At 43.5% G+C, this 144,179-nt stretch overlaps 1 protein-coding gene across 1 annotated transcript; it reads right to left on the reverse strand.

Annotated features, from left to right (window-relative positions):
* Positions 1-1,034: 1,034 nt before the first annotated feature.
* On the reverse strand, positions 1,035-102,554 carry LRPPRC (leucine rich pentatricopeptide repeat containing). The gene is made up of 38 exons (XM_072140266.1): positions 102,405-102,554; positions 98,797-98,996; positions 96,347-96,469; positions 95,408-95,529; positions 94,919-94,977; positions 93,278-93,364; positions 92,820-92,946; positions 91,572-91,707; positions 89,981-90,135; positions 88,768-88,873; positions 88,091-88,198; positions 81,773-81,891; positions 79,810-79,903; positions 78,484-78,553; positions 74,532-74,559; positions 71,837-71,894; positions 65,186-65,292; positions 63,122-63,199; positions 62,838-62,870; positions 61,055-61,171; positions 55,877-56,007; positions 53,801-53,886; positions 46,506-46,713; positions 39,759-39,883; positions 36,255-36,361; positions 28,158-28,226; positions 27,509-27,599; positions 26,800-26,942; positions 25,502-25,577; positions 22,329-22,455; positions 19,014-19,102; positions 15,275-15,479; positions 9,749-9,873; positions 9,069-9,184; positions 5,183-5,254; positions 3,743-3,827; positions 2,964-3,106; positions 1,035-1,249 (listed from the first exon to the last, which is right to left on the reverse strand). Exons 1-38 carry the CDS (start codon positions 102,497-102,499, stop codon positions 1,175-1,177), a joined length of 4,095 nt encoding a protein of 1,364 aa, XP_071996367.1. The 5' UTR covers positions 102,500-102,554; the 3' UTR covers positions 1,035-1,174.
* Positions 102,555-144,179: the final 41,625 nt, after the last annotated feature.

Genomic DNA, 144,179 nt, shown 5'->3' on the forward strand with positions numbered 1-144,179 from the left:
CATGGGCCCTCTAAATGTAGGACCTAATGATTATTTGTTTATGCCAATGTTTCTTAAAGGGATATTCCCAAGAAGACAAGATTCTTAAATATACTCTGCATAACAAAATAACACATTCTCCAATTCAATGTTATTTACAAAAATACAGAATTTCACAGATATAATTCTAACCTGCTTCTATCAGTCCTGGTGTTTACAATTTCGGTTGCCCCTGAATACGACCCTAAATCTTCTTCTGACTAGCATACGGCAGATGCTTATGTATAGCTTCTCCTGTCTGCTCCCTGCAGTGGCCCCCACGCTGCATTCCAACGCTCACATGAGCATTTACTGCTGGCAGTGAGGAGTCTAAACCTACAAGCTACAGACAGGGGAAGGATGCATAAAGCAAAGCTGACAGTGTTTGTTATAGCTCAGATGTAGCAGAGCCAAGAATGAAATTGTGTATAAAATACATCTCTCTTTTTCTGTGTGTCAGATACTAGTGAACGTTCAGAAGCCAAATAAAAAGTGTAGATAAACCCTATACCCTGATAATCTAAGCACATTGTCAGCACACATCCTCTCACAGCACTACAGGAATCATGAAGTGTCTGCTTAGAGAGTGCCCACCCACACTCTAATCTTACACTGACCATCACTGAGTGATAGGATTTATATATACACCAGACATGTCGAACACAAGGCCGATGGGCCATATGTGGCCGCCATTTCATTACATGCAGCCTACAAGGTTTGTACCAATGGCTGGATCTTCACTGGTTCTCCAGCTCCAGGCCCCAAATAACACGTGCTGTCCTTACATGTCAGCTAAGCCCCCACCATACATTGGTTTCTAATGATGGGCATAGTTGGTTAGGTGAAAGATGTTGGGGAACAGGAGAATTTCAGAATAGGTGAGGTGAGAATGTACCATTTATACAGAGTACAAGTAAGATCAACATATGCCACTGTAATTTAAAGGGATGTAGGGACACCATGAAAATAAAATAAGTACTAAGTGCTCTTCAGATATACAGCAAGGAAGGTTCACATAAGTTTTGAGACTTTTAATTTATGGATATTTTAATGTATGATCACAGATGGGGTCACGTAACAATTTACAATGGTTAAACAAAAGGACACATTACAAAAAAGAAAAAAAATGTAAAAACTTAAACGAAAAAAAAATATCTTAGTCTTCTTTCTGCTCAACGTTGTCTTGCAATGTCTGGGTCTTCAGTCTTTCTTTATAATATTCTAAGGTTTCCTAGAAAATATAGGAAAAAAAAAAGTTTCAGTATTGGAAATTGAGGTCTCCGTTTGGCAATTTCTTCAGTGGACTCAAATCAATGACAAACTCGGATATTTTTCTCATCTATTTTCTTACAAAAATCTTTTAAAGGTTTTGTGGCCGTTTAAAGGGGTTGTCCAAAAGGAATAATAAAAAGCAATGTGCCAGGGTGGGCTGCACAAAACAAACTACGCTCTACTTGCCCCTTCCAGTGCTCCCGGTGTCCCACCCTGTGGTCTTTCTTGGCCGTTTGTTTACAGGGGCACAGAAGCTTCCTTTGGATAGCTTCTGGACAGACGGGTAAGCCCACCCCACCACTGTCTCAGCGCTGTATTAGGTGCTGGGACATGGAGACGAGTGGGTGTGTCCGGAGCAACCGGGCCCCTGTAAACTAACCTTAGCACATGACAACCGGAGCAACGGACACGGGAAGAACAAGTTTATTTTTTTATGCAGCCCACCCCCGGCCAGCTCATTTTTTAAAATGACTCTCAAACAACCCCTTTAAAGGGGTTGCTCAAGGTTGGAAAAACATGACTGCTTTTTTCCCAAAAACAGCACCTCTGCTGACCATGGGTGACTCTATTCACTCTATACAATTGAATGCAATACATAGAGCACAAACCATGGCCAGGTGTGATGCCAAACCCTGAACAATCCCTTTAACTACTAATGACCTATCCTATGAGTGTGATAGGATAAGAGAAGGCACTGCCGGCGATCCGCTGCGACACTGTACAGGCAGCAGGTGGAGGTCTCCTTGTGTATCGGGCGTGAAGCCAAACTACATGCCCAGCTCTCACAGAAGTAGTGAATAGAAGCCGCCATTACAGCTTTTTGTAAAAATTTGATGGAAATTTTTTATTAAAGTTTGACTCTATAGTCAGTTGTCTATTCTTTCACTTCCTCCCTGGTAGCAGGTGAATCTAGCTCCCTTGCTCAGCATGCTGTCTGATAAGAGTCAGGAAGCGACTGGCATTTTAAACTACATACACTTATGTCTCGCTTAACATTTGAGCGGTAACAAAAACAACCAAAATGATTCTAACAAAAACAAAAAGAATTTAAAATTTTTCAAGGTTTTTTTTCTGTTTGTTTGTAAGTGTCTTATAAAAACACTGGGATCCATTATCTAAATTTCTATAAACTTATAACTTGGGGCTTTTGAATGTCACCGTTAATCTACATCTCTCTCTATCTCGGGAAGTTGCGATTGCCGATTCCTGCTCAGAGTTGAAAGCTGTGAACAACCTCCGATAAAACAAGATTTGTTGTTCCCTAAATAAAAAAAAAACTTGTTTTAATATAAAAGGCGCAAAACAAAAGCAATTAGTGGTCAATAAATATGAGGGATTAAAAACACCTTTCAAGCTCCTAAACAGTGGGAAAGCTCCTTCCTCGGAGGACATCGGGCGAGGCTCTGCCTCCGATATGACCTGCACATGTGCGCGGCTGATTCTATCTTATACTTTTGGGAGATGATAACCTTCTGTGGATTATTGTGTTAAAAGCATAACTAAATTAATCCTGGAGCTGGGGGCTGCGAGCACTTCACATGCACATGGCCCATAGAGGATACTCACACAAGATTTAATCCCCGTGTAATTAAGCAGAACCCCCCCCCCCCCTTCCCCTAGACCGTAGCGTTCCGTTTAGGACGTAGAGGTATGTATAATTAGGAAGTACTCACTGGGGGCTCGGAGAATGGGACAGGCTTCCCTGCGCCTCTTAGAAGGACTGCCAGGCGTTTTAGGGACAGCTCATCTAAGTCCAAGTGCTCGGCTCTGGCTTTCTCATACAAAGCGACGGCGGCATCAACCTCCTTCTTGGATTCTAGAGGGAAATTTAAGGAAGAGATTAAAAGAGGCGGCGCGATAAAACAAGTCAAGTGGATAGATATGAAAATTATGAATTATGGCGCGTGGCTGCTCAGCATAAGACACAAAAACAAAGAAAAGAAAAAAAACTAAAAAAAAAACCCCCTAAAAAAAAAACAAAAAAAAAAACATGTTTCCTTGGATGTCATTGACAAACACTGTGCCAATTCTCAGAGCGGTTGGTGTGTACCCCAATAGTTTTGCGGGTTTATTGTTATACCGCTTAGAGACAGGTGGCAAAATGATTATTCCTCTCTGTTCTGGAGAGGGGATGCAGATTTTTGTAAACATATCTATATAACAAAATGTAAATAAAATAAATAAATAAAAAAATAAAGGGGGGGGGGGGGAGAGACACTAACCGCTGCCCTGATGCATTGCACTTCCTGGGCGTTTCCCCACACAACAGGAAATGCTAAGAGAAGCAGCTCAGCCAATCAGTAAGCACCAAAGTTATTTGGAGGAGGGGCGGGTGGTGGTTATGAATACACTATATTTATATATCACCACAGAATGTTATAGGCAAACCAACGAAAAACAAGTTTTAAAAAAAACTCATCATTTTGTAGGACTGTAGTCAGTTGTCACTTACCGTAGTTTTTCATCTTGAAACTGTACAGGACCTGCTTGTAATATGGATCAGAAACCAATTCGATCACACGCATCGCGTCTTCCTCCTGTAGAAGAGATGGTTATGCTCAAGTGTCTTAAAGGGAATGGTTTGGCAATATTGTAAAAAAAATAAATAATAATAATCACTGCAAATGAGTTTAAGAATTTGTCAAATTTATTTTTCTCATTTTGGTGAAAAAAAGTTAAGATCTAGATATTTTAACATTTATGGCCAGTAGAGAGATGATATATGTGCCGTATAAATGCAAGGCACAGAAGACACATTGTTTATACTTGTAAAGGAAATTTGATTTGGATTGGGAGTGGAGAGAGTGTCCCGCTCATGTCCTCCTGAAAACAGGAGAACAAGTTTTGAAAACCGAGTGGACTGTACATAGTACTGGCAGGGGTGAACCTACACACTCTACTGCCTGAGGCAAACTGTAAAATGGTGTTCCCATCCTTCCAATCCAATACTAATACATCATATTTTTACTATGCGAGTTCTCCATGCAGTCTCTTACACCCTTGCTGACACTATTTTGAATTTTCAGGTCCTGCTTTGTAACATTTGACAGATGTTGCCCCCACCTTCCTGCAGATGGTGCCGCCTGAGGCGAGAAGCTCAACGCTCCTCCTGGCTGGTACACCCTTGGGTACTTGGCTGATGTGGTTGCTTCAGTTCAAAACAGCACAGATCAAGGTGTGTTTGAGAGCTCAATCCTCATCATGTTCCTTACCATAGTTCTTGTTCACAGTCAACATATGGATAGGGTTAGCTACCAGCAGCCCTACTTTCCTATGGACTGTGTCCTGTCTGCAATAAAACTATATACAGCCGAAGCTTCCTCTGATGGGCAACTGAGAGACACTTTAATGTGCAGAATATATACAACTGGGTGGGATTTATCAGAAGTGTCAGAGCTGCAACCAATCAGAGCTCAGTTTTCATTTTCCCACAACCGTTTATAAAATTACAGCTGAGCTCTGACTGGTTTCCATGGACAACTAGAACAGACACTTCTGATAAATCTCCCCAACAGTGTAGTAAGGGAACAACCCTTTCATTAACTACTTCAACTGGAAAGGAAATTACACAGAGGTCATTTGGATAAATATATAAAGTCAGGTAGGTGGTCCCAGGCAGCATTGGCAGCAAGAGAACCTGGTAGGACCTGCAATCCATCATGCTAACAAGACGGACAAACTGATGGAGGTGTCAGATTACACAAAGGCTCTATGAGAATGGGCGGGAAGTATGGAGTCACAGCACCTAGATTTCCATCGTAACATTTTAAAATGTAGAGCAACTTTAAAGATAATGACCAAAACACACACTCACTCAAGTAATGCAAAGCTCGTTAAAAGGCAAAAGATTCTCCAATTTAAAAAGAATTTTACAGCTCAATTAAAAATGTACCTGATTCCGACCCAACTGCCTAGTAATGTAGCGGCTCAGCGTTGCTCTCTGCTCAGCGACAGCGTTGCATCTCTGCAAGTAAAAGACAAATCCGGATACATCAACATAGACTAAAATCATAAAACGCACATAAAGCAAAAACAATAAAAAAAAAAAAACAACAAAAAGAAACAAGAATCATTACATTTATAATAAAAGATGCCACTGTTGAGCAAAACACTGCGGGTTAATAACAGCGTTGGAGGAGTGGATACAAACACCAGCACCAATCTGTCCTTGGCACCGCGCAGTGCAGGTTTGTTTAAAAGGAAAAACAAAAAAACCCACAAAAAACTAAACCAATGCTTCAGTAGAAGCAAGAAATGAGATTTAGGGACTGGAACAGGAAAAAGACGGGGGGGGGGGGGGGGGAGGAATTCTATTCATCTCCAATTATACTGCCAAGCATTCATAAGTGAGCTCGGGATCATAAGGTTAATTATACATTTAATAAGGTGTCAGGGAGATAACTGTGCGTTTCTTTAAAAAAATTAAAATGTACAAAGCAAGTTCCCTTTAAAGTATAATTACCGACACTTATGCATACAAAAGGACTGATTTCAATCTGCTTTATAAAAGCCTTTCAATGCAACAGACAGTCAGCTCTTGAGAAAGACAAAAAGTTAAAGTTACATGAAGGGAAGGGGGGGGGGGGGGAGAAAAAGTTTACACGACAAGTCGGAAAAATCAAGTGCGTGTGCTACACAACCTAAGTCACAACGAGGTGATATCTCACATTATAGCGGAGTTGGTGGTGGTGGTCATTCTGATGACAATGCAACAGTTCTGGCGCTAATGGAAGTTGGACCCGCCCACTTAAAGGGGGACTCCAGCATGCCCATCAGAATCACAAGAGCCCCAGGTCACTTCTTAAAGGGCAGTTACCACCAGGATGAAGGACTGTATGGAAATGAGCCTGAGGGGCCCCAGGTTCCATAGGTGTTAATGGAGCCTGGAGCCCATCAGGCTCATTTGCATACAGTCTTTCATCCTGGTGGTAGATGCCCTTTAATTATGGCTTTCAGTTTAGAACTGTAAAATAAAAAAAATACAGCCTTTTAATTTTACCGTTTTCAAATCAAACGGTTTTATAGCAAACACAGTTTTTATTTGTATAAAAATTGAAACTGGGATCCTCAAGGGTGGGGCTGTGACCACTTTTGGGCTATTTATCCTTTTTCCGCACCTTCATTTCTATATTGCAAAAAGGGGGGGGGGGAATCATGGGTGGCACAGAATAAACAGTTTTCCACCATATGAGATTTTAGAAAAAAATTTGATAACAGTAAAATATTATATGCCGATTAGCAACTGGGGTCCTCAGGGGTGTGACTGTTGTGTGCCAAATTAGCTTTTTTACATGCCAAATTTCTATAGGAAGGGTAACAGAAACTTTTACCGTTTTCCATCAATTTAAAGTTTAGAATGTTTTTTTTAATTTATATGCACATTAGAAATTAGATTGGTCAGGGGTGGGGCTGTGATTGCAATTAGCTTTTTTTTAATGCCATATCTTTATAGGAAGGGTAAATCACCTAACGGGTGAGCCAAATAAGCTCCTCAGACAAACTTTTACCGTTTTCCATCTATTTAGAGTTGAGAGAAAGTTTTGTTTTTATTTATATGTAAATTAGAAATTAGGTTGCTCAAGGGGTGGGGGGGCTGTGATTGCAACTAGCTTTATGTCCCCACAGATTTCTACATGGGGTATAAATAATTAAGGCTCGATGTTGGGTGTCCATAAGCTGCATAAAAATAGTGCAAATCAAGGAGGTGTTACTGTCATCCGAAAACTATTTTATCTGAAGTTTTACAGAGTCTGCAAAGAAGGCCTCATACAATTGGCAAGGGGTGAACTTGAAGCCATGTTTTTGTATATGTCCCCTCTGAATCCCTTTGTATTATGAAGGAGCTTCACCATAGACATTTATTATATCTGGAAAGCTTCGATTATGTACAGTAAACGCTCAAGCTCCCCCTTGTGGTGGCAAACGGCAACAAAAAAAATTTGTAATCATCCTGCTGCTCTACATCCATTATTAACCCTCCAAATATTACCAGTATTATGGGTACTTATTAATCCCCTAAAGCCCAAAGACTATGCAGCTTTAGATGTGAACGGAGAAGAAACCAAGTCATTCAAATACAGTTAAGCTTTGGTAAATTGTAAGCAGATTTATGTAATGTTCCTTTAAGAGGTGACGGCAATCTTAGCATTTAGTCCTTGTGGCTGTCAGCCTTAACTGCGTGTCACTCCTCAACACTGACGGCCATTTACATAATGCCCTATTCTTCATGCAGGGGATCCTGGTTTCACATTGCCGGCAGTCTCATCTTCCAGAGCAATCCTTGAGGTTTGGCTTCTTCTTAACATGCAAATTGATGTCTACGGTGATGACTAAAGCAGCGGTTTAGCTTTTATTTTACGGCTTTACAGTTTTACCAGCTGCTAAGCATTTTAAGTGAATATAGTGCTGTTTACTATCGGAAATTGGTAACAGGCCTTAATTTGACACGGGGAGTCTATACAAACCCGGCAATCTGCGGGATCACTGTGATTGTTTGACTGCCACCTGCAGGGAAGAGACTCCCCATCTGCGTCTGTTTGTGTACACGAGCAGTGGCAGTTCTCGTCACCAGCCGATCCTTCCACGTCCGCTCACTTTTATATTTAGCACATGGGGAAAAAAAAAAACGGCATGAATGCGGCCGCCTCGCTCCCTGACGACTGCTAATTTTCGGAGAGAATGTCGGCAACTGGGAAGAACCTGCGCTTCTCATTTAACACGTCGGGAAAATGAAAAAAAGAGGAATTCGATTGTAATAAGCAACTAACACGTGAGCGAAGGCGATGCTGAGCCTGATGAAGGAGTTACTGTAACCGCAGGTTCCCCCCTTATTAATTTTTTTTTTTTTTTTAAACTATTTGCGTTAATGTAATGGTCACCGTTGTTTCGCAGCTTGCACAAATTATTTGCAAAAATTTTAATAAAATTTCTAATAATTCTTATGAGTGATCCATCTTTTTGCAACCGGCAGTAAAGCGAGAACCAAAACTGTGTGGAAAACGCAAAACAAAAATCACCATATTAAAAATTACACATATTATCATATAATGTGCAAAAAGTGCACAAATATGTCATTTTCATATTTACTCAAAAAAAATATATATTTTTTTTTTAAATGTACCCACTTTAAAACACACAAACACTACCCGTGGTGGAAATGGTTTGTTTTGGGAAATTACATTTTTAAGCTCAACAGGAAAGTAGCGTATTTAAGGCGCACCGGATTATAAGGCGCACCATTAATAAATGCCTGCAAAACGTCTAGGTTCATATATAAGGCGCTCCTGATTATAAGGAGGAATGGCAGACCTGTGCACTGTTCAATGCAGCTGTTGTCCGTAAGTGTGGTTCATATAGGCGCATTGGACTATAAGGCGCACCTTTGATATCTGAGAAAATCAAAGGATTTTTTGTGCGCCTTATTGTCCGAAAAATACGGTAGTCTATTTGTTTAGGAACCTCATGTTTTAACCAGAAGAAACTTTTGCTCAGGAGGACCCAAAACTGATTGATTTTGATAATAATTGTGTAGTACTTAATTCCTCCTGCGGAGATGCTGCAGGGAAGATAAATAGTTGCTTCCCGATTGGAAAGGGGTCCGATCACTGGTATAACTGGTTAAATGTACAATCTCGAAACTGGCTTTTAACAAAAAGATACCCCCCTTTTAAAAAATAGTCAGTTTACAGAAATGTTACATCTCCAATGGAAAGTACAATGATGTACAAGAAAGGACAGACCAAGTCATTTCCAAAAATATAAACTCCGTTATTAGTTACCTGCAATAGATGACTGGCTTCTTCTATTCTTCCCGATTTGACAAAATTTAGGAAGAGATCAGTAACTGGTCCATAGTTGGCAAACTGATTGGCCATTCGCTCTGCCAGGATACTAACTGCAGTCGGAGGGAGAGAAGTAGTAGATTGGTAAAAAAGAAACGGGAGATAAGGTGTATAAAATAGATATAGATATAGTATTATGGCTAAAGCACCCTAGACATTAGGGCAGGGTGAGCTGAACATCCCGATTTTGACAGAACCAGATGACCTACTAAGACCATCAATGGCTTAAATCAAGTGCTTTAACAATCGTCCAACTTCCCTCTTAGGTCCACCAACTAAAAGGGTCACCCTGTACCCGTGAAGAGACGTGGAGACGATGTTTTGTTCATATATGTAGGATTTTTTTTTTTTTTTTTTAGAAAGAGCGCCTCTCTTCACCAGTGGCTGTGCCTGGTATTGCAAGTCGAGTATCCGTGCTGCCACTCTCTTCAATGTCTATGGCACAGACAGAAGTATTCGTGCTATAGAGATAACTAGGACTGTAGGGTGCTGGCGTGAACAACTGCCCTATTCACGTTCTAGCAGATAAGAAAGTTCTCTCCCATCTAAAAGATAACGAGTGGAAAACCCCTTTAATAGGCGCCTACAAAATATAGAAATACTACAGGCAGACGTACATTTTTCTAGGGCCTCTTCCATGTTCTCCTTTATCAAATGGTTTATCAAGAAGGACGTGTAGGTTTTCTTAGGGTCATTTATACATATAGACTCCAACAGAGAGATTCCTTCTTCAAAGTTGCCACTAAAAAGACAAAAACAACATAAATATGATGAGTATAAAACAGCAAAAATAATTTAACTCAATCACCCTGAAGATTTTTGACAAAAACTATTACAAAATACTAATGTTCTATGTTTTCATCGAGAGTGGGTGGGAATAATGCTAATTTGCATGAAGGAGGGCTATTTCAGGGGCGGAGCTTAAAGGGGATGGACGACCAAAAACATTTATCACCTGTCCACAGAATAAAGTAGATGATAAATTTGTGGTTACTAAGGGATTGAGTTCACAAGAACTTTTTAGACTTGTAGACTTTTTACAAAGGGCTTTTGTTACTGATTGACACCGTCAGGCACATAGAGATTGAATGGAGAGACAGAGACTTTAAGGTGTAAGTAAAATTTGAAACACATTTGTCTGTATTTCAGAAATCAATAGGGCAGGTGAGAATAAAAATTTGTATACATTTCTTTATGGAAAAAAAAAAAAAGATGGTTTGTGCCTTTCATCTGCTTCTTCTTTCTCCTGTAGTGAGCAGTTTATCTAAAATCATTCAGAGCTCTGTGTACAGATAAGGAGGCTAATGATTAACTCTTGCCACCCCTAGAGAATATTGATGATTCATCTCTCTGGAGAGATTAACTCTTTACAGAGAGTCCCGGGATAGTTTAAAGGGATTTTTCCACCAAACAAATTTGGATAGGTCCTGACTTGCTGATCGGTGGTGTTCTCAGTAATGAGACCCCAACAGATCACTAGAACAGGGAGTTCTGATGTACCTCCGTCTGACCTTTTGAGGACAGAAGTAGCTGGGAACCCATTTTTCAAATACCGGCCATCCCCTTTAAGAAAAAGCAGGACACGGCCACTCTTAATGGATCCCATTTGTGCCGTTCCCTCTGAATAAAACTGACTGGCCAACAGAGGAAGTTAATCTATGAATGTTAAAAACGCACATTAAATGTTCAATATTCAATAATTTATGTAGGAAAACTATGACTGTATTCCTGGTAATATTGAATTAAATATTTACCGGCAGCACTTTCCCCTCCAGACTGTCCGGCTTGATTCAAAAACTGATAATAAATATAATTTGTCCGCGGCACTTCCAGCGCTTCAGGTTTTCTCCAGCGAGGGACCGCGCTAATAATTTAATATGTTTACTACAGGGGGGTGTGTATATGCGCGCCCGGGAAGCGTGCCGTCTGCATAACGCGGGATGACAACTCCATTTGGCGATGGCGCGGCTCGGCTCTCAGCCGCTCTACCTGCTCACATGATGAGGCCATGCAAGAATGGTTTGAGAAAATCACTGATTCCGCACCTAGAAAACGGCGCCGGCTCTTTAAGCCGTCGTGGCGTTTGTGTACTTTTCGCAGGAACTTTTAGATTACCTTGTGGCTTTTGTTCTAATGTTATATGTTCTTACCACTCAGGTCACGTTAAGGAAACTGAGCGAGCAACTGAACAAAATCCTTCTCTGCATCCGCAACCCTTTGTATTCACAGGAAAACCTGAGATTCTTACATATGCAGCGGCAGATAATGTAGTAACTTTATAAAGATCAGTGATTGGTTCTCACATTTCGTCATATAAATTATTTCATCAACAATGGTTGATAACTAAAATTTAGCATCTTTGCCAACATCTTTCACTACCTGCAGGTTTAGCATAAGCGGATGGAAATGTCTGATCACGTCCGTCCCAAGTCTCTCACTCGCCCCCACCTCCCGAGCCCAGTCTCTCACTCGCCCCCACCTCCCGAGCCCAGTCTCTCACTCGCCCCCACCTCCCGAGCCCAGTCTCTCACTCGCCCCCACCTCCCGAGCCCAGTCTCTCACTCGCCCCCACCTCCCGAGCCCAGTCTCTCACTCGCCCCCACCTCCCGAGCCCAGTCTCTCACTCGCCCCCACCTCCCGAGCCCAGTCTCTCACTCGCCCCCACCTCCCGAGCCCAGTCTCTCACTCGCCCCCACCTCCCGAGCCCAGTCTCTCACTCGCCCCCACCTCCCGAGCCCAGTCTCTCACTCGCCCCCACCTCCCGAGCCCAGTCTCTCACTCGCCCCCACCTCCCGAGCCCAGTCTCTCACTCGCCCCCACCTCCCGAGCCCAGTCTCTCACTCGCCCCCACCTCCCGAGCCCAGTCTCTCACTCGCCCCCACCTCCCGAGCCCAGTCTCTCACTCGCCCCCACCTCCCGAGCCCAGTCTCTCACTCGCCCCCACCTCCCGAGCCCAGTCTCTCACTCGCCCCCACCTCCCGAGCCCAGTCTCTCACTCGCCCCCACCTCCCGAGCCCAGTCTCTCACTCGCCCCCACCTCCCGAGCCCAGTCTCTCACTCGCCCCCACCTCCCGAGCCCAGTCTCTCACTCGCCCCCACCTCCCGAGCCCAGTCTCTCACTCGCCCCCACCTCCCGAGCCCAGTCTCTCACTCGCCCCCACCTCCCGAGCCCAGTCTCTCACTCGCCCCCACCTCCCGAGCCCAGTCTCTCACTCGCCCCCACCTCCCGAGCCCAGTCTCTCACTCGCCCCCACCTCCCGAGCCCAGTCTCTCACTCGCCCCCACCTCCCGAGCCCAGTCTCTCACTCGCCCCCACCTCCCGAGCCCAGTCTCTCACTCGCCCCCACCTCCCGAGCCCAGTCTCTCACTCGCCCCCACCTCCCGAGCCCAGTCTCTCACTCGCCCCCACCTCCCGAGCCCAGTCTCTCACTCGCCCCCACCTCCCGAGCCCAGTCTCTCACTCGCCCCCACCTCCCGAGCCCAGTCTCTCACTCGCCCCCACCTCCCGAGCCCAGTCTCTCACTCGCCCCCACCTCCCGAGCCCAGTCTCTCACTCGCCCCCACCTCCCGAGCCCAGTCTCTCACTCGCCCCCACCTCCCGAGCCCAGTCTCTCACTCGCCCCCACCTCCCGAGCCCAGTCTCTCACTCGCCCCCACCTCCCGAGCCCAGTCTCTCACTCGCCCCCACCTCCCGAGCCCAGTCTCTCACTCGCCCCCACCTCCCGAGCCCAGTCTCTCACTCGCCCCCACCTCCCGAGCCCAGTCTCTCACTCGCCCCCACCTCCCGAGCCCAGTCTCTCACTCGCCCCCACCTCCCGAGCCCAGTCTCTCACTCGCCCCCACCTCCCGAGCCCAGTCTCTCACTCGCCCCCACCTCCCGAGCCCAGTCTCTCACTCGCCCCCACCTCCCGAGCCCAGTCTCTCACTCGCCCCCACCTCCCGAGCCCAGTCTCTCACTCGCCCCCACCTCCCGAGCCCAGTCTCTCACTCGCCCCCACCTCCCGAGCCCAGTCTCTCACTCGCCCCCACCTCCCGAGCCCAGTCTCTCACTCGCCCCCACCTCCCGAGCCCAGTCTCTCACTCGCCCCCACCTCCCGAGCCCAGTCTCTCACTCGCCCCCACCTCCCGAGCCCAGTCTCTCACTCGCCCCCACCTCCCGAGCCCAGTCTCTCACTCGCCCCCACCTCCCGAGCCCAGTCTCTCACTCGCCCCCACCTCCCGAGCCCAGTCTCTCACTCGCCCCCACCTCCCGAGCCCAGTCTCTCACTCGCCCCCACCTCCCGAGCCCAGTCTCTCACTCGCCCCCACCTCCCGAGCCCAGTCTCTCACTCGCCCCCACCTCCCGAGCCCAGTCTCTCACTCGCCCCCACCTCCCGAGCCCAGTCTCTCACTCGCCCCCACCTCCCGAGCCCATTTTGATGTATGTACTACACCTTGTAGGTTATCTATAAAACAGTTCTCTCCATTCAACAGAACACCAAATTTATAAGGCAATTCTTTTGTAAGCAAGAAATACATATTTGTAGACACCCAACGCTGTCTGTCAATATGGCCTTCAGTCCACTAATAAGTTCCCTTAATTATTGAAGTGCTAGCTCACCAGTCACTTTGTATGAGAGATTAGGAAATTGCTTACAGTAATTGACTTTTCTCATGAATGATTCTACTTTCGGAGATCTAATTAGCAGAGATTCAGGGGAAGCAAATATGCAAAATAGTTCTCCCCCCATGAATGAATAATCTAATGCCCCCTGGTGGCTATACAGTGTCAGTAAGCCAGCAATAACTTATTATATACTGGACTAACTATGCAGCCATTGAAGGAATATGGCCTCCCTGTCTGTCAGGGGTAGAAGGGTTGGGCATGTCTTTCCCTACAGACAACAGTAAACTGCTTTAACGCTGAAAATGTATGGGGTGGTCATAAAAAATGAAGATCACACCCAATTTGTACAGTCATCTGGGGTCTTAAAGGGGGTCTCCACCTCATAACTAACATAAGTAAAATCAGCATGGTGCAGGACCCTCTACAAGCTTTCCAGACATCCCTTTGCTATTTCATAATAATTTGTCATTATAGAGAAAAAGTAGTCATCATCTTTATGCAAATGAGCTTCTCTGTGCACCAAAGGCGGAGCTTTCTAATGCTGCACCCGTTTTTTTTTTCTTTACTTTCTGCCAAGTGCCAAGCAACAGCCCCCCTCTGCAGAATGGACTACAAGAAGAAAGAATATCAGGTGCACCAACAGAAACAGCCCCGCCCATCGGGCACCAAGCAGCTAATTTTTAGGTAGGAGATGAAATGTCCTTTCTAGAGTTCCCTTTTTTATGTGAAATCTCACCCATTTCATGCAAATAAATCTCCCTGAAGTCACGTAAATGACTCCTCACCTCATTTTCACATGAGATGTGTCAAGTTTAGAGGCCGTAGGGGTAGTGTCACTACAGACACCCCTATCTTTGGGTCTATAGCACCTAGAAACAGGCTGCTGGTGTCATAGTAAAGATAAGAATATCATCTTTTGGATCAGTTCAGGCTTTTGGCTCTGTAAGATACAAAACCAGGCAGCTTAATGCTTAGTGGGAAATATGAGCTGCAGATATAGAGTTTCTGCCGATTTTTTTTTTAACCGCCTGTATATCCAGTTCTGTAGCTAACAGAACCCCAAGTCTGGTGGCTTAGGGTTTATCTTTAATATGACATTTAATGCTTGTTTCTAGATACTACAGAACCAAAGATATGGGATTCTGAATAGACACTACCGCTGCAACCACTAAACTTGACTCATCTCTTGTGAAAATGGGATGAGAAGAGTCATAATTGCCCGACATTGGGGGAAATATTTTATAGGTAGACAGGTGAAATTTCACATAAAAGAGGGAATTCTGGAAAGGAAATTTCACTCCCTAACCGCAGGGAGTTTAGTGAAGTAAAACCTGGTGACAGGTTCCCTTTAAAGGGTAGTCAATTCAATAGAGGATTAAAAATTGCTTTAAGGATGAGGAGCAGATATGACAATAGTTCCAGAAGAGTTGGCAGTAAACAGACCTACACAATTGCCAGAAGAAGAATTTATCGATACATCGGGTAGAGTAATAAAGCGGTAGGGTGCACCGTCTACATCCCTGGTCCATGGACTTACTTTTTCAGGTGGGCCAACACCACACAGGTGTTCAGATTTTCTGGCAGCCCTTGGGCGGGCAATTCATGGCGCTGACTTAACTCCTTTATCTTTTCGAGGCCTGGCATGTCTCCACTCAGAGCCAGAGCATTGACGAGTTTGTTTAATGAGGGACGCATGGGCCGGCTGCCATTTTCCAGCATTGTCTGCAGAGTGACTAGCGCATCTATTGAAGAGGGTGGAAAAAAAGGAAAGAAGAGGCACAAGATAAAAACGCTGGAGCAATCACAGATCACAAGACCCTGCAAAACAGAAGAGACAAGCGGACAAGTGATTAGAATTTGCTCTGTTGTTTGTCATATTAGCGACTTGCAGAAAAATGTCGTGAGCGCCGGAGATTAGAACTTAATGATGGAACTGGCAGAGCATGGGGCGAGCTGCTGAGGAAGCAATATGGAATTTCTATCCATCCCCCCCACCCCCTTTCCTTTGCACGGAGCCTCTGATAGCATTTGACAAAGTCACAGCACAAAAGCAGCGATGCACTCCATGTCAATGGAAAGAAGTTTTTTTTTTCTTTTCGCCCAGTGATAATGTATTCCTGGCAAATGCTGGAGGTGCACTTTGAAATCCGGGGAAAAAAAAGCACAAATGACACAAAAGCGGGTGCCAGATAAATTGTATTAATGGCCGGTTCATATTTATGTGAAAAACACAAATAATGGATCCGCGTTATGATAAACAGCTATCACTTTCAGAAATGATATGGCGTCAGACGGCGCCGGCGGAGGCTACTATCAGAGGAGAACACTTCATTATCTGCACAGCAAATACATTAAACGGGGGTCGTTCCGTGATAAACGCTGGCGACTTCTGCGTGATATAGGTCTATACGGGTGTCAGGGGTTTAGCAATAACCTGCGATAATTATAAAATGCAAATTGCAATAAAGCAGAACTTAGTGTAGCAAAATCAATTTCGGAATGCAGCACGACCTAGTGAGGATTTACCTCTATGTCTGATACACTTAGTAGCAGCGCGTACAACTAGAGAGGAGTGGACCCAACGTTAGTGTGCGCGTCCCGGACATACTGCCGGATTGGCGATACTAGCCCCAGTTCTGATTGGCCATGGCGGACGCCCCCTGTCAAAACATACCTCCGGTCTACTCATCTCTACTAACAACGTTCTAAAGAGAGTAGTCTTCCAGGTTTATAGGTTGCAGCTATTGACTTGTAAGTGATTGCATGGCTGATTGACAGCTTTCTCCCCATGAATGGTAATAGGGAGAATACTGTCAATCAGTGGTTGGAGTGTCAAAGCAGGATGGGCAGGGAAACTCCGCAAGCTCAGGATTACGTCTGATGAAGATGCAGATGCACAGTATAGAAATCAGCATCACTAAAGTTGGTGAAACACTAAAAGCAACAAGGTCCCAAGATCATATCCTGACCACATGGATGTGTAAGTACCCCACTGGGTATATAGATAAAGGACTGAGAAACTGACCATGGTATGTTTGTTTATCTTAAAGGGGTTGTCCAGTCACAACAAATATCAGGACAGGGGATTACTTGCTTATTGGTTGAGGTCCCAGAGGTGTGACCCCTACAGTTCACAAGAAGAGGGGGTCTGTTGTACCCTAAATGAATGGACTATGGCACTGACGGGAGAAATGCACTCAGTTATCCCTGTGCCATAATGATCAATAGAGCAGCAGGGCTGTGCCATAATGATCAATAGAGCAGCAGGGATATGTAAAGTCAGTGAGCTGTGTGCACCCTCCTCATCTGATACAACTGTGAAGGGTACGCTGTCTACATTTTCCTTCATTTATGAGTAAAGCAGACCAGGGCTGATGCCAGTACTGGGCATACCTGGCCAAGTGCCAGGGCCCAGATCTGCTGTGGGGCCAAAGAAATGAGGGGGTGCTTACATAAAATAACCATGAGGGGGCCGTTTGGGATGATAAACTAGGGAATATTTTAGGGAATAGGAGACTATTTTGGTTTCCAAATTTTTAATGCTGCCACATGAGTTCACTGCAAAGGGGCCTACTGAGGCGTTGTCGCCCAGGGGGCTACTGAAACATTCAGCCGACCCCGAAGCGGACCACTGGGGATCCCACAATCAGCAATCCCGGCGCTAGGGGAAAGATTGATTATGGACTTCCCCTTTAACATTATCCAGTCTAGAAGAGCCATTTTCTAGATATTCTTCTAAGAGAGGGATCCTAAATTCAATGGAGTAAGGGAACACACAGCATCTGTCAATCTGCAAGGCCATTCCTATAGTAATTTGTAATGCTTAATTTGACCTCTGGTGGAGATAAAGAAAACTCTTCAATGATGCCCAGGAAATATGGGCACAAATTTGAGCCCACTGGGGTTTTAAGAGCCAAAGCAGTTCTGGAGAAAACAAATGGCCCGACACACAAAACGCCTACAGAGGCTGCCACATTTGTTTTAAGGCCTATGCATTGACCCAAACTTCTTCCTTTGGGTAGTACGAGATGCAATATGGCATGTCACAAGCGAAGGAGATTTCTCAAAAACGTCTGAGGTAAAACTGTTCTAGTTGTTCATGGCAACCAATCAGAGCTTAGATTTAATTTGATAAAAAGCTGTGGATAAATGAAAGCTGAACTCTTATTGGTTGTCATAGACATTAGAACAGTTCACCTCAGACTCGTCTGCTCTCATACACTACTACATAGGTGGAGATTTATCAGAACAGTTAGAGTTGCCCACGACAGCCAATCAGATCTCAGCTTTCCTTTTACCCACAACTGTTTATAAAATTAAAGCTGAGCTCTTATTGGTTTATTGGTCCATGGGCAACTTGAACAGTTTTACCTCAGACATTTCTGATAAGTCTCCCTCATCTTTATCTCCTTGACATTTTTCTCCTTGGAAGCCATGACATCAGAATGATAACAATGACATCAGAGCTCGCCATTTATACCACCATCTATGGCAACATCAACCCTCTCGAAACCTCGTCTATGATCGTGATATTACTTTTATGTATCAAAGGCAAAATTCAGTAGGCCAAGACTCAATTAGCAGCCGTCAGTCACTCTCACCAGACGAAATTTTCTACCGGTTATTAAAAACCAAAACAAGCAGGGTGGGAAAAAAAAAAAACACCTCAGCATCAGAAACCATCAAAAAATTATATATACATTACCAAGTTTTTTCCTTAAATCAATACCACAATTACTTGGCGCATAATCACACACATTTACCACTCAATTTAACTCGATGGAAAAAATTTCACAGAAAGAAATATAAAATAATAAAAAAAAAAAAAATTGAAACTACTACTACGGAATTGTTCACTGGCATTAAAGGATCTTAATTTGCAAAAATCAAAACCGACTTGTGCTGTGAATTTTAACACTGCTGAAAGCGTGTACCGTGCCAGACCCCCCCCCCCCCCTTTTCTCCCCGGCTTGGAGAACACAAATTTTGCATGTCTGAAGAGCAACGCTTCATCTTAAGAAAAAAAAAAAAAAAACAACATCTTGTGTTAAATGGAATGGAAACCGGACTAAGTGGTCAGATGACAAGTACATTCATATTCAAGATGTATTATAAATGCATGTACAGTAATTTACGTCTCCCCGCGCCACCACAAAAGGCTCTTGATAAGCAGGTAATTTGCTAAATGGACTCCTTTATCCAAGTATTCGAAGGGCGTTACAAGAAAAATCTACAGAGGCATTAATGTGACGTAAAGGTCAAGCATTGTGACATACCTTTCAAACAGTCCCGCCTAACTTGCTCTTCGATGAGGAGATTACTGGCTGTACCCCTCAGGCTGTAGTTCCTGACGCGGTTCTTGGCGCTAAAAAAGAGGCAGACGTTGAAGAAAAAGGGAATTACTGACATGCTTCTGATACGATAATAAACGGTTGAGCTCCGAGGTGAAATTACACACAAAAAAAAAAAACTACTGTTCATATGTTAAAAATATTGCCGGAAAATATCGACCTGGAGACAAGCTTTTGTGCTATCCTGTCAATGGGGGGACGCGGGAATAAATTAATTTTTTTTCCCCCTCTCTCCCTTTCTCTTTCCCTCCCAAATCTGACAGATGACAAAAAGTTGGAAATGAGCGACAAAAAAAGGAAACAAATGGGAGAACAAGATTTTATATTTTTAATTTTTTTTTTTAAATTTAAACAAATCGGTTTAGATTCGAGAACGTCGACATATTAGAGGATTAAAATAACCGCGCCTGTTATGTCTTGTCGGGGGCGAGATGGTGTCACATAACCCCCTTCATCATCCTTTACGCTAATTATAAAATAGTAAAACTGAGCAATATTTTTGTATATCTATATCCATCTATTTATATATCCATCTATCTATCTATCTATCTATCTATATACCCTCCCCCATATTTCCTCTGTTTTATACACTGAATTATTTATACTCGAGTATAAGCCTAGTTTTTCAGCACAAAAAAAATGTGCTGCAAACCCAAACTCGGCTTATACTCGAGTAAAAAAATATAGGGTTTACCAGGTTTTTGTTGTAAAATTAGAGGCCTTGGCTTATACTTGGGTCGGCTTATACTCGAGTATATACGGTACCACTTAATATGGTGGATAAATTTTGATATTTTTGTTAGACAAGGATTTTCCATGTTTCGTGGCTGCCGTCAAGAGTCTGCTGCCGGTAGATGCCGTAGCCTTGGGTAAATGTCGAGATTGGGGGGGTGTTTCGAAAGAAGAAGAGGGTCTAGCTTGCAACGGCATCTGTTTTCGAGCATCTGCCAGATGCCCCGACCACTAATGAAATCCGGGTGTAAACTTTGGCAAAAAGTTCATCTCTAGATTGAACAAGAGCAAAAAAAAAAAAAAAAAAAAAAAAAAAAAAAAAAAACACACAATCTCATCTGGCAGGGAAAGCAGTGAGAGTAACGAGGGATTACCGGGTCATTGTCATTTAGAATATCAACAAAATCGAGATAAATCGCTCTGATCGTCTTGAGGCGAAACCAACTGAGCAGTCTATTCTACCTACTCAAACTTATGCGCTGAGCAGATTGAGAAGTAAGCAGGGTCACTGCTAAATTATTCTCATCAATCCCTACAAAATCCTTTGTGGAGGACAGAATAGGACTATCCCCCCCCCCCTCGTCCTCTCAGTCACTTTCAGCCTCTGGGGGGTCAGCCATAGTCATTGGACGCAGGATTTTCTTACTGTACGGAGCAATCCTCTTAATCCCTGCCTAAGCACTCATTGCTCAGTTCCACTTCTTACTTGGGCCCCATCTGTCAAAGGCCTTAAATCAACATTTCACGCAGGAGGCTGTAAATTACATGTAACGTGGGATTTACATCCCCCCCCCCCCCCCCCCCAATCTTTCAATCTTCATTGTGATTAAATAGATGTTAGCCACTATTACAGACCTAATCTTTCATTCCAGTACTACTACATCTAATTTCATGGCCCTCGCGGACGACAGGGAAGTCATTAGACATTCGACAAAATCTGCTACTGCGCCCCGAAGCTCTACACAAGGATCTAAGTGCACAAACTATCTATGATAGATGGGATAGACTATATCCTATAAAAATGGGGTCTACTCACTTGTGACATAATTACACTGAACTGAGAAAATAGTTGTCTTTATTCTTAAAGGGAACCGGTCACCAGGTTTTACCCCACTAAACTAAGGTACAGCAACAAATTTCTGTTCTAGAATTCTCTCTTCTATGTGAAATCTTGCCATTTACCTATAAAAAACAATTCTCCCTCGAAGCCAGACAAACATGACTCTTCTCATCCCACTTTCATAGGAGACGAGTCAAGTTTAGTGGTCGCAAAGGTTGCATTTTCAGAGCCTAGAAACATGCTTTTTGAGTCATATTAAAGAAAAAAAAAAATCGAATTGTTCAGATCCCATCAGGTTCATGGTTCCTTGAGCTACAAGAGTGGATATACAGGCAGTTACAAAATAGGATGGAACTTGATCTTTTGCTGCCTGTATTTCTGGTTCTGTAGCTCACAGAACTAAGCGGGATGTAATCTGAAAGAAAAAGCATGTTTACAGGTGCTATAGAACAAGTCATAGGGGCTTCTGCCGTGACACCCCCCTGCAACCACTAAACTTGACTCACCTCATGTGAAAATAGAGTGAGAAATGTCCAATTTGACTTTTGGGGGAGTTTATTTTTTTTTATAGGTAAAAGGATGAGAATTTCACAGAAAAGAGGAAACTCTTAAAAAAACAAAAAAAAAATTCATCCCCTACCTGAGGAGCTAGTAGTTTAATGGATAAGGAATAAGAGAAAACAAGCTAACTGGTGAGGGGTCTAACTGCTGGGACCTCCATGATCACAAAAATGGACCTCCAGCAATCCAAGAGAAAGGAGGGTCCATTCTCACTAGTGGGTGGAGTAGCAGGTAAAGAATGTGTCCTGCCGCTCCATTCAACACCACGGGAGCAGTCCGAAATAAACGGAGGATATCACTCAGCTATCTGTGGCACTCCAATTCATGGTCCATGCGAAAGTCGTAGATAGCCAAACACTATACCCCCGTACTAATGAATGGAGCGGCAGGACACATGCCTGATGAGTAACTCCACCCACGGGACTCCACATTGCTTGGGGTCGTCATTCAGGTTCAAGGTTTTGGTAAATGCAGGTCAAACCAGGGACCTAGTTTTTCAGTCTGGTCACAGAAAACCCTACGGGAGCTCAGCGAGTCCACTGGTGGATAAAACAGTGACAGGCACAAGAAGCTTCACCTAAACTGCTGTGGTTGCAGATAAACAGGAAGTGAAGCACCGCAGGGGTGGGGCTACTAGAGTAAACCAATAGCTCAGAACGGCAGGTATGCAGCGAGAACAGTTTATGTTACCGATCCACTGCAGTCCACCTTTGGACACCATTCTATTCACTGACAAACCCCTTTAAATTGATCAGATGAAGCAAAGTTAAAATTTATAGTAAACTATGCTGCTTCTAACGTATTTAGCTCTGCTAGATCCACATCTGGCCATCGATACTTCAAGTCACAACACAAAGACTATAAGCACCATAACCCTCCAGACTTACACAGCCTCCACCTCCGCTGCCTCGCTCAGTAAGCCTTCTCTCACCAGCGCCTTTATAAGACTCGTGTACGTCCTGTTGGTCAACGGGACGTTACTTTGCTCGGCTTCTTGAAATACGGCAAATGCCTCTGAAAGGAAACACAAAAATAAAAACATATATGATGGCATCGGATGGATCGAGCGGGTGGAAGGTCAAGTAGTGAGAGAACGCCTTAACAGCTGGAAAACGGTTAAAAGAAAGAATTATACAAAAAGTTTTACATTTAAAAAAAAAAAAAAAAATCTGATAAAATACTCTATTACTACAAAAGAAAAACGGATGCTCAGTGCATTTAGGCATGTAGACATGGTCAAGACAATCTCCTGCAGTTCAAACCGAGCATCAGTATGGGGAAGAAAGGTGATTTGATGCCTTTGAACGTGGCATGGTTGTTGGTGCCAGAAGGGCTGGTCTGAGTATTTCAGAAACTGCTGATCTACTGGGATTTTCACGCACAACCATCTCTAGGGTTTACAGAAAATGGTCCGAAAAAGAAAAAACATCCAGGGAGCAGCAGTTCTGTGGGCGGAAATGCCTTGTTGATGCCAGAGGTCAGTGGAGAATGGGCAGACTGGTTCGAGCTGATAGAAAGGCAACAGTGACTCAAATCGCCACCTGTTACAACCAAGGTAGGCAGAAGAGCATCTCTGAACGCACAGTACGTCCAACTTTGAGGCAGATGGGCTACAGCAGCAGAAGACCACACCGGGTGCCACTCCTTTCAGCTAAGAACAGGAAACCTAGGCTACAATTTGCACAAGCTCATCGAAATTGGACAGTAGAAGATTGGAAAAACGTTGCCTGGTCTGATGAGTCTCGATTTCTGCTGCGACATTCGGATGGTAGGGTCAGAATTTGGCGTCAACAACATGAAAGCATGGATCCATCCTGCCTTGTATCAGCGGCTCAGGCTGGTGGTGGTGGTGTCATGGTGTGGGGAATATTTTCTTGGCACTCTTTGGGCCCCTTGGTACAACGCCACAGCCTACCTGAGTATTGTTGCTGACCATGTCCATCCCTTTATGAGCACAATGTACCCTGTAACATCTGATGGCTACATTCAGCAGGATAATGCGCCATGTCATAAAGCTGGAATCATCTCAGACTGGTTTCTTGAACATGACAATGAGGTCACTGTACACAAATGGCCTCCACAGTCACCAGATCTCAATCCAATAGAGCATCTTTGGGATGTGGTGGAACAGGAGATTCGCATCATGGATGTGCAGCCGCCAAATCTGCGGCAACTGTGTGATGCCATCATGTCAATATGGAGCAAAATCTCTGAGGAGCTTCCAGCACATTGTTGAATCTATGCCACGAAGAATTGAGGCAGTTCTGAAGGCAAAAGGGGGTCCAACCCGTTACTAGCATGGTGTACCTAATAAAGTGGCCGGTGAGTGCATATTATTTATATTTTGATTCACCCACTCACAGAAATCAGCAGAAATACCGTATCTGATTTAAGTCAAAGTTGAAAAGTGACAGTCTAAAATGAATTTTTCGGTCCGAGTTATGGCGGAATTAAGACTGCGCTGGGCTGTATGAGTATTATAGCCGCTACAAGTCCAGAATTTACTTCGTACATATGGTACTAGAATTCTTGGGTTCCTTCTTCCTGCTTTCAATCTATGGTTTAAGGACCTTTGGAGGACCTTCAAAAAGTCATAAAATGACTCTTGTGTACATGTATATTGAGAGCAGGAACAGACAGATGTACGAGGATTTCATGGGTGAAGCTCCTTTGGAGTATAAAATTTGGTTGGCGATTTGATGGCCATGGGCCACCTAGAATGCCTGGGTCTCTGCCAACAAAAACCACCTGTATTATAATCCACTAGTGTAATTCGCCACATTACAATCTCATTCATTGTTTGGAGGTAACGAGTTATGCACAATCTTTTATTGTAATAAAGAACATCTTGAACATTTCCCAATTAAACTGCAAACTAAAGAAGAACCTGTTCTTAAGTGTTCAACATCCCAACAGCACTCCCAGAGGAAAAAGGAGGAATTACACAATGGCCAAAAAAGTCAAATACAATGGGGGGTGGGATATATGAGTTCTCAGCTAGTTTTCTGGTGGATAAGACATGCAAATCTCCCCTTCTACACCACTTTGGAGAGATTTCTATGCACACAGGGTGGACAGGTGCTTGAATGGAAAACCATCAGAGGCTATAGCAGAAATCTCCGCCAGATCAGACCTGGTCTAAAGTAGGTCCAACCTGGCAATATCGGGCCCGCATCTACCAAGAGACCGGAGCATCTCAATAGATAAAGGGCGGTGGGGAAAGGGGGCCCAGACGTTTGACATCGTCATATAAAGATTCCAGGAGTCCCCGTGTTCCCATAGCACGACACCTCCATACTGTTCCGTTTTCCATACTGGGCTGTAGTTCTTCCTAGCATCATATATGACTATTTCACATTGAGACCAGGTCCTGGGGCAGTATTTGGACCTGCAAATATTGCAGAGAGTAAGTTATGGTCTGAAAATAGCTGTATGAACAGGGCCTTAGGCCACAAGGTGGCAATGGAAATGCAACGCAGCACCAAATGATAGCGAATGAGGATGAGTTGCTCTATGTTGAGGGTGGGTGAGGGTTAAAAACAACACAAAGACGGCACACGCAGATATAAAATAGGAACATTTTCTTTGCAATCTTTCCTTTAAACGAAAAAAAAAAAAGGGGGGGGGGGGGAGTGTTTCTGCGCTTCTTTGACTGATTAATAGTTTTATTTCACATATTCACAAAAACTGTCAGGTTATGAAAGGAAAATCTGAAATTTTAAAACGACGCTAGCCATACATCTCGCACAGATAACCCACCAGAGCGAGACTGCGCCGCAACAAACACTTCATTGAAACCGCAATCCAGACTGAAACGCGTGGGAGCATTTATAGCAAAGATTGGGATGATGAGCCGGGACGACACTCTGAATGGTCGCACCTTAACACTTGGAGGAGTAGGTAAATGTACTGGTAGCAGGATTCATATGGGGCTACATAGAAAACAGCCCCATGCCACAACCATAACACGGCCCAGGTACCATATACAGGTAATTACCCAAACAAGGATCTTATTTACCGAAACCCCTGAAGATGAAAGATGAAGACATGGAATACAAACCTGTAATCTTGCCTTCCCTGCATAAGTCTATGACCCGTGTACCAGATTTTCGGACTGATTTAGGCATATTCTCAAGCTAAAACAAAGGAAGAAAAATAAATAAAAATGTTACTCCTCTATCATAATAAACCTAAAAAGGAACCAGTCACAAGATTTTACCATAAATATCCTTGTCCATGATAAACCAGGGACACTTACTGATAGATCCAGGCACCGTGACTGGGGTAATCTTCTTATATTTGTTATACATGGTATCCTTCCTTCTAAAATCAACTTTTACAATTATGTTAATGAGCCAGAAACTAAGGGGGCCTTATTAAAGCTACTCCGAGTTGCAGCTAAATGCGCCGTTACTGTGCATAAGCTCGCCTCTCCCCTCCTGCAGTGTGAGATAACAGCAAGCAGAGGATGCACCCCTTGCTGCCTCAGCAATTTACTCCTCCACTAGATTCTCCTCTGTGTAGGGGTGGGGCTTCTACACAGGGTACCTACCTGTGAATCTTTAGCCCGGAGGGGCTCTTTTAATGCCCCTCAGAGCCTGTCCTATTAGCATAACTTTAAAAGTTGATTTTAGAAGGGAGAAAGCCATGGAAAATATAAGGTTACCACAGTCACGGTGCCTGGATTTATGAGTAATGTCCCTAGTTTATCATGATGGATTTTGACGCTAGATTTTAATCTAGCCCCTCAGGTAGGGTATAAAATATCCTTTCTAGAATTCCCTCATGCATGTTATCTCACTTACCTATAAAAAAAAAAATCTCCAACAAGAGTCATGTGAAAACAAGCAGAGAAGAGTCATATTTTGCCTGAGATGAGTCACCTTCAGAAGCTGCAGGGTAAGAATAGCTTCTGAGGCTTCACATCTTGAGTTCTGTAGTGCCTGAACGATACTTTTGGCGTCATATTAAATCTAAGAAATAATTCTTTGATATAAAATTTGGCTCTTGGTTCCGGTTTTTAACTGCCAATATCTGTCATGTAGCTCACAGAACCACAAGGATGATCTGAAATATGAAATTTTTATCTTTAATTTCACACCAAGATGTTTCTAACTACTACAGAACTTAAGATAGGGGAGTCAAAGGATTCTTCACCCACAGCTTCAAAAAGTTACTCATACGACTCAAAATATGACTCTTTTCAGCTCACTTTCAGATCTGGAGTAGATTTTGGATAAAAATAATTTTAGAAAGGGGGCCAGTAGTTTAAATGAGTTAAATTCTGGACAAGGAATCCCTTGTCAACAGGAATCTTAACTTTAACCACAATTCACACTTTGAAGCATTTAATGTTACCTCCGGGATGTGAACATCAATATCTTGTCCATTCTTTTTAAATATCCCTTTAATGAGGGCCAGTGTCGTCTCTTGGGGTAGGATGTTTTCCTCCTTCATTTTGGACCAAGCGATCTTTGTCTTTTCCCAGTTGTTATTTTTGTCTGTAACATAAAGATATGACTGTTATAAGAACCTGGGAGAAACCAAGTCTGACTACAATTACTGTAAAGAATCCTTCCCTAAACTAGTGAACAAACATTGCTTCTTCCACATGTAAATGATGCCCTTAGTCCACAGAATTCCTACCTTACGCATCATTGCATTGATCTTGGATCTTCTCGTACAGCTAAAAAAGTTTGTGCAGAATTGGCCAAAACTTGTGTCAGATGTTACGCCACATTGCCATGCCAGACACAACCAAGTCCGGTTCACGAAAACCCTACATACCCTGAACGGGTGCATCCCAATATCATGCAAAAACAAACAGAATGGGAACCCACCACTAATTACTAACACCACCACTTTATGAATTGACAATCTTAAATGTCTCTCCAAAGAATATGGGAATTTCAGAGTCACTCAGCTCCTCATAGGCGGAGAACACAGATGTAGGACCGCCCCCGCCCAACAGATATTCATAGCCTTTCCTGTATAAAGCTAGGAACTTACATCATTTTCATATTTAAGGAAAGAAGATTTGGTTACTATATCTATGAATAACACCCACCATATATTTTGAATAGTTGATAGTACAAGTCTTCCCTATTGCTGTCAAATAGTTTCTGGGAAATGTCTACACATTTCTCCAACAATTCCACCTGTAAAAAAAAAAAAAAGAAAGAATTTCAGGATAACATTAGTTGATACATCACTTCCCAAGGCAGGTAATATAAGCCAGACCATTGTACCTAATCTGCCATCTATCAAGGTATCCCAACCCACAATAAAGGGGTTACAGGACTAGTATATTATATAGTATATTGGCAAATTTTTCTGAAGCTACCAAAAAAAGGAACTGTCTTAGCTGCAGTTTTCTGAGGAACCATGAGCCCAATTCCAGGCAAATTAGGTTGGGGATTATTAGTCTCAATTCTGCAATAAAGGGGCTCGGAATTAGGATCACAGGGTGCACATTTTAGAGGGGATCAGACAAAAATCTATGAAGGTTTTGGCCCCAAGTTCCATTGTGATCCTTTAGCTGGAGGATAGATGATTACAATCGGACTGTTGAATTTAGACCAAATAAGAGAATAGGGGTCCAGTTTCTCCTTAGTTGGAGTAGCATCAGGTTGAGCATGCTCCATAAATTAGAAGAAACTGGATTGCCGTGTTCCGGTGATCATGAGGGTGGTGACTGCTGGGTACAATCCATCTACCTGGTTTGTTCTGATGCACCGATCTGTAAACCAACTCATCTTGGTGGGATGCGCTCTCAAGCCGGGTGTCTGGGGGAAAAAAAAGTTACAATTTTAGTATTACATAATATTACACTGCACTTAAAGTAAACAGGGAAAGGTCCACCATGAGGATAGAAAGACGACAAAACTGACTTTTTTCCATCGACTGACCATTTAAAGGGAACTGCGACTTGGGAAAATAAACCACCAACAGGTCCTTCTAGACCCAAATTGTCCTTCAGCTAGTCCCTTTGTACTGGGCATTTATTAAAAAAAAACAAGAAAAAAAAAACCTTTATTCTCCCAAAGATGGGTCTAAAGAGGCATTGGACCAATCACGAGTGTTCCCCATATCTGCAAAGTTATTCAAAAAACTGAAGCCAAAGAACCCGTCCTAACTGTACAAGAGCCATAACCGCAGCGCATGCACGGTGAAGCCGGGGTGTAGTAAGCAGAGGACTGAGTTACGGGTAAAAGTTTTTTGTTTTTTTTTTTAAATAGTGGCCACAGAAGAACTAGCTAAAGCGCGATTTGGGACACTAAACTACTGGTCCAAAAGGACCTGTGGGTGGTTTAGTGTCACAAATCAGGTGCCCTTGATGGTGTCCATATACATTGAGGTTTCGGAACATAGAGGGACTTTCATTACTCCATCCACAGGCAGAAGAAACGATGATCTATAGAGATCTGCAACTTTTCAAATCGATTAAATCATTGCTCAATATACTGTAAAACAAGTGGCAGATTTTCACCGTCGGTTACACCCTTCGCAACACGTAGGACGAAATCTGCAGTAGAATATGTCGATTTTTTTTCAAAGTTTTCAAAAACGTTCTCCTAATCAATCCTAACCAATAGGAACTCCAAGGGTCACATCAATGGGTTCTCTTTGCATTAGCTTCAGAATAGCTGCCAATGTTCTGAGGTTCCAGATGGATGTCAGACCCAATGTTGGACAACGACCTGTCTAGAAGGTCCCTGAAGAGATACGTGCTGTATGATACAGGTTCCCTGTAAATAAAGGTTGTGCATCGGTAGACTGCAGTTTTGGGATCCTTTGCTGCCATGTTAGATGGTTGGGTGAGAAGTCTTAGATGGACCTCCAGTGGTGAAAAAGCAGACAGCTTCTCTTTGAACAGTTGACTGACTTACTTGGTGGTGCTTAATGACCAAAACCATGAAAGTAAGCCCACACAAGCCAAATGCTGACAATTGGGAACGGCTCTTCAGAGCTTAAAATTGTAATAAATGAGATATGATTAGCAGGCGATATCTAAGGAGGCCTCCAAGACACCTAAAATGGAGTCACCTGGAAAGACTGTAGGGAGGTCAGACCTACGATGGTGGGTTCAAGAACGGAGGCAAATAAAAGGACACTGTAAAAGTTGGTCTCACTTTGTGTTAATCCTCTTTCCCGAAGAGCCTGGAGTTAAATTCACCGACAACTTTCAATATCATCGCAGATCCAAATGCCAATGATCTAAAGAGCTGCAAAGCCTCACAACTTAATATAGTAAATCTCCCTCTTGTTCCCGGCTGATTGAAAAAGGCTGTCATTGCAAGGACGAACGACTAGAACAGCAGATATCCTTGCATTTCATTTTGATATTGAGAACTGTTGCGCTTGGACAGGGTCTCAATCATCAAAAGAACATCTAGGTCAGATTAACTAAATCTCCTTGGCTTGCACAGCAGTCCATATTTGTAGCTTATCTCTTACATCTGAGTGAATTACAAACATCCGAGCCCGGCTGGCAGGCTGCATGAGAAGCAATCTCTCCTGTTCTGCGCTATACTTATCTAACTTAAGAGTCAAGTTCACCTCTACCAAAAAAAAATTATATACCGTAGCCATTGGAAACGAATATATGTAAAAATACTAAAATACGGAAGGAACAAAAAGTGGTAAAAGAGCGTTGTCAGGGTTGTCATTGATATTTTAGTTCATGGTATAGTTATGGTAATTATTTGGGTTGTGGCCCATTCTGGGCCTGGCTGAACAATAGCTTATACCTTGGCTTTGGTTATCAAGGACCAACAGGTCTAGCTATGGTCCAAATATAAAGAAGCCATTGATCACTCCTAGAAATATACCAACCAACCATACCAACCAACACTACATAAAAAGATCGGCCAACTAGGCAACGTTCAGGTGGGGGGGGGGGGGCGGGGGGAGACCAATCTCAACCCAGACATAGCTGTCGGAAGAAAGCAAGATCGGAGCGGGCTACTGGGCGAGCTGGCGCCGGGAGCGGGCTACTGGGCGAGCTGGCGCCGGGAGCGGGCTACTGGGCGAGCTGGCGCCGGGAGCGGGCTACTGGGCGAGCTGGCGCCGGGAGCGGGCTACTGGGCGAGCTGGCGCCGGGAGCGGGCTACTGGGCGAGCTGGCGCCGGGAGCGGGCTACTGGGCGAGCTGGCGCCGGGAGCGGGCTACTGGGCGAGCTGGCGCCGGGAGCGGGCTACTGGGCGAGCTGGCGCCGGGAGCGGGCTACTGGGCGAGCTGGCGCCGGGAGCGGGCTACTGGGCGAGCTGGCGCCGGGAGCGGGCAACTGGGCGAGCTGGCGCCGGGAGCGGGCAACTGGGCGAGCTGGCGCCGGGAGCGGGCAACTGGGCGAGCTGGCGCCGGGAGCGGGCTACTGGGCCAGCTGGCGCCGGGAGCGGGCTACTGGGCCAGCTGGCGCCGGGAGCGGGCTACTGGGCCAGCTGGCGCCGGGAGCGGGCTACTGGGCCAGCTGGCGCCGGGAGCGGGCTACTGGGCCAGCTGGCGCCGGGAGCGGGCTACTGGGCCAGCTGGCGCCGGGAGCGGGCTACTGGGCCAGCTGGCGCCGGGAGCGGGCTACTGGGCCAGCTGGCGCCGGGAGCGGGCTACTGGGCCAGCTGGCGCCGGGAGCGGGCTACTGGGCCAGCTGGCGCCGGGAGCGGGCTACTGGGCCAGCTGGCGCCGGGAGCGGGCTACTGGGCCAGCTGGCGCCGGGAGCGGGCTACTGGGCCAGCTGGCGCCGGGAGCGGGCTACTGGGCGAGCTGGCGCCGGGAGCGGGCTACTGGGCGAGCTGGCGCCGGGAGCGGGCTACTGGGCGAGCTGGCGCCGGGAGCGGGCTACTGGGCGAGCTGGCGCCGGGAGCGGGCTACTGGGCGAGCTGGCGCCGGGAGCGGGCTACTGGGCGAGCTGGCGCCGGGAGCGGGCTACTGGGCGAGCTGGCGCCGGGAGCGGGCTACTGGGCGAGCTGGCGCCGGGAGCGGGCTACTGGGCGAGCTGGCGCCGGGAGCGGGCTACTGGGCGAGCTGGCGCCGGGAGCGGGCTACTGGGCCAGCTGGCGCCGGGAGCGGGCTACTGGGCCAGCTGGCGCCGGGAGCGGGCTACTGGGCCAGCTGGCGCCGGGAGCGGGCTACTGGGCCAGCTGGCGCCGGGAGCGGGCTACTGGGCCAGCTGGCGCCGGGAGCGGGCTACTGGGCGAGCTGGCGCCGGGAGCGGGCTACTGGGCGAGCTGGCGCCGGGAGCGGGCTACTGGGCGAGCTGGCGCCGGGAGCGGGCTACTGGGCGAGCTGGCGCCGGGAGCGGGCTACTGGGCGAGCTGGCGCCGGGAGCGGGCTACTGGGCGAGCTGGCGCCGGGAGCGGGCTACTGGGCGAGCTGGCGCCGGGAGCGGGCTACTGGGCGAGCTGGCGCCGGGAGCGGGCTACTGGGCGAGCTGGCGCCGGAGGCGGGCTACTGGGCGAGCTGGCGCCGGAGGCGGGCTACTGGGCGAGCTGGCGCCGTGCTTACTCTCAAAGTGCTATATTTAAAGGGGTTCTCCCGCGGTTGGAAAAACATAGCAGCTTTCTTCCAAAAACAGCGTCACACCTGACCATGGGTAGTGCGTGGCATTGCAACTAAGCTCCATTCATTTCAATACAGCTGAGCTTCAATACCTGCACAAAACATTGGTCAGGTCTGGCGCTGTTTTTGGAAGAAGAGAAGCAATTTTTTTTTTCAATCCCTTTAATGTGAATACTGTAAAATGGAAGTAATCAGCTCACCTAACTGTTAAGGATTAGATACATTTATACAGTACTAAAATGACATTTTGCCCTTGTAAGGCAATCACAAGGCCGATGTGGTCCCCGGGAAGAATTAGCTCGACATGTGCACACCGAGGCCAGGGAAGCGATAAGGTTTCACTATAAGCAAACTCACAAAAAAGCATCATAGTCATTACCATTCTTAAGCCCTACAGGGATAAGCTTCTAAGTGTAAGTTTCTACACACTATAAATATAAAGCAGCTGATATATAGTCTGCATGCAATATGGCAATTGTTGGAAAAAGTAGGTACTGGTATGAAGAATTTTGACCTCTTCTAAGAGGAGCTTCATCAGGGCCAAGGTATGGACTTGGAAAGAGCATTGAAAAACAGGGTATGGGACTAAACGGACGGTTCTCAATGAAGAGATCCAGAAGGTGTGTGGAAACTTATCACCAATGCTCCATGGGAAATAAGGAAATTAAATACTCTGCTTAAGGAAAGAAAGTGCACTCATGTCTCCTCCAAAAAGGTTGCGGGGAACCTTAGATGAAGCGTTGTTAGGTTTAAGTAGTGTATCGAGAATTACGAATAAGCAATGCTCCATGGGAAAAAAATATTGCAAATGATCTTTTTCAGTCGGAAGAATACTACGATTCTAGGTTCAAGTGCCAGCATCTCCTAGTTGCCCTAAAATACAAGTGTTTGTCACCGACTAATGGAAATCTGTGAAATGTGTCACCCCATGGAATCTTCTAGAAGACCTCCGGCTTACCGGCAATCTACTGCATTCTCCAGAAGCTAAATAATTGTCATAACAGCAGATGACACTGAATGCGGCTTCTACACGCAATGAGATTCACTCTACCACTTGAAATAAGAGGCTAGAAAGAGTAACGGGGGTCTAGAGCAGATTACGATGAAATAAAATGAATTTTCTGCCAAGGACAAGAGCCCCTTTAAACAACTCCAAGCTTTTGATTCTCTTGACAATTGCTGCGCTCCCTTCCATGGCTGTTCCTGCCGTCATAAAGAACTGACTTGGTTCAGTATATATAAAAATCATTCCTGTAAATATATAACTGCTCGGAACAATAGCAAAGAAACAAAATACGCTCAATACCATTAGCATAAGAACAAAAGGGATAACAAAGCGTAGAAAGCCTCCATTCTTCCTTGACACCTTCCTCCAAACAACTGTTTTTTAAACATGTCACCTTATCAATCACGTGGATTATTAGCGATTGTGAATGCCAAGCGCAATCAGTCAATCACCAAGCAAATGGCAACACGCGCAATTCATTACCTCTCCCACTTCAAAATTTTCCCTTTACGGCGTCAAGAGGCAAAACTCGCGGTTGAATCCAGAATCCATACAAGAAGAACCACTGCAGCTCTAAGCAGAAGTCTTCATCTCGGGATCCAAAATGTTGGACTTGATTAAAGACGACCAGTCACTAGAGTTTACCCCTCACACAAGTAATCCCTGTTAGTAAAGGGTTAAATCTCCTGAGATCATCTGTCACTGAGGCTTTGTACCTTTATTACAGTCCTTTTTCTGATTTGTAAAAGAGTATAGACGAGTCACATTCTGAATAAAAGAGTCATGTTTCTCAAGACTGCCAGTGAACCGCGCCTCCCTGTTTTGATTGACAGCTCAGTGTCACTTCAAATCGTGAGCAGAGAGGAAGTCTTCTGCACTTCCGGTCCTTACCAGAATGCTGTTCCCCTCGCTGCATGGTAAATTTAGCAGTGAGCGCTGTGTAAGTAACTGCAGATCTTCTCATTTCATGCACCACGCAACGGGTGGGACAACATAGACGAAGACACAAAATATTTTCTGACATACATTTTACTGGTGGTGGGGGGGCAGATTTAAGCTAGGATGCTTGTTTTGGATTTTTCAACAAAGGAGTGGTGGGCGAGTAAGGTTTATTGTGCTTGTTCCTGATGACAGGTTCCCGAATAGTCAGTTTTAACGACTGACAGCGGAGCAGGTTAGCAGGTACGCGGTGCCGCAGTGGATCGAAAGTGGCACATGTGCGTTTCTCCGGGTACAAGCATGGCCAGAGGGGCGAGGACAGGCACACTGCGCATGCGTAAGGTCTGAAACAAGACCACAGGAGGATGGGGAGGCGATGAAGAGCCAGGAGGCAGGGCCGGTAGCAGCTAGAGTTAAGGAGGCAAGAGTTACCCGACAAGTCGACCTTGGGGTACTTGCTTGACCCAAACCCCACCCCCCTGACTTGTAGCAGTCCCTGGATATGACTATTTTTCTAGATAAAGGCAGCGTTTGCCCTTAATAACGTTCAGAAAACCATCAAAAGCCCATATAAAGCCCATTTGGTTGTTTATAAGTCAATCAGCTGCTGACAGGTTCCCTTTAATGTCCAACCATATTATTACATATCATCTTCATAGGTGTCTCGGCTATGCTGTACTGTCACAAAATGGTAATACTCCAATAAATAGCCTACATTAGTCACCATGAGCCGTAGCGGTCCTAGTTGGTGGCCGCCTTCTCTACTATGGTAATGGAGATTTATAATTATATGTGTACACACTTAGGGTGATGGCACACGTGGCGTTTTGCACGCGTTTTTGGCCCGTTTTTAAGCAGCCAGTTAAAAAACCGCATGCGTTTTTGATAGGTTTGACCAATTATCTTAATTCAAACTGGTCAAAAAACGCATCGTTTTTTGACAGACTGCTTAAAAAAGTGCCAAAAACGCGTTGAAAACACCACGTGTGCCATCACCCTTAGGCGTCGAAATTGCTCCACACTTTTTGCACAAAATGTTAAACCCCGCAGTATGGCAATTTTTTTCGTACAGCAGATCTCCAGCCAGAGAAAAAATCTGGCCCATAATGAAGCAATTCCATACAGTACATTAGACTCACTGGGGGAGATCTATCAACAGTGCCTGTTCTGGTTGCCCAGGGCAACCAATCAGAGCTCAGCTATCATTTTCCCACAGCCGTTTCTAAAATGAATGCTGCGCTGTAATAGGTTGCCGTGAGTTTTCCTCTCAGACACTTAATAAAATGAGGCCCACTGTGTATAAAGCCGCACTAGTCTACACTATCTATCAGAAAGCAGCAACTGACTGCCTTATAATCTAAAAATTATAATAAACCAATTACAGAAAATCTGTATCCGTAATAAAAAGCCTTTAAACTAAAGCCGCGCCGTCTTATAATTGAATGTCCTTTTACTTTTAATGCCCTGGGAAGATCAGGAGAAGACACAATTACAAATCCGACCATTGTGCCAATAACGTACAACAACACCCCTTAGAAAAATAACCCCAAGTGCTTTGGGACAAAAAATACCATATATAAAAAATAAAAGTGGCGGCACATAATTACACCCTGCGCACTTCTCTCCAGCTTCCGACTTATCAGTTTCAGGAAGGAGAATTTCAATCAGGCCCCAGATAAAATATACTAAGCCCTTAGCAGACCAAATTTGTCACCTAGCCCCTTTCCTATAAGCTGCTTACCCACGGCGGGAGGGGACAATAAAAATAAAAGACAAACAAAAATAAAAAATCCTGGTAAATGAAAATCCCAAACGTTTTAGCCGTCAGCACTTGGGCTGATTAACTCGAAGACAAGCGCAACGGCTAAATCTTAGCAAGGACGGACGCAAATTAAATTCCGGAGCTTTTAAGTCCCTACAAAGAATTCCTTAGCTCGGAGGATTAGACAACTTTACACCCAGGAATGCTGCTATAATTTAATTGTTCCACAATTCAAGATTGACTTTATGCTAATTCATCCATGTTTTCTTCCTCTCTCCGGCTGACCACGCCGAGTAAAAGGAGACAGATTCGCAACGCAGATGAGACCGCGGCTCCTCGTCTATAATTACACTGATAGAGAAGTTACTTATGTAGCCGGCCAACTAAGCTCGTCCTATTCTCTTTATTCCGGCCTTCCCATTATTAAAGCTATATTCTATTAATATGAAGTGGACGAAGGCATAATTAAAGGTTACCATAATAAATGCGTTCCAATTAAACATGGCCGCTCCGTGACCCTGTGATTAGAGGAAGAGCGGTTACCAGACTCACCTCTGCGATCTTCTCGGCCTCGCTGTATTTTCCGGCTCTGATGAAGGCGAAGAGAAGTTCATGGAGCATCGACTGCTCGCCCATAAAGTCACTTAAGCCGTCCACAGCTTTGGGGGGACAATAAAAAAAGAAAAGGCTTTATTGTTACAAGATTTATAGGATTTCAATGTGTCGCGAGGACAAAACACACTGTTAATGTCACATTAAAGGGAGTTCAACGTAGAGCCGAGCAGATTTGCAGGAAAAAGATTTATTCAAGGTATAGGAGTCGAAGAGAAAGTCCTTAGTGTGTGACTTTCATCATAAAGGATGCTGTCTGCAGAACTGCTCAGCTCCTCCTGCTCTATAACATGCTGCTTGCAGATAGGACATGATGTACAATCTGCTGAGCATCTCCTGCTTTATATCATGCTGCCTGCAGATAGGACACTGTGTATAATCAGCTGAGCTCCTCCTGCTCTATAACATGCTGCCTGTAGATAGGACACTGTGTACAATCGGCTCAGCTCCTCCTGTTCTATAACATGCTGCCCGAACACACAAGACACAAGGTCACATCTGCATTTGTGTAGGGTACAATTAACCTACATACCAACTATGAAAAGGATTTGTCCTAGAAGATGACAAAAAACTTACAGAGGAACTTTCACAACCTCAACTAATGATTCCAGCACAAGTTTTTCACAAGTCTCAAGATTCTGGAGTGAACCGTTTCAGGAACCACCGTCAGGTGAACTGTCCTATTTGGGAGCAGGAAGACCACGGACCTCCACCTGGTAGTATAGACACTTATGAACACCCATTGCTTGAAAACACAACCCTCATGGTCTCTGAATTGTGTCCAAGGTCCTTAATGTGGGTTTAAACGTGCTGAAATATCAACAAAAACCTCCCATTAATCGGATGTTTTGTGAGATGTGGCCAGGAACCATTATTTCGGAAATTTAACAGTGCCTTATCTGAGCCCATATGGGTGCTGAACAGCATATCGGCACCACATCAATCGACGTGACACATGTCTCGGTGGAGGTGTGCACATCAAACACTCATTGTCAACCCCCATCATCAGCCCTTACTACTCCAATTATCCACACCTAACCCGGGTGCCGAAAGATGAAACTTCCTGTTCCAATATGAAACACAGGAAGTAATTGTTCAGCCAATCACCGACAGAACTGGTGACCATATATTACGGTGATAGTTTCCTGTCAAGAGCGTACGGGAAGTAGCAATCCACAAGGGGCTCTTAAAGCATAGGTGTGGAAATGGTGAGAATGTGTGTCCAGGTGGCCTTCAGTATTTCACCACTCAGCTTTTTGTTTAAGTTTTATGAACCATGATAAGGACTTTTGGGTGGTTTAGTGTCCCAAATCGCCATGACAGCTTGCAAATCCCACACCTGATCAGAATGCAAGTTTCCACTTCCTGTTCTAATTTAACAAACAGGAAGTGACTTCACAACCAAAATCGCCAGCAGAGGCCATAACCCGATTCCCTGAGGGATTGTTTCTCACCTTCAAGTGGGTCCAGTAAGTAGCAACCCACAAAAAACCCAAGTGATTGGGAGGGGGAGCTAGTAAGGTGATTTACATTAGTTTTTGATTATTTTATGCCTTTAGTTTATTTTTAATAGTTTTAAATCGACTAGACAATCCGTCACAGGCAGCAATCAGTAAAGTGACAGCTACTGATCTGGGAGAATTAAGAAGGTGCTTTGTCCATAAGTGACCTCCAGCGATGTCCATCTACCGGCACAATGTCTTAGCCGGTCTCGCTCTGTACAATTGACTTGACTTGTGAGTGAGCGGGACTTGCTTTCACATGCAGAACAGGCTTTTTCAGAAAGTGAATGATTTGGTTAAGAGGGGGAAAAAAAAAGGCTGCCTGGAGAAACTGAAGTGCTCACCTTTTTTTTCGCTTCCTAATCACATATAAAGTTTTTAAAAGGGTGAAAAAAAATAAAATAAAAAAAAGCCTATTCATGCAGTCATAGGGAGGAATGAGAAAATCGCTGTGCCCACAGCAGTACATGTTCCCAATGAAAAGGTGATTCTCAATTACAGATCAATTACAAAATGTACGGCTATTATCCACAAAAGCCGCGGCGAACGTTCCGTCTAAAGGGTCCGCGAGTTAGAATGAAGTATGGCCGCTGATGTTTTAATTCATTATCCATGAAAACATGGGAGGGCACCGGGATAATATTGTGAGCATAATACCTGTCATTCATTAGGCTTTGTTGAAATGTCTGGACTCACTGTGGACTCTTTGGATTAAAAAAAAAGGCAGCTCAATGGGGAAGGCTTGTAATTAAACGCTTAGGTTAGCGAAATGTTCTAAGTGCTACAAAAAGCCTTTTATCTTAGGCTTCTCGTATAAACATTTCTAGGAGGAAAAAAAAAATGGATTCCGAGCTCACAGATTAGATATGTCCAAGCCGCTACGAGATGACAAGAATTAGGTATTGTTAGCCCATACAATGCAAATTACACCCAAGCTCCTGCCAATGTCTGGGAATTGTACAAGAGGCAGAAGGGGAGAAAAAACTAAAATCTACCCTTACGAGAAGTGTGTGTGTGGGGGGGGGTATGCAATATATCAAACATACACATTATTAACAACATATAGTACAACAATCGCTTGCCAACAACGGACAAGAGAACTGATCACATGGTTGCGACACAATGGGCAGAACTCGGAGGCCCCAGCCCCAGCCGCCACGCCGCCCCCCCGCTTCATCCACAGCCGCCGCGTCGCGCCGCCCCCGCTTCATCCACAGCCGCCGCGTCGCGCCGCCCCCGCTTCATCCACAGCCGCCGGGCCGCGCCCCCCCCTTTCATCCACAGCCGCCGCCCCCGCTTCATCCACAGCCGCCGGGCCGCGCGGCCCCCGCTTCATCCACAGCCGCCGGGCCGCGCCGCCCCCGCTTCATCCACAGCCGCCGGGCCGCGCCGCCCCCGCTTCATCCACAGCCGCCGGGCCGCGCCGCCCCCGCTTCATCCACAGCCGCCGGGCCGCGCCGCCCCCGCTTCATCCACAGCCGCCGCCCCCGCTTCATCCACAGCCGCCGCCCCCGCTTCATCCACAGCCGCCGCCCCCGCTTCATCCACAGCCGCCGCCCCCGCTTCATCCACAGCCGCCGCCCCCGCTTCATCCACAGCCGCCGCCCCCGCTTCATCCACAGCCGCCGCCCCCGCTTCATCCACAGCCGCCGCCCCCGCTTCATCCATAGCCGCCGCCCCCGCTTCATCCACAGCCGCCGCCCCCGCTTCATCCATGCTCCCATTCCCCAGGAACCATGAGAGGGTTGCAATGATGCAGGAAGCATATCAATCTAGGTCCTGCAAAACACTGATCCTAAAGACATTTATATCATCAAATTGTTGTTCCAATACCAGATTAACTCTTGCTACCAGTCTGCACAATGTATAGTTTTCAATTTCCTAATTGGGAAATTCTTGGAAGACTGGTAAATATTTAAAAAAAGATGTATTTCACACTCACCTTTTTTCAGTAAATCAGTTTCTCCTTTCTCCACCAGGGCGCTTAGCACGTCGTGCAGCAGGGGGGCGCACTTGTACTTCTCGATGCATTCGCTCATTGCATTCAGAGAGGAGACCAGATCATTCCTGTCGTACAAATCAAGGGAGGAGAAAGGAGAGTGATCAAAATTTAAGGACAGGAAAGAACGATTTTGTTCTTGTAAGTTTTTAATGAATTAACTCGAGAGCGGGACATTTTCAATGAACATGTCCCTCAAACTCAAATTAACAGTTAAAAAGTTGCACTAGAGAGCATTAAAACCTAAACGATGTCTATAATCAGATTTTTTTTAATCTTCTTGGTGGATCTGTTACTATTATTTTTGGAAATGGCCTGCATTTTATAAAAATCAGCTTTTAAAATTATGCAAATGAGCCTGGGCTCTGGAAGCGTCATCGGAGCCCCTCCGGGATTTGCCGTGTACCAATTTTTTTTTAAAAGGGTCTATTAAAGTAAAAAAAAAAGCTTAATTTCTTAGATGCCTTATAAATCTGTGCATTATTAAACAGCAGTGTACTAATTTATTTACTCCATCTACCCCAGCCTCAGCTCTCTGAAAATTTCGCAATTGTGCGGTCAACTCTTGCTGTGTGACATCACATGACCAGGGATATAACGAGCCGCGCACCTATGTGACATCACATGACCAGGGATATAACGAGCCGTGCACCTGTGTGATACCACATGACCAGGTATATACGAGTTGAACAGCTGTGTGACATCACATGACCAGGGATATAACGAGCCAAGTACCCTCAGCTCGCCGAGATTGTCTCTACACAGCAGGTCATTTGTGTTCCTTTAAAAACCATTTCTTTAAAAAAGGCAAAATCATTTAAACTTTTTTTTTTTTTTTATTCCTGCGTTTCCACTGATATCAGAGTGCAGTAGTGCGTATTGTATAAATATGGAACAAGTAGCATACTATACGCTCAGTGTTATAAGCTCAGGCTCGGTGATAGGCTGTCCCCATTACAGTCCCGATTTTCCAGTCGATTTGTATCTTTACGCATTTCACCTGAACAGTCAGGAAGCATTTCGGCAAGTGTCGGACTAGTACGAGCCGAGATACATTGCCACTTGTAAGAGGAGATCATTTTCTTTAGTATGATACCAACACCATGTTTCTTGGTGCTACAGACCCCGGCCTAGTGGAAACTGAAGATATACTCCACCAGCAGCCATGTAAGGGAACCATTCATTTGACAGCAGTAACACCAACAAGCAGGTGGAAATATCCCCGCGCCCCACCGAGCCGTTTACATCTTTTTTTGTCATTTGGGGTGAAGTCTAAATTACAGGTTAATTTCATGGCTGCAAAGTGAAACAGCTGCAGAGATAGAGGAGCTTTAAAGGGATCCTGCTCTAGATTACGGTCACGTCACACTCGGGGGAATCAAAGCAGCAGGTGATGACGTGCAGACCCCGATGCTGCGAAATAGAAACAGATATGGATATAATTTTATTTTTAAATTTTTTTTTCTTTTTTTCAATTTAAGCCCCAATTTCCAAGCCCTAAACTTTGAAGAGCCATCAAACAATGGCGAGGCGGATCGTCTATTGAGAGGCGAGATCAACAGCGGCGCTGAAACGTGAGATAGATAGATCTATAAATACGGAGAGAAAAGGCAAAGTCTGTGATTGCCATTTCATTCAGCGCAGAAAAATTCAGCTTTTCAAAATGATGGCAAAACAATTATCCTATAGTAAGTACTGACTATACCCAATTCCCACAGCATGAATAGAACTGTTTTAGGTCAAAACGATTAATTAATGAACGATTATGGTGCCAGTCAAATGGACAAGCTAATTGACTTCAGTCTCAGAATGCGCGATGTGAAAAGATATTCTCTGCGTACATAACAGTGATGGAAAGGAAATTAAAAGAAAGACACTAGGGAAAAGAAAAAAAAAAAAAAAAAAAAAAGCTCTTAGACGTAATAATAAAAAATAGGTTTCAAAGCTCAAGGGGGGAGACGTTTTACATTTTTATTGTAGTCCAAGATAATTCATACAAAATTCTACGCTAAAACAGATCAGAGAGGAGGGAGGGGGGAAAAAAATACATCGGAGAATGAAGAGAAGAAAAATATAAAAATTATAAAAAAATCACAACTGGTAAATTACCATAGGTTCACAGCAGTTTCTCTTTGGCGTCTCTTTGTAACATGGGTTTTTTGTTTTTTTTTGTCTCGGGCAAACATAATCCTGCTGCAATTTAAAAGATCGGATTCTCATCTTTACAATGACACCAGAATCATGGTTGTAACTGCTACAGAGCCCAAGATGGAGGCATCTGATATTAACATCTCCCTCCAGGCTCTAAAATGGATTTGTTTTAGGCAAAAAGTAACGCTACTCAACTTATTTGCCAATGACTTTGGAGGTGATTTTTTTTAATAGTCTCTAGACTATTATAATTAATTAACAAGTTACTCCCAAGCCTGCCATTAAGGAATGAAATAATTACCGGACTAATTGCCATATACGAGACCAGACTCTAGTAAAGGAACACCAAGTCTAAATACTGGAACCCCCACCGATTACGAGAATCAGTGTTTCTTTATAGGAGTCTGGTCCCATACATAGCAATTAGTCTGGGAAGGACTTTATTCCTTCTATGTAAGTTGGGAATAATTAATATCCAAGCACTGAAACCCCCACAATAACGAGAATCAGTATTCCTTTATGGGAGTCTGGTCCCATTCCTTCTATGCAGGTTGGGGGTTACTTACTAATCGATAACGGTCTAAACGCTGGATCCCCCACCGATAACGAGAATCGGTGTTCCTTTATAGAAGTCTGGGCCATATATGGCAGTTAGTCTGGTAATGACTTCATTCCTTTTATGCAGGTTGGGGGTTACTTGCTTATCGATAACGGTCTAAACGCTGATTCCCCCATAGAGTACGAGAATCGGTGTTCCTTTCTACAAGTCTTGTGCCATATTTGGCAATTCGTCTGGCAATGACTTTAAATCCTTCTATGAAGGTTGGGGGTAACTTGCTAATCGATAATGATTGGGACCTCCCCCAATTCCGAGAATAAATTAGTTGGTTACGGGGTCATCGATTAGCCAATTACCCACTAACTTGTGAAACGGGAGTAAATTAGTTACTGGACTAATCGACATACCGTTGGCTTCCATCAATACATATCTAACATTTTACCGTAAGAGACACTCCCAACTAAATTCACAGATTTTTCAGTGCGGATGAGGGAAAAAAAAATTTCCTTTAACAGTTACACATAGGATGTGTACATACCACACATTCCCTGTCAAAATCCCTGTCAAAGAAGTGTGAACAAACCCTACAATACAGAGACGACATGGGTGGTTCCTGCCTTGTAACTCATGCTCAACGCTCATACATCGCTATACATTTCTACATGTCTGTACCATTGGCGTATTAGAATTGCTATACGCTATATTATTTTATATAATCACTACGTGCGCGTATACATCAACATGCACTTTATATCTTTATTTGGGGGGGGGGGGGGAGGCGTAGAATGGCAAATGCATAATATTGATTGATATTACGGAGAAGTGCTGCAGAATTACGCACAAAGCTTAAAGCTAAGTGGCAATTTACCTAAGGGCTTTGCTGATTGAAAAGCTCTCAAACCTGAAAATCACTAGAGGAGGAGAGAAAAGGGAACTAGACTGTAGAATTAAAATATATAAAAAAAAAAAATCTTAAAAATTGTGTTTTAAAATAATCCTTCCAGCTTAAAGCTGAAGCATATGCCCGGAACGTTGGGAAAAACTTGGGAATTTCTTCTCGAAAAGCTAAGTAACCTATTCGTAAAGGCAGGAGAGGGTTAAGCCAAATTGCCCGTTGACTTATCCCGCCACAATAGGGACTCTTCGAGGAGACTAGTGATGAAATCCTCACCACAACTAATCCTCAACCCAAAAAAAAAAAAAAATTAACTGTGTTGAAGGCTTTGTAATTTCCCTAGGTACAATTTAGCTGTCACTTATTTTAAAATTTACTCAAACACGCGTTTCGAGCAGCTCCAACTTCACATGTCAAGTGCTTTCCAGCCAATTAAGTCTACACTGGAAGTCGGTGTTAAACAACTGAATGATTAGACAAGATAGCTCCTTTCCTTGCTCTTTTGTTCGGCATAAAAAATGCCACATTTACATTATCAGACTCGACGGGATTTTCTGACAAGAAAAAAAAAAAAAACGAAAAAAAAAAAACCCACTGCATTCACCCTATCGAACACTATCCGTACAAAGCACATCAAGCCAGTCATTTACCAATCATCCTTCAAAAACCAATAGCCACGATTGTAACTTAATTACGACTCAGCGATCCTTGACGAGGGAACCGTCTCATCCCGTTGGGGTTGGGCACGACTTTGTTTGCTTTCGTCTTTCCGATTGATTGTGACCATAGGAGATGATATTTGGGACAGGATTTTTTTTAATTTACTATGTAAAGTTAACAGTGTAGACGAGCAGTGGTCCTCTGTAGTATGAGATCTCACACGTGCAACATCTTCTACTGTGGCTACGCAAGACTTGGCACACTTGGTGCTTGGCTTAACTTTTGGGGCCAGTTCACGTCCCTTCCCCCTTTGTCCGAGATTCCCACCTTTTTGACATGCGCACCCTTTTTAGTGACCCAACCGCAAAAAAATACCCTGATCAAAGTAGACTGGCCCACTCTCCCAGGACGTCTTTATTCAGAAGCCTCCAGAAAGTAACGGAAGAATTGGTAAATTATATATCGATCAACAAAAACAAAGCCACCAACCCAATACTGGATATGTCCTCTACCTTGTGTTGCCAAAACTGCTGTGACTGTACAAATCATGGGCTACAGAAAGTCTCTGAAGGTGTCTAAGATATTAGCATTAGATCCTCTTAAGGTCTAGTAGTTATGAGTCATAGGTCAGACTATTTTTTTCCTCCCACATTTGCTAAATAGGACTTAAGGATCTGAGGAATTTGTAGCTCAAGGCATAACGTCGAGGTCTTTGATGGGTACTTCAAATTGTTCATAAACTATGTGGAAGAAATATTTTCCTACTATATACTAAATCCACTGAAATTTGGAGCCATAGTAAGGTACATTGAGACCTAACTACCTAAATATTTTATGGAAGAAGGACCTTGATTGGGCAATGTTCAGATGGGAAAACTTGGATCTCAGCATTAACATGGATGCTTCTGTGAGATCGGCCAACCTGAAACCCAGCACAGTTCGTGGGAGTGGTGGGGGGAGGTGAGACGAATTTCAAATTCTGGCTAAAGTACAGATTTGGGTCTGATCATCACTAGTTGTAAACGAAACTTTTAGATTTACATAAATGCGGAACAGGGCTCCATAGGGGGCGTCACCAGAGCCCATCTGGCTGCAAGAGCTCCGGTTTTAACACTTACTCCCTCTGTACTCTCCCCACCTCTGCCAGCAGAAGCAGCAGGGAAGGTCTACATGGGCATGTTATAGCCAGAGCACTTTAGAGCCTGATGGGTTTTAGTGAAACCACAAGGAGAACCTTTGCATCATTTAAAGAGGACCGGTCACCAAGAAATTCATCACTAGGAGCTGCTTGCTGAAGTAAGCAGCTCCTAGTGCTAAAACAAATGCCGCAGTGTTACAATGATAGCGTTATTGGAAACCTTAGATAACACTATCTAACACCACTGCGGAGTACAATGAAAACGCAGGACCGCTCTCTAAGCGGTCCGGCATATTCATGAGGGGGTGGGATTAGGGGCGGTGTCTGCCGCATGACGCGCAGCAGTCGGCCCGGCGTTTCTATTGTACTCCGCAGCGGTGTTAGATAGCGTTATCGGAGGTTTCCGCTATCAGTAATATGATGGCGCTATATAAATAAAGATTATTATTATTATTATCAGTGTGACCTAAAGTAACCAGATCCTAGTGCCGAATTTCTGGGTGACATGTCCTCTTTAAATAAATATAAAAACAGGAAAGAACTGGATTAAAAGCATTGTGCCAGCGTCTGCACAAGGAAGGTGTTACTGCACATTCCTGTCGGTTTCACGGGAGAGGAGGGGCTGCTGTTCCCTGCTCACAGAGGAGGTCATGTGACAGAGCTCTTCGTGTATGTAGCAGAGATTGATGTGATCAGATGCCTCCTGCACAGAGGAGTGAGGTCTCCCCTGTACAAGGTCTCCCCTGTTCCCCCTCAGTCCGTCCATCCCAGTCTGTGATTCAACAGAAATTTGTCTATATCCGCACCTCATGCTGCTCCCTTTTCACACCCTGTTATCGGCAGTAACAGCTCTGTGCAGAAAAGCTATTATCCCTTAGTGCTCACACAGCAGAGGCATGTAACTGGTGTACTTTGATTTCTTCCGCTTATTATAAGTTCCCTGCTCCTCCATGTGATGGAAGCTGCTAGGCTGGTCACCATATACATCCTGTATGTGCATTTACTTGTGGGAAACTATATGTAATGAGAATTTACTTTGAGAACACAAGGCATCATGGGATCTTTGGTCAGCCTCAGCTTGAGGGCATAGACAGAAAGATTTTTGTCAAACACCTTCAAAACAGAAAATACCATTCCTTTGGGAACAAAAAAGGTGAGCAGCACAAAGTGGACATCATTCTGTTTGTTTTTAAATAATATAATAATTTGGTAAAATCATTATCACTTTACAGTTATGCTTTAAACTTTACGTAAATAGCGGTCACATCTCCCGGCCCCACTACTTACTTCTTTAGATGTACCATCACCAGCGGGGCACACATCCGTCCATTGGGAGAGATCAACCCCATCATCACGCTGTACTCGTGGAAGAGGTTGACAGCCTGGACGTCCCCTTTCAAGGCCATGTTGTTGAGGATATGGAAGAAGTAATCGGTGCTGGACTCGTTCATGGGAACATCTTTTTCTTGCATCTCCTTCAGAATGTTAATAGCGTCTACAATAGAGCGACACAAAAGGACCCTTAGGTAATTTCATGGAGTGAAAACAAACTGTTATTAAAACAGCATTTCCAACCCAGCAGGAATGTAAATTCTGGTGTATAATGCCGATTTCAAGTTAATTACTACTTGCATTTCTAAACGAGACTACAATTATAAATCCACAATAGCGTGGTTTTATCATTTCCCCTGCAACTGTGACTACAAATTACAGATAGGAGCCGTGTGCCCACTTTCACCGTGTAACCCTGTACTGTCTGCCCTATAGCGGCACGATCTGACTAAATGGATGCTTTTATCGTTCAATGCCAACATCTGCTAAATCGCGGCATTGTTTCTTCAGCAGATGGCTTGTCAGGAGGCCAGATAATAAAGATGTATTTACAGTGTATATACAGCCAGACTAATGGCCTGATACCGATAGGGTCTGTTTGCTGTGTCGATACTAATTAGACAAGCCGAGCCAATGAAAGCTTTCCAACAGACTGCATGTTAAAACATTAGGCTCATTAAGCCTCATTAGGAAGGCAGAAATAAACATTTTGGTGTGTGGGATAAGTAAAGGGGATTTACGTCGCCTTGTTTCTTAATTATCGCACAAGCAAATGTTTTGACCAATTTACATTTGAGATACGAGGAGGGGGGTGTTCGGTGCCCAGAACTGGCGCGTTTCTTCTTCTCTAGGTCACATTTATTTTTTTTTTCCCCTGTTCATTTCTTCTGGTTTCACAGACACTGGCACTGGTTTCATCTAACGTCTAAGCACTCATGAAATTGTGGGGTTAAGAGGGGCACATAATGAGCATATGGCCATCATCCCTATTATTTCGAACGCCCGTGATGGGGGAAGAGATTAGCGAGGGGGGACACTCAAAAGAGGACTTATTTCTAATGAAAGACAGACATCGCATCTAATCTACCAGGCCTAAACTGCTATGAGAGGATTCCTAGGCCCCAACCATATACAATGGCTATCCTGACAGGATTTTTTTGCGGCTTTCATGTGAATTCAGTATTTTTCTGTTCATCTGTTAATTCTCTTGGAAACTGGGAGGATAAGTTGGCAAATTTTTGTTAGTACAACCCTTTTAACGCTTATCTGATCAGTGGGGTCCGGTTACTGGGATCCCAAAAAAAAATCACAAAAACAGAACCCGATAATCACAAGAAAACGGGACCCGTTCTTGTTGATTGATACAAGTCAAGCATCAGAATTTGGTTATGTCCAGCACTTTTATTGGTGGTCAAAGCAAGTGTCGTTGTTGGGTACTGTACTAAGACATTTCTAGAGCTCCCATAAAATTGAAAGGAGTGGCAGTACGTGTGCTCGACCTCTCTTATCAAGGACTTGGAACGAGCCCCAGTTCTCATGATTGGTTAAGGGCCCATTCAGGTGTGGTTAAGGGCCCGTTCAGTAGTGTCCCATCAGATAGCCTTGAGGATCGGGCAGCCGATCGTGGGGGCACGGATTGTGGAAAACCATCGATCTAATACTTGTTACATAAGCACCAACTAAATGAAGCCAACAACATTCATGTTTTAAGAGGCATCCATCATGGTCATAGGCCTCTATCCAGCCTCCTAAACAGGGTCCATAAGAAATCCCCAAAATCCACTTGTAAAAATATCTGATATATGCAAACAGTAGTAGATGAACACTGCTCTATAGGAGAGTACACACATTTTTAAATATATGAGAGGGAGAGGTGATGTGATCTTTCATCAAGTAGTGTGTGAACGAGCGCTAGCTTCTCAGTAATGAGGACACCGTGTACGACGCGCTCCATTACACAGCCAATGTATTGACACGCTGTCCATACTACATTTACATATCTCTGCTATTCCCAGGAGTCTCCTGAAAACCAGAAATGGTAGAATCTTGTCTGATCTTAATCACAGTTGACATCCTATAGACGACACCATCTATACATTAACACCGTTGTCGGCAGTCACCAAGCGAATAGTCATGAAGAACCGCAGGCTACAACGGATGTCATGCAAACCTAAAGCGTCTTGGTAACTACAAGAATCTCATCTTGGTCTTAAGATGGTCGACAGCAATTTTTTTAAATATTTCCTCATAAAGCAAATTCATACCACCCCTACAGAGGAATATGTATCCCACAATTCTTTGTTAATTTCCATAGAACTACACCAGCCAAAGATTATGACAAGAACTTTAAATTATGGGTCTGAGTAATGGAAGTATTAACAGTAGTAGTACTAACTATAAGATGGCCACTTAAATTCTGTCAAGGAGCAGTGCATTTATACAACAAACTTCTATCTTTACAGCCCTCAACCAATTCTATCCGGTACCCCGGTTACACCAGCTTTTCAGGCCTACAGGCTGTAGGATCCATGGGGATTTGAGACTGGCTTAATGAATTGTCTTGCAGGACAACACAGGAAGTGAATTCCCCAGGAAAACTGAATTATCATTTGAAGCTCTGAGGTGGCCACATGAACCCTAAAACATCCGGCTAGACGCATGTCCGAATAACTGGAAATTGCTGGAGCTCAGTGGAAAATGAAAACCAGAACGGCGTATGTATGAATAATTATTTCCCCACACCGCAATGGGCGATAACATGACCTCTACATATCAACAATACATTGTTTTAAGTGTACAAGCTTCAGAGGGAACAATAACTAATTCTACACTTCATGACTAGTGATAAAGGTGGCAAACACTGACAACAAAGAGAATCTGGGCAGATTGAGCTGTATCTTACTGAGCCAACTGCTGTGAGACACAAGAGGGCTTGATTGAGGAAGGGATTGAGCTGTAGCTCACTGAGCTACTGCTGTGAGATAAGCCAAGCCCTTCCTGACTTCCTCGATCGTGTACAGAGACTCGTACATGAGGGATGAGAGGTTATTGACCATCTGTATCTTACTACGATTTTAGGGAGGTAGCTCTGATGTGTATAGCCAAACCCATGCCAACTGTCTGTGTAGGAATTTTCTCAATGCAACCCCATTACTAAAATAAGAGAAAAAAAATGCAGTTGACGTGTATTAATATCCTTTAAACACACTAATGATCTGAAACACTGTGCTGTTGGGAATTTCAAAACAATAAAGCTTCTTCACACAAAAGGCAGGATTTAGCTGAAGAGTCTGATGGGCGTGTCTTTGCATTTTTGTGCCGCTAAAATGGTGCAATTAGGGACACACCACTTTTTGCCACCACAGTTCTGATAAATCCCCCCCCTTTGTCTAGGATCAGGACTACGGATAAAGTCTGCAATCTTGGCTACGACAAAAAGATCCATCTTCACAACCTAAAACACTCTGTGCTGCTGTACACAAAAGGCTACAAAACACAAACCCCATTTATAACAATTCTGAAGATGTAGTGATGATAAATCTAACGACTTGGACTTGAGGAGATATTTTTTTGGGGGGGGGGGGTAGACAAGTCAAGGTTACGAAATGTCACTTCTCATTAAAAAAGAATGACAATTACATGCCCAATCATGACACCTATAGGGTTAAACCAGTTTAATGTTGTTTTCTCACAAGTCGCGGGGGGAAAAGGCAACAGTCGAGAAAATAATTACGCTCTGCAAATAAAGCGTAGAAAATGTGGATTCCTCACCAGTGGCCGTCCTGCACGGGGCTAGAGGCGAGCGCGTTACTTCTGCTTTATTTATATTCAATGCATTGGCTCATTGATTCTGCACATTTCCCTACGCTGGTACATATTTTAAACAATAAAGGAAAGCTTAAAGCTAAATTTCCTTCCAGCAGCCTGGCCAAGCACATAATGTCTGTACCGAGGGCCATATTGCGGAGCAGCTGATGAGATGCGTGATGAGTGAGCGCGGCGACTCCGCCATGCCTCTATGAAAATTGGAAGGCGCCGGCAAATCTTCACATATTTAAACACCGTCGACCTTATGTAAATAAAAGGAGCTCGGCATTATGGGAAGCGAAGGACGCCCCGCCGGCTTCTTAATTCAAAACATTAATATGGTCACCAGCTGAATCAAGGGCAACTTTCTGCTCCGTAGCCAAATACCCGGGGGTAAATTCTCAACAAAAGTAGCAAGTGAAGAAATTAAAAGAAAAAAGTTCAAAATCTATTTTTTTTTTTTACCAGAAACAGCAGGAACAAAAAGAGGCGCCACTTCTTATTTTCAATTTAAAGTCATATCCAACACTACAATTTCTACGACCCATGTCTCAATAATCAAGTGCCAACATATTCCCAAGACTAGCGCAGAGATGGTCAGCATTCACACTGGTTTATGTACAAATAGTCCAAAAATAGTAGGTACAAAACCGGCACTCTAATTCGCTAAAAAATCTTGAAAGTTTATTTCATGTCCATTAAAAAAAATGGTGCATAGTACAAAGGACCTACGCGCTTCGAACAACACAATTTCTGTTCTTACTCATGAGTTTTTGAAACGCTATGTTCCTTTGTACTATGCACCTTTTTTTACGGCCATGAAATTAACTTTCAAGATTTTTTTTTAGCGAATTGAGATGTCGGTTTTGAAACATACATTGAAATCTCAGAAAAATCTCCTTTGACGACTCATGCACCGGACTTGTGCGTCCCGGATCTGATGGCTCACGTGAGTGAGCGGTTAGCTCAAGGAAATTTATCTATACTATGTTCAAATAGTACTTACTAAATTAATTATATATTCTTTGGGTTTTTTTTGCTTGGGGAATACACACAAAATTGATGCTTTCGTTCCCATACAAAAAAAAGGAGGCCTGAGCCGTACAGGGCAACAGTGTTAACTAAGAGGCCCAGTGGTTACCATCGGTGGGTAGGTCTTTGGGAAAGCGGGTACAGGTTTTACTACTGAAAAAAATTTGCCATTCTTGGTTTGGGAGAGCTGGACCAACAGGATCTCAAACATAAAGCCTAGTTGCAGCCCCACGTGTGCCCTTCATGGGCCGACAACAAGGGATCCGTTGTCCGTTTTTGGTGGCCCTAGCGTCATCGGCAAGTGAGGTCCACTCACTCATTACTGTCAGTAGAAAAAGAATGTCCAAGCAACAAACAGAGGCAGGAATAAGAGAAGACCGGCCGCTCATACACAGGGCGCGGTAGTTGTTATGCGCAAAACGCCGCATATGGGGCAGTGTGATACATTGGCAGTGTGATAGCAGTTAGCAAAAACAATGGATTGCATAAACAACAGTACTGTGCAGGCAGCGGACGTATGTTAGGAGAAGTTCACACTTATTTCATCAGTGTTTATTTTATTATTTTTGCTAAAACTTCCCTGATCTCTCACACATCCAATAGCATTTTTGCCCATTTTCTTTCACAACAAAATTTTTTTGAGAAATGCCAATTTTTTGAGGCATGGATAAAGTAGAAACCGCAATTTAAAAAAAAAAAAAGGAAAAAAAAATAAAGTAGATGCTTTGGGAAAAATTAGAAATAAATAAGCATGATTGTTGGGGGGGGGGAGAATAAGCATGATTGTTGGGGGGGGGGAGAATAAGCATGATTGTTGGGGGGGGGAGAATAAGCATGAGTGTTGGGGAGGGGGAGGAGAATAAGCATGAGTGTTGGGGAGGGGGAGGAGAATAAGCATGAGTGTTGGGGGGGGGGGAGGAGAATAAGCATGAGTGTTGGGGGGAGGAGAATAAGCATGAGTGTTGGGGGGGGGGGGAAGAATAAGCATGAGTGTTGGGGGGGGGGGGGAAGAATAAGCATGAGTGTTGGGGGGGAGAGAATAAGCATGAGTGTTGGGGGGAGGAGAATAAGCATGAGTGTTGGGGGGGGGAGAATAAGCATGAGTGTTGGGGGGGAGGAGAATAAGCATGAGTGTTGGGGGGGGGGAGGAGAATAAGCATGAGTGTTGGGGGGGGGAGAATAAGCATGAGTGTTGGGGGGGGAGAATAAGCATGAGTGTTGGGGGGGGGGGAGAATAAGCATGAGTGTTGGGGGGAGGAGAATAAGCATGAGTGTTGGGGGGGGGGAAGAATAAGCATGAGTGTTGGGGGGGGGAAGAATAAGCATGAGTGTTGGGGGGGGGGGAAGAATAAGCATGAGTGTTGGGGGGAGGAGAATAAGCATGAGTGTTGGGGGGAGGAGAATAAGCATGAGTGTTGGGGGGAGGAGAATAAGCATGAGTGTTGGGGGGAGGAGAATAAGCATGAGTGTTGGGGGGAGGAGAATAAGCATGAGTGTTGGGGGGAGGAGAATAAGCATGAGTGTTGGGGGGAGGAGAATAAGCATGAGTGTTGGGGGGAGGAGAATAAGCATGAGTGTTGGGGGGAGGAGAATAAGCATGAGTGTTGGGGGGAGGAGAATAAGCATGAGTGTTGGGGGGGGGGAATAAGCATGAGTGGGAGGAATAAGCATAAGGGGGATAAAAAACAAGCATGAGGGGGGATAAAAAAAATAAGTATTAGGGGGAAAGGGTAGAGGGAAAACTATAAAAAATTATTCAAAAAATTTGAAAAAAAAACTGAAAATAATTTGAAGAAAAAAGAATAAATCTAGAAGATAAGAAAATATAATAAAACATCAAACGTAAGTTTACCAAATAAACGTTTTAAAATATCTAAGCACATAGAAATGGATAATAGACATACCTAAAATCTAAGTTCTATGTACACACAGACCGTCCTATAAATGTACATGTATATAAACAAGCACCGGCTCGAGCACACACTACCGGGGCACGACTGTCCCTTTCCAAGGAGGTTAGAGTTTTAGGTTTTTCTCCAGCCATCAGACCTCCTTAAGCACAAACAAAGCCATTAGTCTGGGCACATACGCAATTTATGCCATAAGTCATGATCTTCAAACTCCATCCAAACAGCAAAGCTAATAAAAAAAAAAAAGCGCTACAGAAATGCAGAAGCCACTGAGCTGTGCAAATGTAAATGACAAGCCTGCCAAGCCATTAAAACTAATGGCCTGCACTGGCCAAGCGGCTCTGGGTGAATTCACATGCAAATTTGTATGCAAAATGTTCAAGCACTTTCGGGGGCATGATATACCATTAACTGTAAGGCTGGGGTTTTTTTAGTTTTTTTTTTTTTCGGTGGCAAGATACTTTTACCAGACAACATAATGCATGTACACAAGTGGCGTACCGTCTATTAAACCGTTCTCGGTGAGAACCTTTAAGAGGGTGATGTACTTCTGAGTGGTGGCAACAGTGGAAAATCCTTTCTGATCGCTGCGTGAGAGAGAAAGGGAGAAAACCGATTATGAACATTGATACACGGAGACGAGAGGCAGAACATTTGGCACTTTTGACATTCACTGGAATAAAGCCAAATTCAATGGAAAATCCAGAAATTCAAAATGCCGTCTGGTCATAGAACATAGTAGAACAGCGCCACAACTGCTCACAGGTTGTTAATGGTACTGCAGCTCATGAAGTTCAGCTGCAATATCAAGTACAACCTGTGAAGAGGTGTGGCGCTGTTCTTGTAGGAAAGCAGTAAAGTTGTTCTAATCCTAGCCCCGCCCCCCTTAATTATTTATGTATAACGATCTATCTCAAGTTTTCATAAACATGGCTCCAAACATTTTGCATATCGAAAGATTATAAAGTCTGCGCCACCACTAGAGGGCGCTCATTAGCTTGCTGTTATGATTTAACTGAATGAATAACGCTCAAACAGAAAACTCCGGAATATAGCAAACCTCTATCTATTTACAGTACAGGTGGTCCCCTACTTAAAGGACACCTGTCATCAGGTCTGTGTCACTTGTCCTGTTACTACTACCTGTTGGAGCAGCTCACAAGGATCCATCCCAGCCTTTATCTAGTTATTTCATACATTATTCATTGTAAAATCATCTATTTTTTTATCATGTGAATGAGGCTGGTCACATGGTCAGAGGCAGTGATGTCACCCCTGTTAACCCTCCCCTATCCTCCCCCTGCTCATGTCTGTGTGTAATGTATAGTAAAGCATGGCTAGTGTGTGTGCTGCATCTGCTGACATGCTGCATCCTCCTAATATACAGGTGAGAGACACAGACATCAGCTACACATGAATCTGACATGTTCTGCTGTAACATGGCTGCCTGGAGCTGCTGTATCTCTCCTAAACACACACACATGCACACACAGGCTGCAGGGGGCGTGGCCACCAGCAAGCACATCATTATACAGCCTCACATCATTATACAGGCTGTCAGTCATGCACTGGGGGTGTGGCTGTGCCTCCCACTCATGAATAGAGTGGACAGCTTGAATATGCTAATGCTTCATTGGACATTTCACAGGTCATTTGCATACAGCTTTAGGACCTCATTGCTTAGGTTTACAGGCATGTAGAGGGACAATGAATGGATAGAGGCAATGCTCTCTAATGGCATTTTATGAAAATATATTTAGTTTAGGGGGGTTATTTTGCATGACGGGTTCTCTTTAAGGACACCAGACTAACAGACGACCCCTAGTTAAAGACTGTCCCCCTTTGCCCTCTGGTGAAGCCCTCTATATGCTTTACTTTAGTCCCCGGTTGCAATGATCAGTGTCTGTAATGAAGCTTTATTGATAATTCTTAGTCACATTAAAGCAAAAAATTTTGATACTCCCATTGTCACTGGGGCAAAAAAAAAAAAAAAAATTTATCTGGAACTACAATTCTAAAAATATATAGTTTCAACTTACATACAAATTCAACTTAAGAACAAACCTATGGAACCTATCTTGTACGTAACCCGGGGACTGCCTGTATTTGTAGTAGTCAGATCATCTAAACAAAATAGATCTTCCGACTACGTAGAGTTTGTTTGTAGTCTGTTACCATGTAAACGTGTAAAAAAAAGTTGAAAATCGCAAATAATGTCTATAATGAGGACATTTACTCTAAGGTATCACATGGGGACTGAGAAGGCCATTTTGTGGACAGAGATACAATTCGGTAAATTCTTGAGGGCTTAATGACATTGTTTACACACAACCGTTTTGTGCGATGAACCGACAATGAAGCCATCAACTCAGCAGAAACTGATTCCACAAGACACTCGCTGCCCTCTACCCCAGACATGTCAATAGCTCTTTGTACATTCACGTCTTAACCTTGCGAATATTGGCAGAGCCGTCACAACAGCTGGCCCCACCGAGTGACAGCGCACCATCATTACCCCGGATCAATGTCTGCTGCGTACCATGAACGAGCAAACGTGATCCCGACTACAGTACTTACATCTCTCTCTTCACCTTTAGTGCCTCCTGTGGGTTATTCTCTTCACAGCACATAGAGAGTAGCCTCATATACATGCCAAAAGTAAAGACGTCCTCATATTTTGATTTCAACTGCAGGGCTTTTGGCAAATCCTGCGATAAAAAAATAGTAGATATTTTACTCTCAAGCAAGTGATTTTGTATGAAATTTTATACAAAGAATAGATTACAACTATTGATCTGCCTCTCTTTAGTTTTCCATTCCTCCCTCTTGCATGGAGAGCTAGATGCTGAGACTCCTCCCGATCCCTAACTCTACTGAACAAACTGATGTCACTCCCAGTGTTCTCCCCTATTGTCCTAGCTGCGGTGCCTCCCAGTCTCCTACCTTATTGTCCTAGCTGCGGTGCCTCCCAGTCTCCTCCCTTATTGACCTAGCTGCTGTGCCTCCCAGTCTCCTCCCTTATTGACCTAGCTGCTGTGCCTCCCAGTCTCCTCCCTTATTGACCTAGCTGCTGTGCCTCCCAGTCTCCTCCCTTATTGACCTAGCTGCTGTGCCGCCCAGTCTCGTCCACTATTGACCTAGCTGCTGTGACTCCTCCCAGTCTCGTCCCCTATTGACCTAGCTGCTGTGACTCCTCCCAGTCTCCTCCCCTATTGAAATAGCTGTTGTGCCTCCCAGTCTCCTGCTCTATTTAACTAGCTGCTGTGCCTCCCAGTCTCCTCCCTTATTGACCTAGCTGCTGTGCCTCCCAGTCTCCTCCCTTATTGACCTAGCTGCTGTGCCTCCCAGTCTCCTCCCTTATTGACCTAGCTGCTGTGCCTCCCAGTCTCCTCCCTTATTGACCTAGCTGCTGTGCCTCCCAGTCTCCTCCCTTATTGACCTAGCTGCTGTGCCTCCCAGTCTCCTCCCTTATTGACCTAGCTGCTGTGCCTCCCAGTCTCCTCCCTTATTGACCTAGCTGCTGTGCCTCCCAGTCTCCTCCCTTATTGACCTAGCTGCTGTGCCTCCCAGTCTCGTCCACTATTGACCTAGCTGCTGTGACTCCTCCCAGTCTCCTCCCCTATTGAAATAGCTGCTGTGACTCCTCCCAGTCTCCTCCCCTATTGAAATAGCTGTTGTGACTCCTCCCAGTCTCCTGCTCTATTGAACTAGCTGCTGTGCCTCCCAGTCTCCTGCTCTATTGACCTAGCTGCTGTGCCTCCCAGTCTCCTCCCCTATTGACCTAGCTGCTGTGGCTCCCAGTCTCCTCCCCTATTGACCTAGCTGCTGTGGCTCCCAGCCCCTTTCCTTCTGCATAGAGACTGTAAAATCTGCCACCTTAGTGAGCTCCTGACCGTCATGCTAACAAACATGTGTTTTGTACTACTGATTTATGTACATTTTTGCAGGAAAGGTACTGCCCATATAAGAATGTCTTAATTTGCATTGCTTTTTCATTTAAAAAAAGGAAAGCGTAAAGCTTATAGGATTTCCACATTGTTATCCCTTGTCATAAAGCCTATTTAAAGGGAGTCTATGACAAAATTTTATAATGCAAAATTGTGAACCGTGCAGAGTAGCCGCACCAGCAGCTGTGTAAATAATACATGTGTGCATGATAATAGCAGCAAAATGGATCCATATTCTAGGATCATACTTGGGCGTGAAGCTATAGGAGTGTCCCAACACTGCCATGCCATGAAATCTAAAGCTGCTTTACAGCTCCATCTTACTCTGGGTAAAATATGTAGCAGGCTTTCAGTTCGGAACTACAGCAGTTACTCAGAGCAGAGGATAGCAAAGCAGCTTGAAAATTCTTCCCCTTACAGATAATAAGCAATTTTGAAGGAGCACCCCCCCCCCTCAGTCAGCCCCTCCCATCTACTCCTCCCCATGTCTCATGCCTCTTCTAAATATTCAGCAATTCATGTCATGTGACCTGAGTGATGTCATCTAATGTCCTGTCACATGTGCAACATCTACCCCATGTACCCCGGAACAAGGAGACAGGGCAGTGCAGTGATCACTGAATATGCAGGTCCTCAATAGACCTCATTGGACTCACATCAGGTGAGTTACTTATAAGTTTACTGAATTTATCATTACAGCCCTGGAATGGAACCATGTAGGGATAAGGACAATGCTTTTTAATCAGAGTTTTTAGTACTTATTTTGGGTAGATAAATTTCAACGGCAGGTTCTCTTTAAGGCTCCATTATAATGTAAAGGGAACCTGTGCACAGGAGGCTTCATAGTGTACTAATGCTTTGGAGATTAAAGGACATCTACCACCAGGATGAAAGATTGTATGCAAATGAGCCTGAGGGGGTCCAGGCTGCATTAACACCTATGGAGCCTGGAGCCCCTGAGGCTCATTCGCATATAGTCCTTCATCCTAGTGGTAGATGCCCTTTAAAGGCGTTTTAACGATAAAGAAAGCTACCAGACAGCCTTAGCCCGCTCCAGCTCCCGATTTCTCTGGTATGCCTGGTTCAAGGCTTAGGAACAACTGGAAGTTCTGGGGGTGGGGTGAAGGGCGTGGCCTTGGAGCCTGCTTCATCCAATGAGAGGCCTCCTCAGACTGTAAGACAACACCGGAAGTGGAATCCCCTTGTTGAGGAGGCCTCTGATTGGATAAAGTGGGTCCTGTGATTTCCAGTTTCGTGCAGGCTCAAAACCAGAAGTACCGGAGTGATACAGGCCCACTGGGGTTTTTCCCCGAATTGTAAAGACAGTGAAATCTTTAGGGTCATACTAAAAATAAGAAAAAAAACTGAGAGGTGAATAAATATCCTCCCAAATTTCTGGATGCTCCATTGATGACTACGAGGTGTTTAAACACGGAACACAATTACTGGCTCCGCGGCGCGATAAGCGTGCATGAAAAGGTTAGTTAAAATGTCGCCTGCACAAAACCGAGCGTTCCTCTAAACACAGGCTGCCGAGGACTAAACCTTTAAATTATCTCAGCCTTCAAATACTATGTTATCTGTAATGTTGTCACAAGCAAGTAATCTCAAAGTGGATTCCCAGAGATACAAAATACTCCGCCGCAATCATTTCCTCGCTGGAAAAAAAAAAAATAAAAAAATACACACTAAGGGTAAGGCATGAAAATCGCTCAGAACAAGAAATTGCCCCCAAAAGTCTGATGATATCCTATAAATTGTAGGCGCTCTCAAGAAATGAATATGAAGTGCGGCTGGATGTCTGGTGGCGGATAGTATGAATACCTTTATCTCGCAGAAATGCTTTTGCCTCCACAGGAAAATGGAATTTCAATCCCGGCATTAAAAATGACCGGATTTGACTTGCAAATCATTGGAAACACATATCTGTTGCTTGACAATATAGATAGAAGTGAAGAGAGCCGCGGCTGCGGGAGGACTCTCCGCACGGATGACAAGTCCTATCAGACCTGTTGCGCACAGTCGTCTCCGCAGGCATGTGTCCGACTTAACCCCTTGCACTTCTACACTCCAGAGCAACTGGAATATGAAACGGACAGAAGGAAACGTAATATCTAAACCCGACATAAGGTTTTGAGGTTCCAATAGCGTTTTTTTAACATGGACTTCTAATTTTTTTTAAACATTGCTAGTGTCTTTTACTAGAAACAGATTAAACCTAAAACCTCCAAGTCGTGTGGGCATCCACGTGAATCCTCCAAGTCATCAAGTCTCTTTAGTACACCGCCGAGCTTTCCCCCCCTCCCTTCTGTCAGTATATGGTAGGATCAATCAGACAACCTAGGGTTAAAGTACCCTAGGGAGTCTGAAAAATAGTAAAAAAAAATTAATAAAAAAAATTATTAAAAAAACAATTCAAATCACCCCCCTTTCACTAGAACTGATATAAATATAAATAAATAGTAAAAATCATAAACACATTGGGGCAGATTTACTTACCTGGTCCATTCGCCATCCAGCGGCGCGTTCTCTGCGGTGGATTCGGGTCTTCCGGCAGTTCACTAAGGCAGTTCCTCCGACGTCCACCAAATGTCGCTGCTGCGCTGAAGTCCGCCAAGGTCCACCGGAGTTCACAATCCTATTCCTAGTGAAGCGACATTTTTTTTTTTTTTTTAAACGCGGCGGCTTCTCCGAATCCGTCGGGTTTTCGTTCGACAAGGACCACCCACCCCCCCCCCCCGATTTCCGCCGCGTGCATGCCGGCACGACACAATCCAATCGCGTGTGCGCCAAAAACCTGGGGCAATTCAGGAAAAAAAAAAAAAAAAAAAAAAAAAAAAAAACGGCGCAAATCGGAAATGTTCGGGTAACACACCGGGAAACTGCGAATTGGGCCCTTAGTAAATGACTCCCATTAGCTATCGACGCGTCCGAAAATGCCCGATCTATCAAAATATAATAACCATTTTTCACTGCGTTTAACCCCTAAAGGAAAATAGCGCCAAGAATCGCATGGCACCTTTTTGCCATTTAAAAAATTCTATAAAAAGTGGTCAAAAGGTCGTACAGTCCTAAAAATGATAGCTTTGTAAACCTCATTAAAAGTTGGAAAAAAATTACACTTCCCAAAGCTCTGTACACCAAAGTATAAAAAAAAGTTATTAGCGCCAGAATATGGCAAAATCCCCCAAATTTTTTTTGTACAGGAGGTTTTAATTTTTGTAAATGTATGAAAACATTATTAAACCTATACAAATTTGGTGTTCCCATAACCGTACCGACCCAAAGAATAAAGTAAACATGTCATTTGGGGCGCTCAGTGAAATCCGTAAAATCCAAGCCCACAAGAATACGGCGCAAATGCGTTTTTTTCACCAATTTCACTATATTTGGAATGTTTTGCCCGTTTTCCAGTACATGGCATGGAATATTAAATATCACCATTTTGAAGTGTAATTTGTTACGCAGAAAATAAGCCATAACACAGCTTTGTACATGGAAAAATAAAAAAGTTATAGATTTTTGAAGGTGGGGAGTGAAAAATGAAACCGCAAAAACGAAGAAGCTTTTATGGTCTCTGGAGAGATGTGTAACCATTCCTTTTGTGTGTGGTGTTAGTAACAGCGGGACTGTGGAAAGGTATTCTAGGTTCTAAAAATACAATGAATCAAGTCCTGCTCTTCCATTCAGATCTGCACCATATATTATTTAATGAATTAGCCTTAACTAGACCCCTGTCTGGAGGTGTAATAACTTTATGTGGTCAATGGCCTTTTCACTGTCTTCGACTACAGGCCCTGACTCTTACCTTTGCTGCTCGGAGGAAGCCTAGAAGTTTCATTAGAACGGCTTGAATGGGCTGATTTTCTTTCTCTAGTCTGGCCAGCTCTTCCTCCAGGACAGCGGGGCTTTCAACTGGTTCCACCTAGAGGGGGGCAGGGGGGGCACGATTTATTAGAACCAAACCTCTATGCGGATGTGTTATCTAATAAAACCATTAAAGTGGTTTTCCCATGAAGCAAGTTAGGTCCTAATCAGAGGATTTGGCCTAAATTGCTGATCAGTGGTGGTATCAGTGTTGTGGCCCCCACAGATCACGAGAACGGGGGTCTGATGTACCCCAGTCGGACCCACTCATCGCTCCTTGAGATGACCAGAGTAGTCGTTCGCACATGGTCGGACTGCCCCGGTCATCTCTATGCAGCCGACGGAGATTTCCGAGCGCCATGTTCGGCAATCTCCATCTGCCCCATAGAGATGAACTGGACATCCCGACCATGTGTGACCAGCTGCTTCCGGCCATCTTGAGGGGTCACATGACTGAGATCCCCACCGATTAGCAAGTTGCTTCGTGTAAAAACAACTTGCCGATCAGTGGGGATCTCAGTCATGTGACCCCTCGAGATGGCCCAAAGCAGCTGGTCAAACATTGTCAGGATGTCCAGTTCATCTCTATGGAGATTGCCGAACGCGGCACTAGGTAATCTCTGTCTGCTACATAGAGACCGTGTGCAAACGACTGCACCGTGTGCAAACGACTGCACCGGACATCTCAAGGAGCGATGAGTGGTCCGACTGGGGTACATGGGACCCCCGTTCTCGTGATCTGTGGGGATCCCATCACAGAGACGCCCAACTCTTTTCCTAATAGGTTACTCTATCATACATCTGCATCTAAAGACACAGTAGAAACAATCTTGACAATGATAAAACCCGCTGACTTCTCCAAGGAAATCTTTAATCAAATTCCATCCTGATAAACCAGGAACATTACTCATTGATCCAGGTACCGGGACTGTGATATTTGTTAGTGTGTTACAGAAGCGCTATGTACTCAGCCTTCACAAGCCGTTACACTGCAGCGGCAAATCACACTCTCCAATTGTAACAGCCTGTCAATTTTCAGCATAGATGGGCTCTGATAACTTCCACAGAAGCCCATCAGACTCATTAGCATAATTTTAATGTTGATTTTAGAGACAAGGAGGCCATGGATAACAAATATAAGAAGATTACCACAGTCACGGTACCTGGATCTATGAGTAATGTCCCTGGTTTATCACAATGGACTTTGATGGTAGATTTTTAAGCTTATTAACAACCGTAGTCTGTATGCCTTTAGCTCCCCCTTATGGTTGCTGACAGAATCAGGAACTTTATTCATTACATGACCCTTTAAATGGGGTTTTTCTATGAATTGTTGGGTCACATCATTATTCAGTTTTTTGGGCCTGCGTTAGGTTGGTTTTTCTGGGTTCTCCGTGGACAATTGGACCTTACTTAGTATGAACATAGGACATCACAATTGAAGATAACAGCAACTACTGCGCATGCGCAGGAAAGTCACGGGTGCATAGGAATTGGCAATCGATGATGTCCGGGGCAGTTAGATCGGATTGTCAGGATGAACAGCGCTAGGGCGACCATAGATTGGATGTGCTGGGGGAGAGAAGGCTACTTTATATGTATTGTAGCTCCCCAATTTACGTACAGAACAATATCTTGTAGCTCACAGTGTGGTTGTGTCATTGGTTAGAAGATTGATGAAGGGAGACTCCATTTCAGTAAAATAGATTGCGTTATGAACCTACCGTATCATTGGATTTCAACAATTTCTTTAGATCCTACAAAGAAAAAAAAACAGATATATGAAGATGCAAATTGTGAAAAAAAATATTGTATCTCGTCAGGATTGAAGAAGAACTTGAGTAGAAGACAACGTGTGCAATCCTTTTCACTTTATCATCTACCAATGCTACATATAAAAATATTTAAAGAATAAAACTATATTATGAAGTTAAAGTCTCATGTGATATGCAAATTGGTTCCAGAAATAAGATAATTTATTTTTTTAATCCGATGTGGTCAGACCCACCTCATTCAGCTGGGGCACTCCGTGACGCTCCAATAACTTCTGGATGCCTTGGTACTGTTTTCTGTCAATCGTTAAGCCCTGCACATGCAAAGAATACTAAATTATGGAAGGTAGAAAATGGGGAGGAGGGGGGTTTGCTTAAAAGAAATAGAATGTACCATCAATATCAAGCTTGATAAACTCCTACACAGTGTAAGAACCTGTGAAGCTGCAGCAAGGAATAGCTCATTTAATGCTCTCCAGAGCATTTCAGCCTCATTAGCATAATTTTAAAGTTGATATTTAGAAGGAAGGAGGCCAAGGATGACAATTATAAGATTACCACAGTCACAGTGCCTGGATCTATGAATGTCACTGGTTTACCAGGATGGTAGATTTCATTTAAAGAACACCTACCACCAGGATCAAGGACTGTAAACCAAGACAAAGTGGTTTTGGGTCTTAAGCACCTTATTCCCTGGTTTTTACACAAAAAGGATTTTCTAATTATGCAAATGACCCTTAGGGGCTTCAGGCTGCATAGGTTTTAATGGAGCCTGGAGCCCCTCAGTCTCATTTGCATAATTTATAACGCCATTTATTCTTAAAAAAAACAAGGGTATAAGAAGCTAAAAGAAAAGCAGATCCTAATGGAGGGGGCACACGCCTGCACATCAGTGTCCTTAGTTTATAATCCTTGATTCAGGTGGTAGATTTCCTTTAAAGGACTCCTCCCACCAGGATGAAAGACTTTATGCAAATGAGCCTGAGGGGCCATTCTGAATTCAATGGAACATAGTGACCTGATACAACTTCTCCCTTTTTTTCCATTCCCATTCCTTTCCCTTCTCCTTTGGCCCCAGACCCAATGTTTGTATTGTTGACCCTATGTTGGGGTTTTGTTTTCATACAAAATTGGAAAAACTCAATAAATACAGTTAAAGAAAAAATAAAATTAGCCTGAGGGGCTCCAAGCTCCATTAACACGTATGTAGCCTGCAGCCCCTCGGGCTCATTTCATAACAGTCCTTCATCCTGGTGATAGTTGCCCTTTAAAGGGCACCTACCACCACAAATCTACCTATAAAGGTAGATCGGGTGGTAGGTGAATCAATGGGACGTGAGGAGAGCCCTTTTAAGGGCTAATCCTCACGTCCCCGCACTATTTTGTAAACTTTTATTACCCTAATATGTTAATTTACTTATGCGGCTACTGGGGCGTGGAGTAGCCGCATCTGAGGTTACACGAGGCGGCTACTCCACGCCCCGGTAGCCACATTACCCCTCCTACTCACCATGTTCGGCGCGCAGCTGCTCGTAGCTGCGCGCCCTCGTCCGCCGATCCTGCCGTCTGCGCATGCGCAGAACAGCAGGCCCGCGCCTGCGCAGCCCAGGCTTCAGAGCAGTGACCGCGCAGGCGCGGGCCTGCTGTTCTGCGCATGCGCAGACGGCAGGATCGGCGGACGAGGGCGCGCAGCTACGCGCCGAACATGGTGAGTAGGAGGGGTAATGTGGCTACCGGGGCGTGGAGTAGCCGCCTCGTGTAACCTCAGATGCGGCTACTCCACGCCCCAGTAGCCGCATAAGTAAATTAACATATTAGGGTAATAAAAGTTTATAAAACAGTGCGGGGACGTGAGGATTAGCCCTTAAAAGGGCTCTCCTCACGTCCCATTGATTCACCTACCACCCGATCTACCTTTATAGGTAGATTTGTGGTGGTAGGTTTCCTTTAAGTGTCTGAAAGTACAATTATCTCATAACAACCAATCAATCAGAGCTCAGCTTTAATTTTCCCACAGCAGTTTATAAAATGAAAGGTGATCTCTGATTGGTTGCCATGAACAATTATTACAGTTTTGCTCTCAGACGCTTCTTAATATATACGTAAATCCGAGTTTTAAAACACAGACTAAATGAAATCGGTCTCAAAAGAAATTATCTTCCGACATAATTCACGTCTCCAACTTCTAGCATGACACTGAGAAGTGGTCTGGTTTTACTTAAAAGCAGCAATTTAGAAATCTAATAGATACATGTCAGCCGGAGCAGGCATTATGTAGAAGAGAGAACTGGGAATGGTACCATCTCGGTAAGCTGATGGAAGTATTGTCTCAGATGCTCCTCCATGGCCTGCGCCTCCGAGTCACTCATTCTGTCAATCACGTAATACAGAAAATAGCCAAGAAAATCTACAGCAAAAAAGAAAAAAAAAAACAAGAAGAAGAGAAAAGCATTGCGGTGAAATTACTGGGACTGTCATGTTATCGAGATTAATTTAGAAGAAATCATTTCGGTGTGAGATGTCACCCTGATGAGAGGCTGCAACCGCAACAATGATCACTGAGGCATCGAGACGATGCGCCGCAGCTGCCGACTGCACACAACATTCATTATTATAAGACCCATAAGACAGATTCTCTACCAAATCTTCAATGTCTGCTTATATTTTATCTTTTTTTTTTTTTTTTTTTAATCATCATTATTACCTTGTTCAATAACTAAGGAAGGACGGGGGAAATGTACAGGACATGTAAATATTACTGCTGTCCCCCCCGGGGTCTGCCTGAGACAGCAGTGCAGGGTCTATAGAAGTCCATCACTACTAACTGAGCAGCGCTGGAAGCTTCATTATACATGATAGATATGTGAGGGGGGTAGAGATACAAGAGTGATGAATGCATATAATAATCCAAAGCAAGGCAGCACGCCAAAGGGAGTGGGGAAAAAGGGAGATCTTTATGTCACCCCCTGCAACTTTCAGTTGCACAGCAGCCTATGTCAAGCCAATGGATGGATGGATAGATAAGAGATGGATGGATGGATGGATGGATGGATGGATAGATAAGAGATGGATGGATGGATGGATGGATGGATAGATAAGAGATGGATGGATGGATGGATGGATGGATAGATAAGAGATGGATGGATGGATGGATGGATGGATAGATAAGAGATGGATGGATGGATGGATGGATGGATAGATAAGAGATGGATGGATGGATGGATGGATGGATAGATAAGAGATGGATGGATGGATGGATGGATGGATAGATAAGAGATGGATGGATGGATGGATGGATGGATAGATAAGAGATGGATGGATGGATGGATGGATGGATAGATAAGAGATGGATGGATGGATGGATGGATGGATGGATAGATAAGAGATGGATGGATGGATGGATGGATGGATGGATAGATAAGAGATGGATGGATGGATGGATGGATGGATGGATAGATAAGAGATGGATGGATGGATGGATGGATGGATAGATAAGAGATGGATGGATGGATGGATGGATGGATAGATAAGAGATGGATGGATGGATGGATGGATGGATAGATAAGAGATGGATGGATGGATGGATGGATGGATGGATAGATAAGAGATGGATGGATGGATGGATGGATGGATAGATAAGAGATGGATGGATGGATGGATGGATGGATGGATAGATAAGAGATGGATGGATGGATGGATGGATGGATGGATAGATAAGAGATGGATGGATGGATGGATGGATGGATAGATAAGAGATGGATGGATGGATGGATGGATGGATAGATAAGAGATGGATGGATGGATGGATGGATGGATGGATGGATAGATAAGAGATGGATGGATGGATGGATGGATGGATGGATAGATAAGAGATGGATGGATGGATGGATGGATGGATGGATAGATAAGAGATGGATGGATGGATGGATGGATGGATGGATGGATAGATAAGAGATGGATGGATGGATGGATGGATGGATAGATAAGAGATGGATGGATGGATGGATGGATGGATGGATGGATAGATAAGAGATGGATGGATGGATGGATGGATGGATAGATAAGAGATGGATGGATGGATGGATGGATGGATAGATAAGAGATGGATGGATGGATGGATGGATGGATGGATAGATAAGAGATGGATGGATGGATGGATGGATGGATGGATAAGAGATGGATGGATGGATGGATGGATGGATAGATAAGAGATGGATGGATGGATGGATGGATGGATGGATAGATAAGAGATGGATGGATGGATGGATGGATGGATGGATAGATAAGAGATGGATGGATGGATGGATGGATGGATGGATAGATAAGAGATGGATGGATGGATGGATGGATGGATAGATAAGAGATGGATGGATGGATGGATAAGAGATGGATGGATGGATGGATGGATGGATAGATAAGAGATGGATGGATGGATGGATGGATGGATGGATAGATAAGAGATGGATGGATGGATGGATGGATGGATGGATAGATAAGAGATGGATGGATGGATGGATGGATGGATGGATAGATAAGAGATGGATGGATGGATGGATAAGAGATGGATGGATGGATGGATGGATGGATGGATAGATAAGAGATGGATGGATGGATGGATGGATGGATAGATAAGAGATGGATGGATGGATGGATGGATGGATGGATAGATAAGAGATGGATGGATGGATGGATGGATGGATAGATAAGAGATGGATGGATGGATGGATGGATGGATGGATAGATAAGAGATGGATGGATGGATGGATGGATAGATAAGAGATGGATGGATGGATGGATGGATAGATAAGAGATGGATGGATGGATGGATGGATGGATGGATAGATAAGAGATGGATGGATGGATGGATGGATGGATGGATAGATAAGAGATGGATGGATGGATGGATGGATGGATGGATAGATAAGAGATGGATGGATGGATGGATGGATGGATGGATAGATAAGAGATGGATGGATGGATGGATGGATGGATAGATAAGAGATGGATGGATGGATGGATAAGAGATGGATGGATGGATGGATGGATGGATAGATAAGAGATGGATGGATGGATGGATGGATGGATGGATAGATAAGAGATGGATGGATGGATGGATGGATGGATGGATAGATAAGAGATGGATGGATGGATGGATGGATGGATGGATAGATAAGAGATGGATGGATGGATGGATAAGAGATGGATGGATGGATGGATGGATGGATGGATAGATAAGAGATGGATGGATGGATGGATGGATGGATAGATAAGAGATGGATGGATGGATGGATGGATGGATGGATAGATAAGAGATGGATGGATGGATGGATGGATGGATAGATAAGAGATGGATGGATGGATGGATGGATGGATGGATAGATAAGAGATGGATGGATGGATGGATGGATAGATAAGAGATGGATGGATGGATGGATGGATAGATAAGAGATGGATGGATGGATGGATGGATGGATAGATAAGAGATGGATGGATGGATGGATGGATAGATAAGAGATGGATGGATGGATGGATGGATGGATAGATAAGAGATGGATGGATGGATGGATGGATGGATAGATAAGAGATGGATGGATGGATGGATGGATAGATAAGAGATGGATGGATGGATGGATGGATGGATAAGAGATGGATGGATGGATGGATGGATAGATAAGAGATGGATGGATGGATGGATGGATAGATAAGAGATGGATGGATGGATGGATGGATGGATGGATAGATAAGAGATGGATGGATGGATGGATGGATGGATAAGAGATGGATGGATGGATGGATGGATAAGAGATGGATGGATGGATGGATGGATGGATGGATGGATAGATAAGAGATGGATGGATGGATGGATGGATGGATAGATAAGAGATGGATGGATGGATGGATGGATGGATAGATAAGAGATGGATGGATGGATGGATGGATAGATAAGAGATGGATGGATGGATGGATGGATAGATAAGAGATGGATGGATGGATGGATGGATAGATAAGAGATGGATGGATGGATGGATGGATAGATAAGAGATGGATGGATGGATGGATGGATAGATAAGAGATGGATGGATGGATGGATGGATAGATAAGAGATGGATGGATGGATGGATGGATAGATAAGAGATGGATGGATGGATGGATGGATAGATAAGAGATGGATGGATGGATGGATGGATAGATAAGAGATGGATGGATGGATGGATGGATGGATAGATAGATAAGAGATGGATGGATGGATGGATGGATGGATGGATGGATGGATGGATAAGAGATGGATGGATGGATGGATGGATGGATGGATGGATAAGAGATGGATGGATGGATGGATGGATGGATAGATAAGAGATGGATGGATGGATGGATGGATGGATAGATAAGAGATGGATGGATGGATGGATGGATGGATAGATAAGAGATGGATGGATGGATGGATGGATGGATAGATAAGAGATGGATGGATGGATGGATGGATGGATAGATAAGAGATGGATGGATGGATGGATGGATAGATAAGAGATGGATGGATGGATGGATGGATAGATAAGAGATGGATGGATGGATGGATGGATGGATAAGAGATGGATGGATGGATGGATGGATGGATAAGAGATGGATGGATGGATGGATGGATAAGAGATGGATGGATGGATGGATGGATGGATAGATAAGAGATGGATGGATGGATGGATGGATAGATAAGAGATGGATGGATGGATGGATGGATAGATAAGAGATGGATGGATGGATGGATGGATAGATAAGAGATGGATGGATGGATGGATGGATAGATAAGAGATGGATGGATGGATGGATGGATAGATAAGAGATGGATGGATGGATGGATGGATAGATAAGAGATGGATGGATGGATGGATGGATAGATAAGAGATGGATGGATGGATGGATGGATAGATAAGAGATGGATGGATGGATGGATGGATGGATAGATAAGAGATGGATGGATGGATGGATGGATAGATAAGAGATGGATGGATGGATGGATGGATGGATAGATAAGAGATGGATGGATGGATGGATGGATAGATAAGAGATGGATGGATGGATGGATGGATGGATAGATAAGAGATGGATGGATGGATGGATGGATAGATAAGAGATGGATGGATGGATGGATGGATGGATGGATAGATAAGAGATGGATGGATGGATGGATGGATGGATGGATAGATAAGAGATGGATGGATGGATGGATGGATAGATAAGAGATGGATGGATGGATGGATGGATAGATAAGAGATGGATGGATGGATGGATAGATAAGAGATGGATGGATGGATGGATAGATAAGAGATGGATGGATGGATGGATAGATAAGAGATGGATGGATGGATGGATAGATAAGAGATGGATGGATGGATGGATGGATAGATAAGAGATGGATGGATGGATGGATAGATAGATAGATAGATAGATAGATAGATAGGAGATGGATGGATAGATAGATAAGAAATGGATGGAGGATGGATGGATGGATAAGAGATGGATAGATGGATGGATGGATGGATAAGAGATGGATAGATGGATGGATGGATGGATAAGAGATGGATAGATGGATGGATAAGAGATGGATGGATGAGAGATGGGATAGGAGACAGGCAGAGAGACAGATAGATAGGATAGAGAAAGATGGGAGACAGGCAAATGGACAAATGGATAGGAAACAGATTTTTAGATAGATCGACAAACCACCTGCAACCCATGTCTGCCATCATCCAGTTCCCCACCACACAATCCCTTATTTTTTACATGCTTTGGCAATGCTAACTTATATTTGGTCCTGCCAATAAAGCTCGTCTGAATTTGACAGAAGTGATGTGTGGATATAAATAAGAGATCTAGATAGATAGATGTGAGATTAGTTTAAATTTAGAAAGTTTAAATTGTCCATAGACCAAAGCCGTATAACAAAAAAACAAGAACAGACTAATGTGCATGCAAAATATTACTTACACTTACTTCTGCTATACATTTACTTTGATAATTAAGCTTTTAGGAGGTTTAGACCGATCCTTCCTGACATGGGCATTTACATACATTTATTGCGCTGCGCTATAAAATGACGCAGTAAGTGCAGTAAATCAGACTATATCTATACATAGATGTACGACGTGTGTGATAAAGATGGATAGATATATAGATAGGGATGTGTGTATAGATTATATAGCTGTAACTTTGTTTTTGCGCAATGAGACGCCACAAGTACATTTTGGCGTTCTATCAGACTAAAGCTTCCATTAACGTAGAGGGTGTCGTAAATTGGCTTGGCATATGAAGGTTGGCGGAATTTAGATAGCAAAAAGCTGTGGCTACCCAGCATCAGAAAAATATAAAAAATACCGCACAAGAAAGATATTTTTTTTTCCTGTGTGGACGCATTGATTTCTATGGAAGCTTGTGGTTCGCATGCGTGGGAAAAAAAAAAAAAAAAAACGTGAAAAAAAAAAAAAACAGCGAATGCTGCGATTTATATTCCATAAACGGATGTGTGAATAGCCACATACAACAACAATGGATTCATTTATGCTTTTCCCAGATAGCCCCTGGAAACCGCTGGTCTGAAAGTGCGCCAAATTATATGTTGTGTAGAATTTAATAAAAGTCAGGCAGTTTAGGTATGAGTATAGGCTTTTTTTTTTTTTTTTAATTACCTAAATTTAAAAAAAATTTTTAAACTCCTTTAGATATTAAGTATTCGATAAGAATACAAAGCAGATCAAAAAAATTTTTTTTTAATCTAATAGGATTTGTAAAGTGCTACAGAATAGGATGGCACTATATAAATAATAATATTCTCAAAAAACATGAGAATTTTTTTTTTTTTTTTTTTTAAATAATAGCAATCAGCGTCCCCGGCGTCAGTCGTTACACAGGAGCACAGATTTATGGATAAGTTACAATCATAGAAATTGAAACGCTACCAGTCGGTCTTGAAGAATCTTTGCTGTGGGAGCCGTCCTTGTACACCAGGCCTGTTATCTGTGGAGACAGAATAATCATCTATTGCAGCCATGTGAGAAGGGGGCGACACACACACACGTAGGCACCTCGGACAACCGGGGACTGAAATTGAATTCTCTAAATAATAAAGCGTCTCTCCCCCGACACATTATTCCACGCCGCATCATAGTAATTTACTCCAGGAGAAAATAAAACACAGATATGGGGACAAAATGACATACAAAAAGGGAAAAAAAAAAAGCTGAATTTTATTTGCCGGGCCAAACCATTTAACCCTTTCACATCCCGGGGGAAGGGGGAAAAAAAAGTCTTCAGAATCCGAGGGATACAAGGAACTGTCAAACTAGTATTATATAAGGTCCAGGCAGCAATATAAACAAATTTGCCATCTCTCCCGGACAATCCTAAAAAAAACTGGGAGACCTCCCACAGTCCCAGGGACTATCCATGAATGCAGAATGTGGAAGTGCCTCACTTTGTCCCTAATTTCATCCAAGTTAGGCTACATTCACATCCTGTGGTTAGCCCACCCGTTTTAAGGATACGTCAGGCACATTTAAGATGTGAAGAGTAGGGTGTAACCCACAGTATGCTGTATACAGCGAGAAATGGTATTTTGTTCATTGCCCTTCCCTGAAAGTGGCAGGATGAGTGATCATCAATAACAGTCAATGATTGGCTGCTGCGTTATGTAAACGTCCTTATATGGACAGTTAGATTACTGGGGAAACATCAATAGTGTACGCTCAGTGGAGGCTAGGGATGGATGCCATACAGTTGCATCCGTCCCCCCATAGGTCATTATGGCATACGCTGAGCATAAACTTGACTCTTCACAGCAGGATGAAAAAAATGCCTCCATCTACCAGTATACTACATGTTACTGGTATGCACCGAGAGTTTTTAAGGTGCTGAAGGTTTCCACATCATTTTAGACCACAAATTGGTCTATTGCTCCACAATTTCATCCCTGTAATATATAGGTCCCTAATTTCATCTGGTGTAAGAAGCCCATCTAATATTTTCATCCCTCTAATATACCGGTCCCTATTCTACAATAGTAAATGTGTGCGCGCTCTGCTTGAAATTACAATTCTGGCGCAGTTTTTATTAAAAAACAGACCAGTCAGGAGTGGCAAATATATGTAAAATAGACCCTTAGTGATCCTACCGAGGCCAAATATTGCAGTCCATAAAATGGAACAATCTATTGGCCGACCGACAGCTGGACAGCGCCACTGCTGTCCATATCCAATACTGCAAGCTTGGCTTCAATAAAATGTATAGGGCTGAGCTGCAGTACTACAATCAACCTGGGCATAGTAGAGGCATTGTTTCAGCAAAAAAAAAAAAAAAAAAAAACTCATAATTTTAACCCTGGACAACCCCTCCACATATCTGTAGGACAGTGAAGCGCCAGACTTCTGCTCACTAGTAGTACTATGGATGGTGCCAAGCAAGCAGAAAGATGGATATTTAGTGGTGGCTCCGGGGGAACCGCTCTTGTGTTAGTGTCTAGTCTGGGGACAGTTTTGGTTTAGGCTATAGCAGTGGTGGACAAATTACTATAGATTTTGCGAGCCATCTAGTGCACTCTGGGGAATTTGCACAAAACACAGATTTATGGAAACTGAAGGTTTCTGACGGCAATGTAACTACTTCATTCATTTCTATAAAAAAGGAGCAGGTTATTTGGGTCAGGTGGCAAATCTGGACAGGACAGTTACTGGGCGACATGTTTTCCTCCTTATACTACAACCAGAGCCGGACAATGCACAGAACATCCCATAGCCCAGGCCTTTACCTACACACATATCCGATGATCATGAGATTATCTGGTAAGAAGATCCCATAAGGATGTAAGAGAATTTAGTGAAAGAAGAGTCAATATAACTAGTGTAACATTTCTTTTATTTCGTGCATTGTTCTGAACAACAAAAAAGTGGGCAGTACTAAGGGGGGTACAGCCAGAGAACACTGTCAGTGAGTGATTAGACTACTCAGCTCCTGCTGCTCTATAACATACTGCCTGCAGATGGGACACTATGTACAATCTGCTCAGCTCCTCCTGCTCTATAACATGCTGCCTGCAGATAGGACTCTAAATACAGGCTTCTCAGCTCCTCCTGCTCTGTAACAAGTTGTATGTAGATAGGACACTATGTACAATCTGCTCAGATCCTCCTGCTCTATAACATACTGCCTGCAGACTGCATGCTATATGCCATCTGTAAAACTATAAACAAAAATAAAAATACAAAAAAAGGAAAAAAATAGCATAAAATATACACCATTTTTAAGTTTGTGAATAAAAAATTACATGCCTGCAGAAAAAAAATTAATGACATACCAATTTCAAAACTGAAATTAAATCAATTTAAATTTACACAACTTTAAAAGAAAATCAAATTTTAATATTAAAAAATATGCAGCTCTAGCATTAGACATGCGAACACTATCCCCAGTGTTGCCATGCTGGGCCAAAAGGGAAAGATCCAAAGCACAAACTGAATGGAGAAAAAAAGTTTTTACGTAAAAAAAAAAAAAAAAATTGAAAAAAGTTTTTTTAAAAAAATGTGTGCAATATTCTAGTAACATCAAGAAAGAAAGGTATTCGTACAGAGAAGGGAAGGGGGAAAAAAATCATGCACTTACCTTTGCCAACAATTCTACATCTTGGGACCTGTAGGTGGCAGCAGAGGACAAGAAATGTAAAAAATGTTCTAAAAATGGGAAAAAAACCCTCCATAGCGAGAAACGGCAGCGGTAACTTTATTACACACTTTACTCTGTCATTTGGTATTTTAAGAGGAATATGTAAAAATGTATTAATATAAAGGATACAGGTAAGTGCAGCCGTCATCCACACAAACTAATTTTACAAAGTGCCTGGCCGGGCGCCTCCTCGATCATAACACACGCGGGCGGGCGCTGGGATCTGCCATTACCCTTCTCAAAAATTCATCTGTAAACCACTTTGTACATCAATTTCCATTGCGTTCATTTATAAAGAGAGAGATGTAGCAGAGCCGACTGGCACAATGTAGTGTGGTCCAAGGCACAATAATACAAACCTGCAGACACTCCATTTAATATCATTAAAAAAAATAAAAAGCTATTAGAATTATTTATTGAATTCCAATATTGCTTATCTAGCCTAAACATTGGTGAAGTGGAGGAGCAAGAACCTGCGCTCCCCCATTCGATCAGCAGTTCGGAGAGGTCACAGCTGCACAGTGAGCCCCGCTTCTGTTTATGTCACATCTATGTGTAATGTGGTCCAGTGTGCAGCTCAGTCCCCTTCAGGTTAGTGGGCTGATCTGCAATACCAAAGAACCGCCACAAGGTTGTGAACGGCGCTGTGCTAAGAAAACTGAAGAAGCCATGAGGCTAAAAAGAAAGTTGCTTGCGGCAACTACTATGTACAATCAGCTGCTCCTGCTCCGTAACATCTGAGCAGATTGTACGTAGTGTCCCGTCTGACTGCAGCTGCTCAGCCCCTCCCGCTCTATAACATTCTGTCTGCAGATAGGACACTATGTACAATCAGCTTAGCTCCTCCTGTTCTATAACATGCTGTCTGCAGATAGGACACTATGTAGAATCTGCTCAGCTCCTCCTGCTCTATAACATGCTGTCTGCAGATAGGACACTATGTACAATCAGCTTAGCTCCTCCTGTTCTATAACATGCTGTCTGCAGATAGGACACTGTACAAACTAATGAGCAGTCCTTCGGAAACCAGCCACCACGAATAGCCGGTCCTCTGGCTCACTTAACCCCGGCTCGGGTTGAACGTGGAGTGGGACGACTGGATGGACTGAGGCTTCCTATTATATATTTAGTTAGTGGAGAATAATGATCCAGCCCACTAAGAGCCGGACTTCACATCACCAGGACAAACTTCTCCACTCCTCCTGCTCTTTAACATGCTCCCAGCAGAAAGGACACCATGTACAATAATCTGACGCTCCTCCTGCTCTATAATATGCAGCTTGTAGATAGGACACTATATACAATCTGCTTATGACCTCCTGCTCTATAACATACCGCCTGTGCATCACTCACTAAGCAAAATGCGTTATAGAGTAGGAAATGCTGAGCAAATTGTCCACAGTGTCCTTGCTACAATTAGCATGTTATAGAGCAAAAAAAACGTGGCTGAACATAAAAAGCGGCCTATCTGCAGGCAGCACGTTGTAGAGCAGCAGCATCTGAGTAGATTAGACAAGACGAGCAGATTGATACAGATCGTAGTTAACCTAATGAATACCTTGGAGGACCTCCCAGTAGTTTCCTATAACACTAAGAAGGGACATTTAAATGCATAAAATACACAAAAATCTTTTCCAATAAAATTAATGATGGAAAATAACGGAGCAGACGCCCGTACAGCGATTTGACAGGAACTCTCAAATGTAAAAATCAAAAAGGTATAAAATGGCCGTGATTGAAAGTTGCGGTTTCAGCTCATTTCTAATGATCCGTCCTAGTTAAAGGGATGATAATTATCCCCCTACGACTCGGAGAGCGGCTGGATGTGATGTTCCGCGAGGACGGTAGCAGGAGAATTTACTGTAGCGGTAACAGAACTGACGGCGATGTGTCAGTGCGCCGTGACAACGTCTCGCGGGTGCCCACCCACTTTCTGCGAGATGTTGGCAGTTTGTCAGGGCTCCTAATCACACACATCCATTCCCCATCATCAGGAGACGACTCCGGGATTTACATACAAATGAGCGCGTGCAGTAGTCAGAGCACGGCATCTAGTTAAGCGGAGAAATAATTAGAGCTCGTTTGCGATTGCTCGTATAGCAGAGCCGACTTTGTTGTAGGAGATTCCAGTCTGTTCTATGGTGCAATTTATTGCTCAGCTCTGCTACATCTCTATGTAATGGAGAAGGGAAAGCTATTACCTTAAAGGTAACACTAATAGATTAATGGGAGCTCAGTTTGTAGCTGCAGCATTCTTGAAAACGCATCCGTTTTTTGATCGTTTTAACTAAGATAACTGGAAAAACCTGTCCAAAAACGGAGGCTTTTTTTATAAAAAAAAAAAAACACATGCGTTTTTTTTAACTGACTGCTTAAAAACGGGTTCAAAGTGCCACGTGTGACCGCAGCCTAAAGGAAATCTACCATTTGATTTGATGCATTATGAAGCACCTTGAGAATGGTGTTGCTACAATTATGCAGGATGATATCTTGGTTGATCCCTGAGTGGTTTTGCTGAAAAAAACTATTATAACATTCAGGACCTTGGGAAAGCTGAGTCAGCATGGCTGCTACATTAGACACTGAGCCTGTAATTACAAATGGAGGTAAGTCAGGCATCACTATTAACGTGAGCTGGATCACTCATACACAGCAGCTGGGGGATGGTGCAGCAACTGATTTATTCTGTCTGGCAGGGAGAATAGTGATTGCATCATCCTCTCCAGCAGAGAAAAGCTCTTGCTACCTGAAGCGTAGAAACAAGCGCTGAAGCAGCCATAGAATCGTCAGAGCTTCATTATCATAATGTTATATCTGTTTTATCTGCAAAACCACTCAGCACAGGGATGAACCAAGATATGATCCTGCATCAGTGTAGCTACAGCAGTCTCAAGGTATGTTTGCTTCATAAAGCATCAAATGGTAGGTTTCCTTTAATGCACAGAGCAAAGCAGTGTGAGGAAACGCCCCCAGTGATAAGCTCCAATCCTGGAGTACAAATCACAGGCCTGCGGCTACTAGTAACATACACAAAGTTCTGATTGCACATCTCTCCAGAAACAATACTCTGTCTACAGTTCCACACGGGCAATGAAAATTTATCAATGGCTTATCCAGCTTAACCTTACTTGGGAGCCACATCTCAAACAATAAGAACTTCCTGACCCCTGTTTAACCTGAGAAATAACACTCGCCTCAAATCATCAAAAGAATGGTGCATTTACTGTATGTAAAATTTCCCATCCCCTTGTTACATACAGGATACATTCTTTATGTTTTTCCTTTAAGGACATCTATCACCAGGATGCGAGAGCGTAAACCAAACACACTGACATACTGGTGTGCGTCCTCTCTAGCAGGACCTGCTTTTCTTTTAGCTTCTCAGGCCCTTGTTTTTACAAAAAAAAGCTTTAAAAATTATGCAAGCGAGCCTGAGGGGCTCTGGGCTCAATTAAAAGCTTTGAAGCCCAGAGCCCCTCAGGCGTCTAATTTACATAATTTTTAAAGGGCATATGGAGCTAAAAGAAGAGCAGATCCTGCCAGAGGGGGAGCACACATGTTTGTCAGTGTGCTTGGTGTACAATCCTTCATTCTGGTGGTAGATGTCCTTTAGGTTGAATCTGTATGCAAGTCAGGTCAGGTATACTTGAGTGAAACTTAAGTCAAACATTTTTTTTGTCCCTGTGGCAATAGGGTTTACATAATTTTGGATTGTTATGGGAACAAGGATTCACAATAAAGCTTCATTGCAGACACCTTTAATAACTCAGTAGGTTATAGTAGCCTATAACTATAGATTAGTAAATGATCAGCATCCTGATGCCTGTCTGTAACTGGAACCATGTCTGGTGTCCATAAGTCGGAGACTGTCTGTATAAGGTTTTTCACTTACTTTAAGAACGCGGCCCCCAGTGCGACCACTAAACTTCTGTCCTTAGGAATGGGCGTCGTGGAGGAGGACACTGAAAAGAGATAAGTCAAATACAAGATGTTACAGAGAAATTGTAGCAACTTAATATAGAAAAACGCATCTTCTACTAGACTACACTGATACACAGACTCCGACTGTAAGCACCGAACCAATCATCTATTTGGAGGCCTGTGACTATGCCCTGGATGTTCCAACTTTTTGCTACATCAAGATACAGAGTATACACACTTGGTTGGTACTGCCTGTTCAATGGGACAAAGCAGCCACCTCTGCTCATGAGTAATTCAGGAAACCGGGCCATGTGAAAAAGTACTTTGTAAAGTACTGCAACCCCTTCAAAAAAGCTGCAGCCCCATTGATCTCATATTGATGGTCTAAGCCATGTATACCCTGATCCAAGAAAACTCTAAAGGGAACGAGTCACCACATTTTTCACAAATACAGCTAGTGGCAGGTTCCCACAGAGCACCCTTTTTTTTTTTTTTAGCTAAAATAATTTCTTTCAGATTTCCATATAATCATCTTTTACATGGTATCCTGGCCTTAATCCAGCAGCTCCTCCTCATGATTTCTCTGCATGCAGCAGTAATGTTATGTGACCAGGGTGACATTGCTGGTCCTATAGTCTCCCAACATTAGAAAACTGTACACCATGCACATATCTGATCACATTAAATCACAGCACGCCTGCAAGGAGGCATGGAGAAGAGTAGAAGTCCAGGCAGGCATGCTAGGATTTTATGTGATCAGATATATGCATGGTGTACAGTTTTGCTAATGTTAAGAGGCTGTAAAAGATGATGTCACCCTGGTCACATGACATTACTGCTGCATGCAGAGAAAGCATGGGGTGGAGCTGCTGTATTCAGTACGTGGAGGCCCTAGATACCATGTAAATTATAAAGTTGATTATATGGGGATCTGAAAGAAACTATTTTTAGCTAAAAGAAGGGTGCCAGTTACTAGGGCTCTTTGAGAATCTGCCGCTAGCTGCATTCATGAAAAATGTGGTGACAGGTTCCCTTCAAAGGGGGTTATCACAAGCTTATGTGTTATCCTCGATCAATGGATTAATGGATGATAAATTTCCTGGGGAGGGTCCAGCGAATGGATCCATACTGAACACAAGAATGGGGTAGCAGTTACCACTGACTGATGGACATGCGAGTGTCATGAATAAAAGGGGGCAGTGCTCAGAAATTTGAAGTGCTCTATGGCGGTGCTGGAGATAGTGGAGCAGGGTCAATGGAAGGAGCAGACAGACACCCCCATTATATAGATACTTACAGTAGTAATGCACATTTGCTAGATTCCCGGTGAACAGTGCACGTCTGACGGACGATGCGCAAACACTTTGTAGATCATCCAGACATTCCTTATCCTTGAAGAAAAAAAAAAAAAAAAAAAAAATGTTTTAAAGAGGAATCTATCAATCATCGATGTTTTTATACATTATGATCCACATGCCTTGAGAATGCTATAGCTACACTGTTGCAGAAACATATCTTGTTAAATCCCTGAACTGAATGGTGTTGCTGAAAAAAATTATAAAATTATGCTAATGAGGCTGTCACTTGTAGAAGTGGATCAGAGCTCAGCCTACTTTGGGCTTAAGGGCACAGCCCCATTTTCTAAAATCTGCCCTGGATAAGCGCTTAAAAACTTTGAAACCATACATAGAGGATTTTAAAAATGTTTTCTCGTGACACATTGTACTTCAAATTAGTTTAAAAATTTAGATGATATCTTTCGTGTTCAGTTATGAAAAAAACGAAAATTTAAGAAAAAAATTTGAAACATTCTGCATTTCCAAAGTTCTAAATTCTTTACTTTTGAAGCAGATAGTCATAGCCCCCAAACTAATCCATAACTTACATTTCCCAAAGGTCTGCTTTATGTTGGCATGCCTTTTTTTTTTTTTTTAAGAATCCGATTATTTCTCTAGAAAGTTACGAGGCTCAGAATTTGGGTGACATTTTCCAAATTTTTGAAAAAAAAAATGGACCTGCTCAACTTTCAATTGACTATGAGAGGCCTAAATAATAGCAAGACTCGTAATTTACCCCATTATGGAAACTACACCCTTCAACGTATGAAAAGGCACTTTTAAGAAGTTTGTTAACCCTTTACATGATTTAAATGGGTTAAAACAAAATGGAGGTGCGGTCTACAAATTGAAATTTTTTTGGACAATACATTCATTTTGGGCGGAAAATTAAAAACTTGCGATGGATTAAAGGACAAAAAGCTTCACAAAGTTTGATACCCAATTCATCCCGAGGGCCGACACCCCATATGTGGTGGTAACCTGCTGTATGGGCGCACGGCCGGGCATAGAAGGGAAGGAGGCGCCACCCAGAGCAAATTTGCATTGTCACATTTATTTAATTTCTAATAAAATAACCTGGATTTTAGACTTCTACCTGCTGGAGCTGGATCCACTTCTTCAAGCAAATCCATCAACTTAACATGTCTAATATAACAGCAGGGTATAGAGTGCAGAGTTCAGGACCGATTATTACCAGAACTAGCCACTATTGCATGCTGTTTTACAACAAGGAACACATTAGACACAGCTTATGAGTCCAGTGTATTTGGGAGCAGAGCACTAGCTCCGCCCTCCCCAGCCTATATTGCAATAACCGATGGTCTATAGCATGTACGTGCATATACATCAGCCACCCAAAGTGGGATGCCATCAGATGTAGAGTTTTTTTTTTTTTAAATAAAGGAATGTCTTAAAAAAAAAAATAAAATAATAACACCAGAAATAAGGCTTCAAGTAGCAGTATACCTCACCTTTAAAGGAAAACACACTTACATTCTGCTGTGTGACCCCTCTAGCAGGATCTGCTCTTCTTTTAGCTTCTTATGACCTCAAAAATATGGAAAATTATGCAAATGACCCCGAGGGGCTCTGGGTTCAATTAAGAGCTATGGAGCCAAAGCCTCTACGGCTCATTTGTATAATTTCCAAAAACTTTTTTTTACAATAAAAACAAAGGCATAATGAGCTAAAAGAAAAACGGATCTGGCCAAAGAGGGCACACACCTGTATGCCAGTGTGCTTGGTTTACAATCGGTGCTCATAGGGCTAGATGTATATTTAAAGGTGAGGTTTAGATCTGTAGCCTTATTTCTGTTCTTCATAGATTAACATGGAGGTAAACTGCTACAAATCTGCTCAATAACTATACAGAGGTTATCAATGCAGTAGTCAAAAATATGATGCCTAAGAAGGAGGCAATACCGGCAGCAGAGCTTGGTCGGAGTTGGCCTCGGATAAGATCCATGACATAATCTTAGACAGGACGTCCAGCTCCACATCCACCCCCACGGCCTTCATACATCTGATAACATGAATTACACCTGGAGAAAACAAAGAAAAGGGGATAACGTTCTATTCCCAACAGAACATAAATACATTGACTGAAGATACATTGAAGCCAGCAGTGAAAACTGAACTGAAAAGTGATCTCCTAAGATCTGCTGATAAATGGCAAGTACAGTAAAGATAAAGGGGGAGATTGATTATAAGTCTTATAGAGTAGACTTGTTCTAGTTTCTGATGGCAACCAATCAGAGCTCAGCTTTCATTTTCCCACAGCTGTTTATAAAATTAAAGCTCAGCTCTGATTGGTTTTCATGGGTAACTAGAACAGTTTTACCTCCGAAACTTGATGATGAATCTTCGTCATAGTATTTATGGGTACAAATCAGGAAAAAAAAAAGTGATAAGTTTCCTTAGATAAAAAGTGCACTGCTCTCCAGAGTATCACCACATTACAGAATCCCTTTAAAAAGTGGTAGAATGCCTTTAACAAGCTCCTCAGTGACCAATATCTCTTCAATACGACACCCAGTGATCAACCAGTTGTGATAGAATGGGTTACATTATAAAATTTGTACGGCTTATTAAAAAAAAAAGTAAATAAAATTATTAATTCTTATTAAAAGATGCCAAAAAAAAAAAACACTAATTAAAAATTGTTTAGTAATTGTTATGTAAAGCAGTTCCAAAGAAGAAAATTTAAAGAAGAGCAGAACAGAACTGCAAAAAAAATCTGACCGCACATTTGAGGACCAATGACCCTCATTCACGAAGGGGGATAAAGGGGCAGTAGCAAGAAAACAAGGTCAAAGTCGAAAGCAAATCCAGACCATAAAGTCTTTCGATGATATTGGAAAAGTATACTAGAATGACACAACGTAGCCTTCCAAAAAAAAAAAAAAAATCAGAGCTGCAAATAGACAGAGCGCATCAGGCAGCTGAAGCATTCACTGTGCGGAGCCGGAGGGTTGTCCGCCCCGATCCATAATATTTACAAGCTTTTGCTTTCATTCCATTACGCGCACTTATCTTCCTTATGTCAAAACTTCTACAGGTATTGACATCTCGCCAGTACAAAAGGGGCTTTGCTTGAAAGCTGCGGGGTTTGAGCGCCGTCACAGCATATGCTAGACCCCCCCTCCCCCCAAACTACTCGCCTGGTGGATTTCATACTTTTCTAAATGCAAAGTTTGAAAAGTCCCCCCTGCTCTGCCCCGGAGTGCCACCTATGGAAAAGTGACACTTCCATGAATATTTTATGCAGTGCACTACGGTGCAAGTAATATGATGTGAATTCCCTTTGAGCACTTAAAAATACATGCAGGCAAGTCACACTAAATTAAAGTCGCATCAGCTGCTCAACTTTGCCTTAAACAAAACGCCTTATTTAAAGTCGGAGATGTGAGAAAAAAAGAAAAAAAAGGGATAAAGCATTAATTATCGCCACTTTAACTGCAAATACTGAGCGTGCCCGGAGCAAGCGGCCACTTAGTTCGGGCCAAGGTGGCAGATTCGTTTTTCTTCCAGCTTTTCATAAGCGATAATAGAGCGACGACAACCTGATGAAGACCCAGTCTAAGGAATAGGAGTAAAAATCACTCCAAAGATAAAAAAGGAAATATATATAAAATAGAATATAAAATAGAATATAAAATATATATTATAGTGGGACACTAGAGCCTATTCATTGTGCTAAGGGCAGGGGTAGCCACCCACCTGGCAAATATTGTATAACTAAGTCGGTCCATCATGGTTCTGCTTTTAAGGGAACCTGTCACCAAATTTTTAACAAATACAGCTAGTGGCAAGTTCCCATAGAGCCCTAGTAACAAACTGACACCACCTTTTAGCTAAATATTGTTCCCCTCACATTGCCATACATTCAACTTTATAATTTTACCTGGTATCCAAGGATGTCTATAGTGAGTCAAGGTGGGCGCGGCCTCTTGCGACTGAATCCAGGAGCTCCTCCTCAAGCTTGCTCTGCAAGCAGCTGTAATGTCATGTGACCAGGTCGCAGGTCCTTAGGCCTTCTAACTAGAAAACTGTACACCAAGCACTCATGAAATCAATGCATATCATATCACATGAAATCACAGTAGCAGCATAGAGAGGAGAAGAAGTCCATGCAGGCATACTGTGATTTTTTTTATGTGCTCAGATATGTGCATGGGGTACAGTTTGCTAATGTTAAGAGGCTAAAGGACCTGTCACATGACATTAGACCACGCCCCATATTCGCTCTATAGATCCCAGGCATGTTTATAACTGATTTTATGGGGAACTGATGGAAACAATTTTTATAGAAAATAAGTGCGTCATATAGTTACTAGGGCTCTATAGGAACCTGCCACTAGCTGTATATGTGAAAAATATGGAGACAGGTTCCTTTTAAGAAAATCCATCAAATACCAGCATGATAAAACAGGGACACCGCGACTAATAATCTTTAACGATCCTTCCTTCTAAAATCTACTTTTATGCTAATGAGCCAAAATGCCTCTGGGGTGTTACCAGAACCCCTCCATGCTCTAGATTTTCAAATCTCAGGTTGTTACACTATACAGGAGCATATTCCCCCTCCCACTGTGTGATATTGCATCAGGCAGAGGGAGGTGGAAGAGCTGCGGGAGAAGGGGGGAGAGGGATACAGTGCAACAGTTTGTGAAGATACACCACAGAGGGACCCGTAGCACTTTTGCCTCATTAGTATAATTTTAAAAGTTGATACTTAGAAGAAATGAGGCCATGGATAACAAATATAAGAAACTTACCACAGACATGGTGCCAGGATGTACAAGTTAGTGCCCTGGTTTATCCATGTTTGATTTTGATGTGAGATTTCATTTAAAGGGGTTTTCCCCATAAAAGACAATTGTCTCCTATCCATCGTTTAACCAGGTTTTCAGAATGGCAGGACCCCTAAAGTTTGGCATAATGGAGGAATACAGGTGCTCCTTAAACCACCATGCGATACCGAATTCCAGCATCTACTGCGCTCCAATGCTTTTCATGGGACGTCTGGCACAGTTCACGGGAGGAGCCAAAGTTTTGAACCAGCCATTTTGAATTTTTTTTCCCTTCCCAAAAACATTGGCTGTACCCCATCACTAAGTGGGATCCCCTCTTAGTGTTTGTTGAATTGCCTGGTTTGTGTTATGGGTACACGCACACACAATGCCACGGTCCCCTACTTAAGAACACCTGACTTACAGACGACCCCTAGTTACAAACGGACCTCTGGATTTTGGTAATTTACTGTACTTTAGCCTTAGGCTACAATAAACAGCTGTAACAGTTATCACAGGTGTCTGTAATTAAGATTTATTGTTCATCCTGGTTCTTATCAAAATCCAATATTTTTAAAATCCAATTGTCACAGAGACCAAGAAAAATTTGTCTGGAGCTACAATTATACAATATACAGTTCCAACTTACATACAAATTCAACTTAAGAACAAACATAAAGAATATATGTTTTTTACGTAACCCTGGACTGCCTGTGCTGTATTCACACAGTCCAGCTACAATCAGGAGGGTTCTATACACTTTATGCCTCATCTTTCCTCATATGCAGCAAATATACCACGTGCTTATATCCCATAAACAGACACAAAGCTCCATACAAAAGCCAAAGTAGCATCAGTCTATCCAATACTATTTCGCCTGCATCACAAAATTTGTCCCCCCAAAAACTGCATTAACAACTGTGTGATAATAGTTAGTAACATCCACCAGATGGTATAAATCAGACCCACATATATACAGTAATATAGAACAGCAAAACAGATATAACGATATATATATATGCCGTATAAACACTACACAAGGCTCAAATTTGGGAAATTACCCCTTCACTCTTGATTATGGAGCACGGGACTCCGGGGGTAGTCTTTAACCCCTTCACGACTATATACTCGCACATGCACCGTGTGAATGAAACGTAAATACACATCATGACAGTGTCAAACTTTGAATTGTCACATCTCCTTAACCAGGGCACCTAGAAACACAGTTCTGGTGTCCTATTAAAGAAAATTTACCACCAAAACCCATCCTGATAAACCAGGGACACTTACTCATAGATCCAGGCACCGTGACTGTGATAATCTTCTTATATGTGTTATCCATGGCCTCCTTCCTTGTAAAATCTACTTTTACAATGATGTAAATGAGCCACAAGCGCTCCGGGGGGTGTTACTGGAGCCCCTCTGCGATGTAGCTTCACAGGCTGATATACTGTGCACTTTCCTGACCCTCTGCCCGCTGGGGGGTGATTTCCTGCACAGTTTCTTTCAGAGCCCCTTAGTACTGAAGATTCACAGGCTGTCACAATAAGAAGAACTTGTCGTAACAGTACAGTATTAGACGAAATCTGCCTTTTGTATATTGCCATGTGATGCTCTTTATATATACGCTGTACATGATTGCACTGACTGCAATGTATGTAATGGATCATTAGCATAATTGTAAAAGTTGATTTTAGAAGGAAGGAGGCAATGGATAACAAATATAAGAAGATTACCACAGTGCCTGGCTCTATGAGTAATGTCCCTGGTTTATCAGGATGGATTTTGATTGCAGATTTCCTTTAAAGTCTACAACATGTTCATTTTCAGTCCAATGATTTGTGATCATTTATTACTTCATACAAGTCTTATTTCATAGCAACCAAGTTAAAATTTTAGCCATCATTGCAAAACGCACACCATGCAATTAGCTCCCCCTAGTGGAGGTCTCAGGCAGAGAAAATTGTTTTCTTTTGTCTTAGCAGGAAATTTGGAGCTCTTTATGAAAATTACAGTGCTCTGACCTCCATAAAGATTTGATAAAAACATTTTTACATTACTTTGGCCCCTTAAGAGTAACAAAATGGAGTTTAAGGGTGGACACAAACTTTACGATTCAGGTGAACTTACAAGGGGATAACTTTCTAGAAAGTAGCTCTCAGCACACACTGTAGCATTTATAGCCATGGACAATTAGGGAATATTTGCTTCCAACTTTACTCCTAAGCACTAATGCCAATGTATATTTTAACTGAAAATTGCAACAAAAACTAAATAAGCTAAAAGCATTTCTTTTTTTTTCTTCATTTTTTCTGAGCATTTTGTTTGTCACCCGGTGTCACACGAACAATTCCGCATTTCAATCTGCGGTACATTATACAGCGCGATAAGATGGAAAAATACTTTTTTTTGTTTCCCCAAGGGTAAACTACTTCTGTTAAAAGCATCTTTTTTATGAGATTACACTTTGTGAAACGCCGCTAATACAACTCAAGGAATTAATATACCGTTACTTTAGACCGGGGGGGGAGGAGAAAAAAGCCATATTTGTTTTAATTTGGTCCCATTCTAATGGCGTCCCATGTGTAACAAAAAGGAAAGTGTTGCAAACGCTTAGGACCACTTAAGGTTCCATAAGGGATTTTTATATATATATTTTCAGTCGCTCAGGTCAGTCGCGCATTTGGCAGATGTCTGCACGCTTATCTTGATTGCTATACTCAACACTTTAGGTATTACTTTACTAAATTGTCAATTATTCCATTTTTATCTCTCCCCATTCCACCCCCCCTTTTAAAGTCTGGACTTGTCTGAAACAATAGGCTTTGGTTTCCCCCATCAGCGATAATGGGATAAATGTATCCACTTGTGGATAAAACCCGAGATGAACAGAACTTCAGTTTCGTCACACACATAACATTTGGAAAATACGGCATAGAATTTCCCAAAATCAAGTGTCCATACACATTGTGTATTACTAGCCTTCAGAAACAGTCATTTGCCCAAATTTTTGAGCATCTTAAAGTGAAGAAAATGTCCTACCATTTCATGCATGAACTTCTATGCAGCCTTTGTCTCCAGGGTAACAGACTACAAACAAACCCTGTGTAGTCAGATTTTGGAATCATGTGCTAAGCTTGGTATAAGCTGTGCCTAAGCATTACATACAGTCTAAATAATAACCTCCATCTGACTCAAATGAGGGCAAATAGTTTCTTTTTGGCTTCCATTAACATTTTTAAAACTAGAGTATAGGACAGCAGACTAGGCTTTCTCATACAGAGGGCATCCACAGAGTAAGTTTTTTATTTTTACAAACCTAGGGCAAGTAAGAAACAGTGTAGACTACAAAGATCGTGGTGCTGGATTGGCCAAGTATTTAATAGTAGGGGAAATATTCTGGACAATCCCTTTAAAATAATAAAGTAAAAAAAGGTTAAGGACAAACCTTGCAGGTCGTTCCTATTACGCAACTGCATAAGCGCCGGCCGGAAGTAGCGAGATCGAAGCTGAATCCCTTCATCCTTCATAGACTTCATGAGTTCTACGGCCAAGTCTGAAATAAACAAAGGAATATCTAATGTTATACTAAGGAATATGGACAGCAAAAACAGTACAATAATTATTTACCCATGAATCAAAGCTACCAAGTCAAGTTTTATAGTTGTCTAATATTTTATCCCAAATTACATTTTGAACTAAAGGACAGAAAATTATTTTTTAATCTTAAATGGGTTTACCCACAAATACAAGTAAGGCCCTATCCACAGCATAGGGCCTAACTTGCTGATCGGTGTGAGTCTGTGTGATGGGACCCCCAACAGATCACGGGAACTGAGGGTCCCATGTACCTCCGTCACAACCAGAGATGACTAGACTGCGTCATACGTGGTAATCTCCATCAGCTCCAAAGAGATGAACGGGGTAGCCCAGCCATAAGCGACCAGCTGCTCCGCTCATCTTTGGGTGCAACGGGGGTACATCAGATTTCCGTTCAAGTGATTTGTGGGAGACCCATCACAGAGACCCCCACCGATTAGCAAGTTAGGCCCTATCCCCAACTTGCTTTGTGGGAAAACCCCTTTAAGAATGAACGTAGTAGTAACTATAAGACAAAAGAAATACCTATATTAGAATTCCTCAAAGCACATTGCAACATAAACTCCTTGGGCTGCTTGTGCATCTCCGCCGCCTGCAACTGCTCGGCACATTTATACAGGACACTGATCGGCTGCAAAGGAAAGAAATTACCCAAATAAGTTATTAAAAAAAAATTGCAGGTACATATCAAGAAAGACAGGAAAGAGATAAAGAGCGAATGGGAAAATAGAAGAAAAACAAAAGTACAAAAGAGTGAGCAAGACAAAAAATGCAAGAGTAAAAGGAAAAAATGAAAACTTAAAAGGACATCTACCATCAGGATCATGGATTATAAACCAAATATACTGACATACTGTTGTGTGCCCCCTGTATTAGGATCTGCTGTTCTTTTAACTTCTTATGCCCTCAATTTATAAGAAAATATGCTTTAAAAATTATGCAAACTAGCCTGAGGGGCTACAGGCTCCATTAACTTCTATGAAGCGTGGTTCCCCTTGGGCTCATTATGAAGCCTATTTTTTGTAAAATCTAAGGCATAAAAAGCTTAAAGAAGAGCGGATCCTGACAAAGGGGTCACACACCAGCATGTAAGTGTACTTGGTTTATAATCCATAATCCTGATGGTAGATGTCCTTTAAAAGATGAGAAAAAAACTGAAAAAGCAAAGAAAAAAAAACACACTGAAAATTTGAAACAAAAAAAAAAAAAAAAAAAAAAAACAAGAGTGAAGGGTGCATTTTAAACAGAGGGGAAAAAAATGTGCAAATGTTATTTACACAAATAGGAAAAAATACTGAAATAGGAAGAGCACAAGAAAATTTGTGCAAAAGAAGGAAAAGGCCAAAATAAAAACAAATATGAAAAAAAAAAAAATTAAAAACAAACTGCAAAATAAAATACAAGCCAAGAATGAAAAGAGTGAAACAGATCAAGAGCAAAAAAAATGAATATAAATATATAAAATAAAGTGTGGAAAAAAGCAAAAGATTAAACAGCAGAAGAAAAGGTGAACACAAAACAAAAAAACACGGGGGGGGGGGGGGGAGGGGGAATAAGGGAAAAACAGCATTGAAATAAAGGAAAAAACTAAGAAAATGAGTAAAAAGAAGAAAGGTTAAATAATAAGACAAATGAAGACTTTTTTTATCTTGTACATAATTGCAGCAAATCAGATGTATATGAAAGGGTTGTAGTTATATTCATTTATTCCTGTTCTACCTGTGAAGCGCATACGCACCCGGTTTAGATGAACGCAGTGACGGAGGATGAAGTCCCCAGGTTGGCTGTCTGGATTACCATCTGCTGGTTTCCAAGCATTAAGTTTTTTTGCAACCTCCAGAGCTGCATCTTCATAACCCTGAGTCATTAAAGTCAGACAGAGATTTATGATATCTAAAAAAAAAAAAAAAAAAAAAAAGAATTTAGATATTAGTGTCCAAAAGACCCATAGATACTGGAGAAACACAGCTAGCATCCTGTAACAAACAGCTCCACTCCTGTCCAATGGTGGAATCCGGTATTGCACCTTACCTCTAATAAGATAAATTGATCTAAACTGCAATACCGGACACAACCTGTAGACAGGAGCGGTGCTGTAGTCATGTTTTTCTCAGCTGCCACAGCACCTTCAAATCAATTTAAAAAATGAATCCATACATACATCCGGATTTCAAAGTTTCGACTTGTATAAGAAGTATAAAATAATTTCTAAAAATTGCTAATTATGCCAACATTTTTCATAATTTCTGTTGCGCAATGCACCGAAATCATCAGAAATTCTGAATAAAAGCAAGCAGAGATCCTGACAACAACAAGCAGGGTATGCTGGAAATATCTGCAACATCTCACTATCATTGTTTGTAAAAGGCAATATCCCATTAAAAGGCACAACTCTGTAAAAGAAAAATAATAATTCAAATATAATATATATATAAAAAAATAATAGTGATGATAATACTAACATTAGTAACAATGATAATGATTTTGTATTTTCTGAAATGTAACTTGTGAAAACTATTAAACTTCTGCAAATCTTTCTGTTGCAAACACTGCAAGTCACTGGTGGCCGGATTTCACAAACCCAACACCGACCCAGTCTTCCACTGCTGTTTAGCAGGTGAGAAGGGACTCCTTGTATCACATATCAATCTGATGCTTGGAGTCCAGTTCCTGGTACAGAATTCTATCTGTTGCATCCATCACCACATATCACACAGTCGTTGTAGGGACGTATATCGGGCCCCAGGTTCCTAGACGGCTATAGTATAGTATGGAGACCACACGTGTGGCAACGTACCATATCGTGCGTCAAGGAAAAAGGGGGCCGCGGACGAGCATACGGAAGTGTGCAAGTAGCCTAGGCACTTTCATTAATTTAGCAAAATCAAGTATGGATAAACCAGCTTCACTTACTCACAGATCCAGGCATTTGTTATCCATGGACTCTTTCCTTCTAAAATCAACTTTTATAATAATTGTACTAGTGAGCCAAAAGGGTCCTGGGGCATGTTACCACAGCCCCTCCTTTCTGTATATTCATAAGCTGTTACACTGTGCAGGAAATCCCCACACACACAGCGGGCAGAGGGAGGAGGAAGTGCACAGTGTAGCAGCCTGTGAAGCTACATCACTCTGGTAACAACCCCAGGAGCGCTTGGTCATTTACATCATTGTAAAAGTTGATTTTAGAAGGAAGAAGACCATGGATAACAGATATAAGAAGATTACCACAGTTACGGTGCCTGGATCTACGAGTAAGTGTCCCTGGTTTATCATGATGGATTTTTTAAGCGGCTGTTGTACAGCATATTAGCAGCGAGCGTCGTTACCTTGTGAAAAGCTGATGCAGTTTGGCATGTACTCCAGTACATCAGGGACATACTGCGAGTACCCCGACTTGGTCAGCGCCAGTATGACTGATGTCAGCTGTTTCTGTGGTACATTGACTTCACTGTCATTCAAAACCTGCAAAAAATATGAAAGTGAGATGCAAGAGAAATGAATTTTCATAAACATTGAACTTCTCCTTTTCCAGAAAATCCTCTAATATTTTTTTTTAACTTTTATTCTTTGCATAAGCGGATGGGGCATTCTTGTTATGGCACTGTGCACACCCACACTCCTTTCTCCCCACATCTCACCTCCTATGTAAATTGGCAAACTACCTACCAGTGCCGTCACGCCTCCCTCCGACACCATAATATGCTAGGTTATTGAGGTTCAGAGGAGATCCCTGCTGCGCACCATACTCTACTACAGACTCATACTGGGATGCACATACTCCCGCAACACTTCATGGGACATTATGTGGAATTGCAGACAAAAATAGAAACCAAAAAAGTTGTGCTGCGCATGTGCAGGTTTCCACTCCCCCGCACGTTCTTGCCTCTTGGTTGGAGGATAGTGTAAGGGTTCATTCACACGCGGGCAAACCGCCGTGTGCTGGAGAGGAGGAGGAGGTGACCCCTCCTCCCTCCATAGAAAACAGCGGCGCACGGCCGCACATGTGTGGCACCGTATCCCCACCGTGCCGCTATTGCTGTCTATGGGGACGTACATGCGTTAGCATATAAACGTCCCCGAAGACGGCCATGTGAATTTACCCTAAAGCGGATCAAGAAGGTGGTGATGTGTGGCACAATGAAGGGAAGGGAGCAAGTAGGGACACACCCAGCAGCCTGTGTGTTTGTGTCTCGGTCTCCTTATCCTTTTGTCCCCATCTCCACACCATCCCCCTCCCTATCCTGCCTGCTCAATGCACACAATGGGGGAGCTTATTGAGTGTATAGAAGAGGAGACACAGGAACAAACAGGGTGCTGATGCCCCTTAAATAAAACTGCTGATATGATTCATAAAATCAGCACAGCATAGGCTACTGGAACCTGTCAGCAGCTAAAAAAAAAACAACATTCCTGCTGACAGGTTCCCAAATTATAAAGTCCACACCAAAAAATTTGCAGTGACTCAGGCTCTGGGTTAGAGATTATATAGAGTGGGATTTTCTAATTCGGACCCATATCCAAAATACCCATCTTTAAGCTGGTATACGAGGAAAACTTAGTGACAGAACAATTACCTGTCTGATACTTTCGATGTCTCCCCTCTCAGCATAGGCATTTAATAACGCAACATGTGTGCTCCACCGCGGCTCTATCCCGGCACTGGTCATTATGGACAGGACGTTCTTGGCGCTCTCCATGTCCCTGCAAAAACAAGCAAATAGAAAGATGGTGAATTGAGCCATCACCATTCTCCTCCTATTAAGAATCCTTCAACATCTTGTATCCCACAGAATTCACATGAGCTCCGGCACTTCAGAGCTCCTACCCCAAGACTGTATTTTGGAGCATGTCTTCACACGAAGCAATGTAAAACGACAGCTCAAATAAAGTCTACATGTCCCAAATCTTCAATAGGAGACATTCTGGGCAGGGAATTGCCACTTTATCATGACAATGCTGAATTACCCCAATATATATATGTACCCATCGCTATAACAAAAGACTCATCCATCAATTCAAGTGTTCTCCTTACCCTGCCCTGGCGTGTCCTTTAATCAGAGAATTAAAAACTTCTTCAGTGATGGGAAAATTTTTACTCTTCATAAATCCTAAAATTTGGCTGCAGAAAAAAAACAAAAACACATGTGTACACACAGAATAAGTAATTTGAACGATCAAATAAGAACATTTGAAAGACAGATTACAAGAACTAAACCTTGGTGAAGATAACAACTCAAATGATTAATACATGATTTAATGTAAAATGCTCAGTATGCGGACCCATCACCACTGACAATGACCTCTATATAGTTAACACTGACCAATCATTACATCACTACTGACAATAGATGATCTATTATAACAAGATTTCCCCTTCCAGGAGGGAGGGGGAAAAGAAAATTTTTTGTGGGCCCCGTTAGTGTATATTCCGATGATGGCTGGGTATCTAAATTACTCGCTTCAAACTCCAAAAAGTCGCACGGCCAGCGACCACTAATACCCTTTAGCCACCAAAATAGGTAGTAAAACTCAACTTTTATTAGATATTAAATTAAGACTTCATAGATAACGAAAACTCATTTAAAATTTTCAGACAGACGATAAAGGGAAAGGTCAATGGGGTGGAATACTACTAAGACGCTTCATTAGACTGTGATGCAGGGTATGTCAATTTCCTAGAGGGAGATTGATCAATTCTCACTCAAGGGTGTTGTATGTCACTATTAAATGTTCATAGAAGCCACCTTTTCGATTCCTATATAATCGATTGCCCCATTTTAGGTATCTCAATTCCTCTAGTTGACCCCCTTTATCGTCTGTCTGCAAATTTTAAATGAGTTTTCGTTATCTATGAAGTCTTAATTTAATATCTAATAAAAGTTGAGTTTTACTACCTATTTTGGTGGCTAAAGGGTATTAGTGGTCGCTGGCCGTGCGACTTTTTGGAGTTTGAAGTGACAATAGATGATGTCACAGCTTATCTCCTCCCCCTCCCTGTACAATGACCTCTATATAGATAACACTGACCCATCATTACATCACTACTGACAATAGATGATATCACAGCTTATCTCCTCCCCCTCCCTGTACAATGACCTCTATATAGATAACACAGACCCATCATTACATCACTACTGACAATAGATGATGTCACAGCTTATCTCCTCCCCCTCCATACACAATGACCTCTATATAGATAACACTGACCCATCATTACATCACTACTGACAATAGATGATGTCACAGCTTATCTCCTCCCCCTCCCTGTACAATGACCTCTATATAGATAACACTGACCCATCATTACATCACTACTGACAATAGATGATGTCACAGCTTATCCCCTCCCCCTCCATACACAATGACCTCTATATAGATAACACTGACCCATCATTACATCACTACTGACAATAGATGATGTCACAGCTTATCTCCTCCCCCTCCCTGTACAATGACCTCTATATAGATAACACTGACCCATCATTACATCACTACTGACAATAGATGATGTCACAGCTTATCCCCCCCCCCTGTACAATGACCTCTATATAGATAACACTGACCCATCATTACATCACTACTGACAATAGATGATGTCACAGCTTATCTCCTCCCCCATCCCTATACACTATGGTATAACCATCAGTTATTAAACACTATATTTACTACACACCTTGCACCGTCAATGTCTCCTTCGCTACAATAAGCTGCAATGAGCCCCTGGTAAGTGCCCTGGAAAAAAGATAGATAATGTTCAAAACAATGGTTAAGACGTAATATTTTACATCTAGTATATCTAATACTTTACACACAGCATACAGATACCTATGTAGATGTCTACGTTGATATGTTATGTTATTGTGACACATAATACGGAGACAAATGATACAGAATAGGCAGCACAGGCAGGATTACACCTCTCTCTGCACGGGCCAGGTCTACAAAACCTTCCCACAGGAGTCAATGGGCTCAGAGAATCCATTCTGCAGATAGGAGTGATGTAGGAGGCATGGAGGGGAGAATAAAACCTCATCTCCGATGGAAGGATTGGTTATCTATTTTAGAAGGCTGACCGAGCATAACACTAAAAAGTAAAGACCGACATGTTCTGGAGACAAAAATGCAACACACAGCACAGCCGATATAACAATACGGGCCCCACCTGATCTGGCTCCACGTTGGCGGCTTCCATGTTTGCGAGGAATTCAGTGGGGGAAAAGATATGTTCATTCTGTATGTAGATATCCAGCAGAGTGTTGTAATGGGTAACATTAAACTCCACACCTAAAAAAAAAACATGATTATGATTATAGATTATTATAGATGCACTGTAAGCTCTCGTGTCACCCCCTCATCCTCATAGACTGTAAGCTCTCGTGTCACCCCTCATCCTCATAGACTGTAAGCTCTTGTGTCATCCCCTCATCCTCATAGACTGTAAGCTCTCGTGTCACCCCCTCATCCTCATAGACTGTAATCCCTTGTGTCACCCACTCATCCTCAGACTGTAATCCCTTGTGTCACCCCCTCACCCTCATAGACTGTAAGCTCTTGAGAGCAGGGCCCTCACTACTATTGTTCCTTATGACTGCAATACTATATTTGTACATGTCCCCTATGATTTGCAAAATGATGCAGAATTTGATGGTGCTATAGAAATCAACTTAGACGATTTTAGACATGGTATAACAAATATAAGATAATGCTAATGAGACTGAAGAGATCTAGGGGGCATTACCAGAGCACCTCTGCCCCGTAGCTTCACAGGCTGTTACACAGTAAGAGGGGGAGTGCTCTTTCATAGTGTGATAATACATCAGGCAGTGGGAGGAGTGCTGACGGAGCATGGGGGAAGGGAGACAGCGTAACAGCCTGTGAAGCTCCAGCACAGAGGAGCCCATAGCACAATTGTTAAAGTTTATGTTAGAAGGAAGGAGACCACGGATAACAAATATAAGAAGATTACCACAGTCTCGGTACCTGGATCTAAAAGTTCGAGTCCCTGGTTTATCATAATGGATTTTTATCACAGTAGATAGTTTAAAGGAAAACTACTCAATGTGAAACCTGCATAATCACTTAAGGAAATACTAAAACATACCCAATTCCTTTAACTTGTTCCAGATATTGTTTACAGTCTCTGTTCGCTCCAACAAGGGCACCTCCGGCATAAAGGACCCACATGCTCGCAAGAAGAACCAGGCTTGGTTGCTGTTGGGTTTACCTTCATATAAACACAAAAATACAATTTTAGATCAGATACTACTGGGCTACAAACTATAACATTAGCCAAATGTTCATCCACATTTTGAGGAACCTGTCGTGGACTTTCAGTTCTTACTCTCTTGACCACAAGACATCAAATCCTGACTCCTTAAAAAATGTATCTCTGTTTTATACAAGTGAAGGAGAACGCACTCGTAGAGGCGCTTACATTTTAGCTGAGGTAATCACAAATTTGATTGGATTTTTAAAACACATAAAAGTACAAATTATGACGAAATGTATAACCCAAATCCTACTCCTGTATCTCACTGGCAGGTCTTAAAGGGGTTGTCCGAGTTTTGATAAAAAAAATATATGTGGCCGGGAGCGGGCTGCCTAAAATAATAAAGCTGTAGTTACCTCCCGATGCCCTCCCGTATCCAGCGCTGCTGTCGCTCCGGTCCGGGCGCCATGTAAACAAACATGGCCGCCGGAGCAGCGCTGCATTCAGCTTCCGGCCGGACACGACAACCTTCCGGCCCCCATACACAATGCTGTGTATAGGGACGGATAGGCGTACCCGGCCACGGACGGCCGGAAGCTGAATGCAGCGCTGCTCCGGCGGCCATGTTTGTTTACATGGCGCCCGGACCGGAGCGACAGCAGCGCTGGATACGGGAGGGCACCGGAAGGTAAGTACAGCTTTGTTGTTTTAGGCAGCCCGCTCCCGGCCACATATATATGTATTTTTTTTTTTTTTTTTAAACTCGGACAACCCCTTTAATATAAAGCACACGTAAAGTACATGTGTAAAGTATCAAAACTTTATCCTCACTCTGCACTAGGCAAAAATAAGCAATTCTCTAATTAACTATAATGCTCTATCTGCAGCTCTTTAGCAGCTAGCAGAGGTTTTACCTTGCCTCCCAGGCTAATCTCAATTTGCCATGCTTCCTGGTTGCGATGGGAAACCCTATAGTACAACTAGCGATGACAGGAGGCTTGTTGAGAGGGGCTGTAGGGCCTGTAGTGATGTCACAAGCATGACTCATCACATGCTTCAGGCCGGCCAATTACAAATAAGCTGCCCTGCATCATTTGGAAGTGCTTATTTCGATACAAAGGACCTGTAGTGATGTCACAAGCATGTGATATGCTTCGGATCGGCCAACTATAGACATTATCTCCTCTTATGGATTCAGTGGGGTGCGCTGATGTCACAACATGGTGATTGTCATTAACTCCTTTCCTGTGGATAACAAATCTGATTGGTGGGTGTCCGACTACTGAGACACTCAATGATCCTGTTCTCACTAACTCAATGAAGCAAGACGTGATTAATTCCTGCAGCCCAATTCATTACTATGATAGTGTAGGAAATTGCAGAGCGCTCAGGTTTCCCTGGCACCATCACAGATAGAGAATTAGAAATGGAGATAGCTAAGCGTTGTGATCTGCAATTTCCAATGCTCCAATAGTAATGGAGGGAGTGGCAGGACACATACTCAACCAGACACTTCATACAATTAGTGAGAAGTGGACCCCTGCATTCCGACCAGTATCTATCCTGTAGATAAGGGGTAACTATAATACTTAGTGCAAACCATTAAGTTGGAGTTTGATGTAATATATAGTCCTATTTAACCTTTGCTAAATACTCAATGTTTGATTTCACCCAAAGTGGAGAAATTGACTTCACTACCTAGACAGACATTTCTATCCAAAGTGCAGGTCACATTGGCTTGGTTCCATATTGTTGCAATATTAAATCAGCAAGCGATCCCCATCATTTCTTAAATCCAAGGCCTACAGCTAGATCCATGGACTGAGGGGCCACAGAGCTGGTGTAGTGCTACGTCTTGTGTTTTCTGAACAGCCAAGTGCAGCCCCTTTGTCCTTAGAATTGGGGGGGGGGGGGGCATACTCCCCACCTAACAAAGTGAAGGCATATTCTAGACCAATCAGATGCCACCCTGTTCTCCCCTCATCAGCATCGGGTACAGTGATGAAGAATCACTTTTCCAAATAATATAGAGAACTGTGCAGCTGGTCAAAATTACAGCCGCACAGTTCTCTCTATTGCCTCCGTGCACTGATCAGGGGGAAAAAGGAAACAAAGCTGAACCATCAGTATCCAACTTTAGGGTCAGGACCAGAAACAGGAAACAGTAACATGAAGGTGGGAGAAGGACGAAAAACATGGAACAATTTGGGGTGAAGATATAGCAGTTCTTGTGAGAGATGAGGCACTGCTAGCTCAATGTATGAAAAGAGGGGAATGCCAAAACACTACAAATAATGCAGATAAGTCAGCAAAGCAAAAATTATTTTAAATTAAACCATTACCTGCTTTACAAACTTCTTCAAATGTTCTGAGCAGCTTCTGTTTGCCAACACGGCCGCTCCTCTTCATCCTGGATCCTACCAGATGGATGGACAAACCGTCCTGCCATGTTCTCACCCGGGCTACAGGAGCAGACTCGACCTCTGAGCTTCCCCGCTCTTGTGCGACGAGGGTGAGTAATCTGGATGAGCTGCTCAGACATCTGAAATACAGAAATAAATAACGAGAGGAGTTAGTACAAAATTATTCATATCCCTTATCTCGTGGGAGGATGACGTGGTGATGGGAGTCCACTGTTCTGTGGCAGGGGACAGTATTAGAAAGGTTGCCCAGGAGCAAGTTCAGTCCTATAAACTCACTTTGTGCACAAGCGGCATTTCCACTTTTAAAGGGGTTGTCCGCAGTCTAAAAAAAAAAAAAAAAACATGCCTGCTTTCTTCCTGACCATGGTTAGTGTATGGTATAGAAGTTAAGCTCCATTCATTTCTAAAGAACTGGAGTACAATGTCGGCACTACCCATGGTCAGGCGTGGAGCAGTTTTTGGGAGAAAGCAGCCATGCTATTTTACCTCCGTACAACCCCTTTAAGTAGAGTATAACGAAAATATAAAATGTTCCCCATAGACGATAACCAGCCTCAGCAGAAATATGTTGACGACAATGCAGTCTCAGCTATGGCCAGGGACTGGCTGCAGCAGTCCTATAACAAACCACAATGGCTGAGAAAAATGGGAACAGCGAGGATCCAGTACAAAGATGGAATGGGCTTAAAAGGGTGATCTCATTACGGCTAATTAAAGTTTGCATAATAAAAATGTATACATTTTTCCCAGTGTAATTTCTGTATCAATTTCTCACAGTTTTCTAGATCTCTGCTTGCTGTCATTCTATAGAAAGCGTCTATGGTTACTTCCAGTGGACAGAAATCCTGACCATGGTCACACAGGTGCACGGCTCGTTATATCACAGAGAGTAATGAGAGCTTGGTTTTATAATGAGCCGTGCACCTGTGTGACCATGGTCAGGATTTCTGTCCACTGGAAATAAACAATGAAGCTTTCTAGAGGAGGACAGCAAGCAGAGATCTAGAAAACTGTGAGGAATTGATACAGAAAGTATTTAGGAAAACTGTATAACTTTTAATTAAACAAACAATAACATTTATTTGCTGAAATGGGAATACCCCTTTAAGGAAATCAGTAAATTGCCCTTGAACATGGAGCACGTTTTTCTTGTAAGCAACAGATTTTAGACAATGAAAGTGTTTGCTCCAAGTTTCGAAGTTATAAACATGATGATCGGTTAGGGTCCAACTTATGGGACCCCCAGAGAACGGGGATCCCGCTCTCACTAATTGATGGAGAACATATCGAGCCTGTGCCCTGTTACTCCATTCACTGAATATGCGAGTCCCATAATATTGGAGGCAGGGTGCATTACACGACCTGCACTCCATCAATTAGCGAGAGCAGGATCACCACTCACCGGATTGCAGGGATCTCAGCAGTTGTACCCTCACCGATCAGCATGTTATCCCCTATTCTAATAATAACGGATAACCTCAAAACTTGGAACATCCTCTTTACAAGAAATTACATAGTGTCCAATTTTTAATCAATTGTAAAAGGAGTTCTCTAAGCCAATCTAGTCCAAATTTTGGCTCCAAATTCTAAGAACATTCAGAGGTTTATACAGAACCCATTGACACCCTCAAACCCATACAGCAGAGGAGGATACCCTCAAATTTAACTTTATAGCCTTGAGATAACTGATACAAAGTGGCAGCCGTACACAAAAATATACAAATCACCAGGTCTAAGCTCATGACTGAGTTACATAAACTTATTTCAATCAATAAGATGATTTTTTTTTTTTTTTACCCAAGATCCTCTTAAGTAATAATATACTGTGATGAGAGATGTCAATTCCTGGCACCAAAACAAAGACGTAACCCCCCACTCACACAGCAGTAGAGGGAGCATGACCTGCAGGGTTAGGAAGTAGTGACCTTCACAGAGTCAGAGGTCACAGATCTACCTGCTGCTTGTGCAGGGATACAATTTATACAATAAGTGTAAATATTAGGAAACCATTACTATAAATATTGGGAAATAAAAAAAATATACATTGCAAAAACAAGTCACTGAAAGAGAAGACAAAATCTTAACTAATCAGCAACTTTGTCCATTGGTGCTTATACCAAGGTCCTGATACTATCCTGAAGGTCATGAGGGTAAAGACTGACAGGACCCATGATGCAGATGCAGAATGTACCATCATCTCACAGCAATGCACAATATACCCGACTGTTGTGCCCACGTCACAGTATTTATAGGTCTTCTATGACGTAAACCTACATCACTGTCCAGAGCCAGGCACAAGGACTACACCATGACACCAGAACCAGACATGAAGGATTCACATTGGCATCACAACTGGGTGCAAACTCAACTGAAGTGCAAAGAGGCAAACACAATACTATAACTTGGCACCAGACTGGGCACAAAACCTGCAACAGATTCATAACAATAGTGCAACAAGGAATCCGAACAGACCATGAATTTCTAATACCGAGGCAAGGTGAAGAATTAAAGTGTCGCCCTGGCACAAGGGCTGGGCATGAACTATGCACCAAGATGCCAGAGTTTTCTAGCATCAGTCTGGGGTCCAAATAAGACTTAAAATAAGCTTAATGTATATCCTCCAACATGCACAAATCCGGCACTGGCACATAAGACTGGCATAAACTTTTAAAAAATGCATCTTCACCAAGCATGAACCTAGCACCAGGGACTGGCATGAACCCATAAGCAAAGCATCTACACCATCTTTGAATTTTCACCAGATTATGGCATGGACCCCTAAGACTGGCACCGTCACCAAGCAGGCACCCTTATGCCAGGCGCCCTCGCCAAGCAGGCCCCCCTAAGCCCGGCGCCCTCGCCAAGCAGGCCCCCCTAAGCCCGGCGCCCTCGCCAAGCAGGCCCCCCTAAGCCCGGCGCCCTCGCCAAGCAGGCACCCCTAAGCCCGGCGCCCTCGCCAAGCAGGCACCCCTAAGCCCGGCGCCCTCGCCAAGCAGGCACCCCTAAGCCCGGCGCCCTCGCCAAGCAGGCACCCCTAAGCCCGGCGCCCTCGCCAAGCAGGCACCCCTAAGCCCGGCGCCCTCGCCAAGCAGGCCCCCCTAAGCCCGGCGCCCTCGCCAAGCAGGCACCCCTAAGCCCGGCACCATCGCCAAGCAGGCACCCCTAAGCCCGGCGCCCTCGCCAAGCAGGCCCCCCTAAGCCCGGCGCCCTCGCCAAGCAGGCACCCCTAAGCCCGGCACCATCGCCAAGCAGGCACCCCTAAGCCTGGCGCCTTCACCAAGCAGGCACCTTTAAGCCTGGCACCATCGCCAAGCAGGCACCTTTAAGCCTGGCACCATCGCCAAGCAGGCACCCCTAAGCCTGGCTCCTGTACCATGTATGAACCTTGCACCTAGGGCTGGCAGGGGCTTAGGAGCTCCCATGCCAGTAATGACCTATAACCTGAAGGCTCTGCCAGACATGAGCCCTATACCCTGACACCACTCAGCAGCCATACACCCGCGCTGCACACACAGAGAAGCTCTGACCTGACTGGCACGGCGCTCGGGCGGCGGGTATAGGCGGGCAGCAGGCGGACACCTTGTCGCAGTACAAGCCGGGCACCAGCCAGGAGAGCTGCCATGTTGATCGGAACGCACGCCGGCCAAGGACAGGGGAGCACGTGACAGCTGGACACCCTCCACGCGAGGGGAGGGGGGTGGCCGTGACGTCACTACGAAGCCACACCGAAAGCGACAGCTAGATAATACAGCAAGAAAGGAGCGAAGATGGGGCTATGATATTATATATTATGATGAGGTTTATTAGGGGTTTGGAAAGTGTATATTGTGGTCAAGATTGTAGTGTAATAAATGAAACCCTCCTTAGAATAATGGTACAGTCCAGACGGAAAGGAACAACCATGAGCTGTTCCTGGGTTAGAGCAATACGTGATATCGTACTGTCCTCGGTTATCAGTGACAGGACCTGATCTCAGGGAAAGGTGGTGCTGAGAAATTGTGTGGAGAAACCAGGACACATAGGAAATAAGTAATAAAATAAACTTTATTAGCAATGTCTGAAATCGAACAAGCACGAGGAGTTGTTATTTTTTAAGATAAAAAGTAGTCTTAAAACTTTTTAAAAGAAATTGTTTCATACATATGAACCATTATATCACCCTGTAATACCTTAACGGGGTTTGCCCATGGAAGAAAATTCTCAAATTCACACAATAAAGATAATTTTTAACACCTTACTTTACAATTTTATCACTCAGTGATAGTCAGTGTAAGGTTCCTGAGTGCAGGACTCTCTAAGCAGATATTTCATGATCCCTCTGTGCTAGGAGATGCTGTGTGCTGACAATGTGCTTAGATTATCAGGGTACAGGGTTTATTTACACTTTTATTTAGCTTATGAACATTCTAATAGTATCTGACACATAGAAAGAGACACGAGACAGATCAGAGATGAAAGATGTTGAGATCCATGAGATGCATATTACACATGACAATCTCAGCTCTGCTAACACAGCCATAGCGTACACAGCGCTGCTATATACCTCCCTCCCCATCTCTGGGATAAAGATCCTCTCTGCCTGTAGCTTGTAGCTTTACTCTCCTCACAATGTTGTTGTTAGCCGGCAGGAAGTCAGTGTGTGTGTGAGCTCGTCCTGGAATTCAAGGGTGGGGCTAGAGGCAGAGGGCAGCTCAGTGCAGCGTCAGACAGAAGAACAAAATTTCTGCCAACCCTAAATTCAGAAGATCCAGGGTCGGGTCCAGGGGCAACCAAAATTGTATACACCAGGTCTGATAGAGACAGGTTGGAATTATATCTGTGAAATGCTGTTATTTTTTGTTAATAACATGCACAGGACAGGACATGGAGCTAAAACACCTCCCAACATATGTAGGAGAGAAAGAAGGACAAAAGATGCGGTGCGTTTTGAGCAGTGCAGAAAGCTGCTTTTGTCCTAAGCCACACCTTTTTCTCCACCCCTTACCCCACCCTCACACAGTATAATTTCCTCCTTAGTGCCTCCAACTCCCCCTCACATTGTGTTCCTCCGGCTTCCTGAAACATTGTAGCCCCTCTGATATTGTTCCCCCAGCTTTCGCTCATATAGTATTAAAGCCCCCCTTGCAGATCCCCCTCATATTGTGCCCCCCAGAAGTCTCCTGCAAATTATGCCCCCCAGCAATACCCACTTATATTGCCCACTAAGCAGTTTCTCCTCTTATAGTGCCCCCACAGAAGCTCCTCCTCATATTGTGCCCGCCCAGAAGCTCCTACTGTTATTGTGCCCCCCAGCAACTCCCCCTCTTATTGTGCCCCCACAGTAAAATAAGAAACACACATTCTCACCTTTACCCGTTCCACCACAGTAGCTCCTCCTCTCTCCTCTCTTTCTGCTGTATGTAGCAGTGAAGCTGGTGCAACATCCCCCACCGGGGCCTAGCCTTTTCTTAGGGCTTGGAGGCAGCCAGGGCCCAGAATCTCGGAGTGGCTAGCTGTTGCGGCCTAGGCACACTGATGTAATAGTGCTTGGTATGGGGACTGGAGGGCTGACCTACAGCCTGGCAGGTCTCCAGCAGGTGGTGTGTGCAAGAAATATGGAGGGAGAAGCTGATGTACTGGTTCTCTCCGGGGCAACCCCTGAGTGTCCATAATTATGTCCCTGGGTGATGGATGGGAAGCTCTTGGTGGTACAGCCTTATCCAGGGAACAGACGGAGGCAACGTTGTGCAAAATAACTCACGGTTCTTCATTAGAACAACTGCTGGCAAACGGCCAAAACGATCTTGGAACAGATTCCGCATTACTCGAGATTCCGGATTACTGGAGTGGTCATGGAGAGTGGTCCTCAGGAATTGGGTTATCAACCTGGTAGCCGATGAAGGCTGGTATGGAGCTGTGTCCAGTTGTGGAAGCTGCAGCTCTTATCGTGGGTTTAGCTGAGTGTTAGTGCTGATGGTGCACAGACACTTTCTCTCCTCTGTGACAGGATGTGCTCTATAGTGAGAGCTGAGGCCTAAGAGGCCTGGGGTAAGAGCATGAGCTCTCAGTGGTTCTGGAACTCAAGAGACCTCGATCCTAAGAGACCTAGCCCCTCCCTGCCCAGGGGTTTTGTTAACCTGGTCAGGTGGTGGCTGACTCTCCAATCACACACCAGTGTACATGGTGCTATATAATTGGTAGACAAGAATCACATCTACTCCTCTGTTAATGTATTGGCAGGGGTGTTGCACTGGCAATCAGGGATGATTTTATCACATGATGTCATCACTTGCCGGCTCTGCTACACACAGCAGAAGCATAGGAACAGTGATAGTGCAGAGAGCTGCCGCCTCTCTTCACTGTAATCTGCTCTGTCAGTGTCCGGAGGTGATAGCTTCTGTAGGGCGGGAACGAGCACGAAAACCGGGAGTGGATCTGGGATGGTTGGGAAGCATGAAATCAGATCTCAGCTCTCATTTTCTCACAGCAGTTTATAAAATGAAAGCTAAGCTCTGATTGGTTGCCATGAGAAGCTAGACAAGTTTTGCTCTCAGGCACCTCTGATAAATCTAGTATGGGTGGTCCTGCAGTGGTTAAAGTGTGTACTTACTGTACAAACATGACCTCTTGGCAGTATAATTATTTTATATTCAGCCACATACGGTACAGACATAGATTTCCAAAAATACATCACAGTGAGTGCAGATTAACGGGTACCCAACACTTAACCCCTTAATGCTGAAGCCACCATACGTAGTGGTTATAACTTTGGAACGCTTTAACATATCCAAGTGATTTTGAATTTGTTTTCTCGTGACACTTTGTACTTCATGTTAGTTCAAATGCCCCTTACACGCAGGGCCAGATTAAGGTTGGTGGGGGCCCCTGGGCGCAAAATCTGGTGGAGGCCCCCACTGATTGTAGCGTGCACACACGTCCTCCTGCTCACTATCCACTATCCCCGCAGTAACACCGCTACATACAGCCGCCTCGCCTCCAGTAACACAGCTACATACAGCCGCCTCGCCTCCAGTAACACAGCTACATACACCCGCCTCGTCCCCAGTAACACCGCTACATACAGCCGCCTCATCCCCAGTAACACAGCTACATACAGCCGCCTCATCCCCAGTAACAGAGCTACATACAGCCGCCTCATCCCCAGTAACACAGCTACATACAGCCGCCTCATCCCCAGTAACACAGCTACATACAGCCGCCTCACCCCTAGTAACACAGCTACATACAGCCGCCTCCCCCCCAGTAACACAGCTACACACAGCCGCCTCATCCCCAGTAACACAGCTACACACAGCCACCTAGCCCCCAGTAACACAGCTACACACTGCCGCCTAGCCCCCAGTAACACAGCTACACACAGCCGCCTCATCCCCAGTAACACAGCTACATAGAGCCGCCTCATCCCCAGCAACACCGCTACATACAGCCGCCTCATCCCCAGTAACACAGCTACATAGAGCCGCCTCATCCCCAGTAACACAGCTACATACAGCCGCCTCATCCCCAGCAACACCGCTACATACAGCCACCTCATCCCCAATAACACAGCTACATACAGCCGCCTCACCCCCAGTAACACAGCTATATACAGCCGCCTCACCCCCAGTAACACCGCTACATACAGCCACCTCATCCCCAGTAACACAGCTACATACAGCCGCCTCATCCCCAGTAACACAGCTACATACACCCGCCTCATCCCCAGGAACACAGCTACATACACCCGCCTCACCCCCAGTAACACAGCTACATACAGCCCCCTCGCCCCCAGTAACACAGCTACATACAGCCGCCTCGTCCCCAGTAACACCGCTACATACAACCGCCTCACCCCCAGTAACACAGCTACATACAGCCGCTTCATCCCCAGTAACACAGCTACATACAGTCGCCTCATCCCCAGTAACACAGCTACATACAGCCGCCTCACCCCCAGTAACACAGCTACATACAGCCGCCTCACCCCCAGTAACACAGCTACATACAGCCGCCTCATCCCCAGTAAAACAGCTACATATAGCCGCCTCCTCCCCAGTAACACAGCTACATACAGCCGCCTCGCCCCCAGTAACACCGCTACATACAGTCATCTCGCCCCCAGTAACACAGCTACATACAGCCGCCTCGCCCCCAGTAACACAGCTACATACAGCTGCCTCACCCCCCAGTAACACAGCTACATACAGCCGCCTCGCGCCAGTAACACAGCTACATACAGCCGCCTCGCCCCAGTAACACAGCTACATATAGCCACCTCATCCCCAGTAACACAGCTACATACAGCCGCCTCACCCCCAGTAACACAGCTACATACAGCCACCTCATCCCCAGTAACACAGCTACATACAGCCACCTCATCCCCAGTAACACAGCCACATACAGCCCCCTCGCCCCCAGTAACACAGCTACATACAGCCCCCTCACCCCCAGTAACACAGCTACATACAGCCGCCTCGCCCCCAGTAACACAGCAACATACAGCCGCCTCGCCCCCAGTAACACAGCTACTCACAGCCGCCTCGCCCCCCTGTAACACATCTTTATATCTACCTTCACCGCTACCAGATATGCAGTCCCATGTAACATACACCTCAGCCCGCACAGCAACACACACACACATTCACTATATAGAGCATATACATAGCATATATAAAAACACACATCATATATACATATATTTAAAGGTGCACCTATATATGTGCATATAAATTTATACAGTACAGACGGTCACCTACTTAAGAACACTCGACTTACATACGACTCCTAGTTACAAACGGACCTCTGGATATTGGTAATTTATTGTACTTTAGTCCTAGGCTACAATGATCAGCTATAACAGTTATCACAGGTGTCTGCAATGAAGCTTTATTGTTAATCCTGGTTCTTATGACAACCCAACATTTTTAAAATACTATTGTCACAGATTCCAAAAAAGTTCTGGCTGGGATTACAATGATAAAGTATACAGTTCCGACTTACATACAAACTAAACTTAAGAACAAACCTACAGACCCTATCTTGTATGTAACCCGGGGACTGCCTGTATATGCATCTATGCATATATCCACAGCATATACATATATACACAGTATAAACATATATGCACAGTATATACATATATACACAGTAGATGCATATATACACATATATACACAGTATATACATATTTAGGGCTCATTCACACGGCCGTCTGGGGGGACGTACATGCGGCGGCAAATTTGCGGTCTCATATACGTCCCCATAGAGGGCAATGGCGGCCCGGCAGCGGTACAGTGCCACACATGTGTGGCACCAATCCGTGCCATACATTGCAGAAAGATAGAGCATGCTCTATCTTTTTGCGTGTGTGTGGCCGCTCAACGCTTTTTTCTAGGAAGAGAGGAGGGATCACCTCCTCCTCCTCTCCAGCACATGGCGGTGCCCGCATGTTGGGCATACCTCGTGTGAATGTACCCATACACAGTAGATACACAGTATATACACATTTACACAGTATATACACGTATATACAGTAGATGCATACATACACATATACACACATTTACGCAGTATATACACATATATACACGTATATAGTCGATGCATACATACACATATACACACATTTACACAGTATATACACATATATACACGTATATACAGTCGATGCATGCATACACATATACACACATTTACACAGTATATACACATATATACACGTATATACAGTCGATGCATGCATACACATATACACACATTTACACAGTATATACATGTATATACAGTCGATGCATACATACACATATACACACATTTACACAGTATATACACGTATACACGTATATACAGTCGATGCATACATACACATATACACACATTTACACAGTATATACACGTATATACAGTCGATGCATACATACACATATACACACATTTACACAGTATATACATGTATATACAGTCGATGCATACATACACATATACACACATTTACACAGTATATACACGTATATACAGTCGATGCATACATACACATATACACACATTTACACATTATACACGTATATACAGTCGATGCATACATACACATATACACACATTTACACAGTATATACACGTATATAAAGTCGATGCATACATACACATATACACACATTTACACAGTATATACACGTATATACAGTCGATGCATGCATACACATATACACACATTTACACAGTATATACACGTATATACAGTCGATGCATACATACACATATACACACATTTACACAGTATATACACTTATATACAGTCGATGCATACATACACATATACACACATTTACACAGTATATACACTTATATACAGTCGATGCATACATACACATATACACACATTTACACAGTATATACACTTATATACAGTCAATGCATACATACACATATACACACATTTACACAGTATATACACGTATATACAGTAGATGCATATGTACCCAGTATATACACATATATATAGTAGATGCATATATACACAGTATATACACATATATTCAGTAGATGCATATATACACAGTATATACACATATATACAGTAGATACATATATACACATTATATACACATATATACAGTAGATGCATATATACACATAATATACATATATACAGTAAATGCATATATACACATAATATACATTATATATACACACAAATACATATTTATATACTTACCTTTAAGGGTTACTGGCCACAGCGTCAGGCGGGTGTTCGAGCCGGTGGGGGGTCTTGCAGGTGCTTGTTCGGCCGGGGGGGGGGGGCGCGGGTGCATTTTTCAGACGGGGGAAGCTGGGGAGGGCGGGTGCTCTTTCGGGCGAGGGGCGGCAGGGTTGCTTGTTCGGCGGAGGTGGGGCGGCGCAGGTGCTTTTTCCAGCCAGGGGGGGGGGATGGGCGGACGGAGAGAATTGCGGAGGGCAGGTGCTTTTTCCAGCGGGGGGGGGGTTGGGGTTGTGACGGAGGGAGTTGCGGAGGGCGTTTTTTGGGCGGGGGGCGGCGGGAGTACTAACATTGTAGCGCAGGTGGATGGGCAGGCGTGTTGGCGGTCGACTGTGCAGTGGGCGTGCAGCTCGGCCTTGCAGGGGGATGGACGGGGGGCGGTAGGCTCGGACATGGAGGCGGGTGGGGAGGAGGTGACCTATGCCGTGGAGGCGGGCAGTTGGAAGTCACCTGTGGCGGGGGGCAGCCGGGCTTCAGGGAGGTGGCGGCACAGGAGTTGAGCCGCGGGGGTGCAAACTGGTGGAGGCCCCCTGGGGGGGCAAGATGGTGGGGGCCCCGGGGCTAGAGCCCCGTGAGCCCCGCCTATAATCCGGCCCTGCTTACACGCCATGGTCAAGCGGAGTGTAAGGGACATGTGGGATTGGGCCAAACCAGTCTATGTATTCTAGAAGGAACAGATTCCCACTGTTCTGACCTGGCTGGGTCTCTTCAGTACATTGTGGGGAACTGCTTTGGCTAATCCTATGATACTTTCTAATCTTATCTACACTTTAACTAATATGCTAACTTTCGGCAGAGGTTACCCGGGTGTGGAGTAGCTACTCCACGCTGCAGGAACCTCTGCTGTCTCTTCCACCTGCGCGTTCTATTCGTGCTTCTGTCGCTCCGCTGGCTCCTTGAGAGCTCTATGAATGTTCTGTAGTTCGGAATTTAAGTCCGCACATACACATATTGGGGCTTATTTACGAATGGTCCCGCAGCTGCATTTCCGTTGAGTTTTTTTATGTTTTGGGGGATTGCGCCACTGGGATCGCACACGATCGGATTTAGTCGCAATTGCGTCGGCTGACATACGACACAAATTGGGTCCGGGACGTCGCCCTATCCGACGGATTCTGGCAAACTGCAGGATTTAAGTTAAAAATTTTGTTGCAAGCCATGCACGTACATGCACCGGGAGGAAGAAGGTGAACTCCATCAGACCTGAGCGGGGAAGCGACACATGCAGGATATTGGCACAGCGCCTTATCGGATCTCCTCCGGCCCGGGTATGCCGAAGCTACTGTGCATGCGCAGAGCTCCGAAGGACCCTGTATAGCAACAGAAGCGCTGGTAGGAGGGACAGCAGAGGCTACTGGGCAGAAAGAGGAAGTAGCTGAGTACACTGATATCTATTTTTTTTTGTAAAAGAATGGGGCACATTTACTTACAGTAGAGTCACTGGAGTTCACTAAAAGTGCATTGTCCGTCTGTCCGACAGAGTTCACCATCTTTTTTTATGGTGCACCTTTAACCTCTTAACGACCTGGCCCTTTTTTGTTTTTTCTATTTCCATTTTTCACTCCCCACCTTGAAAAACCTAGAACTTTTTTAATTTTTACACGTAAAGAGCTCTGCGATGGCTTGTTTTCTGCGTAACAAATTGCACTTCATAGTGGTGGTATTGAATATTCCATGCCGTGTACTGGGAAGCAGGAAGAAAATTCCAAATGCAGTGAAAATGGGGAAAAAACGCATTTGCGTCGTTTTCTTGTGGGCTTGGATATTACGGCTTTCACTGAGCGCCCCAAATGACAGGTCTACTTTATTCTTTGAGTCGGTACGATCACGGATATACCAAATTTGTATAGGTTTTATAATGTTTTCATACATTTACGAAAATTAAAACCTCTTGTACAAAAGAAATTTTTTTGATTTTGCCATCTTCTGGCGCCAATGACTTTTTCATACTTTGTTGTACAGAGCTGTGGGTGGTGTCAATTTGTGCGACTTTTGATGTCGTTTTCAATGCTACAACTTTTTAGGATGGTACGACCTTTTGATTTTCTATTTTTCAAAATGGCAAAAAAGTGCCATTTTCGAATTTGGGCGCTATTTTCCATAACGGGGTTAAATGCAGTAAAAAAACGTTCTTATATTTTGATAGATCCGACATTTCGCATGCCACAATACCTAATGTGTTTATGATTTTTACTGTTTATTTATATTTATATCAGTTCTATACAGAGTATACAGAGTATACAGAGTATGCCAATTATTCTCTAAAATGAAAGTGTAGGATGGTGTTGAGCTTCAAGGAAACTGCTCCTGGTGCACTCATTTTCATAGAGATAAAAACTTAATTTTCTCCACAACGACAAATTACTGGCATACAGGAAAGGTATGTCTGGAAAGCTTATGAGTTGCCCTACACAATGGGGCTTATTCACTAAGGGTCCGCGGGACCGCAATCCTGTTGGGTTTCGCAAATATTTCCGATGTGCGCCGAATTGCCCAGGGTTTTTGGTAGATGCGATCGGATTGTGGCGCATTGGCGCCGGCATGCACGCAACACAAATTGGGAGGCATGGCCGTCGGACAACCCGACGGATTCGGACAAACAGCGTAATTTAAAAAAGAATTGTGTTGCAAGATCAGCACTCACATGAACCGGGAAGAAGCAGGGGAACTCTGGCGGACCTTAGCGCAGAAACAACAGATGCAGGAACTCGGGCGCACGGGTTTAGTGAATCGCACCAGACCCGAATCCAAGTCGGACAACGCGCTGCGAGATCGCAACGGGATCGGGTAAGTAAATCTGCCCCATTGTTATACCTTTTTGTGCAGTGATTTCAGAGGTGGCGGACTCCCTTTAAAGGAAACCTACCACTTGTAGTGGCAGGTTTCCGATGGCAATACCGAGCACCAGCTCAGGGTGAGCTGGTGCCGGAGCTCATTTTAGTTAGTGTTTTAAACCGCGGTATCGCGGTTTAAAACACTTTTTAAACTTTATAGCCGGCGCAGGGAGGTACGCGCTCGGCGCTTACCATGCGCACGGCTCTCCTTCACTTCCTATGTAGTCGCGCGCATGGTAAGCGCCGAGCGCGTACCTGCCTGCGCCGGCTATAAAGTTTAAAAAGTGTTTTAAACCGCGATACCGCGGTTTAAAACACTAACTAAAATGAGCTCCGGCACCAGCTCACCCTGAGCTGGTGCTCGGTATTGCCATCGGAAACCTGCCACTACAAGTGGTAGGTTTCCTTTAAGTGGGTCTGTCTATATACAGGCAGTACAAGATAGGTTCCATAGGTTTGTTCTTAAGTTGAATTAGTATGTACGTCAAACCTATATATTTTATAATTGTAATTCTGGGACTATAGTAAAGCATCCAGAGACTTCACCAGAGGTCTCAGTGGACTAGGGGTCGTCTGTAAATCGGGAGTCCTTAAGTAGAGGACTGGCTGTATACTGTATATATATTTTTAAATACAGGCGGTCCCCTGGTTACGTACAAGATAGGGTCCATGTTTATTTTATAATTGTAGATCCAGACAAAAAAAAATTTTTCCCCAGTGACAATTGGAGTTTCAAATTTTTTTTTTGCTATAATGGGACCAAGGATTATCAATAAAGCTTCATTACAGACGCCTTACAGCTGATCATTGCAGCCTGAGACTATAGTAACATCCAGAGACTCCACCAGAGGTCACAGTGGGCAGAGGGGTCTGTCTTTAACTAGGGGTCGTCTGTAAGTCGGGTGTCCTTATGTAGGGCAAAAAAAAAATGTATAGAAAAAAAAATTCAAAAAAAAAATATTCAAAAAAAATTCAGCGGATACATCCACTTTCTTCTCAACTTTTTGACTTCCTTAAAACAATTCCCAGTCCCCTCTTCTCATCAAGTTGAGTTCACGTTTCCATCACGCAGCAGCCAGCGCGGAATAGTTAAGTCTCCCGTTAACCAACATTATAATTATGAGCAGAGTACGACAAAGACAGACATATTTGGTCATGAGAAGCTTTTTATCTGCCGCGCGGTGACACGTAACATTACATGTTGTCTTATACTTGATTATTATTATTTTAAATGCATTATTTAAATCATCCTGGTGAAGGGGAAGGTAGTCTGCGCTATGCAATTATCTGTCTAAAGCTGACATTTTACAGAGCTTTTAGAAAAAAAAAAAAGACTTTTATTGTTCTCCAAACAACTTTGCTTTAAAAGTTTTTTTTTTTTTCCCATTCCTAATTCTGTGGGCTTTTAATAGCATGCTATTATTTATCAGCATTAAGCTTTTATCCATTCCGTTCTAGCTAAATATGGGTATGGGTCCCATAGAGAAATCACTTTGATATTCTGCCGCTCGTAGAAGAGATCCCCGTGTTCCGTTTACGGAATTGTAGATAGAATCTTGTTGTATCCTTTTTTGATTGAATGTATAGAACCGTATAATGTACCATAAATACTCAAGTATAAGCCTAGTTTTTCAGCACAAAAAAAATGTGCTGAAAACCCAAACTCGGTTTATACTCGAGTAAAAAAAAATTATACATTTTACCAGGTTTTTGTGGTAAAATTAGGGGCTTCGGTTTATACAGGCAGTCCCCGGGTTACATACAAGATAGGGTCTGTAGGTTTGTTCTTAAGTTGAATTTGTAGGTCAGTCGGAACTGTATATTTTATCATTGTAATCCCAGCCAGAACTTTTTTGGTCTCTGTGACAATTGGATTTTAAAAATGTTGGGTCGTCATAAGAACCAGGATAAACACTAAAACTTCATTACAGACGCCTGTGATAACTGTTATAGCTGATTATTGTAGCCTAAGGCTAAAGTACAGTAAATTAGCAATATCCAGAGGTCCGTTTGTAACTAGGGGTCGTATGTATAAGCTGTACTTGGGTCAGCTTATACTCGAGTATATATATACGGTAACTGGTAAGTACAATCCCCCCCCCAGACGTGATTGTTTCTGGAGGTATCCATGTGATATCTCGAGGCTTCTACTACACAGTGGGAATGAGCCACTTAGCCACAATGTCCCCCTCGGAGTATCCGTCCTGTCTGCCAAGCAGTCAATAGACATTTAAGTGTCGCAGGTTTTCGATGTGATTCTTCTTCAGATTTTACAATGTGCCAGCATATTTCGAAGACAAGACTTAGCAGACAGTTAGAGGTCTTCTCAAGGGTTGACGTAATCCCTGCCAATACATGTATTTAGTCCAAAGACAACAAAGGGCATTGGCACCTGATGTCTTGTTTACATGGTGGTGTTCAGAGCCGGTCTTAGATGTTGCTGCCTCTAGCGATATGGTGTCTGGTCATACAGATAACTATACCATACAGCAGGGGTCAGGAACCTTTTTGGCTGAGAGAGCCATGAACGCCGCATATTTTAAAATGTTATTCCATAAGAGCCGTAGCATATGCACATGCCCCACAGTAGATTGCTAGCGGATTGCAGGCACACCCGTGCCCCTCTCCGTGGCGGCGCCCCTTTCCGTGCTCACTCATCCCACCACTTTCCGGCTTCTGTCCCGCTTGGCCAGCACGCGCTCCTGCACACGCGGATTTAAAGGGCCAGTGCGCTGATTGGTGCCACCCACTTCCTGGGTTCCTATAAAGACTGGCAGCTATTAGATTGGTAGCCATAGCACATGTCCCCCAGTATATAGGTAGCCACAGCACACACCCAAGTATATAGGTAGCCATACTCTAATTAGAGAGGTAGCCACAGCACATACTCCCAGTAGGGAGGTAGCCACACCAGATACTCCCAGTATATAGGTAACCACAGCACATGCCCCCAAGTAGATAGATAGCCACAGCACATGCCCCCCATTAGATAGGTAGCCACAGCACATGCCCCCCAGTAGATAGGTAGTCACAAAAAAAAAAGAATATTCACTTACCAGCGCTCCCTGCGGCCAGCTCCTCATCGCTCCCACGCTCTTCTCTTTGACCCAGGCTTAGACAATGGCGGCGATGGCACCTGGGTCGTACAAAGGACGTGGGCAGCGGTAACATTGCTGCCTGTGTCCAGTGATTAGTCTAAGAGACACAGCAGCAGCCATCACTAGTTATTAAAGATCTGTCTGAGAGCCAGATACAGCCAACAAAAGAGCCACATCTGGCTCCCGAGCCATAGGTTCCCTACCCCTGCCATACAGTAATTAATATGAGAGCTTACAGTCTATGAGGACGAGGGGGTGACACAAGAGCTTGCAGTCTATGAGGATGAGGGGGTGAAACAAGAGCTTACAGTCTATGAGGATGAGGGGGTGACACAAGAGCTTACAGTCTATGAGGATGAGGGGGTGGCACAAGAGCTTACAGTCTATGAGGATGAGGGGGTGACACAAGAGATTACAGTCTATGAGGATGAGGGGGTGACACAAGAGCTTACAGTCTATGAGGATGAGGGGGTGACACAAGAGCTTACAGTCTATGAGGATGAGGGGGTGACACAAGAGATTACAGTCTATGAGGGTGAGGAGGTGACACAAGAGCTTACAGTCTATGAGGATGAGGGGGTGACACAAGAGCTTACAGTCTATGAGGATGAGGGGGTGACACAAGAGCTTACAGTCTATGAGGATGAGGGGGTGACACAAGAGCTTACAGTCTATGAGGATGAGGGGGTGACACAAGAGCTTACAGTCTATGAGGATGAGGGGGTGACACAAGAGCTAATAGTCTATGAGGATGAGGGGGTGACACAAGAGCTTATAGTCTATGAGGATGAGGGGGTGACACAAGAGATTACAGTCTATGAGGATGAGGGGGTGACACAAGAGCTTACAGTCTATGAGGATGAGGGGGTGACAAAGAGCTTACAGTCTATGAGGATGAGGGGGTGACACAAAAGCTTAGAGTCTATGAGGATGAGGGGGTGACACAAGAGCTTACAGTCTATGAGGATGAGGGGGTGACACAAGAGCTTACAGTCTATAAGGATGAGGGGGGTGACACAAGAGCTTACAGTCTATGAGGATGAGGGGGTGACACAAAAGCTTACAGTCTATGAGGATGAGGGGGTGACACAAGAGCTTACAGTCTATGAGGATGAGAGGTGACACAAGAGCTTACAGTCTATGAGGATGAGAGGGTGACAGAAGAGCTTACAGTATATGAGGATGAGGGGGTGACAGAAGAGCTTACAGTATATGAGGATGAGGGGGTGACACAAGAGCTTACAGTCTATAAGGATGAGGGGGGTGACACAAGAGCTTACAGTCTCTGAGGATGAGGAGGTGACACAAGAGCTTACAGTCTATGAGGATGAGGGGGTGACACAAGAGCTTAGAGTCTATGAGGATGAGGTGGACACAAGAGCTCACAGTCTATGAGGATGAGGTGTGACACAAGAGCTTACAGTCTATGAGGATGAGAGGTGACACAAGAGCTTACAGTCTATGAGGATGAGAGGTGACACAAGAGCTTACAGTCTATGAGGATGAGAGGTGACACAAGAGCTTACAGTCTATGAGGATGAGAGGTGACACAAGAGCTTATAGTCTATGAGGATGAGGGGATGACACAAGAGCTTACAGTCTATGAGGATGAGGGGTTACACAAGAGCTTACAGTCTATGAGGATGAGAGGGTGACACAAGAGCTTACAGTATATGAGGATGAGGGGGTGACACAAGAGCTTACAGTCTATGAGGATGAGGGGGTGACACAAGAGCTTACAGTATATGAGGATGAGGGGTGACACTAGAGGAGAACTTGGTGTTTGCCGGATAACAGACAGTAGCAGCTGTACTGTCAAAATTTCATTTTTTTTTAATAGATAAAAATATACATATTTTTTTAGGAAAGTTCAGATGTGTTAATTAACAGCCCTGACCTTTGATACAAGACCAGATCCTCACAGGGTACCGTCTACTCTAAGAGGAATTAGTCCAGCTTCATCTATTTCCCTTCTTATTGGTATTCACTTGGGATTTACCTGTAGGACTCTGGTTATCTTGATAACACTTCTACTTTGAACTGATTTCTTCCAACCTCAGCAATTAGAGGCACCAATATGTCAATTATCCACCTCCTGTAACGTTCTGACATTTGATACCGGGCCATTATCGAAAATAGCATCTTCCTATAAAAACTCCAGAGGTATAATCATCACCAGGAGGTCTACATTCCACAAGAACATTTCTCTATCTTATGCATTCATCTATTTTCCAATTACCTTAAGTATATTAAATCTTTGTAGGTATAATCCTGGAAATTATGGGGTAAAAAAATAAAAACTGTGAAATGTAAAGATGTATGGGAGTAAAATTTACACCTGCTTGTTAAAAAAAAGTGGTTATCTCCATGTATATTATTGCTTGGAAATTCCTAAAAGATGCTTTTGGTGCACCTCATTTATGGACTTTATGAGGACTTCTAGAAAATATAAGATCGGGATATACCACCCACCCACACTGGACAACGGATACATAATTATTTGGGAAATTATTTTTAAAATTTTGCACCAATTTTCCACTGTGGGTAATGGTAGTTTCGGCTCAGTTGGTCGGTCTCACCTTAAATGTAAAATTTTTAAGTCTCCCCCTAAACAGTCATCATAAAAAATCTGATCACACAACAACTTTTCTCATTTATTGGCTTAACTGTGGCACCTTAACATAGGTGGGCTATTGGAAATGAACATTCATAAGAATTGAAGATCTTGAAAAGGGCTCAATGATCTGTTCCTTGAAAGAGTTTTAAGTCTATACCACATCTTTTTGAGTCTATTGTACTAGATACTCATTATAGGGAATCTGTCATCAGGTAGGTAATTTCTACCTGATGACAGGTTCCAACAGCCTCTCTGATGCTGGTTTTTAAATGCCTTTGTTGCAATTTAGACTAGAGTAAATTTTTACAAAAAGTTAAAGGGGTTGTCCAACAGCATAAAAAAACCTATTGGTGGCCGGGGGGCTGGTTAAAAAAAAAAAATCACTTACCTTTGCGGTCCCTCTCGGTGTATCGCGCTGCCATCTCTCTGGTATGTGCTCTATGTAAAAAAACAGGGGCATGGAAGCCGCGCTGCGTTCAGCTTCCATCCAGCCGAGGTGGCCGGCTATGCCCACCAGTCCCGCATTATATGACGTGGCTGGCCACTTTGCGGTGCGGCCACCAATAGGTTTTTTTACTCAGGAACAGGGCCGGCGCTATGGGTAGGCAAAGGTGGCAATTGCCCAGGGCCCCAGGGAGAAAGGGGAGAATCTCTTCTTTCAAATGAATCTTGAATTGTGTTTCTAGGTGCTATGGATCCAGAGATATTCAGGTTTAAAGTGAGAATATCAGGTGCCATTTTTATATATAAATATCTCCGTTTTCCTACATTTTAGAAACACAAATTTAGATTCATATAAAAGAGGAGACTCTTCTTTCATAGGAAAAAGGAGTGAGGTTCTATGTGTCACATAACCAGAGATACAGCCCCCTGAAGTGTCTCCCCCAGCTCCAGATTCTTAGCCATCAGGCTACGGGAGCATTTGCTGCACACAGGAGCTGCTGCACCTCACAGATAATGGAAATATTCACTTTATATGTTACTACATTTTGAGAAGGGATAATATCAACTAATATTCATGTTTTTAACCCTTCTCTATGCAAATCTAAGAACACACTTTGGGCCACATGTTTTTGCGCCTTTTCATTCAGGCGCACCGTTTTTGTTCCATTTTTGCAACTAAATGCCAAACTAGCTGCGCAGCAAAAATAACCAGCTTTCCCTCATTTATCCTAGCAATCCAGATGTTTTGATGCGCCTAATGATATTCATCACTTGCGACTTTTCATTTAGGCGCAAAAAGCGGGCGCAAAAACACTCCAGCCCGAAGCTGGCGTTAACTGAGAAGAAAGCACTGAGCCCCTTTGCAGAACAGCTAAGGGTACATTCACACAGCGGCCCCTCCTCCCTCCATAGAGAATAGTGGCGCACGGCCGCACACACGCCAAAAGATAGAGCATGCTCTATCTTTTTGCGGTGTGCGGGCCGGATCGGTGCCACACATGTATCTGCGCCGCGCCGCTATTGCTGTCTATGGGGACGTACATGCGGCCGCATGTACGTCCCCGCAGACGGCCATGTGAATGTGCCCTAATTTCTAGCAGCAGAGCTCATCCAGACACTGCAGACACTAGAACAGATCATACAGACATGAGATACTCTGCAGACACTAGTACAGATAATACAGACATGAGATACTCTGCAGACAGGAGCTGCAGACTCTATTTACAGTTCATCACCTTCTATTTACAAAACATTCTGCAGAATCCTGAGCTCAAAGCAAGAGAGAAGAGAACGTTACAGAATGTTGCACATAGTACTGACAAGGGTCCCCCATGTAATTCTGCACAGTATCACCAGTGTATCTGAGGGGGATACTGTGCAGAATTACAGGGGTGCAGCAGGAGACCAGCACTGGGGGATCCCCTCCAGGAGAAGCCTCTGCTGAGGAGGTCACTGGGTGCTGGGTGTCACACACCTGGGTGCTGCTGTGAGTGTTATTTTCATTCTGGGATGTGGGAGAAGCAGAGAGGAGCTTGTAGCAGGATGACATGTATTTGCCCGAATCTAACATTACGCCTAAACTGCGCCAAAATTGTGCCTAAACCATACCTCCCAACATTTGTGAAAGGGAAAGAGGGACAAAATGGCGGCACGCGTAGCGTGCCGCGGCGATCCCCCTAAGCCACACCCCCAATCACTCCCTGGCCACGCCCCAAATTTTAGCCATATTAAAATAATAAAAATCATCTCAATAAAAAAAAAAAAAATATATCCTCATTGGGATTTAAACCCAGAACCTGCAGTGTCCATATACAATAACAACACAGCGCCCCAACCCACTGAGCTATAGCCTCTGTGATTAACCAGGTGGAGAATTTTGGTAACTAAGAACTATGTCTATTGTTACACTGTGACACAGATTTACTGCCTTGATATATAGGGAGGGATCTTCTCAGAGGTTATTGTAATTATTGAGACTATTATTATTATTATGGAGATGATTATTATTATTTTTACTATTATTAATAATCATCTCCATAATAATAAAAATAATACAATTTATAATAATAATAATAGTCTGAATAATTACAATAATAACCTCTGAGAAGATCCCTCTCTATATATCAGTGCATTAGTCTGTATCACAGTGTAACACTGGCTGATAACATGTCTTACTTACCAGAAATCCTTAGCTCTGTATCACTGGGCTTATAGCTCAGTTAGTTCAGCTTCTGTCTATGGTGCAGAGGGTCCCAGGTTCGAATCTCAACCTGGCCAAAACTTTATGTAATTTAATTATATAAAGAGCTTGTGTCTGGGGAAGACCTGGAGACCATGTATGGACAGATGCTGATCTGACCTGATGACGTGGTCCCTGCTCTCTCTGCCAAGCTGACACTTCTCTGAAAAGGATTCCCTGCCCGATGTCTGCTCTGGGGAACCCTAGGAGATGCAGTGACCATATATGGACAGATGCTGATCTGAAGCTGATGACGTGGTCCCTGCTCTCCACTAAGCCCGACACTTCTCTGAAAAGGATTCCCTCCCGATGTCTGCTCTGGGGAACCCTAGGAGATGCAGTGACCATATATGGAGAGATACTGATCTGAACCTGATGACGTGGTCCCTGCTCTCCGCTAAGCCTGACACTTCTCTGAAAAGGATTCCCTCCCGATGTCTGTAGAAGCCATTCTGTACTGTGAGTTCAAACTTTCAAAGTATTTACTATGCGGACACAGCGCCGGGACACAGCGGGAACTGGAAAGTCCCGTCAAAATCGGGACGGTTGGGAGCTATGCCTAAACTGTGTTAAAGTAAAGTGATTAATAAGAGGCAGGAAATTAACTTATCACAGATGGTTGTAGCTTGTGATAATTCTGGAAAACAGTGCGCCAGAATTTAGGCGCAACTACTACACTTAGGCACACAAAAGTGATAAATGTGGCCCATTCTCTCTTATTCCCTTTTATTTTGTGATAGTTATTATAGTCAATCCTCTTCAGCTAATGTGACTACACCGCGACCAGAACATGTCCATAAAGTTATATGTAACACCAAAAACACACACATGTCCTGGTATAAAGTTTTTATTTCCCATCATCCTCCATTATTTACACCTATGTTATGACGTTCTCACTTTCATTCTTATGAAGGGCGGAGGGTTCTGTTATTGTGCAGCTAATACAATGGCGCACATCTAAGAGTGACTTTTATTATCTCATTAGAGGGGTTTATGTATATATAGTAATGTATTTGGGTTACCATTGTGTAAGGAACAGACAATGATACATCTGTGTGAATTTTCTGCAGTTCCCTTTGCTGCATATTTTGGTGAATACAGTATATTGGCGTGGGGTATGTATGCTCTCCTCACATCTTACTGTTTTAGGAAAGTAGATTTTCTTTATATAAGTATCTGGATTTGTACATATTTTAGAGGAAATTTTGAATGTTAATTGGGCATGCTTGAGAAAGATTCAATGTGAATCGAAACGTCGCAACTTTTTTTACCTGGATGAATTGTAAATAAAGAAATCGTTGGAACTTTACCTTTCCGGTGCTGTGGTCTTCTCCAATCACTATGTCTACAGGAGGTTTTGTTGAGCACCAGAACCCCGGGCTACGTGCACCTTATATCTGAAACACTACAAATTTTTGGATTGCTGCCTCCTCTCCTTTTTTTTTGAAGAGCATCGGAACGCACTCAAGGTCACCGGCCTATTCCTAGTGAAAGTAAGAGCAAGCTCTGCAACACTTTTATTTTTTAAATGCGCGGTTTTTCCGAATCCGTCGGGTTTTCATTCGGCCACGCCCCTGATTTCCATCGCGTGCACGCCGGCACCGATGCGCCACAATCCGATTGCGTGCGCCAAAATTTACGGGGCAATACAGGGGAAATCGGCGCAAATCGGAAATATTCGGGTAATACGTCGGGAAAACGCAAATCGGGACCTTAGTAAATGACCCCCATTATGGCAGATTTGTTATTTCTGGGCACAGGCTTGGCCCGTGGACATTGCGGTTGTTTTTGTAATCCTTGTTTCTTTATTAATTATTCTGGCACAAGTTCCTACTTTAATATGCACCTTTTACCTGGTGAAGGCAGCTACACAAATTGCGCCCAAAAAAATTTAAAGACAACTTCACAAATAAAGCCCAATTTCTGAATCTGTGAAACCCCGCCCACATTGGAGAGAAAAAAAATCGGTGGAGTTGGAAAAACTATTGTTTTTGGTACACAAAAGTAATAAATCAATCGGAACCAGAAAATTGGCAGAAAGTGAACCAAAAACAGCCCGAATGCATTATCATGAATTGTATAGTTATAAATAATCCCATGAAAGAATAAATTTTATAGATTCCAGCTTTTCTGTGGTTATTCCCCCTACATCTCATTTACTCTACGATTAACTTGCTCTGCATAAACCTGCGAGACAGAATTGTATGGTCTCCTAAAGGTACATTGATAGATGCTTTATCAGTGAATGGAGCACATTACAAAAACGACAATTTATTCCAATAAGAACATTATATAATATTCCCAAATATGTGTCTAAAATTACATGTTTTCGGCAGAGCCGGGAGAGTTATTTCAGGCTATTTGACAAAGTATTAATTTTGGAGTTCATTGTTTTCTTATGGTAAATAGTACGCTGCCGTATCGCTGTAATTCTATAATGAGAAATACATTTACCCGCTTCTTTCTTCCACTTTACTGTAATGGAGTCACAGATTTCTTAATCTGCAAATAAGGTGAAGAAAAAAAAGGGAGGGGAAATGGAAGATTGCCTCCATTTTAGCAGGATTGTGCAGCGGTAATAAATTTTAATGGAACTTTGGAAAATGCAAAAATTTCTCTACGCTGAGACGTCAGATTTCGCTAACAATGGACAAGCTAGTCAGAGAGAAAAAACAAGACAGAGAAGAGGTGGATTATAGGGTGGGCTATATAGGGTGCACATGCCCCAGGGCCCCCACTACTTTGCTCTTAAAGGGGCCACCTTTAACAAACAACTAGATTTACTTAGTCTGGAAAAGAGACGACTAAGAGGGGACATGATTAATTTATTTAAATATATGAATGGTCCATACAGAAAAGTGGTGGGAAGTTGATCCAGATTAAATCAAATCAAAAGACGAGGGGGCACTGTCTCCGTCTGGAAAAAACAAGGTTTAATCACCAGAGGCGACAGCGATTTTCCACTTTGAGAACCCTCAAACTGTGGAGTAGCCTGCCTCAGGCGCTGGTCACAGCAGGGACAGCAGAGAGCTTCAATAAGGTTCTAGATGCTGTTTTACATCTTAATAATATTAATGGTTATGTTATATAGAATTGTTTCCCCTAAATCCCTTCCTCATCCAATCCCTTCCCTTCCTTGGTTGAACTTGATGGACATGTGTCTTTTTTCAACCGTGGTAAATTCAGGTGGCCGCATGGATCTGGCTGCTGCTCTCCACCTGGTCCAAAGAACTGGGCGGTAGCTGGTTGTCTTCTCATTGCAGTCGCGGCCTCACGGGTCCCGCAGCCACACTGGCGCACGAGCTCTGGTGTATGATAAATTCCCCCTGTATGTCTAAGTATATTATGTATATATACTGTTTGTGTTTATAATGTCTATGTAGTATGCAGGATGGGTATATACTGTACGTGTGTATAAATGTATCGATGTCTACAAACTGGGGCAAATTTACTTACCCGGTCCATTCGCAATCCAGCGGCTCGTTCTCTGTGGAGGATTCGGGTCTTCCGGCGATTCACTAAGGTAGTGCGCCCGATGTCCACTAGGTGTCGCTACTGCGCTGAAGTCCGTTGGAGTTCATTGGAGTTCATTGGAGTTTACCAAGCTAGGCAGGGTGCAGGTAAGTGCGTGTCACGCGACACTTTTTTTTTTTAAATACGGCGTTTTTTCCGAATTACGTCAGGTTTTCTTACGGCCACACCCCCGATTTCCGTCGCGTGCATGCGCCGATGCGCCACAATCCGCGTGCGCCAAAACCTTGGGGCAATTCAGGGGAAATCAGCGCAAAACAGTAAAATTCGGGTAACCCGTCGGAGAAACGCGATTCGGGCCCTTAGTAAATGACCCCCACTGTGTGTGTATATACTGAGTTTGTACCGGCTCCGTACTGGGGGGGAGGCGGCTGTATTGCCCCGGGTTTTTGGCGCACGCGATCGGATTGTGGCGCAGCGGCGACAGAAAACGGGGGGGGGGGGGGCGTGGCCGTCGGACAACTCGACCCAATCGGACGGACCGCGGAATTCAAAAATGGAATTGTGTCGCAAGATCAGCTCTCGCATGCACCGGGAAGAGAGAAGGTGAACTCCGGCGGACCTTGGCACAGCAGCGACACCTGCTGGATAGCGGGCGCACAATCTTAGTGAATCGCGGCAGACCCAAATCCTCGCTGGACAACACACCGCAGGAACGCGACAGGAGCAGGTAAGTAAATGAGCCCCATTGTGTAATATAGTTGGTTGAATCCCCCTTTCACATGAAAGTATGATTTCTCCAGTCCTGTATATCTGTTTTGTATGAATCCATTTATACAGTAGCTCTCAGCACACAAGAACCATTTCAGGACCTTTGAAAGTCCTCCAAAGGTCCAGAAACATCAAAATGAAAGCAGCAGAAGAGACACAAACTCCATTTTCCAAGAAGCTGATTCTATTACCGCATGGAGAAATTGATTTCAGACTTGTAGGGGCTATAATATTCATACAGCCCGGGGCCCAGGGGAGTCTTAATCTGCCCCTGCATATTTAAGTGATGTTAATCCGTATGTGCACGTAGGTCACTGTATCTGTACTGTATCTCTATAAAATACAATAGGATAGCAAATGATGGCTGACTATTGGCTGGCTGACAGAATGCACCTCCCACTGGTTCTGGTTTCCCTGGCACATATATTGTCCAATAACAATGCACTATTTCGCGATTCACTAAGATCGTGCGGCCGATATCCTGCATGCGTCGCTTCCCCTGCTTCCCGGTGCATGTAAGTACATTGGTTGCAACAAAATTTTAAACTTAAATCCCGCGCTCTGTCCGAATCAGTCGGATCGTCCGACTGCACTACCACTTTCTGTTGCATGAAAGCCAGTCCGACGGAAATGCGATCCGCGGACCCTTAGTAAAAAAGCCCCTATAAGTCTTGCTCACGGTATGGTGAACAATACGGCCATTTACATGAAGGGCCCTATTAGTGCCCATTGAAATGAATGTGGCCCAATTCAACCTGTATGAAATCGGTTTGGTACGGGAAGCATACGGCAGTTTTCATGTTCGTGTCAAAGAGGCCTGAGAAGGGTGGAGCATTTCTTTTGATGTCTAAGGCTGTTTCTTACCTACTTCAGTTTCTAATTTTATTAGAGTAACCTTATAATATGTTGGGGGTATTCAGACTTGGACTTATAACATGCCTGATCCTTCTTAACTGTTCTTAACTGAGCAAAATCACCACTAGAGCCAGGCACTACTTGGTTCCATAAGAGTATTGACCGTTATGGGGTACTCAGGAGGAATAGCTGTTGTCCAACAATTCATTAGCTAAAACAACTCCTGTCAGCCTTGATGAAGGACCAAAGGTCCTCCATCAGAAGTAGATTTGATGGTAGATTCCTCTTGCCTGCCTCTGCCCTAATTTAATAATTCATTTATTTATCCTGAAACCTAACCAAACTTTTTAAAAAACTATTTTTTTAGTAATATGTAAATTAACTGCAGCTAATTTACATATTACTAAAATAAAGTTTTTAACAGATTAAATTCGGTTTCAAGATTATTAAATTACAGATTAGGGGAAAGGCATCTAGGAGGATTCTACCTCTGATTCCTCATGGTAGGATTCCTTAAACACCTCTACATCAGGACTCATTGATTAAGTTCCATTGTGATGAGTGCTCTTCTTCCACCAAGAAACTCTTAAATATTTTTGATTATTTATATTTATCCTATCCCTGGAACCTACAGACACGACACCCAATTTATTGGAGAAAACCAGAACATGTTCACCTCCCACTTGCCAATGGTGCCCTAGGCAGCAGCCTACACAGCCTACCCCTGATTTTAGCCTTGATATAAAGTAATGTAATCTACTGCCATATCATAAAAGTGATCAGAGGTTCCTAGTGTCACTTTTAGAAGTAAGTCTTTAGCTTTGATGTGTTGCATTAGAAGATGCTTCATTACGGGTTTAACCTCTCCAAGGTTTCCAGCTGCTGTTTTATTTAGCTATCCTGTCTAGATCGCCTACAGCAACTGCGGGCAATGATTCTCCCAGCGGCATGTATGAGCTGCCCAACTATACTGCAAAATACATTATGGCTGAATTTGCCCTAAGAGTTTGGAAAGATCTAAGGTCTTCGGAGACCAAGGATGTGTTTTTTCTTTGTTTCAGCTGGCAGTATGAGCCTGTGGCATTTTAAAATGCAAGTCATTAGCGTCCACAAGGGTGATGTTAATATGTCTGTGTTTCAATCTCAGGACATCTTCCAGTTGCTTCTGCCACAACAATCTCTGCCATCTCAGTGCTTTCCAAGCCCCTTGTGTATTGCGGAAGCTTTGCGATGCCAGCAAGAATCACTGTTGACATCAGCTGAGACTGGTTTCTACTTGATTTATTCACAATGTGTTCTCTGGCTCGGGCTTTGAAAGTCATTCCTTTAGTGAGGGTAAAGCCAAGAGAAAATTAAGACAGAAACAAAATGAACAGTAAATAGAAATTAAATTCCGTTTTGGTCAGTCAGATATGTCCGCTGTTCTACAATCCGATGATTTAGTGTCAGACAGCAGTTCTTTTGGACCCACTAGAGGGTTCATCTATGTCCATGTAGCATTCTATCATGAAACATGATATAATGGGGCACATTTACTTACCCGTTCGCTGCAGTTCGCCTAAAGCGAATAATGTACTGTGCCGCGATTCAAAAAGATTGTGCGCCCAATACCCTGCATGTGTCTCTTCCTTTTTAGTTCACCATCTTTTTAGTGGTGCATGTAAGTGCTTTGGCTTAAGACACAATTTGAAAGTTAAATCCCGAGATCAGTCCGAATCAGTCGGAACGTCGGATGGCACGGCCCCATGAATTGTGTAGCATGGAAGCCAGCGCAGCTGCACCAAAAAAGGATCGCATGCGCCACAATCCCAGCACAGACACCTGTTAAATACCTGTCTGAGCCGTGCAATCCTCGAAAAAGAAGAACAGTCCGACAAAAGTGTGACCCTCAGTAAATGAGCCCCAATAAATCAATTCCAGTGAATCCTATGATAACTATTAGCCCCTGGGTTTGTGTTGTACTCGATCATTGAGGTCATAGAACAGTGCACCAAATGATTTCCAGGTACAGACAGTCCCTGGGTTATGTACAAGATCAGAAAACACCAAAAAGAACCCCTATATATAATTTGAACTGCCCTCCAAAAACCAAAACTGACAAAAACCAAAAAAACAAGAGAGCTTGCCAATGTAGAAAACAAATGCACTTTATTCAAAAATACCACATACAATATCAGTATACCACTTTCAGGAGGGATTCCTGGAAGTCAGAAATATAGGGGGAACAAAACAGTGTCCCAGATGGAAGTTGGACAGACACAGAGAACCTATGGCCCCCCTACCCTGTATATGCCCCAGAAGTTGTGCCAAAAAATAGTTATATATCCAAAAAATGTCTAATGTCCAAATATAGGACTATAGTAAGAGGCAGTGGACCTATGTATCAAAATAACTGTGTGTTCAGCCGGAGGTACCATCCGGTGCCACCACACCAAGTCAAGAAACAAAGTCAGAAAAACAGGCCACACTTACCCAAGGGCATGGTATAGGCGGCTCAGAGGCAGACAGGGGGAGGGCCAACAGGAACACCCCGACGCGCGTTTCGCACTGATGCTTCGTCAGGATGCTTCCTCCTGACGGGGGTTTTCCCACGAATCAAGTTAGGCCCTATCCACAGGGATGAGTTAAGCCAGAATATGACACAAAGGGGCTCATTTACTAAGGTCCTTGCACCAGTTTTCTGTCGGACTTTGCTCATTCTTTTCAGTGCAAACTCCTTGGACAAGTAATTAAGAAGTGTCTGTGTCGCACACGACCATTTTGTGTCGCGGCTGCACTATTCTTCATGCGACTTAAATTTCTGCACTGAAGGGGGCGCTCCGGTGATCAGTCGTACCAGATTTATCATGCAAAGTCCAAATGTGTTGCACGCCCCATGTTAAAGGTGCACCAAAAAAAACTACACAAGACACTGCACATAGTATACATTGCAGTGTTCTTAGTAAATGTGCCCCACTGTCTGTATACAGGTTTGGCCCTTTGTTTGGAAGGAAGTGGCTACATTTTCTATCCTGTACAACTCAACCTTATTATAACTTTTCATCAAGCACAGCCATGAAATGGGAAAAGAAAAATATGAAACCCGAGCTACAATTTTTTTCTACAAAGTTGTTTCATCATAAAAAGTTCTTAAAACTTCTTATCGAATCCTCCTTTCCGACTTCCACTTTCAATAAAGAACTCAAGGGGTAAGGCCTAGGTTTTCTTTAAGTGTAATAAAAACCTTTATAAATTGCTTTCCTATAATTCACTACAATTTTACCTGTAGTGCTGGGCGCCAGGAGAATAACAATTGCCTCTCCGAATACTAGAAGAATCTAACCCTGCCAAAAACTTCCTATATACAGACCATGGTAAATAATAATTGTAATTGTTGTTGACATCACATTTATCTCTCATATGCATCAATTACCTACAATTAGTAAGTCTTTTTTTACTTTGACCTTTTTGCCTTTTGCTTTTGTTTCCGTTGACCTGTAACATTTCAAGAATCAGATCTTGGCTTTAGTCCCTATGGAGATAATAACTCTCCATCATGATGTCACACAGGCAGATAGATTCCAGTTTCTTCTTGAAACATGGATTTTCTCCTCCCTTTGGGACAATTGGTGACAGGAATGACTTTAGGTTTTTTTTTTCTATATTGGTGGCAATTATTACTCTTTGCAAATATTAACCAAAACTTTTTAATGACTTCAGGCTTCTGGGTCAGTCGACCCCCTGGACCCCCTGGACCACCGTGGACGATGACACAAGCTGACACCTGGGACCAGAGTCCAAGTGGCACACGGTTTTTACCAGAGCCCGTCGCAAAGCAGGATGGTCTTGCTGCGGCGAGGTACCACCAGGTTGTTCCACAGGATAGGACACCATTATCTGATCATTGGGGAGTAACATCTGGCCCTTGCCCCAACCAGCTTCTTGGATGGCTCTGTGCTCCGTGTAGTGGCCGAATGCCGTAACTGAAGGTGCGGCTCTTATTGAAGTGAATGGAAGCTTAACCGGTAATTTCAGTACCTGGCCCCAACAGAGTGTGGAGCCATCTGATTCTCTGTGCTATGCCAGCCCCAAGCAGCTGGTCAATGTGGTGGCAGTGTTAGCTTTCTTCTGATCGATTCTGTGGATAGGACTCCAATATAAATGAATACATTTAAAGAGAGTTTCCCACCTCCCCAAGTATTATAATCTACTGTTAGCATGTTGTAGAGAATTTTACGAGGATTTCTAATTTCAAAAAGTTTTCTATTTCTGTCCATTGTGCAGTTTATGAGAAACTCCTATTGTAATCTGTATGCTAATGAGGCAGTTGGTGCAACCAGGACATGACGTCAGTACTGCTATTCCTGTCGGGACTACTACTCTCTTTACCCGTTAAGCTGGAGATTTGTCTTGTGACAAGCATGGGGCAAGACTACAAGAAAATAAGTGATTTATGCTGGAATAGCAGTGTTGTGTTTACTGAGCAGTCACCTGGGTGCCCCAACTACCTTATTAGCATATGGATTCAACTGGAAATATCTTGGATATGGCATAATGGTCAGGAATAATAAAGGCATGCTGAAAAATCTGTGTATTTCTCTACAATATGCTGCCAGTAGATTATAATGCTTGGTGGGAGTGTTGAGATTTATAACTAAAACATGTCCTGAATGAACTATGAAAATAAAGCCAGACTTTTAATTAGATAATTAAGTACTCTACTGCTATCAGTGTAAACACAAGACATATCAGATACCTGTTCAGTGAACAGAGCAACCGCAAACCAGACTTGGTGCAAGCTGTCATACTGAGAAAGCGGTGGTGAACTAGCCCTACGACATCCATGCAGGCTATGGCCCTACCTACAGCAGATAAACCTCCCTGCTAAGGCTAAACCCACTATCAAAAACCTGCTAACAGACCCTGCGACACCCTAAAAATTCAGAGGGAAAACTTACTTCATCTGGCAGCTGCTGGATGGTGGAGCAAACGGGTGCTCACACAAGGAAACAGAATGACAAACAGATAACAAACAAGAGTCAAACATAGTCAGACAGAACCAGGTTCAAACCAAGGTGGCGGAGAACACAGAATCAAATAGCTTAAGTGAAGTGGAGTAAATGTTGGTAAAGTTCGGATATACAGAATAGCAAAGTAAGAAAATCAGGAAAAGGTATGAGGAGACAAGTAGAACCAACACGGTGTAAATGGAACTGGGCAAATATATAATGGAGTTTTTGGACGCCGCCCCTAGCAGCTGACTAGACCGGCAGTTCATCACTAAAGTTAACCGTTTGCTGGACAGAGCTGAGCTGCAGAGGAACCAGGTTCATGCAGTCCCAATACAGCAGCAACCTAGCCACAGTTCACACACAAAACACAGAGGAAAATTAATGGCACCTAAGCCGCACCCTGCAGACAGAGAAAGACTTTGGCAAGGACGTTACATTTTCAATTAGATATAACTTGTTATATCCTACTGACAAGTACTGAGCTCCAAAGTCACCATAACAGGGTTGTCATCACTTGGCCCTGTTGGTCTTGGACCAATCACTTGATCCGGTTAATATATTTTTTACTATATGTCAAAATTTTTAATCTTACTCCTTTGTTATGCTGTGCCGACAGCTTTTTACAGCAATTCTTTGTACTAGTACTTAACTTGTCAGCCATATATGCCTCCCAAATACCATTTTGTAATAATTTTTTTTAGATTTTTCTTTTTTTTGGGGGGGGGGGGTTGCTACTAAAAAAAAAAAACGCTCCTAACCGGATAAGAGGAGTAAACCTATTGAAAAGTAACAATTTGCATCTGAAAACTTTAATGCCACTCAGCTGTCAATGCGCGGTAGAGCTGGGGATGTTAATGCACCGCCATCACATCACATTAACAGACTTGTGCTTAACGAGAGCGCATGTTTTTTCTATTTTCCTCTTTTTGCCCGTTCGATACAGTCTTACTATTTTAATCATTACACATACGGAAACTTACAACAATGCTCTCATCCGGGGGGGGGGGGGGGGGGCCTTCACAAATGGCAGATACATCCCCTTGCATTACATATCCCTGCAGAATGACATTTCTTTAGTCTGCTCTTCCAAGTTGTTACATTAACAAATTTGCACTGATTTCTATCGCTGTCATCTAAAGACCACCTTGTAGTGAACTTTTTACAGCGTGCCGTGGCTGATGCACTGTCTAATGTCACAAGTGTCTGCTTGGATTACTTCAATGGGACTTGAGAAGATTCCGCATTGTGCTTTTGCCTTTGAGCTTAATTTGACAGAATCAGTCCCCACGCTGGCTCATGGCACTTATCAGTTAGTCAACCTTCCTCGGGGAAGAGAATATAGAGTGCACCATATTCTGTTTTCAAATCACGCTCTGTCCCCTTAGGAAACGGGGTGCTGCATTATTTAGGAAGGTGCCATCAGACTGTACCACCAACCTTAAACATTCACTCGTATAAATGACGGCTCCATGATATTAACTCCTCCATGTCACGTCCACTTTTCTCTCTCATAATGACATTAGGAACATGTGGTAGAAGCTTTAGTGAGAACACGACCACTTACCGTAGCAAACGATGCTCAGGATCTGCCGCCATGATATAGTTCAAAGGCATTAATTTTGTATTTCACATCAGAAGGTTATGAAGAAGAAAGATGGATAAAAATGTAAGAGTTGTAGTCTTTTATCCATGCCCCATTCTCCTTTTACACCTTTGTTTGCCTAAGATTGACCTTTACCTTGAAATAGGGAAGTTCTTGGTCTAAAAGATCTAACACTTTTATGGTCATTGCTTGAGAAGGTCCCGTCACAATAATCTGGTCTCAGATTGTCCACTTTCTACGACCCATATTGATCAATTGCAATCTATGGCAACACATTTGCCAACAGCGCCAACACAGGACAAATGAAGCATTACTGTAACATCCGCACCATCTAAGTCTGCAGAAAGCGACTTAGAAGGCGTTGATTTTCCTCTATGTTTTGTGTGTGTGGACTGAGGCTAGGTTTCTGCTGGGACTAATTGAAATAAACCCAGCTCCATTGCAGCTCAGCTCTGTCCAGCAAACAGTTAACTTGAGTAATAGATGACCAGTTCAGTCAGCTGCTGGGGGCGGTGTCCAGGAATTCCTTTATATATTTGCTCAGTTCCATTATACCTTGCAGCTTTTACTAATCTTCTGATAGCTTTCCCTATTTCTACTTGCTTTGACTTTGCTATAGTGTGTATCCGACCTCTGCTTCGTTATTTGACGATTTTCATTATTATTTTATTCCGTGCTTCGCCACCATCTTGGATTTGACCCAGTTCTCTCTGACTTTGCTTCTCTGCCTGTTATCTGTTGTCTGTCCCTCTGTGTTTGGTTCTATTTCCTGTGCACTTAGTCAGTGTAGGAATTGTTGAACAGAAGTCCTTAACCATTAAAGATTGCAAGGTAGGTGACAGGGTTGTAGGTGAGTCTATGGCCTACACCCCCTTCTCTATCTTGACAATTACAAAGCATCCAGTCAAATCATTGGATTATTTGTAGAATCCAAAATAGGACACATCCTCCAAAACTAGAAATACTCTTAATACTCTCTATCCCCTTTGCAGAAATGTAAGATTCATAAACAAAGGACCACCCTACAATTTAACCATCATTGGGTAGATATTATTGGTTTTACTCCTCTAGAGTGGAGTATAGCTCTGTTGTCTGTGTGGTGAAATGAATAGGCATTCAGGCTTCTGGCTCCATTCATTTTGTGCAGAATCATTTGGTGGGAGAGCGGTCCAAGTGTAAGATCCCCACCGATACAATATGAATAGGCTAAAAATATTTTATAGTTGAGAAACTACTTTAAATCCCCACAAAATCATCATCTATGACGACTTGCTGGTTTATTGGAGAGGGATGAGAAGCTGGCACTTATGTTTCTGGGAGATTTGAAAAACTTGGGTCTAATAGAATAGTTGGTTTGCATCACTAAATGATGCAGTAAAGTGTGTGATACAGAATATATGTAACACATCGGTGGAAGTGTTCAAAGACTACAAAGTTGGGCCCATATGCAAAACCATACATAAAAGGTAACAGTACTAGTAAGGCACTGTGTCCAAATTACTAGTACTGTGCTGTACCCATACATATAGAATAAGAGGAGTAGTACTGTGCTGAACCCATACATACAGAACAAAAGTACTTATACTGAGCCTTACCTATACATACTAGTAATGTGTTGTAACCATAAATACTGATGAAGAGTACTAGTTCTTTGCTGTCTCATAAATACAGAATAAGAGTACTAGTACAGTGCTGTACCCATAAATACAGAATAAATGTACTAATACTGGGCCTTACCTATACATACTAGAGTACTAGTGCTGTGCTGTACCCATACTTACAGAATAAGAGTACTAGTACTGTGCTGTACCCATACTTACAGAATAAGAGTACTAGTACTCTGCTGTACCCATACTTACAGGATAAGAGTACTAGTACTCTGTTGTACCCATACTTACAGAATAAGAGTACTAGTACTGTGCTGTACCCATACTTACAGAATAAGAGTACTAGTACGGTGCTGTACCCATACTTACAGAATATGAGTACTAGTACTGTGCTGTACCCATACTTACAGAATATGAGTACTTGTACTGTGCTGTACCCATACTTACAGAATATGAGTACTAGTACTGTGCTGTACCCATACTTATAGAATAAGAGTACTAGTACTCTGCTGTACTCATGCTTACAGAATATGAGTACTAGTACTGTGCTGTACCCATACTTATAGAATAAGAGTACTAGTACTCTGCTGTACTCATGCTTACAGAATATGAGTACTTGTACTGTGTTGTACCCATACTTACAGAATAAGAGTACTATTATTCTGCTGTACCCATACTTACAGAATATGAGTACTAGTACTCTGCTGTACCCATACTTACAGAATAAGAGTACTAGTACTTTCCTGTCTCATAAATACAGAATAAGAGTACTAGTACTGTGCTGTCCCATTTATACAGAATAAGAGTACTAGTACTCTGCTGTACCCATACTTACAGAATAAGAGTACTAGTACAGTTCTGTACCCATACTTACAGAATAAGAGTACTAGTACAGTTCTGTACCCATACTTACAGAATAAGAGTACTAGTACAGTTCCGTACCCATACTTCCAGAATAAGAATAGTCATACTGTGCTGTCCCATTCATACAGAATAAGAGAGCTAGTACTGTGCTGTAACTACACATACAGAAAAAGGGTAATACATTTTGTATCCATACATTTAGAAAAAAAATAATAGTCATACAGTTCACTGCCCATATGTACGTAATAGGAGTAGGAATACTGGGCAATGGCTGTGTATACAGAATAGGACAAGTTATACTGTGCTGGGTTCATATATACAAAACAAGACTTGTAATAATGAGCAATATACAGGTTGGGAGGGAGTACTACTTTACTATGCCCATACTGTTTATACAAGATTAGCTGTGCACTGGCAATATATATGATATAGGGAGAGTATTGTTGAGCATCAGCAAAGCCAACCTCATCTATGTTGACACTAGACCGAACAGTTGATCGATGTGCCAGATGTTAACATCCTTCGTATAGGACATCATTGTCAATTTCAAGACAAACCCTTTAATTTTTGGTACATATCTGCCGTGGTAACCTATACGTCTCATGAGTAACCAAAGGTCACTTGAAAGGTCCTTGAAGAATTTCATCATATCCATGGCCAGCAGATGTTTTCACCCCAACCTGTATGAGGTGTCATTGCCTATACGACATCTGCTTCTTCTGGAAGTCGGAGAGAGAGCTTTGCCTTCTTGTTTTGCTCCTCCACATGGAAGCTTAATGACAGGAAGAGTATCCATTTATAAGCTCCATGTTGATATAAATAAGAATGAATGAGTCGCTGCCTCCAATTTCCAAACATATGTAGTTGTATGAATTTTAAATGGCAGGCCCATATCATCATCATGATTTATTTACAGTCCTGGGCTTTATCAAAAACGGACCCAAGTCTTCTGTGGAGCGTAAAACTCCCCTGTAATTGAGTTTAGAGTGGTAAAATCACTCAGGAGGATGTGGCCACCGAGCGTTCCCTGAATTCTACCTGTCAGCTGGTGTTACATCTCAGCTCAAACAAGGCGTGCCAGGCGGCTCCTGCTAAAGACTTCTGTGACAAAAAGAAAAAAAAAATCAAAGTCGCTTCTAGGAAGAAAAAAACCTCAACAGCTGCACAGTGTCAAATGAAATAATGATCTGAAATTCAGCCTCTAAGGGATGCTAGTCGGGGTCCTAGTTCTGTAAGGTGACATCTTCTTCATCGCAGTTCCATTAAGCATGAAAGTAACTGTGTCCGGGAAGAAAACACTCCGGGGTTTGTAGAAGATGAGTTGTGCCAACTACTAAAAACCCAACTGGGTTAGAAAATTCAGCCATTATATAATAGATCACACCAAGGCGTCACTGACAAAATCGATAAGCATTAATAGTTTGAAGGTCCGTGGGTGACCTTTGCTGTTTCCGTATCACGACCATCTTGGTGGCCAATAAGGTGACGCTGAGTCTGTACAGTCTACTAGAGTTAAGGAAAATTACAATTAACTGTTCAACCCCCTGCATGAAAGTATGAAAAACTCATACTGACCTCCAGGATGCTCCACCACTTATTTCCTATTGACCAGTCTACAGGGACTTGTCATCAACTCAATTTAACTTCAGACATGGACTTGCCACCTATGGGGCACCAATAACAGTTATGTCTGGAGACCCCTCTAATGCACAGCTCCACCTAGAACAGGATTACAAGAAGTCTATTTCTCCGTCTTCTTTCATTTCTTGAAAATGTATTGGTGTCCTGTTCTCAGGAGCAAATTAAGACTTTGAAGGTCCGTTGATGGTTTGGGTGGCCATTGGCCACTGGTTGGCCATTGGTTGCTGGATCCATTTCTCTGCATAGGCTGTGCTGCAATTCTTTGCACAGCCATAGGAGCCGCACTGCTGGGGGCTGTGGCACAGCTGCACAGGAAAACATGGCAAAGGTAAATTAGCTACACTTATATTTTCAGGATTGGCAAGAGGTCCAGGGCTCAGATCCAGAGAACAGATGAGCGGACCTGGCTTTCGAGTTCGCGGTTCAGATTCGGCCACGTACCTGGACAAATTGCCAGATTGGTGGCCGATTAGCCAACCCAGCAAATTGACACCCATACCCCTGGCCCATTGCAGCCATGTCTATTTGGTAGGGGCGATAGTTTTATGGATTGACTGTACATCCACCAATCCGGCAATATGTCCAGGTCACATTGGCAAAACCCGAACACAAACATCGGGTCCACTCATCTCTAATCCAAAGCTTTCACTACTCTCTCCTCCATCCATGCTTAAAGATCAGCTCTTGTCCTTACTCCGCATCCAAATATCCTATCGGTTTTTCGCCACCAATCTAGAACCTGTAAAATATATCTCACAATTCCTCGCTAAGGACCTTTCAACATGAATTATTATTGTTGGTCCCATAACCACGAGACACTAGTCTCACCAACTATAACCTGTACTTCTTGTACAATGCTATAGTATCGTATTTGCTTAGGTTGGATAATTAGGTTCCTTACCTTTTATTGCATAGAGTTTGTGTTATTTGGCACGTCCCTTGCTTTTCATGCAAAATATAATCTATATAGAATCATAGTGACTTCTCCTTCATATTTCATCGCAACAGTAAAGTAATGAGACTCTTGTCTCGCAAAACCTCCGACTGTGTTCCAGAACGAGTGTCATTTTCCAAATCTCGGAGATCAATTCCCTTTCCTTCCTATCATCCATGACATCTATTTCAGTGGGAGGCTTCTACTTGTCAATCAGGGGGGTGTCATTATCTGGAGAAAGTAGAACGTGTGATGTGCCGGTGCTAAAGACGCAATGAAAGGCAACTTGGAATCACTCGACTTGTCAGCAAATAATCTGTTTCTTGTTTTGCTTCCTACACTTTCACCCCATTGTGACATCGATGTGGGAATCTTTTATGTGACAGAAAATTTAGATTCAACCCAATGGTGCAATCATCCAAGCAGACTGCTAACCACAAAGCGCGGTAACTGTGCTAGTGGTGCCGTTGTGTCATAAATCAACCCCATGGGGACTTCTTTCTATAGCGCACTCATGTCCTAGTTTACCCCACTCCTATATAATGTACATTTGTTGTTGGTTTTAATCAAGGGAGGAAAATCTGAACTCACACCTGACTGCTCAGAAGAGAGGTCACACGGGCTCCTTAAACACCTAGAGGCGACAGTATAAACACTTTTTGGGTCTTTAATTTTACTGGATTTAGTTCATATCTTTTTTTGTTTCTGCTCATAGGAATAAGTTAGAACATAAAAATGTAAAAAAAAACTTTCAGAACTGAAATTTCAATGTCTGATAACAGGTTCCTTTTAAAGGGGTTGTACAACTATACATTCTATAATACAGCAGTTTGGTGACTATTGCAGTGCTTGTTCTAGTAAGGACTCCTGAGGTAGGAGGTGCTAGATGTTAGAAGGTGGAAGTGTTTTCACCTGATTACTTTATTTTTATATATATAGCAACTATATAGAGACTGCCAGAGACAGACAGAGATAGTCAGAGACAGACGGACAGTCAGAGACAGAAATGGTCATAGACAGTCAGACAGAGACAGTTAGAGACAATAAGAGACAATAAAAGACAGGCAGTCAGAGAAAGACAGAGATAGTCAGAGACAGACAGACAGAGACAGTCAGAGATGGTCAGAGACAGAGCTGGTCAGAGACAGAGATAGTCACAGACCGTCACTGACAGAGACAGTCACAGACAGTATGAGACAGAGACAGTCAGAGATAGATAGACACAGACAGGGACAGTCAGAGACACACAGAGACAGAAACGGTCACAGAGACAGTCAGCTACAGAGACAATCAGAGACAGCCAGAGACAGTCCGTCGGAGACGGAGACACAGTCAGAGGGAGAGAGACAGATGGAAACATATCAAATATTTTTTGTTAACCATTCTATTTTGTAATGGGTAAGAGCAGCTATTTACTATCCTGGGCAACACCGGGAGCTACAGCTAGTAAATTATAATGCTTAAATATGTGAATTAATTTCTTAGGTTACTACAGACCCACCTCTACCTGCTCCAGCCCGTTCTTCTGGCTTGTCTACGGCAGCATTTGAGCTTGGTGCAAGCACAGTGGCTTGCTACCAATGCATTACCGGCAGGTTTGGGGGAGCGATGGCCCAGGATTGGAGTGGTCTTGATCTGTGGCCTTGCAAGGTGGTCAAGGCGCGCCTCTACTGGCTGATGTTAATTTTCCCACACCCAAGCTGGTAAGGGTTTGGTGCTGATTTTACAGGGGAGGTCAGGATGGTCAATGCGGCTAGCCTCAGGACACACAAGGAGACAGATTCAGACCGGTTCAAACACTATTCCTAATTCCATTACATGAATCCAACTGCAACAGTAGATCACAATCTAGTAACACGCAAGGCTGAGGTAGGGCTGGCTGTTTGTAGGCCCAAGATATTTTAGCAGGCTTGAGTCTGTAATTCCTGATTTTCTGGATGATACCTCCACACTCGGCCCTGATAGAAACATCTGAAAGGTGTTAAGCTGCATCACAACATACTGGTAGTGGTTTGTTAGATCAATTTCTGCTGACAGGTGGTTTCCTTACCTATTCCTTCTCTCACCTCCCACATCAGATCAAGGAAGGAACCTCCTTTATTGAGTATGAGTTCTCCCTTACTGAGGATTTTGATTGAATCAATCAATAGGAAACCCCTCTTGTTATCATGTGACAAGATTACATTAGTACATCACAGACAAACTTATAAAACACAACTTAATACAATGGGGGTCATTTACTAAGGGCCCGAATCGTGTTTTTTACGGCGGATTACCCGAATATTTCCGATTTGCGCCGATTTTCCCTGAATTGCCCCAGGTTTTTGGCGAACGGAAATCGGGGTGTGGCCGAACGAAAAGCCGCCGGATTCGGAGAAACCACTGCAAAAAAAAGTGTCGCTGGACACGCGCTTACCTGCACCCAGCAACAGATCGTGAACTCCAGCGGACCTCGGAGGACCTCAGCGCAGCAGCGACACCTGGTGGACGTCGGAGGAACTGCCTTAGTGAATCGCCGGAAGACCCGAATCCACCACAGAGAACGCGCCGTTGGATCGCGAATGGACCGGGTAAGTAAATCTGCCCCATTGTATTGGGCAGCAATATCCATGATATCCATGGTTTAGGTCTTTGGGAATTCAACTGAGGCTTCTCTTGCAGCCTCTGTAATCATCTGGGGACTCCTGGAACCAGCCCAGGATCCAGTGACTAGAAGGGGTTGGCCACTTTTAAATAAATCTCTTCCATTAGACATGTCTCTGCATGTATCTGTACCTGCGTCTTTGCCTCCATTGAGAGCTTCAGTCTTTCCCTGTTCTCACCATGGTGCCTTCTGCATATACCCAACTTCCTGCTTCTTCGCTCCTTCAGTCCGTCCTAATAGCATCACCCACTGTGCCTCTTTCTATGACACAGAAAAAGGAGAGGGGGGAGAGCAGGATGAGATGTAACTCTCCTGCTTCAGACTCTCCTATTAATCAGAGCTCAGGCATGTAAACAAAGATCCACAGAGAGTTTGCAGACAGCACTAAACTAAGTAGCAGGACTGCTGAATCACTTGATGAACATTCAGGGATTAATATTAATGCAGTAAAAACACAAGACCAACTTAGTTGCCAACCCCTTGAATGCAGGGAACAAGGTGATCAGTCTTGCCCAGTTGAAGGAATAATATGACAATATATTAGGAAATCCATTACAACTATTGCACAAAGCAGCCGACCACTGTGCAGCTATAATTTTCTACAATGCTCTTGGAAACTAAAATCTGGATTGAGATTGGTTTATAGGACTGTTTATATTTTAGACGGCTTCCCGAATCTTCAGCATTTTACATTATCTGGTGCCAAAATGATCCATTTCTCCTTTATGGAAAGGGCAGGGAGCCAGGGCATATGGCGGCTGTCTGTTCAATGTCACTTAACAGACTGGAAACGCTGAGAGCCGTGCGGCCAATTCACTGCCTGCAGGGTTCTGAAATCCTCAATCCCATTATCAGTCCGACTGATGTTTTGTGCCTGTAGCGGCTTTAACGCGGCGTCTCAGCTGCCATCTTCTCATTCCCCCCCGATCTAACTACCACAGCTAAAGAAACCGCCGTGGCACCCGTCCCAAATCCAGCGCTCAAATAAAGCCGAGAGCTCCAGAAAGTGCATTAGATTTGATAATATTAATTCCACCTGAGCTAAAAGCCTCCTTTAAACCGCCCCTTTAATTACACCCGCATTGACGTGAATAACTAATAGAAAGAAGCAGACAACTGCTCACCTCCTGATGTTGTGGGTGACGTGAAGGGATCATAGAGTGTTATATAAAAATGACTTAGTGCTATACAGATTGGGATGCCAGGGCCGGCACTAGAGCTGGGCATACCCGGGCAAATGCTGGGGCCCAGAGCTGCTGGGGGGGCCCACATAAGGCTGCACATAAGGAATCCATGGGGGTGAGGGGGCTTATATAAAATTACCATGAGGGGGGTGTTTGGGATCATAAACTAGGGAATATTTTAGGAGACTGATTTAGTTTCTGAATTTTTACTGCCACATGTGAGTTCACTGCAAAGGGGCCTACAGAGGCTCTGTCGCCCAGGGGCCTACTGAAACCTGTAGCAGACCCTGCTGGATACGGTCTGCCAGAATTGGGGGTGGGTCTAATACTAAGGTCTTCACCCTGTTGGGAGCCCCTAGAAGTTCCAGGAGATTTGACAAGCATGTTATAATAGGAGCAGGAGGTTACAGGAGTTCTAGCTGTAGAAAAGTACAGGGACGCAGATTACTGTGGGCGCTGTTTACTTTAGGAGGTGAACTCTGGAACTGACGTTTTCAACAAATACAAAACTAAAAAAAACTTATAGGAAAACCCAGCTAGAGCTAATATTGGGCTGTACTGTGACATCACTGTGTGTATTATCCCTGTACTGTGACATCACTGTGTGTATTATCTCTGTACTGTGATATCACTGTGCATATTATCCCTGTACTGTGACATCACTTATATTATCTCTGTACTGTGACATCACTGTGTATATTATCCCTGTACTGTGACATCACTGTGTGTATTATCTCTGTACTGTGACATCACTGTGTGTATTATCCCTGTACTGTGACATCACTGTGTGTGCTACCCCTGCACTGTGACATCACCGCGTGTGTGTTACCCCTGTACTGTGACATGACTGTGTGTATTATCCCTGTACTGTGACATCACTGTGTGTAGTATCCCTGTACTGTGACATCACTGTGTGTATTATCCCTGCACTGGGACATCACTGTGTGTATTATTCCTGTACTGTGACATCACTGTGTGTGTTATCCCTGTACTGTGACATCATTGTGTGTATTATCCCTGTACTGTGACATCACTGTGTGTATATCCTTGCACTGTGACATCATTGTGTGTATTATCCCTGTACTGTGACATCACTGTGTGTATTATTCCTGTACTGTGACATCACTGTGTGTATTATCCCTGTACTGTGACATCACTGTGTGTATTATCTCTATACTGTGACATCACTGTGTGCATTATCCCTGTACTGTGACATCACTGTGTGTATTATCCCTGTACTGTGACATCACTGTGTGTATTATCTCTATACTGTGACATCACTGTGTGCACTATCCTTGTACTGTGACATCACTGTGTGTATTATCTCTGTACTGTGACATCACTGTATGTATTATCTCTGTACTGTGACATCCCTGTGTGTATTATCCCTGCACTGGGACATCACTGTGTGTATTATCTCTATACTGTGACATCACTGTGTGTATTATCCCTGTACTGTGACATCACTGTGTATATTATCCCTCTACTATGACATCACTGTGTGTATTATCCCTGTACTGTGACATCACTGTGTGTATTATCTCTATACTGTGACATCACTGTGTGTATTATCCCTGTACTGTGACATCACTGTGTATATTATCCCTGTACTATGACATCACTGTATGTATTATCCCTGTACTGTGACACTACAGTATATTATCTCTGTACTGTATGGCATATTATTTTAATCATTTTATTTTCAGAGCGTACAGCTTACCTAGGTGGAACACTGCCATAGACCATGGCGCGCACAACATACAGGTTACTGAAATATAGTCTAATAAGAACCTTTGCTCTCAGATTACAGCTACAGTATTTGCTGTTCCCTGGCGGTGAGAACCCCTATTAACACTAGATGGCGCACTCTACTTCTGTATTGAACACCTTTCCTATTTCCTGCAGGTTTTCATGTGTATGTGTGCAAAACCTGCAAAGAAATAAGATGCTAGATGCTAATAACAAATACTTACCATAAAACTAATTATCTACATTGTCTAATACCACATCAATGTGTATATTACTCATGTACTGTACTGTGACATCACTGTGTATTATAACTGTACTGTGACATCACTGTGTGTATTATCCCTATACTGTGACATCACTGTGTGTATTATTCCTGTACTGTGACATCGCTGTGTTTATTATCCCTGTACTGTGACATCACTGTGTGTATTATCCCTGTACTGTGACATCACTGTGTATATTATTCCTGTACTGTGACATCACTGTGTGTATTATCCCTGTACTGTGACATCACTGTGTGTATTATCCCTGTACTGTGACATCAATGTGTGTATTATCCCTGTACTGTGACATCGCTGTGTTTATTATCCCTGTACTGTGACATCACTGTGTGTATTATCCCTGTACTGTGACATCACTGTGTGTATTATCCCTGTACTGTGACATTACTGTGTGTATTATCTCTGTACTGTGACATCACTGTGTATATTATCCCTGTACTGTGACATCACTGTGTATTATAACTGTACTGTGACATCTCTGTGTGTATTACCCTGTACTGTGACATCACTGTGTGTATTATCTCTGTACTGTGACATCACTGTGTATATTATCCCTGTACTGTGACATCACTGTGTGTATTATCTCTGTACTGTGACATCACTGTGTGTATTATCCCTGTACTGTGACATACCTGTGTGTATTATCCCTGTACTGTGACATCACTGTGTGTATTATCTCTGTACTGTGACATCACTGTGTGTATTATCCCTGTACTATGACATCACTGTGTGTATTATCT

The sequence above is a fragment of the Engystomops pustulosus genome, chromosome 3, assembly GCF_040894005.1.
Source record: "Engystomops pustulosus chromosome 3, aEngPut4.maternal, whole genome shotgun sequence".
NCBI classification, from domain to species: domain Eukaryota; kingdom Metazoa; phylum Chordata; class Amphibia; order Anura; family Leptodactylidae; genus Engystomops; species Engystomops pustulosus.

Excerpts from the sequence above, each read along its gene's own strand:
- LRPPRC (XM_072140266.1), bottom strand. The coding sequence starts at position 102,499 with ATGGCAGCTCTCCTGGCTGGTGCCCGGCTTGTACTGCGACAAGGTGTC. Across the intron at positions 74,560-78,483 it reads CTGGGGGCCGCGTTCTTAAA|GTCCCAAGATGTAGAATTGT; the intron begins GTAAGTGAAAAA and ends TGCCACCTACAG. Across the intron at positions 9,185-9,748 it reads GGAAGAGGCCCTAGAAAAAT|TTAGTATCCTGGCAGAGCGA; the intron begins GTACGTCTGCCT and ends CTCCGACTGCAG.